Raw genomic sequence first — 143,618 nt, 5'->3', positions numbered from 1 at the left:
TACCTTAGGACATTAGTCACTGATGAAAATTGCATGCCTGCCAAGGGCATGGTAAAATGCATCATGCAATTACTTCTCAGGGTGACCATTTCCTGCTACTTCACCCTTGGGAACTGCTCTGGTCATATGTGTTTACCAAGGACCAAAGGGCCCAGAAATGTAAGAACTGTTAGAGGTAGGGCCTATAACACAATAAGGCAATCAAGTTCACAATAAAAGTCTCCTGGTTCGGGGGTAAAGTCTCCGGTATTTGTATCATTCTTTCATTAGTTAGCTAGTTGGCCCTATTACTAGCCTAAGAAAAACTGTTTTTCCAGCTGTTCCCAAGAGAACAAGCCTCAGACTGGAATTGATTGTATAATTTGCATTGAAATAATATTGAGGCAAAAAGGGAGTAGACAGGCAGGCAACAGCTACCACCTAGGAAGAAAATAATTACTCGGGGTGCATTGAGGAAATAATTTACCTCAGAACCAGTTAAGGAAGAAAACCAGCTTCTGGAAATATTGAGTGGGTTCACACATGTAAAAATAAATAATCATAATCATAATCATAATAATGAAAATGGCTTCCGATTGGACTAAGAAAGCTTTTATCCAGTGACTGATGGAGGTGGATGCAGGGATCCATGGTTGGGTGCCAGGCTGAGCTCCGGGAATCCAGTCGATAGGAGAGAGGAGGGATTCTTTGGGCAGGGGACATCGAGACCATGATGGGAAGACATGCAGAGATGACGAACTGTGGACTAGTGGCTGTGGAGCCCCCATGGGACTGGACTAGGCCCTCTGGATAAGGGAGGCAGTTGTTTAGCTCGAACTGTTTGGGGGACACCCGGGAGGGGTGGATCGGAACCCATCCCTGGTGCATGGACAAGCTTTTCAGAGCCTGGTGCCTGTGGTGTGGCACTTTGTGCAGCCTTGGTGCAGCTTGGAGGGGCTTGGACTTTCCTCAGCTCAGCATACTGAGTCATGGAGCCACTGAGCCAGGCTCTGCTGACTCCCCATGGGAGACCTTGGAGGATGTGGGGATGTGGGGTGGATTGGGAGGGAGGGCTGGGAGGTGGGAGGATCTGTGGGTGTTATGTAGCGTGACTAGAAAATTTCTTAAAAAGAAAAAAATGAAAATGAGCACTTGCCACTTGTTTAAATACTTGTAAAAATACAAAGACAGTTGAGTAATGGTTTACACAGATGGCTGGGGATACAACCAAAAGACAGAATACTTACCTATTACATGTGAGGCAATGGGTTCATGCCCAGCACTGACAAACAAATTACAAAGTGAAAGCTAGATAAAAGAGAATTATCAACCAGGTTATTTTCCAGAATGCCTGGATATTTTCATTGCTACAGCTGATTTCATGTTGTCTCCCCAGACATGTATATCCACACTCCTGTGCCACATAGCTTCAAAATCATCTCATAGCTATTTATATGGAATTATAATCTTCATGTTAATATTCCCAAAGGGTAGCATCCCAAGAATCAGGGCAGGACCCAGGAAACAGCACATGACCCTGGAGAGTCACCGAGGCTGCTGTTAGCATGCCAGGAAATACACTCATCAGCCTCATCATTTACATTACTTAACATCATGTTTTGTTATTTTGTAATCTTAACCTCTGAATATACAATACAGTCTATATCTTCAAATAGGTACAGGATGCTTTGAGAGAACCAAGCAATTCAGCATTAGGAGAAAAGTAAGCAATGTTCTTGTATTCAGAAATGGGATTTTCCATCTAGCCTCCACTCACACAGGGCTGTGGTCCCCAGAGGGGTACAAAGCCTGGATGCACCACCACTGTATATCTTGATGGGGGAGATTTCTACCCTAAAGGTAAGGAGACTGACCAGCTATTTCACCCACTAGAGAACTAGTCATAAGAAAGGATTGCCCTTGGCAAATGTCCAAGCTTACCCTTGCATATAGTCCAGATTTTTTCAGCAAGAACTAGACTTGTCTCTGATGCTAATGTTACATGGTCTCTAAAGGAAAGAATGACTTGCTTGGTATATCATAAAACTCCATCCTGACAGAGCAGATCTGGAGTTAGCCAATTAATGTGACTTAGAACATAGAGCCCAGGTTACCAAGACATTTCCCACACTGTTTTCAGTTCACAGGAAGCCAGCAAGGCCTGAAAGAATTAGGCAGATAAGATTGTGGAAACTATGAGGTGGTAAGATCCTGTATTCAGGATTGAGTTCTAAGCAGAGCGTTGGGGCTAAACTTAGCTAAGTTAATTAAAATTATGCATCTGTGAAATGGTACTGGTCTAAAATAGTGATATCCTATCTGATAATTTTTTCATCTGAAAAATCTAGCAAAAAGTGGGACTGGAAAAAGTCAGGGCCTTCTGGGAGACAGTCTTTGAATTCAAAGGTCCAGTTCAGCAAAGGCCTGTGGTTTCTGATGAGCCCAGAAGGCACAGGCTCCACTGAGTACCCTTTGGAACATCCAGTCCTACTCCTAGGTGGTGGGTAATATTTCAAAATAGCTGTCATATCAACAGCCCAAGCATGGGCCCCTCTTGGCCTTGTCAGACAATAACACACTGTCATTTCTGTAACCATACTCATCTAATTTTCAATGTACTGATGGAAAACTTCAAACCATTTCCATTTTCTAGAAAAGTTTTGTTTCCTGGTCCAGCTTCCCTCTTTCCTCTCAATGCTAACTGAATTTTCTCCATCAGTTCTGTGGGCAGGTTGGTAAAATCCTGGCATAGCTCTTCTATGACTTCCTAATAATTCCTTTCTGGTGACTCAACCCTATTTCTTAAAATTAAAGAGGAAGCTACCACCTAGGTGTGCAGCTGCCAAGAATTCAGAAGGTTAGACATGGAACTAAGAGTTCTTCACTCATGTCCTGTTTGTTCTCTATGATTTCCAACCCCACAGACTAGCCACACAGGCTTCCTGACTCAGTGAAAGACCCACATATAGCTAGAAGACACTGAATTGTCCTTGACTCCACAGCCAGACTGTCTATCTCCTGCTCTGGAAGACCTCTTGTGAAGCATAATGGAGAGAATAAGTTGTGTTTGGGACCTGCAGTGCCACCTGGAGCAGCAGTCAGAGTTGAAGGCTCAGCAGACTCTTCTAAGTCACTTGCTCACAATTACTGGCATATGCAGCTGCCAGCCAAATCTGGGCCAAAGGCTAGACATTTGCATTCCTAATTAGCACAGCACGCACCAGCCCTCCACCATGAGGCAGGCAGACGTTAGTTTTGAGAAACACACGAAGCAGCGACTGGACACTTACACATCAAGAGGAAAATCATGCACACAGAAACACTTCAGGCATACTACACTGTAACCTTCACCCCTGGGCAACAACTAAATGAACACATATACATCTGACCCTATGTAAGCGCACACAGCCAACCCCACACCCACTTCAATCTCTGAAAACTCAAGTGTCCACACAACCTTCATTCAAATGCAAACCAAAAGAAAAAAAAAAGGTGACAATTCTGCATTCAGGTGGATTTTTAAGGTAAGCAATTATTTTATTTCCCTGGCCTGACAGCATTGACTTCAAAGTATCAGAACCTGCAGCTGACAAAGCAGACATACAGATTGCTCCCAACAGGGAGGATGCTCTTCATTTGCAGAGATGAATTGAAATGTCATGTGTGAATGCAATTCCTGCTCCCGCCCCTCCCCACATAGCCCCTAGATGAAAATGAATGAGTAAAACCCCCATGAAACACTAGAGTCCTCACTCCATCTTTTCTGAATAGCAGATGGCATGGAGGGAAACAGCTGGCCATCACTTAGCATTCCAGTGCGTGTGAGACTGAAGAGCCCGCAGCAGGGGAGGAGAAGTGGCAGGTGTGTAATCTAGCTTACCTTGTAACCCGGACCCTCCAGTAGACACTCTGTCCCTGTACATGAGGAAGCTGAAGGAAATGCTAAAGGACTGATCCTGAGGCTCCTGAAATTCTAAGGTACTTATGGGATGCGGAGCGGAGATGTTCAACCCTGAACTCCAGTTTAATGCCATCCGAACTATGGGCAAGCAAACCACGTTCCCGCACAACCCTGTTTCCCAAGAGGACCCCATCTAAAAGTCTGTGTGAACATCCACTGCCCCACCTGGGGCAGAGCTGTGACACTTGTGTGGAAGAAAAGGATTAGGAGAGGGAGGAATTGGAGACAGAAGTCAGGGGTCACAATGCTTCATTGACAGTGGGTATTTTTTGGTCCCTTAGGCATGGTCCCCTACAGCTCCTAAAGCATTTTTCCCCCTTTCCCTATGTGGCCTATGCAAATACCAAAAATCAAACCTCTGCCCAAAGAGACAGGAGTTGCTGCTGAACTGTATTCTTCTCTAGCGGCCACCTGCCCTCCTCCCAACCTTCTCATGAAACTGCACAAAAACTCACAAGAAGGCTGTGAATGATGTCGTCCCCATCCCGCTCTCACAGCCAATCCAACACAAGTTCTTCCTGGGCTGAGGATGCAGAGAAAACTAACAATTGAGCTTGTGAAAAAAAGACGACAGTGTGTGCGGTGTGATGTTTTCCGATGTCTTCACCTTGCATCTCCTCCATGGTTGGGAGCCCTCCCTCTGGTTCCCCAAGTCCCACGCGCACCCCACCCCTACCCCCAAGTCCAGGTGCTCCCATCTGCTGGGCTTCTGCCTCATTTCCCATAGACACTTTCGTCACTGTAGGCCACATACAGAAAATAGTCTTCCTCGTGGTTGTCCTAAAAGAGGAGACGAGAAGACAGTTCAGAGAATATTAAAAATTCATGTTCATTGTCTCTGTGATTCTGAGTCTTGAACAACCTTGAAGAGGAGACACATTAGTCATCATTAGCCTCCGTTAAAAGAATGGAAGAAGGCTGGGTGTACAGCCCAGTGGTAGAGCATTTGCCTAGCACGTGTGAGGCTTTTTAGCTCAAGTTGTCGTACTGGGGAAAGAGGGGGAAAAGGAACAAAGAATAGGAAGAGGTATCAACTACATGTTGGTCTCTGACCATAAACGCAAGTTTTATAGAGAACATATATCAGCAACAGCAGAAAAATAACTTCATTAAAACATTCATTCTACAGTCAGCTTTAGTCAGGGGAATTTCTTTTTGCAGTGGTCAGCAGTGACTTCAGAGCCTAATAATTGGTCAAAGAACAGATGTAAGTGATTAATGTCTGGTCACAAATAGTTTATCTAAACTGCCCCCTCCAAAGTTCAGGGAATATTGTGGTAGAAGAGGAAGAAAGAATTTAATAGAAGTGAGAAGTCACTTGTAAGGTGACCATGCTTCCGTAAACAAACTTCCCACTTGCCTATAAATGACCCTAAAGACATTCATTGGGTTAAAAAAAAAAAAAATGGAAATAGGAGATCTAGCTGGTAAGATACACAAGAGTGGGAGGGGAAAGAGAGAGGGTAAGGGGCAGGGATGAATGTGATTGAAAAGTACGAAAATCAAAAAACAAGAACAGTACAATGTGAGTTGAACCCTGGTAAGCCAGTCCATCTTTTCAGTACATTTCAACTTTTTTGGCATGTTTTCAAAGCTTTCACAAACAAAATATTGGGAAATAATTCTTATCTTGGAGAAAAATATTATTCTGTGGGGAGGTAGGTCACTCAGTCAAGCACTTGCCTTGCAAGCCCAGAGGACCTGAGTTCAATGTCCAGAAACCAGATAAAAATGGTTGTGTGCTTGTAACCCCAGCACTGGGGAGGTAGACACAGGAGAATCCCTGAGGCTCACTGGCAAGCCAGGCCAGCCTATTGGTGTGCTCTAAGTCAATGAGAGACCCATCTCAAGAGAGACTCACAGTGTTCTTGAAGATGACACCCTAAGTTGTCCTCTGACTTCTACCTGTGTGCACACACACATGCAAAACAAAAACAAACAAAAAAATCCTTCACCCTAGCAAGGAGAGCACAGATATCACAAAACACATACTGAAATGCGTAGTCACGGGGAATAAATGCTATGGAATAAGGGCAAGACTAGAGGCTATTCGATGTGTATGTGACTAATGGGGCACAATGGGAAGGCAGCATCTTGTGTGACAGTGTTCAAGAAGTATAGCTGCTCTGGTGATCCCTTGCTATCAAGAACTACTCAAGTCAGGCAGGATTGAAAGAAGATTTCAGAAGATTAAACTGAGAAGGTGCTCCATCCCTAAAGGACAGGGTTATCTAATCGCCCAGCTTCACACTGCCATGTGTAAGAGGATCCCCATAAATAACACCTCCTGCCCTACTTCCCAGGTGTGTTAACAAACCCTGGAACCAGAGCTAGGGGACACCAGGCTGTGCGATATTGTGACCAAAACCTTACCTCATACAGCTGGCCCATGGTGGCACTCGTGGGAGGGATAGTGTTGTTGACAAAGAAGAATAAGGCGTCCTCAGGTCTCAGGTGGATTCTCTTCCGGATTAAGAAGTAGAACTGGCCAACTACATGAAGGAAACAGAGAGTAGGACAAGAAAAGAAAAAGGATTAGTAAAAGGGGGAAACCAAAGTCTATTGTATCTATCTCCTTTAGCATAAGAACAAGCTTTGTAGACCCAAATCCTGGGTCTGAAAGACCCAAGATCCTTAGTGGCAAAAGAGAAACTGAGGCCCATACAATCCCTGACACACCACAGTGGGACTGCTTCTCTTCCTCTTTATTCAACCTCAAGCCTAATGACTACTGTGGGGGAGTTATGATGTAGATAAAAGAATTCCTGTCTAAAACGGACCCCTGGTGCTTTTCTAGCTCCATTCCCACCCTGAGAGCTAACAATATGAAGAGATCCACTGGACTCTGGACATCGCCGCACAATGGGGCAAGTATCAAGACAGTGAATGTATTCAGTGTTTAGTCTCACTCCTGCAAACCATGAAAAACTTCTGGAAGGCTGACAAATACATGAACTCCAGGGCAAACCTGTCTAAAAAGAATCTGTCCAGAGTATCCTGAAAGCACCTGGCACTTCATTAAGAACAAGGTAAAGTCTAAATACACGTAATTCAAAACAGAAGATATGCTAGTGTCTGCAGTTTCTGTCCCCCAAACAGAAACACGTTTAAGAGATAAAGCATTTAGATACGAATCTCTGAAATGTGATCCTCCCATGACACTGGGTTGGCTTTGGAACCAATGGACCTCTGGATCACCGTGGCTGATTTTTAAAGTGGTTTAAAAGACAGACAATTGTTCCTTTACTCCAGAATACTGCTTTGCTGTGTCTTCATGAGTGAGACATGTGAGTATGGCAATCCAAGTGAGTTTGGGAAATCCAAACAGAACTGGAAACAGAAGGGCAAAGTGTGCCTGACTACACTGGCCAGCTAGCTCCCTGAAGAAGCCATGCATAGTCACAACCCATGTGGTCACCAGCTTAGACTTGAAATAAAGATCAGAAATGCTTTGCCTGCAACAAAGGGTCAGAAGAGAGAAAGATTGTTACCGGTGAGGTCAGAGGGCACAAGGTACTTCCTCTTGTCCAGATCAGGGACCCTGGCTTTAGGAGCCTTCTCCACGATGACCTAGAAGGAGAACAGGAGAGGGGATGAAAACTGCAGACCCTAGCATTGCCTTTTTCCTTCCATACCTTAAATCTGCCTACACTATCCAGGCTCAGTGTAATTTTTCAGTCCTTGCTTCCAACTCTCCTTGATCTTATACAACTACAAATTACCTATAAGAACAGTAAAAGACCATTTACCTTATGGTATTTCATTAAAATCAGGAAGTTGTTCTGTGTTTCTAGGACAGTCTAATGACCTATCAGTTTTATTCTTTTCTCTAAAATACCATGTATGGACTGGGGAGATAGTGTGGTGATAAAAGCACTCACTATATGTGAAAGTCTGATGACTGAGTTCAGATCCCTAAAATCTGTGTAAATGCCACATGGATGTGTGGGCCCAACACTAATCCCAGTGCTGGGAAGGCAGAGACTGGAGATCCTGGGCCAGGCTGTCTTGCCAGACTAACTGAAGTGGGCTAACTGAACTAGGTTCATAGCGAGTAATATGAACAGCAGCCAAGAATTGTACCAGACATCAACCTCTGGCCTCTACCACGTGCATGCATATCTGCACACAGTCACACACATGCCTCCTCACATGTGCACACACTTACGCACACATACACACAGAATGGGAAACACCATTTATTACAGACATAACATTACAGCTTAGATCTTCACGGCCTTCCTTCCAAAGGCCCCTATGTTAAAGAAGTGTTCATGCCCTGGTGCTATGCATAAGTAAGTGGTGGGAACTCTAAGGGGCGGGCCCTCATGAAGTTGTAGATCATTGAGCCCTCTGTGCTCCCCACCATGACGGGCTGACTCACGACCGGCCCAAAGAATGGAGCCAAGTGAGCACAGATGAAGGCTTCTCAAGCCAGCAGCTTTCTTGCCTTCTAGAAGGTGACTGTCTCAGACATTGCTACAGTGACAGCTAACACACACAGGTAACATGGCTCAGATTCCAATCTTTGCAAAAAGGTATTCACGGCTAAGTGAAAACTACTACGAATTTTTTTTTATGAGTGACACTTTCTGAGAGCAATGCACTGGATCACTCTGCATTAGTAACTATGTTAGGATTTTATACTATCTACATTAAATATTTTTATAACCTTTTTAAAGGTTATACATTTTTAACAAAGAAAAAGACACACAAAATCTTAGATGTTTATATATTTACTTAGAAAACAGAAAATAGATTGCAAGAATATTAACATTAGAGTCTTTGTTAAACTCATCTGAGACATGAGAAATGGAATATACCAAAGAGCGAGGAAGCAGAAACAGACATTGGACAAGTGTCCCTAGACACCGTGTGACCTTCAGGGTGTCTCAGGCCTGTCTAGGCTTCTCCACAAGCTGCACCTCAAAAGAGCATACAAATAAGTACACATAAATGCCTGGGCAGACAGAGGTGAATCCAAAGCTTCAAATTAAATAGAACAGAGCATGGAAAAGAGACTAGTAAAGGGCCAGAAATGAGGAAGGAAAGAAGGCAGGCTACACAGGACAGAGCACAGAAAACAAGGGGAACCCTGGTATTTACCACAGGAACTCTGAGACCTGGCAGCTCCCAACCAAGAAGAGAAGAAAAATAAAACCAAACTGTTTTCTCCATCTGTGGCAGGTGGCTCATACACCATAGGGCTGTTTACAAATGTTTAAAAATAGTGTGTCCAGCAGTTCCTGCTATTACAGGTTTCCAACACTCAGTTATTTCAGGATCCCATGATCCCCTCTCCCAAGGCCCACACGTACCTCTTCTGAGGCCAAGCTTAGGTTGTGAGTCAGACTGCCTTAGAAACTAAGTGGCTTTTCTGTAAACCTGAGCATAGTAAGATTCAGTTCTGTGCCCAAGGCCTAGGAACTCTGGTTACAACCCTGAAACAAAAACCACATCGCTGGGGCTAAGGGTGTACCCAGGGATGGAGAGGCCACTGGGCAAAGGGCTCCATCCCCAGTGCTGCCCCCCAACCCAAATCTCTGCCATGTAGCAGAGCTCTTCTCTCACAACCAGGATAAGAGCCATAGGTTGAGAACCTCTCGGGCTGCGGATCCATGAGAGCTGAGAGAGGCTTTCTTTGCTTATAAATTATCACTGAAGTAAAACATTCAACATCGTCACAAGCAGGAGAAGAATAAGGAGAAACTAAAATATTCTAGTTGAGTGTAGTAACCAACGGAATTAGAAAGGCTCCTATTTTGAGGAAATATAGGGGGTTTTAACTGAATTTGGAGATGGGTACATGCCACAGCTTGTATCTCTTAAAATTCTTAATAACAGGTAGACATTCACTTAGATTTCCAGGCTGGCACTGGACTCCCAGCTAAACTCTGGATGGCAGCAAGACTTAACCTACTTCCAGGACTCGACCATGGAAGGTGTACACTTAATTCTGGTTAATCGAACTATACAACAAACTGGAAAAAAAGGACAACCTGAAGGTCAAGGGCTCTAGAAGCCCTGAAGCATGGCAGCCAGGTTGAAATTCCACTCTGCCAGCCAGCAATGTCAGATCTTTGGGTGGTGACTTCACTTCCCTGTGCTTCAGGCTTACATCTGTAGCACAAGGAGTGTGATGGTGTGAGGCGAGTCAGTGAATATGCAGACAAGACATTCGGAGTGCTGGCTCCTAGGTGGTCCACGTGTCTTAAAATATTAAGTGTGTGTGTGTGGGGGGGGGGGTGCTGACAAACAGAAACTTTCAAAGCAATCCTCCATGGAAACATGTGAAGGGCTGTGTACTAAGAAGCCATGGCTAGTGTGTTTCCAGACTTTTCCTTAAGACCCTTGTGTGTAATTCTGAAGAATAGTGGAATAGTTAACTACCCCCTTCCAAACAGAAAATGGGGCTGGGAACTTGTTTCCAGTAGGGCCTACATTTCTTCTGGAAGCAATAGCTGAGATAAAGACTGAGGAAGAAGCCCCCCAAAAGTACTTACACATCAAGAAAAATTATTAGGTAAGTCCAGCTCTTTACCCTTTAAGTTTACTAGTAATGCTAATGTAACATCATTGCCTGTACAGATAAAAAGAACGATTTTAAAAGCTCCTGCTCCTCTATCCACGGAAGCTAACAGTAATGTCGTCCTCCGCTTCCAATTCTGCTGCGTAGCCTTCAAAAGAGAAGAAAAAAAAAAAAAAAAAAAAAACAGGCAGGCAATTGGGCGGGGGAGGGGGTAAAGGGAAAAACACCCGGATGCTGAAGACTCCCTCAGTATTTTTCTCCTAATTGCATGAACTAGGTTTTAACTCTTTAAATCGGGGTATAATTTCGTGTAGGAAATGGTTCTCAGTCCTCACTCTTGGGATCCAAGAGCCCAACCCATCCCCAGGGCAGGGTAAGGCCTTCTTTAATGTCGCATGGTCAGGGAGACAGTAATGATGATGAAGCAAGCTCACTGTGGCGCAGAGAGAGAGTGACCTTATTTGCGGGGCGGGTCTGGCGGATCTCCCCCGCCTCCTAATTCTAAGAAAACGCAGGGTAGAATCTACTGACTTCTCAAGTTGTTCCTCCTACGCTCAAGGAAACGAGGACGAACCTCGGATTCATGGAGAACCACGTAAGGCAGACAAGCATGGTCGCAAGGTTCACAGCACCTGCCACTCCATAGTTGCGCTGCGCTCTCTATAAACGCATCCGGCCTGGGCCCCCAACCAGTGGCTCCCGCACACACAGGCCGTGCCACGCGCACATTCCCCACCTCCACGAGAGAGAGCTGATCCTGCTGAGTCACCCGCCACGCAGGTTGCGCTTTCGAGATGCCAAAGGTGGGCACAGGCCCTGGGGATACCGGTTGGTCAAAACCGATCAGGATACGATTCTGGGGACCCTCCTATGACAGGGCCACCCACCAGGGCCAAGCTACCCTCCTGCTCCAGGCCACCCGCCAGCGCCAGGCTACCCTCCAGCTCCAGGGCGACCAGCTCGCGAATTCCCCAGCTCGCCCTCCCCCTCCCCGCCCCCACTCACCGGCACCCGGTCCGGGTATTTCTTCCTAATCTTTTCACCTTCTTTTTTCCGATATTCGAAGGGATGGTCTTCCTTATACTGGAACTTCATGATGGACCGCAGGTTGTTCGGGCTCCCCGGACGGGGCCTGCAGTGCGGGCTGGGGACTGGGTCTCGCGTCTGGCCACCCCCGATCAATGTCAACCTTATCACAATCGCTCCACCCGCGTCAGCTCCCACGCGCCCGTCGCCGTGTTACGTGGCCAAACGTCCAGAGAGGGATCTGAAGATCTCCGGGTCCGAAGGCAAAAGACCACCAGGTAAAGAAATCGGGTGGCTTTCCCCAAGAGCTGGGAACACAAAAACACCAGGGCGGTGTTGTGACATCACGAAGCCCCGCCCCCGGCGCGAAGGATCTTCTGGATGGGGGTGGACAGAAACATTGATTATTTATGTGTGTGTCCTTTACGCCTAAACCTTTACTAAATCACTCTAAATTTTCTAACAAAAATCAAAAGTCTTTTTTCTCTATCTTTTAATATTGTGGTTTGATGTTAAAGATTTTTAACCCAAAGAACGCTCTAACAAAAGTCTTCTTCCCTCCCCTTCGTGTTTCTTGCTTGGTGCCCAAAACAAACACACAGGAAGAAAATCCAGCTGTTTCCAGAGCAATAGGATCAGGAGTCTGGTGCAGGAAAAGCGCCAGGAGTCACGAGATCTGTAGCCCAGGCTGAAATGTTCTGTGCTTGCATTTTGACCTTTGCCTGGCACCCGTGGCTGGCCTGGCTTCTCGACCCCAGCTCTTCCTCCCCTCTCTGGCGTCCTTTCGTTTGGACCTGTGCTGGAGTTGGTACATAAACAGACAACATAAACAGAGCGTGACTCAGGGATTTGAAGAACGCGTAAGGGTGAAGAGCATGAAGTCATCACGGTTAGGAGAAGCGATGCCAGCGTGAACACCCGCCTTCAAGCAGGTTCAAAAGAGAGGCGATTCCATTCACGTTATCTTGTTCACCCAGAAGTGTGGTCCTGGGTTCTTGAAAACACAGAGGTCAAGCCATTTAGGTGACTATGGTCCCCCCAACAATACTTTCCTGGGGGATGGGTATCACCTGCAGGGTTGTTGTCCTGCTGAAAAGACTTCATGGGAACCAAAAGCCTTGGCTGGCACGCGAAGTGAAAGACCCAAGGCGGTACAGAAAGGGTCAGCCCGCCCAGGTCCCTCTGGCATACCAGGTTTCCCACTGGATGCTGGGTCAGTCCTCTGATCCTACTGGCAGTAACTCTCCAGACCTAGATTTGGGAAGCATCAAACATGGTAAGAGAGAGGAGAGGATTCTAGTGCTGTGCAACTAGAATAACTTGCAAATGGCACCAGGCAAGCAGCCTCAGTCGCCTGCCTTTTTTTTTTTTCAAATTACTCTCAGTGGCTTGGCCTTAAAAAGCCTACAAAACAAATGAACTAAATGTAAATACCGAAACAAGAAAATAAAATACATAGACCGCTTCTTGTTTTTCTTCTTGGAATCTTTGAATTGTCCCTGTATTTAAAGACAGATGAGTTAAGGCATCACATTGCTATGTTTATATTAATAGTTTTCAGGCCTTATTTTCAAGTTGAAAATAGTTTAATACCTAGTTAATCATTTAACCTTTGACTCAAATACAATCAAATTCTTCAGAAGAAAACTTCACAATCAGGTGAGACGAACCTGAGGATTAAAATAGTAATACAGTTGTTTTCTGAGTGACCTTCAGGTTGTTGTTGTTTTTTTATAAAATATACAATCTCAATTAATTGAAGGGCAGTTTTTCAGTCCAGTGACAATGTATGGAGTACATGAAAATAAAAGATTCAATGTTGGTTAATCACCTATGAGGCTTTTCTAAATGTATTAGGAACTGGAGAGATAGTTCAGTGGTTAAGAGCCCTGGCTGCTCTTCCAGGGAACCAGGGTTTGATTTCCAGCAACCATAAGATAGCTCAGGACTATCTGTAACTCCAGTTCCAGTGGATCTGATTCCCTCTTCTGACCTCTGCTGTACACTGCATGCTCATGGTTCATATACATACATGTCAGCAGATGGTCCACACAAATAAAACAAAAAGCACTTAAAAATACAAAATGTATCTATTTCTACAATTTTACTGTTTGTCTTCAGAAGGTTCTTTAAAATGTTGCACAGAGGTATATTTATAAATTAACATTCAACCAGATTTAAAAAGTAGCTTAAAATTCCTTTTTTAACCAGAAAACATGCAGTATTAAAAAGATCATGTTTTCTCATGTAACCACTCCTAAGGCTTCTTGTACCACTCTGGCTTTCAGGTTTGTGAGGATGGAACTTACTTTATATGCATAATTGTGGTGGTATTGTGTTCCCCACAATATTGTGTGCCCTAATAAATTTATCTGGGGTCAGAGAACAGACAGCCACTAGAACAGAGCCAGAAATGGTGGCTAGAAAATGGGTCAGAGCAAGCCATAGCAGAGGTTGGGCGGTGGTGGTGCACACCTTTAATCCCAGCACTTGGGAGGCAGAGCTAGTCGGATCTCTGAGTTCAAGGACACATTTGAAACAGCCAGACGTAGTGACACATGCCTTTAATCCCAGAAATCTAGCCTTTAATCCCAGGGAGTGGTAGCAGAAAGCAGAAAGATATATAAGGCCTGAGGACCAGTTACTAAGTTAGTTAAGCATTTGGCTGATTAAGCTTTTAGGCTTTGGAGCAGCACAGTTCAGCTGAGATTCATTCTGGATGAGGACTCAGAGGTTTCCAATCTGAGGAAACAAGAACAGCTGAGGAACTGGCGAGGTGAGGTAGCTGTGGCTTGTTCTACTTCCCTGATCTTCCAGCATTCACCCCAATAACAGCTACCTCACTTTAACCAGCCAAATGCTTCTAGTTTCTGGTCTTCACACCTTATATATCTTTCTGCTTTCTGCTTTCTGCTATCACTCCCTGGGATTAAAGGCATGGGTCACTATGCCTGGCTGTTTCTAATGTGGCCTTGAACTCAGAGATCCAGAGGTATTTCTGTCTCTGGAATGCTAGGATTAAAGGCGAGTGCTACCACTGCCTATCCTCGTGTTTAATATTGTGGCTGTCCTGTTCCCTGACCCCAGATAAGTTTATGAGGGTGCACAATATTTTTGGGAACACAATACCCCAGTGGACTCCAAAATGGACATTTTCCTCAGAATCTCATGCTGGGAGTCAGCAAAGTCACCAACAAGAGGAGGAGTTGTTAAGGGGGACAGATTTCAAAGAGTTCTAGTAACTTGTCTCATGACCTTCCAGGATGAGACTGAAACCAGATAATAATGGTAGTGTGGGGGACCACACTTCACCTGGGACTCATTAGATATACATACCTTGGCCCTCTGTTTAAACTTTGATCCTGTTTCAGGACCATGAAGGTCTTTCAGGACTTGAAGGGTTTGCTGGAGCTCTTTGTTGCTCTATCCCAACGTGGCCACATTCAATAAGTCTCCTTTTCCTGCTCTCACTATTGATTTGGCTCTTTCTATTGGCTTTTGAGGATGGGTGACTAGGCCAGAATCAGGACAAATGTTGTGACCCCAAGTTTGGTAACAAAGGCATCCATGAAGGAACAAGACACACAATGAGCTGACCCAAGGTAGAGAGGAAAGATGGACATTCCCAGCAGCTGCTGGAGTAATTTCCTCCAGAACGGTTTTCCTCTTCCAATTCAGTATTGACGACTTTCTATTCCCACTTGGTGAAACTTTGGACTGCGTTTAGGTTTTTCATGAAATCTAACCCTTGATACTATCTTCTTGATTGGTACACTTCAGGTTTTGCTTTCCTGTGGACTCTGTTGAACCGTTTGGGGTTCTTTTGAACCATGTGGGGAGTTGCCATCTGGTGATCGGCTTATTTTTAGGTGCTCTTCTGTTGAAAGGTACTGGGGTATAGTAAAACAGAAACATAGCAGCCTTTCCCCTTCTACAGAAAAAGGCAGTCATTCTCCTGAGACAGTGTCTACCAGTTCCTCCCTAACAGACTACATGGGTGCCAGGATTTCGTTTCCTGCTCTACCACCCCTTCCTCGCCTCTTGTCTTGGAATCAGAAAGTTTGGTCAAGGGTTTATGCTATGAAACCTCCCTGATCCTCAGAAAGCCACAAGCACCAACTCCCATGTCACCTAAGAAAAGTCCCAGAAAGAGCAGAGAAAATAATAGAATCCAGAAGTCATCTAAATCTTACTGTGCCTTTAAAATCTAAAGGAAATAATTTTATTCCTAGAATTTCACATCAAGCCAAACTAGTCTTCAAGTGTGAAGGTAAGTCAGGACACTGGTGACATGGAAGTCATCCAAACATTTCTTTCTCATGTACACATTTTCAGAAAATGGGTCAAGTGTACAGAAACCAGCCAAGAAAGGAAAAAATACTGGATAAAGAAAACAAAACTTAAAACAATGGGGAAGGTGTCTACAAGATAACACGAGTGACTAATTATGGGTATATTAATACTCATGCACTACTATAGACTGGATTTTCCTTATGTTCCTGTGCTAAATGACACATACTCATTGTGTCACTATTTAATCATCAATGAAGTAATTTAGAACCCAGAATAATCAAGTGTCCATCCCAACGCTGGGGCAGAGATTAAAAGACCGAGTCAGAAATTTAACACTCGGAGCCTAGTTTCAGAACTTTAATCATGATCTTTTTCCTGCTCTCTACTAAACTGGTCTGATCAAAATTATTTGTCTCAATATAAAATTTGTCTCCTCCAAATTGGTCCTGTGTTTATTGCTGCCTGGAGGAGAGGATAATTCAACTTTACCACTTATGCAGTCATCATGATTTGTACCATAGAGGAGAGAGGACCAGTACTCAAGTATAAAGAAGACCCTGGTAGAGAAACTTTGTATATAAAGTGGAAATCCCAAGAAGTCTAGATTCCTGGAGCACTAGAGCCATAAGCAGGAATAGGGACATCCTGCACATTTAAGGGTAAACATCTAGAAATCTGAAATGTAAAGAAGGGCCTTTAATTTAGTCTGCCTGATCTCAGAACTTGAAGCTTTCATCCTCTACACTAAAGCAGTGGTGCCTTGGGGTAGTCCAGCAGCCAATAGCCACACCCTTTCTGAATTTCCATTCTCATGTTCACCTTTTCATCAGAGGAATATATCTAAAAAAGTAATGTTATCCCTTCCCTTTCTTCAAATACTTACAAAGGCTGTAGTCCAAGACAGGACAAAGTCCAAAGTACTTATGGTCGCATTTACTGTCTTAAAATAATTCCAACTTCTCTTCCAGGACTCATTCTACTTAGGTCATCTCAGAATTTTTACTATTTTCTACAATTCAAATTTTCTTTCTTCTGTTATCTACTTATTGTAATTAATTTTCTCTAGTCTTTACTTGTCACAGAAACTGTCCTTCTATTGCTCATTTGGTATTTAAATTTTATTACTTCTCATCTTGAAATTCATATACTCATTTCCTGGTACCCTTTTCAAACATTAAATTTGTGAGGAATTCTGGGGTGGGAAATGGTGCAATTCTGGGTTGTCTAAGGTGTGTGTGCCAATGGAAGGATGATGGCCAACATTACTCATACAGGGCAAGTCAAATATTTTCCAGAGTTAACACTTGATACTTCTGGAACAACCCATAAATCAATGCAACTGTTTTCAACTCTGCTTGTTCAAGCACAGGTTTTCCATCCTGGCTTCTTTATTACCATCTAACTGATTGTATTTTAACCAACGAATGGTAAAGCAAAATTCATGATCTCCAGACTTGCTAAACAATGCATTGTTTATTTTCTTTCTAAACTCTGATCTACAACCCTCTAATAAGGATGGTAGAGCCACATGCATTTGACCAACTTAGTTAAGAATATATAGTACAGACCTGAACTAGAGGCAGGCCATAGCAGATAACTTGTGCTTCTGCTTGCCCCCCCCCCCCCCCCCCCCCACTCCCTGTCTGTAGAGAGTTACTCACCGTGGCCCAATTCACCTCCTCTCCTATTCTCACTCCCCACAAAGCAGAGTCTGTGTCATCCTGATGTGAATGAGTACATGCCTGTTTCAGGACTCCCCACACATAAATTTAAACCTCCTTGTAAGAATTAATCTATTCTATTCTAAACAGGCACTGTGTGCCCCCTTTTGACAGACAAGCTATTGACCATATACCCCAAGAAATGGGAAATTTCGCTGGAACCTGGGAGAGGAAAAGGCAAAGGTATCCTAGCTCCAACCAGAAGAGGAACCAGTCCCCAGTTTTGAAAATGTGCCAGACTGCCATATAGGAAAGACAGGAATCTGGTGATTATGGGTAGGTCCTGATTGCTTAGGGCCCAAATTGTACACCTCTGGCCCTCTATTTAAGCCTAAACCTCATGTCAGGGCCTGGGAGGTGTACTTGGGGTGGGAATTGGCCTATGAAGATCAGATGCAGAACCTAGACTGTCATAGCCTTCAGGGCCTGGGTTCTTACCTACTGATGACTCCGGTAACAAGAGGAACCTTGGGCTGTCAGCGTCTCTTTGTCCTACTGTGTAGATAGGGACATTCTTTCACATACAAGCATCACACTAGACTCAGATTTGACTGAGTAGTTTGGATCAATGTGAAGTGAAAAAAAAAAAAAAACATTGTAGTCACCCCAAGAAACTCCAGAGTAAGCAGTAGAGGATGCAGAGTAAATCTGTGATACTTTTGTATAGATTAAGAAAGAAAAGCCAGTGAGTCTCCACTGATTCAAAGGAGAAGGGAGACACTGAGAACAATCAGCCAACATCTTTGTTTCCTGACTGATTACAACTTGGACACAGCCAAGGATGTGATTATTACCGTCATTTTACACTCACCCACACTCTTTTCCATCCTCTCGTCATTTTATCTAAGATCTTATGTGCTCAATAGAATGAACATCCTCTTTCCAAAGACTCAAACGTACAATACAATTTCTGTCTAAAACACCGATCACATCGTGGAGCTCCTCTGTGACAAGATATTAACTAACTCCTCATTGTGATCAAGTTCAGTGTCCAAATCGCTGAGCATTAATCCTGACATATGGTCCTTCTCTTCTCCAATAGCATGCTTCCTGCCTCCCTTTCATTATGATGTAAATACCCTACATGGAAGAAGCTACAAACAAAGTAAGTGTGATCAGGGTGCATTATGTGAAATTCCCAAATAATCAATAAAAATATTATGTTTAAAAAAAAGAGCAAAGAGAAAGAAGACAGTGAGGATGGGGAACGATGACCTCCTTTACACCATATATAAAAATTTGGCTGGGTATGATGGGGCATGCCTTTAATACCCGCACTCAGAAGACCTATGTGAGTCCAGGGCCAAACTGGTCTATGTAGTAAGACTCTATCTCAAAACAAACAAACAAACAAACAAAAGTCTCTTGGCTTTCAAATATATGTCCCCCTGTCTACATCTCAAGAATCAGAAGAGCATGCTGTATTGAGACTTTCCTCATTCAGTTGCAAGAATACTGATGTATTGAATTAGCTCACTTTAGCTTTTCTTTCTATTCAATGAAGTCATTCTCGACTGAGATTAAGTTTTTAATGCATTTCACTAGCAAATGCTTTTTTTCCATCTAAGAGTTCCTAGGGAAAGCATTTGCCTGCAAAGGCTGCTTGGCTTTTTGAAACTTCATTGATAGGGAGAGGTTAGAATGTTGGGGATCCAGAGCCTGAGTACAATTTATATTGGGCTAGACATTTAGCCCCCAAATTGTCATTTCTTGTCTCCCCCACCCCATGTTAATCTGACAGATAAAGCCAGATCTAACATCTTGCCATGCCAAAAAGAAGTTTTTAAAATATATTAATTTAACAAGCCATAGTCCTACCAATTAAAGGGCTAAGAATGTTCTTTTCCAGGCACCCATTTCCAGCTGATCAGCGTGCTGTGATGTGGCGATCCTGTCCACAATGCAACACTCGAATCCTTGCATTTCTCTGCATTCCCACTTTCGTCGTGGTGGAGGGCAGTTTTAATTCACACTCTTCCTTTCGAAGGTTTGGTGATTTTAGTCTCCAACAAAACACTGTTTTATAAACTATTATGCTTCATCTTAGTTGTCAGTTTGACTGTGTCTGTGGGGGGTGATTCCAGACAGGTCTGATGAGTGGGACAGTGACTATATGGTGGAGGGAGATGCACTATGAATGTGGGCAGCACCTTCCGGTGGTCTGGTGGTCTGGATGAAAACAAATCAAGAAGGGAAGCAGAGTGAACAAGCCCCTTCCTTTTCTGGTGTCTCTACACGGGGCTGCCATCACCTGCTGACGTTAAACTCCATCTCCTTAAGCCTTTAAACATAGGTTCTTATGTCCAGGCCTTCAGGCAATTGTCATCATAATCACCAAAAACCTAAAGGAAACTGTAAATCATCAATTTCTCTAAAGATGTAAAATAATATAGTGTAAGCTAGGCATGGGAATGCACGTCTATAATCCCAGATGTTTGAGAAGGTAAGACCAGAGGATCTCATGTTTAAGACCTGCCTGATCCAAAGAGTAAATTCAAGGTTATCCTAATCAATTTTGTGAGATCATTTCTCAAAATAAAATTAAAAAAATATGAGAGATGAGAATCAAAGTCTTCATGGTACATGTTCTTCTTCCCTGGCAGTCTCTTTGGTATTGTTGGCATGGTATTTCTTAAATAACACTTCTTGCTTTGAAAGATCCTACTGTATTAATGTAATACAAAACATCATTTGTAGTAGTGTTCCTAGGGAGGAGAAAGCACACTGATTTCAATGGGAATGAACAGAAAATGTTACAGGAACAGGAGTTATAGATGCTAGGGGCTGTGTGATAGAAAGTTACCTGACAGTTTTCATTCCCTTCTGAAACAAGCCAAGAACCTACCTAAAATTAGGACATTGACCCTGGGGTATGTGAAAAGAATAATGACAGTGATATTTGAATAGGTATCAAAAGAAATGCAGAAGTTACCATAAAAATTGGCATTAATGCTAGATGGCCCAGGAGATAGGAAAGACTGTGATGAGTGGACCTGTGAGATCTTTCTCTAGCATTGTTCAGCAGTGTAGGTATGGGGAAGAAATCATGTAATTTCATTGAATCAAGACTTAAGGTTTTAAAAACTGGGATGAAGCCATCCATTTAAAGGGGATTAAGAACTTGAAATCAGTAATGAAATTGACTGAGGTGATTGACCTATGTCTTAGGTTGAGCCAAGAAATAAGTTGCAAGATTTTAATGTCTGTCAACCTCTTAACTTGTTCAAATCTGTATCATATTGAATGATGAAAAGCCAAGGGTATTGAGTGGGGCACAGTGACATACTTCTGTAATCCCAGGACTTAATCCTGGCTCTTAAGAGGCAGAGTTAGGCAGGAAGTTGGCCTGCATAGGAACTGGGAGACTTACTCTGGTCCATACAGCGAAGTACTGTCTCAAAAGAAAAGATGAAAAAAGAAGGGGAAGAAAGTGAAGAATATCTTGTGGAATTCAGGATGACTGGATGGCTTTCTTGGTGGTGGTGCTGGTAAAATAAGGCCACCTTAGGTACTATTAACAAGTAATGAATGTCAACAGCTTCCTGAGGCACTCTACCCTGCTCAGTGATGCAGGAGTTCTGATCACTAGCAGGTTACACTCACATATGATGCTTTGCCCTCTGGGCTTCCATGAACATTGCAGAATGTATTTAATGAGGTGCAGCACGAATCAGTGCTCCCTAGGTCTGAACTTCTCCCCAGAGAACCCCAGCTAGTCACCTACAAAACAAGCCATTTTCTCAAATACCCCTCTGCAGAGCATGTTCGGAAGAATCACTTAGATTTTTTTGGTTGTTTATCTCAATCAAGACATTTTTATTGATGAAATAAGGTCACTTTTGGTATGACTTTACAATAGCATAGCATACAGGAAGAAGGGACAAACCAGAATGTAGTTCTCTGTGGTGACGCTGCAGGACACTGATGAGCTGGTGACAGCAGGAAAAATAAGAAGTAACACACACACTTTACAAATCATGCCTTGGGTGTGTGCGTTCTTTGCTGTGCACAGTAATGTCTAATTTACAGATGAGAAAATCCTTCTTCCAAGATTGCAGTAACTTTTCTAGGTTGTTTTCCCAGGGTACATCTCACTTCTTTGATTGCAATGACAGTATTTTAGAAGGTAGTATGTGACCAGGATAGCTTGGCACTACTCACTCAGTAGGGTGTTACCACGGAAGGATCCAAGCTTAAGGTAGCATTTAGTACTTTAAGAACTAGAGAGGCACCTAAGAGCTCAATGAAGGGAATGCATTCTCCACCACAGCTCCACTAGGTGGCAGTAAGGACCACCTCTAGAGCCCAGTATGAGTATAGACTTCAGAGTGAAGGCTTTCTATCCTGAAAACAGGAAGGAAAGAAGCAAAGCAGTCTAAAAAGGCATGTGTACAAGCGTGTGTGTGTGTGTGTGTGTGTGTGTGTGTGTGTGTGTGTGTGTGTGTGTGTGCAGGACAAGGCTCTAAAACGTTTCTAGGACCACTACTGTTCTCTATGCCATGTTTCACACTTGTTTTGACATGTGGCACACACTATACTACAGTCTCTCCACTCTTATCAGCACCCCCAGCCCTGTAATCTACAAGTCTAGGTTGGTATTATTTGATGTTCAAGTGGCCATCATTGTTCAGCACAATGGTGGTCATGCCCTAGAAGAAAAGATACATGTGTTTGGTGTGCTAACATCAATGGTTATGCTTGCATTGTGTTTCCCTTCAAGGTTACCACAGTCAAGCAGATAGAAGAGCAATTTGCAGTATCATCTGGTTAAAGGAACTTTGTATGCATGCCATAGTTGAAGGAATTCAAGACATCTTCATGCTCGCCTGCTTTGGTAGTAATCAATATAGCTAGAGGTGAGGTACAAACTTTGACCATTGGATAAGAAGTTAGAATTCCAATTGTGTGTTAGAAAAAATATGTTGTTGTAAATGAAGAGTGAGAACCTATCTTGCTGACACGACAATGTCTAGGTGGTACAAAAGAAAACATTCTACACATCTGGGGATCTTTCCCAACTCTAAGGATGTCTTGGATATCAGGAATACCATCAACATTCCCATCATTGTGATGGGGGTTCTGTCTGAGAAGAGTCTTTCCCTGTGTGAGGCAGCTGCTTTTCCTCTGGTACCGAGGGTAAGTCAGGCGCTTTCTGCCCACACCTTGCCACTGTGAAACGGCTCATGCCAAGAGCTTCCTCATAGCCTGGGAGTGTGTCCAGAGAGGAGGGTAGAGGACCCAGGGAGCTGTGTGCATGGGTCACGGCCAGGATTCTCCGAGCTGCAGGGCCAAACACAGACTGAAGGGCTGTGAGGGAAGAAGACAGTTGGTGTAGAGATGATGACTTACAAAAGTAATATCCTCAGACACTAGAGATTTACATCACATCTAACTCTTCTTTGTCTTTAACCCATTTCTAAACACATTGTCACAACTTTTGGCAAAGTTTAAAAAAAACCTTCAAAGATTATTTAACTCACTTTACACCCTGACAGGAGAACCTGCTTTCCCTGCTGTCTGAATAATCTGAGTTGTATTTCCATAGTTCATCCCTCCTTCTAGGTTATTCCTATTTTGCTGTGCTAGAAATAAAGCCCATATCCTTACACGAGCTAGCAAGCACTATTCTCCTGAGTTCCCCCCAGCTCCTCCTTCAGATTTAGAACCCTTTGTCCTAGCCTCCAAATATTACAACCCAACCTTTTTTTTGTTTGTTTGTTTTGGAGCTGAGGTTTGAACCCAGGGCCTTGCGCTTGCTAGGCAAGTGCTCTACCATTGAGATAAATTCCTAACTCCTCAACCTTTTTTTTTTTTTTTTTTTTTTGAGAGAGGGTGTCTTTGTGCAGCCCTGATTGTCCTGGAACTAGTCCTGTAGACCAGGCTGGCCCAGAACTCATGGAAAAATACCTGTTTCTGCCCCTGAGTTCTGGGACTAAAGGCATGAGCTACTACCACAGGGCATAATGCCCTTTCAAATACTAATTTCTGCCATATTTGCCATTTATTAGTCACAGACTGTGTTGCTCTTATTTATGATATGTGTCTTATCCTCTGTTGTTCTAACTTGACTTTGCTCCTCAATTTTAGGGAAGAATATTTTCATAAAGAACAGAGGAAGAGCTGGGCATGTGGAACATGCCTTTAATTTCAACACTCATGAGATAGAGGTAGGTGATTCTCTACATTCAAAGCCAACCTGGTCTACATAGGGCATTTCAGGACAGCCAGGACTACACAAAATGACTCTGACTCAAAATATAAAGAAATAAAAAAGAATGGGGGGGGATACTCTATCATAATCATCAGAGATGTGGGGCTAAAATTTAGCACAGCAAAGCTTGAGGAATACCAAACTGAAAGTGAAAAACACCCATTTCTTTCAACATACAAAAAATACATAGTGTGAGCCAGACCAAGTAGTACAGGCCTGTAATCCCAGTCATTTGAGAGACTGAGGCAGGGGGATTATATGCTTAAGGCCTGCCTAGACTACAGCGTAAATTCAAGGATAACGTGGTCAACTCAGCGCAACCATTGCTTGAACTAAAATCAATGTGAAGGTCTAGGAGATCTTATCAACAACATGCTTGTCCAGCCTGTGTCTGATCCTGGGCTCCAGCCCCAGCATCACAAAAAGTGTAAGAAAAACAAAGAAAGAGAATATAGGGAGGTGGTAGTACACACTTTGATTCCAGCTCTCCTGAGGGGTAGGAGGGAAGTAGGGGGAGGGAAGTAGGAAGATCAGGAACTAGACTGGGATGCAGGAGACCATACTTGGAAAGAAAGAAAGAGAGGGAGGAGAGGAGGGAGGGAATGAAGAAAGGAAGGAAGGAAGGAAGGGAAGGAGGAGGGAGGGAGGGAGAAGAAGGGAGGAGGGAAGGAGAGAGAGAGGGAGGGAGGGAGGAAGGAAGTCATGTGAACCTTGCCTCCAATATTTTACTTTGTTCATCAGTTTATCATCAGCCAAAAACTTGTGATACAGGCATCAGTGATGGCCCAGGTCCCCACACAATGGGGTTCTGGAAATTAAAATGACTCTGAACTCCCAAACACTCAGTGCTAGGCAACAGTTGGCCCTACACCTCCATATCTTTCAGAACTTCTTTCAACCTGAGCCCTCTATCTCGGTGTTCTAAGTGGAGTGCACTTACATGTGATGGTACTCTGGAGAGTGCTGTCGTGGTCAAAAGCAATGACGGTCACTTCATAGGGTGATGGGGCCCCATCTTCCCCATTTTCCGGGCGGCTCAGACAGCAGCGGAAGCATACTGAAGTCAGACCGCACAGGAGAAGCAATGCGCCAACCACCACCAGCAACCTGCAAGAGCCCACTGTCAAGTCCAGGCTGTGGCCAGCTGCCTCCTGGCTCTGACATAACTACCCTCTAATGTCTGATCTTGATCGCTGTTCATCTTTTATAGAACGCTAATAAGGCTTTAATCCCCAGGGTTTCATTTTGCATATATGAGTCACTGATTTTTCAGCAAGACTATGCCAGTCATGAGGACAAACAGTACTGAAGACAGTTTGAAGGGGCTGCTTCTCACTTCACTATGCATAAGTATTTCATAAGCGCATGCTGGGGGAAAGACACTAATTTCTTGACTTTGACTGAAGAGATTATATTGAAATAGGAAACCATGGTATATTGTCACATAGGTTAGAGATGAACCAAGGAAACTTGTGAAATAAAGCTATGTTTTTATTCATACTAATGGCATATGAAAAACTTTTTAAAAATACACAAAATGAAGTCTCTCTGAGGGCATTATGTAAGTCAAACTAACCATATATACCAGAGATGTACCCAGTCGGTGGACAGGCAACTGTGGAGAAAGAAAGAAGTTTATTATATTAAAAATCAATACTGTGAGCTGCAATAATCATGTTGTTATATTTAATACTATGTTATAATTAAAAACATCAAAACCTAATAAGACCCAATTTTTTTTTTCAGTAAAGTCTCACTTTGTAGCCTTGGCTAGCCTCGAACTGGAACACTTTGTAGATCAGGCTGGTCTTGAACTCACAGAGATCCACCTGCCTCTGCCTCCCCAGTGATGGAATTAAAGGCATGTGCCACCATGCTCAGCTAAGACAAGCATTTTTAAAAGTCCAATGTAGCTAGTTGCATAGAGTTTAATTTTTTTTAAAAAAGATGCCATTGTTGTGCAAATCATTTTATTGGTCACTAAAAATATTGCATTAAAATAGAGTGTGGCTGTGAAAAGAATTAAGTGAGTGGGGGAGTCTGGGAAAGGAGGAGAGAAACAATTACAACAAATTCTGCTTGAAAACCACTGTGAGGAAACCTAATTCTTTCCAAACTGATATAAAAGAAAGGAAAAGAAAATGTCCGCTTGACTATTGTGAGCTACTATGATGGAAGTTGTCAAGAAAGCATTTAGCATACAAACTTTTTAGAAGTGGCTTTGAAAAGAGACATGAACATTAAATTCGTAGGCATGTGAGGCCAATAAAATGTACATATCAGGAAAATGTCAGTTAATGCATGAAAGAAGTCACATTTGTAATTTATATTTCACAAGTTCTTGCAACATCCTCCCCCTAAGAGGGGCCTACAGAAGTGATGGGTGCATGCACTGAGACCAAACAGGAAGGGGAAAAGGGAGAAGCCGGCTTCACACAAGGAGAGCTAACGCCACTTCGGCAGCTGTAATCTTTCTCTGAGGGGATGGCAAGAAGGACAGCATGGAAGAGACGAAAACTGAGAGTCAGAGGTGGAGAGAGGGAACATGTGTGTCTTTAAAGATGTACCAGTTTTGTCACTAAAGTAATAATTTAAAAAAAAACAACACTTTCTACTAAATGTATACTGAGACCTATTCTTTGCATTCCAACATTGGTCACACTTCCATAGGAAATACAGTTTGCATTTTCCCTGAAACAGTGTATCATCTTGCTTCTCACATTCATCATTTGCTCAAAGTCTTTCACTTCTACATTAGATTCCATATAGTGGCAGCTGTCCAAATCTTCAATGTCACATTCCCAGTATCAAATATACACATGCCAAGTAATGACTGTGATTGCTTAATTCCCCTTACACCTGATAGAGTTGGCTTTGGGGAAATGATTCTGTAGCGGACTATGTGTTTTCCTTTAGCATGAACTGGATTGTTATTGTCTGTACTCACTTGAAACTAAGGATTTGAAGTGGGCATATTACTATGGGAATCACCCAAATAGATAAGCCAGTGACTGGCTGCTGAACCCGGTCTGCCCTGATGAGTCACTGGAAAGCACGGCCAAAGAAGCCGTTTCAGGTCTCCTTGACTACGTGTGTTTTAATTAAGTGTGCTGCGCTGATGGGAAGACTGGCTTACAAAAAAGTGCCGGTGCTAGCCGCCAGGTTATTCTGAGCACTTCGGATGACATGCACGTCTGTGCGGGTAGGCGGTGCCCACTTAGTAGAAAAGGAAGTCTGAGCTATGCACTGACGTTTTAGCTTATGTTTGGGTGTGGGTGCCTTGTCTGTCTGTCCTTCCTCCCGGCTTGAACTCTCAGACACTTACTGTTCAGCATTGACACAGTTCTCCTCGCATCTGGCTCCAGGAAGCTGGGGGAAAGAAGGAAGTTCAGACGGAGAAATGGTCACATCTGCATCGTTCAGCAGCCAGACAATCATCCCTCAGGGCTCTGTCAGACCTATGGCCATAGGGTTGGCCAGCACGGGGCTGTGACATGGAGCATTCCTTTGCCCATGACTGCTTCTCAGGAAGCACAAGCTCTAGGAAGGGAGGGGATCTTCTATGTGGTTTGGATAGCGGCTGAGCATCACTACCTCGGGGAATGCTTCTATATCAGTTTGTCACCCTAGAAATCTCCCAACCGACCCCCTGGGACATTGCGATCATCTTCCTTGCCCCTGCACAGTTGAAAATTGAATTCAGTCTTCAGTGTATCAGTAACTCACCACACAAGAAGAGCAATGGAGGAACAAAATGTTAAAAAGAAAGAAGGGGAAAGGAGAGAAGGAAAAGAGGAAGCCAAGAGAACATACAAGAAAAAAATGTGCTTTCATATATCAGTTGACTTGTGTGGGAAGCCAGACAGACAGCCTGCTCCCTGCGTAGGGACGTGACCCGGGCTGGTTTCGGCACCATTTCTTTCTCTCTAAGCTTCCAAGCTGTGTGGCCTTAGCCCTAGGATTTGGCCAGAATCTCTCAAGCTATCCATCCTTTCCTCAGCTAATGGATGACTCAGAGGCTTCTCGTTCATCATGGCATAAAATAAAGTGTTTAGAATATTAAAATTGTCTTACAGAGTCCTCTGGTGCTGGTGAGATGGCTCAGTGGGTAAAGTACTTGAGTTAGGATCTCAGCACCTTGTTAAAGATGGGTGTAGCAGCATGTGCCATCTCTGATTGTCCTAATGTCTGTCCCTCTTTCCATGGCCATTGTATACACACACACACACACACACACACACACACACGCACGCACGCGCGCGCGCGAGCACACACACACACACACATACACCTTTGAATCTCCTCCATACTAAACACCCCATCCATCTCCTCCCAGAGTCAGTATAGCCAAAGAAATGAGCAAAGGAAAGGTTTCTTTTCATCTTTTCACAACTGAACTCACCGGGATGAAATAAACCAGGACAGAAGCCATCGCCACTCGGGCCTGGGCTGCCATTAGGCCGAACACCTGGTCCAAAAAGGTCACGCCGGGTGCATCTGCTGTATTCTATCCATGCTCAGTGCCACATGGAACTTCCTGGTTCAGAATTCCTAAAGAGAAAATTTTTCTCAGCAATAATCAATATGCCTCTCCCTTTATACCCCTCTCCTTCAAGTTTCAGGATCTCCCCTCCTCTTTCTTTTTAGTTTCCTTTGCTTTCTCTATTTCTCTTCACATGGTCTCCACATTTGTTCCTTTTCCCCTTCCTTTTGGTTATCAAACTTTCCTGTGTATTTAATTTTTCTCCTTCTGCCCCCAAAGGAAAGGCATCAAAGGACACGTTTGTCCTCTGAATTAGATTCTTTCCAGTCTCTCATGAGAGACTTGGATTTGAAATAGGTTAAAGGCAGATTGCAAGTGCCCAGATGTGTTCTTTTGTTCATCAGGGAACTGGTTCCACTCTTGGCTCGTGGATGACTGCTAGAATCGGAAATTCACTCTGCCAATCTCCCCCACCTTCTCTCCACGTGATTGGCATCCCCCTTCTTGTTCCTTGAACTCCCCCGCCCCACTGTGTTGATAATCAACCCTGCTAGTTCTGGGTCATTTATTGCAACCACTCAGCAGGACTGAGAGATTCCAAATGAGCCAGAAAGGCAGTCCCATCTTTAGAGTAGGAAATGGGTTTGAAAACTAAACTCTCTAGGTGCTATCAGTCTTCTCAGCCTCCACTCTACTTCAGTTTCAATCCCATTGAAACAAGTTAGACACACAAGCATAGTTTAAAAAACTGGTTTCCAAGACAACCCCACTGTTTCTCTGTCTCTCTTGGTACCTGCTCCTCTCAAAGCACTATTGTGATGTTGCCATGTGAGAATCAGGCACAGTGTGTACAATTGTGTTTCTATCTACTCAAGAGGCCGAGGTAAGGTGATCATTTGAGTCTAGTTCAGGAGCGTGAGGCTACCCTAGGAAACAGCAAGGCCTCTATCTCAAAAAACATATTATCCGCAATATAATAAAACTTAAAGTCACACTTAAAAACAAACACACCACAATGGAAGGATGTAAAATGATTATACAGAAAAATATTGTATGGAAACAGTCAGACCAATGCTTGACATTTAAGCAGGACTCCTTTACCCAGTGTAAAATACTGAGTAAGAATATTCAGTGTTAGTTTACAGTGACATGTCCATTTCACAAGACTGAACAAAATCACATTTCAGATGTTTTCTAATTAATGAGAGGAGACTGCAGGGTGGGCTCCATCATATTCAAAGCCTCGCAAACCATGTGATCACATTGTGACAATGTGATGTGGGAATGTAAAATATAAACAATTTCCTTTGCTCAGCTAAAGGAAGCAAACAGAGAATTCACTGGTACAATCTTAGTCTTTCCAAGTCTATCAATTTATTTTTATGACATAGGCTCTTGAGTGAAAAGTGTTTCCAGCTATCAACTGAAAATTCATTAAGACAGTATTTTGTAGGACTATCGAGAGGGACATTAGTTACAGCCTTTCGCTAGGTCTAGGTCTTACTGTTTCCACTCACAGGGTAGGAGCGTAATAGATGGATGCCCGCTAGACTGGCCTTAGCTTTTGTTTCATAGAAAAGGGAAAATAGGGTCAAGGAAGCATCTTGCATAGAGTATTTCTGTTTAAACACCACATAGTGGAAAACCCCATGAACTTTTCCCTTTTCCTCTTCTTGTGGGAAAAAGTGTAAATAACCATGGCTAAAAGCTTAGTTCAGGGGGTTGGGACATTTCCTTGTTTAACCGCTTGTTAGCTGTGGGATCTTGGGCAGGGCCTTCCATCTCTCTCTCAACTGAGTTTGGTTTGATACAAAAAGCAGTTTTGTTCTCAGCACCCACATAGTGGCTCATGAACTGTAACTCCAGTTCCAGAGGAATCTGACACCTTCTGTCCTCTTTGGGAAGCAGACAGATATATAGTGAGTTACATACACAAAGGCAAAATATTCATACAGATAAACTGAAAACTGAATCTTTATGGAATCTTTATGGTGCATAGTACAGTTCTGTTAGCAAGCATTTGATGTTAGTTAAGATGCTTTTAATTTAGCTCTATCTTATATGTAATCATTATATGATCTTATATGGTGGATCATTAATGTCCACTATGCCTATCCCACATTTCTACCAGCCCTTTCTAGATTGTACTATACCTTTCTAGTAATCTTTTTTCTTGAACAGTTCACATGACTAGCCCTGCCATTACTTCTACCCATACCAGCCTTCACCTGCATGAACAGGTTTTCCAATTACTTCGGCTTTCTCCCCATGGCAATTTCTGGCCACATGATTGCAATCATCTTTCTTGCCCCCAAGCTTCTCAACAGGCCTGAGCAAAACAGGCTTCTGTTAATGGCTGCCTTGTTTTTTTTTTTTTTTTTTTTTTTTTCTTTTTCAGAATTACTGGTACCATTTCTTTCTTATCCCTCAAGGAGATAGAATTTCATTTATTTATTCCAATGTGTCAGTGACCTGTAACACATTAGAATCACAGCCTTTAAGTAGGAAATGATAGTAAAGGAAAGATTAGTCAGAGAAGAAAACTGAAGGTCTGCATGACCTAAGGAAGGGGGGCAAGCAGGGAGCTAGGGAAGAATGGGAATACTCTCATTACCAACCTACATAACCCCACTCCATTAAGTTTGTGAATCATTAGCTTATATTCATGTTATGAAGGACTAGGACCTGGGCCAGTAGGAGGTACATGTACACAGACCCCTTCACCTGTGCTTCAGGGAATTGTTATACAACCACTCTAACAAGTGTAGCCAAAGAATTGCTAAATTGTGGTTCCTCTGATTACTCTCCTTTGACCTTGGATGTCTGGTGCACCTCCTCCATGCTCTCCTTCCTTTCTACACCTCAATAAAATAGAGACCCGGACTACTGGCACTCTGAGCCACCAACATCAAGCTGCACATGGCTGAGCAGTGGGGTGGCCCATGACCATGATTTCATGAATAGAGAAGGTGACAGAAATGCCTGGGTGTTTCACTAGGAAGTTGTCTCTGTCTTAGGAGCCAAGATCACAGCAGAGGTATTTAATTTCAACCTCAGAGGCATTGAAAATTAGTAACAGGATTCAACAGGAGGTTTTTCCACCCTTGAGTTAGTTTCATGTCTGACTTCAAACATTTTATGTAGCTAAGGGTGACCTTGACTTCTGATCTTGTTTTTGCCTTTGTGCTGGGATTACAAGCATGTGCCACCACTCCCCCTTTGGGCAGTGCTGCTGATCAAACTCAGAGCTTTGCGCTCAATTTAGGGAAGTTAAACAAGCCAGGAAGATTCAGTTTATCAAAGGATGTGTGGTTTATATGCCATATAGCTCATTACTACAAATTGTGTGAGCAACAGAATAAGGCAACACACACACACACACACACACACTATCAATAGCATTCACAGTAGGGCCGAAGTGTGTATAAAGCTTAGCTGGGTCTGTTGCTTGGAATTCTACAATGCTGAGATCAAAGTGTCTGATTAGGAGCAATTTTGTCTGAAGTCTGTCATGGCAGAGGATCCACTTGCAAGCTCTTTTTGGCAGAATGTATTTCTTAGTGGCTATAGGATTAGTATAATCAGGGTTTTAAAAATCTTTAATAGAAATATAATTACATCATTTCCTGATTGCTCAATCTAGTATTACTTGTATGTGCATGACTGATTGATTTCAAGACTGAGCAGTTGGTGTTGGATAATCAATGAGGGGGCCCATCCTCTCTCAGCATTAGCATCCCTTACAGTACTTTAAAAATATAGTGTCTAAACTAGACCTGAACACCAATAGACATACTAATGTGGAAGTGGGAAGTCTCACAGGACCACATCCATAGACAAAGAACTATAGGCAACTAAGGAGTGGATCTTTAAATTTTAATGATGAGCACAGAGACAGACACAGGAGAAGAGAGGCTTCAGCACACTCCTCGTGTGCCTGAAGCAATTCCCTGAGTATGGTCACCTGCATTCTTTGACCTTTGTTACATTTTAAGTTATAGCTCTGAGAACACGTGCTCAAAAAGAATGCATGACACCAGGAGGTAGGGGTCATGGGACATCCTGTATTCCTTCAAGTCTTTACAGTTTCTTGGAAAATTTTCTCTATGAATCTGTAAGAACAAAAGGAAAGGCCCATTGTGGTGGTGTGGTGTCACCTTTAATCCTAGCACTTGGGAAGCAGAGACAAGAGGATCTCTATGAGTTTGAACCCAGCCTGTTCTACCTAGTAAGTTTAAAGCCAGGACTACACAGTGAGAACCCGTATCAAGAGCAAAAGGGAGGGTGTGGGGGAGGAGGATTAAAATCACATCAACAGATAAAATGATAAATAAAATAAAGTATTCTACATAAAGAAAGGGAATTCTAAGCTGTGCTGTAATGTAGATGAATCTCAAAGACACAATTCTCAGTAAACTAAGTCAAACATAAAAGGAAAACTGGTAGATTCTTCTACTAACATGAGGTAATAGAGATTAAATGTCCACCTAAGGCTCAAGTGTTGAAGGGCTGGTTGCCAGCCTGTGCCCACTGCTAGTAGATTGCAGGACCAATGAGAGATTTTAGAAACAGGTCTTTGACTGAGATTGCCTCCTTCCCTACATCCATGAGTTGAGCATCTTTTCATGCTGATGTTCTGTCTTGCCACAGGTTCAAAACCAGTGGAGATAATTGACCCTTGATTAATGAAATCTCTGAAACCTTGAGCCAACATAAACCTTTCTTGCTTGTGCATTGATTACTTCAGATATTTTGTTAAAGAATTAGAAATCTGACACAAAGTACAATATCAGACTTCAAGGGACAGAAAATACAGGGCTGACTTCAAAGAGGAACAGGAAGTAGTCAATAGAGTGTTTTAGAGAAGCAAAATTGATGGACGGTGTAAATATATGGACAGAAGTTTCTCAAAGAAGCAGAACTGATAGAATGTGTGGAGTGTAGATACAAAGACACAGGTTTCTTAGATGAGATTGTATCATGTGATTATAGGGGTTGCCTAGTCTAAATCTGCAATGCTACCCAGCAGACTGAGGATCTGGAAGAGTCAAGAGAGGGTCTAATTCCAGTCCAAAGGCTAGTATGAAGACCAGAGGGAGCAGGTGCTGAAACTGAAGCCCAAAGGTCATCTGCTAGAAAATGCCTCCTTACGTGGAAGAGGATAGCTTTTCCTGTTCTTTCGGCTTTCTGAATTTGAATGAATCTCTCTCCGTATATAAATAGGCCATCTCTACTGATTTATTTATCTGTTGTGTGACTTCTCATGGCAAGACATGAACAAAATCTGTTCACCACAGATAGAGAAACAAGAACAGACCAAAAAATCATCCCATCCTTCCCTCATCCACAAAGAAATGTTTCAATTCAGAGGAAATAGGTGTACAATATAATCTCCATCCTCAAACATTTTGCCTAGGTACCAAGTGATCTGGACAAGGCAGGAAATAGAATGAACCATCCCAGGAAGTGTAAAAACGTTTTCAGGTAGAAAAGATGGGAACATTGTGCAGGTGGATTGTGGTGACATCTGTTATGACAACGTGATTGCTTAACAGCACATTAAGCAGTACATCTGAAGTAGTTAAAGTAGCAGCCATTATATAGTTTATATTTTTTTATATTAATGGTGTCTGAGATAACTGAGTCACTGTGAGAATAATAAAGTGTCCTTCTCATTGTACTGCCATTTCAGTGTTTATTAATTCATCATCAAAAGAGATTTCCTGAGATTCTACTGAATCTTAGTGAAAGTGAAAGTGAAAAGGCCACTTTGGAAATTGAGGAATGTGTTAAATTCCTGGCATCCACTCCCCAGATAGGAAACAGGGGTCAGGAGTAGGTTAGGGGGTCGTTGTTGTTGTTGTTGTTGTTGTTTAAATGCAGATCTTTGATAAGGTTGTGTTGGCTCTGTGGGCTGTTTTGCAAACGGTGTGAAAAAGAAAACTTTAAATGGCAGATAAGCTGTTCTCAGCTGTGCTGAATATTCTACGTAGGAAGATGGAAAACACAAAGCTTAGCATGGAGGAAGGATGTGGAATCTTATACACACTGTCAGTATTGGTGGTTTTTCCTATGTAACTTCCTAGACACCTTACCCACTTTTCTCTATCTCTTTCCCCACTCCACCTTTTCTCTAAGTGGTTTAAAACAAAATTCAGCTACTGTAGAATCTTGTACACACAAACTCCAGAAACCACGTTCGGTAGATAAGGGGTCCCTTTTACAGAAGCACCTGCAAGGGCTGGACCTGAGTTAAGACCCCCAGAACTCATCGAAAGCCCACTAGAGACACACCTGTCTGTAATCTCAGTACTCTTACTGTGAGATGGAGGGCAGAGATATGAGAGGATCCCGGAATCTTGCAGATCAGCTAGCCTAGAGCATGCATCAACAAAGAGATCTTTGCTTAAACAGTGGGAGACCAGAGCCCATCAACACCTGGGCTGTCCTCTGACCTCCATATGCACCTGGGTTGTGCACCCATACAAGCAAACACACACACACACACACACACACACACACACACACACACACACACACACGTACATATAGGTTAAAAAATAGAAATAATCCCAAAGATATGTGTCTTTTCATGATGGAAAACTAGGTGACGATTCTCTCTATGGATAGGTATAGGTATAAAAAGCCCAGGAAACATTGGTCAAACTAAAACATATTCTTTTCTGGTCAACTTAACTATCCTGGGTATAGCAATTAATATAGCTTTAGCTATTATTTCTGAGTTTTATACCCCAACCACAAAGCTTGTCATTTTCACAATATCACTTAAGTTTCTATTGAAATATCATTTAAAAAAAAAAATGAGACAGGACTCAGTATGATATCCTTGCTGGCATGGACTCAGTATTATAGACCAGGCTGCTCCTGAATTCATGGAGACCCAGCGGGTCATTATCAAATATACATTATCCTCAAATCACAGACGAACATATAGATTTGATATGAGTCTGTCATCCCAAGATGGCAGACCCAGGGCAAGATCCAAAAACTTACTCTATTTAGTTCCAGTGGGCTCATGATGTTTAAAGTCACTGTATGCAAGACTGCCCCTACTGAGTCCTGTACCCAGAGTACCACGGCTAGAAATGGGAATCTTACATGATTTATGTTACATTTCTAATTGCCAATTAAAGCAAAGAAAAGTAAAATGTACTGCTTATAAAAACAGATGCCATATAGTGAAAATCTGCTTCAGTGAATCAGCAAACAGAAAAATGTGGACAATGAAGTGACATTCCTTTCTGCAGACCTGGCTTGAGGTATGCGCTTCCTTTGAGTTTCAGGCCCTTATCTGATAAGTAGGCAGTGTCTTTCCTATGATTGTCATGGACAGTGCATTTTTCCCTGCTGCCTTTTTTCTTAGTGAAAGGTCATAATACAGGACTGGAATTACCATTCTCCCCACCCACCACAGACACAACCTAAGAACTTGTGTTAGCCAACTTTCCAATATGAAGCAAAGTCTCCCCCTTCCTCCTGCGATGGTTGAGTCATCCTCTGCTAGATAAGAGTAGCTATTTAAACTGCACCAGAAGCTCAGCCACTGGCAGTTGGTTGAGTTCCTTGACTGCTTCGGTTTCTCTTTCTTGGCATGAATTTGGAAATGACTTTTGATGGCAAGATGATGCCTGTGAACGAGCAGCCTGATCAGAAATCATGTCACAAGAAGGCTAAAGGTACCAGGGAAGGGTGGATGCTTACAGAGACAGAATGTCAAGCTTAGCTTAGAAATGTAAATTAAATGTAGTGGAGAATGACTTTAGAAATTAAAAACCTTCAAATATCAGGAAATATAAGAGACTAATAGCACTTATTTAGAAGAAAAGCAAGTAGGATTCAAGATAGTAACTTACCTGTACTACATCTTTACTGTAAGCTGTTCTCCATGCTGTCTCTTTAAATTAGTGACTTCTCTGAATCTTTATACTGAAGGTTTCAAGAATGGAATGGTGCTGATATTGTCTGCCTTCTACAGAGAGCTAACCCAGAATCCGAAGGATTAATGAAGTCACTTATTTTCATGGAATCATATACAGTAGCACCAAAATCATACCACAGATTCCCACATATACAGAATCCATTTCATAAAAGCTGCAGGAAATGCATTCATTCAGAGCACACAGTGATTGTTTTTTATATGTGTTGTTGAAGAGCTGACAAATTATGAAGTGCTTTCTGAATTATCTAAAGCAAATCCAGTGTGTTCAGCATGGATGAGCATACACTAGCTTTTGTTGTCTATCATTGCTCTGAAAAATTATCATTTATGATTGGCCAATATAGCAAACTGTGAACCGCTTAGCTTGTATTCATAATCTCAACTCTGTAGACAACGACAGATAAAATGCCTACTACTTTATAAAATTAAGAGAAAAGGGACTGGGTGGTGGTGGTGCACACCTTTAATCCCAGCACTTGAGAGGCAGGGAGCAGGTGAGCCTGGTCTACAGATCCAAGTTCTGGGACAGCCAGGGCTACACAGAGAAACCCTGTTGGGGGAGGGGCAAATAAACCGTGGTAAGAGGAAGAAGGACAGACTGTGTCTGTAAACAAGACTGGAATCTTTCCATGGATAGAGTAAGGGTGAGTGTGGTGTGATTTAATATCTGAGTGGCTGAATTAGCACAGACTGAAGACAATGTTGGTGTTTATAGTAGCAGACCCAGCAGCAGCTGAACTAGCTTGATGTGAAGACATGCTGGTGTTCAACAGGAGCTAATGCCAGCCATTAAAATTTGTTCAACCATTCATTCATTGTAACTATTGCTTGCCTGACTTTTGACATAAATACGATTAATTTTTAAGATTCCTGATTAAATTAGTGACCTATTGCGAACTGTATAAATTAGGCACAGAATTCAGTGAAAAAAATATTTTGCTTATTTACTCCTTTATTGATGGACTAACGGTTGTTTTCTGACTAAACACCGTTAAGTCAGGTGAGAACTAGACCACAGAGAAGGGATGAAGGTATATTGTAGATAATAGGAACATGTGTGTTCTTTTCACATGGGTGGTTCATGGGATTAGTGTTTTATTCGAGGTGTGGGCATAAAATGTGGGATGAATACTGGAGTGTAAAGAGAAATGGGTTATACACATGATGCCAGGTGCCAGGATTAGGTGACCATCTGTAAAAGATATTACTCTCTTTTATTGTCTGCCAGCTCACCACAAGTGCAGAGACAGAAATCATTTAGTCAGATAATGGGCTGTCACAATTTCTATCTTCAAAAAAAATTATCTATCGAGTCTAACAAAGATTATTAACACATGAGAACTCTGTGAATATATTCGGCAGGTGATTAACTTGGACCCTTACCACATTCACACTGAAAGCTTGGTAATGTAATACTCTAAGCATTGTGGCTTATCAGTATTGGAGTAGAGGCCTATGTTTGGAACCAGATGTGGTACTGCATGCCTGATATCCCAGCACTAGGGAGGCTGAGGCAGGAGGACTCACCTGTCTGAGACCATCCTGGGCTATTTAGTGAGTTCCAAGGCAGTGTGGACTAAAAGTGAGCATTGTTTTAAGGAAGAACAAAATAAAACCCAAAGACCTACCTTTTTAAGTTTTGTTACATGTGTTCTCTCAAGCTAGGGACTGAAGCTTTCAGTTTCTTCTTTACATGGAGAGGAGAAGAATAATATCAGTGTTCTGTTTATCTTACAAGAGGAAAAAACTAAATACACTGCATGTGATATTTTCCTCTTGAGTCTGTAATGCTTGTGGTTATTTAATACTGGGCCACATAACTGCACATTCTCATGTCAGAGCTGCATGGCTTGTTTTCAAAATCAAGGCAACTTTTTCTCTGGGAATAATAGGCCTAGCCCAAGCTTACTTTCTACCAGCCACCATAATTATTTCAATCCTAACTGGAGTAAAAGTTTTCAGCTGACTCTCTATACTTCATGGAGGAAGCATCAAATGATCCCCTGCTATACAATGAGTGTGAGGCTTTATTTTTCTATTTACGGGGGGGGGGGGGGACCACAATTAACATAAATGCAACATAAGTGCAAGTCAGGCTATTACCATAAGCCAAGTGCATATCAAGCTTTCATTCCTAGTTTCCTTTGGTTAACAACTCCAGTTGCAAGAAGTAATTTTAGTGTAATAAAAATTGAATGGCATGAGGTCAGGCATAGAATTTCTTGAGAAAATCTCAGGTGACTGATTAAAATATTTTGTTTGACATCTTGACAGTTGTTTGCATAATGCTACTTATGAACACTGATGTGTATGTAAACATCAGACTTTCTGCACCATAGATGAAGTTAGGCTGCATTGAGAGTTTCTTGAAGGGCATTGTGCATAGAACAGAGGAAGTAAAAGTTTCAGAATCAAGTATTTAGTGTCTGAAACCTTACTGAATCCCAGGTGTTATTTTTTTTCCCATGGGAGTCCATGAATAACTTACTTCAGTTTTATAACTATCCATTGTTCTGTCTGCACACATGCAGAGCCAGTGTGGTTGGGGAGGGGACTGAGGGGTGTAGAGCACAGAGCTCAGGCAGGATCCAGAGCCCCAGAGCCCAGCTTGATGACCTGCTTTGAGTTTTTCCAATTTTTTGGATTCTCCTTCCTTGCAGGTTTGCATTTTCTCTCCTCCCCATGGTGGTGCCCTGCTGCGATGACGCTGGTCATCCTTTGCTTGGGGTTATCAGTGACCCTTATTATACAACGTATGCAATGTAAGTGTTGACATAGGGAACTGGAGGTGGGCAATGAGGGTTATGCATACAACTTGTAACAACTACAGATCAGCCTGGATTTAGATACCTTTTAGGCTAAATGCTTTCAGAATAAGCCAAGCAATTAATGGATATATTCTGTTCATCCACCCACTAGAGATGGGCATGGAATGGAGCTTATTCACAGTAGAGTGTTTTTGTTTTGCTTCATAATTTCATGGAGGGATCTATTTACAACCTAGAATAATTTGATAATAACTTGAAGTTTCTAATACATAATAAATACATAACCCAAGAGGAAAAGAGGTCCCATTTAGTTTTGTTTTGATGGATCTGATTATATGCCAAGAATCATAATTGTCCCCTTAAAATAACTAAAACATGGACAGAAAAATGTACTTTGAGTTTATAACACTTAGGAAAGTGGAGATAGTGAGAGAGAGAAAAGAAGACATAAGAAAAAGGAGCAGAGTGGACAAAAGGGAAGATAATATTTTCCTGCCATCAGGCTGCACGAGCAGATTTCAGGCCCGAGTTACTCTGCCAGCCATAGTCCAGGATATAAGTCCTCAGAAACATCACTTGCTTCCTACATGTCTCATTCTGTATAACCTTTTTTTAATTGTCTGTGGGCACTTGAGGCCTTTTGTAATGATGGGACAGGAGATCCCACTCGATGGCAGCAGTTGGAAGAACCTTTCTGGGGTGCCCCTCACCATCCAGCAGGCTCAGACAAGGCCTCGAAGCAAAGGGTCGGCAGCAAGGTGCACTAGAGCTGAGTCCAGTTCCTAACACAGCGTTCATTTCTGCCTGATTACACATTTGTCTCATCTCCACCCTCCCAAACTGTTCTGTGGCTAAAATACAATTTACTCTCAATGACACCATACAAAAATTTACAAATATTTCGTAGGCGGTTGCCTTGAAAATGAAGGCAAATGTCAGAGTTCCTAAATAAAATTAGGAAGTCTGGCAGTGTAGACGGAGTGGGAGGAGCTAAAGAGGAATTAAGCAGAATAAATTGCTAATGGCAATTCCTCCTATGATTCAGCGTCTAGGGGAGAGGTGACTACTATAGATTGCCAATACTATATTTATTTCATTATATTATTTCTTACCTTGTCATTACTTTAAATTGTTTTATTTTACTTTCTTACTCTTTGAGAATTTCATACTCATGTATGTAATGCATTTTGATTAAACCTATCCCCATTTTCCTCCCACCATCCCCCTTTTCCTCTGAATTTTACACGCTCTGCTTTTAATTTTTAGACCACTTAATGCTGCCTGCATGTGCATGGGTATAGGGCCATCTGCTGGAGCATAAGTGGCCTTAAGGGAGGAGCCACAACCATGAAGAAACCTGACTCTCCCATTGCAGCAGCCATTAATTGCCACTAGTTCCTCACCTGAGGTGGAACCTCAGAGCCCATCCCCATACCCAGGGGCTCATACGTGCTGACCAAGTCCTCTGCCATTGACTTGTATCCCCACATCTCTCCCCTTTGCCATTGGGCTACATTACTACCCTTGAAATTACTTTTAATTTCTGTATAAATCTCAACAAAAATAAAGCTGTGGAATTTTTTATTCAGAAACATCTGCATGATTACTAATAAAAATTACAACAGAACTGCAATTACAAAAATACAATTGAATAACTTCTAAACCCACAAATTCTGAATAAATTGGCGCCATTTACCAGCAACCTTCAAGGACATTTATTCCTCCATTATTGTTCAAATTCGTAAAACATGTTTGTCAACACTTGTCTGTTGTCAAGATTGATTGAGTCTGTGTTTTAATGCCCTGGGCATCCAGTGGCAGCATTTGTACTGGAGAGGAGAGGCTGAGCCTTAATTCTCTATGGTTTAGTACTCCAGGTATCCAACCTCCTCAAGCAATACCAAGCAAACCTTACTCACCAGGAACATATCCTGGAGGGACAGATCTTAGCCCAGCAGCAGGCAGCAAACACTTCACAGAAGAAACTCAAGGAAATGATAGACACTCTCACCTGGGAGCTGAAGGAGAAATCCAAAGAGCAGGAGGGCCTTCTGCAACAGAACATGGACCTCCAAAAAGCCCTGCAGAGAGCTGAAAACTTTACAGGTATAGGGGAAGGAGGTGGTGATGGGTGTTATACTCAGTCTCAACCAGGTCTTACAAAACCACCACATGACATATATGCCATGCCTTCAGAGTTCTGCACAAGCTCTCTGTCAGTCCCATTTCTACTCTAGCCAGTGTTAAGCTTTGTAAATATCTACTCTGGTGAAGCTCTCCTTCTCATGGCTGAACATTTTGTTCCTTTTATTCTTTACAATTCTAGCCTTGAGGTCTGTGTGGAAGTGCCATCCTGGCCCATCATAGCCTCTGCCACAGACATGTTATTAATTCCATGCAAATGCGTCTTAGTCACTGGCTTCCCTTTCCTTGAGATTCTTCCTGTCATTGCCATTCTTCACCTCAGCTCCTGTGTTTGCTTCATTCTGGGACACTGTTTCTTACATGGGCACTACATCTGTCTAAGTACAAAGAGTGGAGGTCACTTGACTCAGAAGGTTTAGGTAGGTACTTAAAGTGAGAAAAATAAGAGGTCTAGAAAGTGAGTTTATATAGAAATTGAGATGATTTTATCTGTCTAAAGGGATTCAGAATATAGGAGCAGACAAAGAACAGACTGTTGTCAACTTTTGTGCTAGTACAGAAGCTTTCTACATTGTTGAGTTTTTCTGCATTGTGTAATCAAGTGAGGTATGTGCTTCTAACTACAGAGTTAGGTGTGACAGAGTCAGATGTCCTTTCTTGGAAAGTGCTTAGAAGAGGGTGCTTTTCTCAGGATTAGCAATTAAGTGTCATTCAAAAGCATGTCTCTCCAACTTTTTGCTTGTGTGGCTAACTGTTCAATTGTGCAGTTTTGTTAAATAAAGATTATATAATAATATATAGACAGCCATCCCTTCATTGTATAGACAAAGCTATTGAGAGCAGGATAGAGTTTAACAATAGTGTTAATGAGTGGTTTGATGTAAAGTTACTCAGTTTATAAGTCTTTTCAGGACAAGCATGGTGGGGCATGCCCTTAATCCTAATACTGGGGAGACAGAGGCAAGCAGATCTCTGAGTTCAAGACCAACCTTGTCTACACAACAAGTTCCAGCCAGGGCTACATGGAGAGATCAAACAAACAAATAAACAAACAAATAATAATTATTTCAGTATGAAAGGGGTAATTTAACTTTGTAAAAATAATCAGAAATTTTTAGACAAACTGACCTTTGACTAGTGTCATGCCAGTGGCCATGTCAGAGGAATAGTAGGTGATAATAGACTTTGGGATGTCAGCCCACCAAGAGGAAATTCTGGATGCATGAGGCTCAGATTGGCAAGGCACTGAGACCATAGACCCCAGAGTGCCTTTTGCTGCTGCTGTGCCTTCACATGTTTACCCCTGTCATCTTTCACTGGTATCTGGCATGGTGTGAATGAGTGTGGGGAGATCCCCACTGCTTGTAATGCCATGTGTTTATCTCATAGTAGCGTCCCATTCTACTGGGCATTTTTACCTGTGGATTATTATGAAAATGGTTTCTTCCTAAGCTGTACTGTCTATATGACAACAATAATGTTAGTTTATACAGAGCTCTGATTAAGAAAAATAAATGCAAGGAAATGTCACATGGCTAGGGCCTATGTGTTTCACCTAAGGAGCTGCACAGATTGCAGGTCAGGCTAGTGATTAAGGAAAACAACGAAGTCCCCAGAAGACACTCTGGCTCTAATTCTCTTAATACTAAACAAATACAGTGACAAGTTTTGGTGTGCATCATTAGCAGAAACAAAGCCTTAAAATAATTTCAGGTTAGGTCAGATGTTTTGATAATAGCTTTGAGATGAAAAACCCCAGAAAACAATCTAAAATTCACGAGGACACATAGCTGAGTTATAGATTCATTAGTTTAGGGTAAAAAATACAAAGCAGCCCAATTGTTGCTAGCTGACACACTTTCCTTGCTGGGTTTGATTGGTGATCAAAGGTGATGATTAATTTCCTGTGTCCATTGTTGCCCTTGGTCTCCTGATATAAGAAACTATTGATGAGTGGGTATGCATCCCAAAGATTTAAAGCGGAGGTGACTGATTCTTTTTCATGTATAAAAGTTCAGGTTTGTTATTCCTTTAAGACTCTTTATAAGATTACCTTTCAAGATAAGTAATAAAGTAATTGGCCCTTTCTTTGTAACTGCAAAATGTAGCCTGCCAGTAAAAGACCTGACTGAGAAGAATACCTTGCTTGCCTACATAGTTAATCTATAACAAGTTGCTTGGGTATGAATATATGTGGATTCTTGGGATAATTTGTTTTGAACCTATAATACATAAAATGTTTAATCATGTAAGGGAAAGGGAAAACATGTTTTTTCACTGTTTGTTTTGTATTCATTGTAATCACTCACTTGAAAAACAAAATGTAACCACATTGTAATTTTCATATTACCCGAAAGATTTTGTTGAGGTGTATAAGCTGTAAGAAAAGGAATAAAGATGGAGTTAAAATGGGCTAAAAGGAAACCATCAAGAATGAGAGTTAGAAAAAAAAAGATTAAGAGAGTTAAAATGAGTTAGAAGGAAAATAGCAAAAATGAGAGAGTTAGAAAGAATTAGAAGTAAAATATCAAGAATAAAGATAGAGTTAGAAGAAAAACATCAATAATGAGAGAAGGTAATCAACAGGAAAATAAAGAATAGAGAATGCAAAAGAAGAATAAACAAATGTCTGAAAGAAACCATCAGGAGAGTGTTAGTATGTTTTTCCCTAAGCCCCTCAGATAAAGTCTAGTATATGCTGACAGTGGATTTTCCTTTGAGCCCTGTGCTGCAGCAGTCTTTCAAGTACATTTATTCCTCCATTGGTGTTCAAATTCATAAAAGATTTTTTATCAACACTCATCTGTTGTCAAGATAGATTATTTGAGTCTGTGAATGCCCTAGACATCCATCGGCAGCAATTATACTAGAGAAGGGAGGCTGAGTTTTAATTCTCTATGGTTTAGTACTCCAGGTATCCAACCTCCTCAAGCAATACCAAGCAAACCTTACTCACCAGGAACATATCCTGGAGGGACAGATCTTAGCCCAGCAGCAGGCAGCAAACACTTCACAGAAGAAACTCAAGGAAATGATAGACACTCTCACCTGGGAGCTGAAGGAGAAATCGAAAGAGCAGGAAGGCCTTCTGCAACAGAACGTGGACCTCCAAAAAGCCCTGCAGAGAGCTGAAAACTTTACAGGTACAGGGGAAGGAGGTGGTGATGGGTGTTATACTCAGTCTCAACCAGGTCTTACAAAACCACCACATGACATATATGCCATGCCTTCAGAGTTCTGCACAAGCTCTCTGTCAGTCCCATTTTTACTCTAGCCAGTGTTAAGCTTTGTAAATATCTACTCTGGTGAAGCTCTCCTTCTCATGGCTGAACATTTTGTTCCTTTTATTCTTTACAATTCTAGCCTTGAGGTCTGTGTGGAAGTGCCATCCTGGCCCATCATAGCCTCTGCCACAGACATGTTATTAATTCCATGCAAATGCGTCTTAGTCACTGGCTTCCCTTTCCTTGAGATTCTTCCTGTCATTGCCATTCTTCACCTCAGCTCCTGTGTTTGCTTCATTCTGGGACACTGTTTCTTACATGGGCACTACATCTGTCTAAGTACAAAGAGTGGAGGTCACTTGACTCAGAAGGTTTAGGTAGGTACTTAAAGTGAGAAAAATAAGAGGTCTAGAAAGTGAGTTTATATAGAAATTGAGATGATTTTATCTGTCTAAAGGGATTCAGAATATAGGAGCAGACAAAGAACAGACTGCTGTCAACTTTTGTGCTAGTACAGAAGCTTTCTACATTGTTGAGTTTTTCTGCATTGTGTAATCAAGTGAGGTATGTGCTTCTAACTACAGAGTTAGGTGTGACAGAATCAGATGTCCTTTCTTGGAAAGTGCTTAGAAGAGGGTGCTTTTCTCAGGATTAGCAATTAAGTGTCATTCAAAAGCATGTCTCTCCAACTTTTTGCTTGTGTGGCTAACTGTTCAATTGTGCAGTTTTGTTAAATAAAGATTATATAATAATATATAGACAGCCATCCCTTCATTGTATAGACAAAGCTATTGAGAGCAGGATAGAGTTTAACAATAGTGTTAATGAGTGGTTTGATGTAAAGTTACTCAGTTTATAAGTCTTTTCAGGACAAGCATGGTGGGGCATGCCCTTAATCCTAACACTGGGGAGACAGAGGCAAGCAGATCTCTGAGTTCAAGACCAACCTTGTCTACACAACAAGTTCCAGCCAGGGCTACATGGAGAGATCAAACAAACAAACAAACAAACACATAAATAAATTCAGTATGAAAGGGGTAATTTAACTTTGCAAAAATAATCAGAAATTTTTAGACATACTGAACTTTGACTAGTGTCAAATATGTATTTAATCTTTCTAAGGAAGGACCATTCAATAAAGTAAGGGATGCACACTTCTAACCAGGCTTAAGGGAAGGAGGCTTAATTCTCAAGGATGGGAGTGTTTACATATGTAAACAGCCCAAATCCCAGCAATAGTTTAGTTCACAGACACAGCAGTAAAACAGTTTTGCATTTATCAGCTATAAATTGTGTGGGATTCAGTCTGTGTTAGGACCATGAAGAACCTTCTCTTAGAGATGCCAGACATAAACAATGGATCAGACACAGAACTCACATATCCTTTTCTGGCATATAATATTATTAGGTCCTTTGTTCCATTCCTTGAAGTGTTAGATATGGCCAAGTTATAGAGACCTCAGGTGAATGTCTACTTTACTCATGCTGCTTTAGGGAAAGCCTCATGAAAATGTCATAATACTGAAATCCCAAGTGGAAAAAATTGTGCTAGTTTTCTCAGATTTGAGGCAGATTCTTTCTGTTTTACTACAGTTCTGTGGTCCTTAGCAGATCAGTAGAATGATTTCCTTGGAAGCTAAGGAGATGCAGAGTCTTCAAAAAGATAGATCTTTGCATTTAGCATCAGAATTAGTGCTTGTTATTAGTCTTTAGCTATGCAAATAGATTGATATAAATGGCAAGTTCCATGTAGGCCCCCAAACCCTGAGCTCACAGCAGAATATTTCCTCAATTATTTCATCCTCAGGGAAGTTTGAGCAGGCATGTGCTACTGTGCCTGTATTAGGTTCTCAAGAGCAACAGAGCCAACATGATAAGTATGTATTAAAAAGGGGTTTATTAGATTGGTTTGCATAATATATCTGGGGAATGGAACAATATTTATCTCTCATTGGATGGGTGGACAATTTAGCAGCTGTTTAGTCTGTGAGGCTGAATGTCTAAGATGTCGCTCTTTGGCACTGAAGCCCTGGAGTATCCATGAAGAGCTACTGATCTTCAGTCTATTTTTGAAGCTAGAAGAAGCTGGTTATAATACCAGGGAATGAATGTAGCCCTGTGATCAATGAAGTTGCCTGCAAAGTGAATGCACACAGGCACCAAGCAAAATATCCTTCTTCCTCCTGTCTCTGTGTTGCCACAGGAAGGACTCACCCATGTTTAGGGGAAGTCCCACTTCAGGTAATCTGATTAAGAAAATCCCTCACAGGCATGCCCAGCTACTTGGCTTTTAGTTCCTTCCAGATGCAGACAAATTGACAACCAAGGCTTATCAAGGTGCACCATCACAGGTATTAAATATACTGTGAACATTAGGTTCAAATTCATGATTTCTTGATTTGTAAAATGAAGACATTATCGGAGTCAAACTCTGAGTTGCACAGGATTAAATGAGTTCATATGTTCGAAGTACTTCCAAGAGTTTGTGCACTTGGTAAATAATATCTGTGTTCATTAAACTTTGTATATAATATTAGATACTATATGCTGTATGATATTACACACACATACACACACACATACAAAGAAATGTAGTTGATTTTAATATCACATACAGAGACATGCCTTTCTCACTTTGTTAGAATAGAGACAAGTTGTCTAGACCATTTCTCTATTCATAAAAACCTGATCTGTTTACATTTATATACTGTGATGGGGATAGACAAATTATGAAGGAAGTTGCACACCCTGTTTTAAACTCATGCATGCCCTTTCTACTTTACTTTCTGCTTTCATTTTTCTGGAAACTTCCTACTCTATCCTCTATGTACATATTCTTGTTGTTCTGTAGTTCTGTGTTGTTTCTTCTGTTTTAGATAGATTCTTACTCTGTAGCTCCAGGTTGGCCTGGGACTCATTATTTAGACAAGATTGGCCTTGAACTCAAGGAATTCCTCCTGCCTTTGTCTCCTGCATGCTGTGGTTGCACACAGGAACCACTATACTAGGTCTACATTTGCGTATCTGGTAAAGCTTGCTCATATAAAATTATTAGGTGGGTTTGTGCCACATGTAAAATTATGATTTAACTCTTCTTAAGGACTTTTCCCCCATTTTGGTCACACATTAAAGCAAAAGGCAGCTCCTTGTGTGTCACCATGAGGTTGGTGGTGACCATGCTGATGATCTGGGGGTTGTCAACACATAGACATTGATACCTTTGTCTATTTCCTTCTCCCAGAGGGGAATTTGCTGGATGCCCCAGCAAATTTGTTGCTGAGAACATCTTATTTACTGAAATCCCACTGAAATTGGGAAACTCATTTTATATCAATGCAATTCTACTAAATCAAACTTGTCCAAAAGAATGTGAGCTACTATACAAGAGTAAAATTTCCACCATGAGCATGTTTAAATAAAGAAAAAGAAGCAGATGGAATTAATTGTAGTGACATACTTTACTTAACCAAGACATCTGAAATATTAATTTGATGTGAACCTATAAGGTTCTCTATGGGCTAGGCTGCATGATGCTGATGAAACTCTAAAACTCACATGTGTGCTGTAAGTGCAAACACAAGTGACTGAAAACTCACCTCATTTCAGAAACCCCATTGGTAACTGCATTGATTGTAGTTGGAATCTTAACAGGTCTTAATAAGAACAAACCTGAGGCCAGTTATTGGGGTGAATGCTGGAAAATCAGGGAAGCAGAACAAGCCACAGCTACCTCACCTCACCAGTTCCTCAGCTGGTCTTGTTTCCTCAGACTGCAAGCTTCTGAGTCCTCATCCAAATAAATCTCAGTTGAACTGTGCTGCTCCAAAGCCTAAAAGCTTAACCAGCCAAAATGCTTCTAGTTTCTGGTCTTCACGCCTTATATATCTTTCTACTTTCTGCTGTCACTCCCTGGGATTAAAGGCGTGTGTCACCATGCCTGGCTGTTTCTAATGTGGTCTTGGACTCAGAGATCCAGAGATATTTCTGTCTCTGGAATGCTATGATTAAAGGTGTGTGCTACCATTGCCTATCCTCATGTTTAATATTGTGGCCGTCCTGTTCTCTGACCCCAGATAAGTTTATTTTGGGGAACACACAATATTTCAGGGAACACAATACCACCACAACTGGACAAAGCAGGGATAAAAGAAGGAGACAGAGTAGCCACAACTAATTCTGTTATTCAGAGAAATGAAGTTTTTAAATACATGTCTAGCTCTGTGATAACAGAATAGCCAATAAACATCCATTTCTTCAACTCTCATTTTTGTAATTTCAAACAAAACTTCTAAAATTCAAATTCTAAACTTGCATACCAACTTATGTCTCCTAAGAAGGGAAATGAAATACTAAGTGGAAAGTCAACTCAATTTACTAAAATGAGACTGCTTTAGCCCTTCTTCTTTTAAAAACACTCTCTTCTTCCTTTATAAACGTAAAAGACAGGAAGAAGAACTGGGAGGAGTTGGAGGAGGGAAAACCATAATCAAAATATACTGCATGAAAAAAAATATTTCCAACAAAAGAAAATGTATGAAGGGAAATAAGGGTTAGGAAGATGGCTCAGTAGTTAAGAGCACTGGCTGCTTTTCCAGAGGACCTAGGTTGGGTTTTCTGCACCACATAATAGCTTATCACTGTTTGCAACTCCAGTTCCAGTGGATCTGATGCATTCTTCTGGCCTCTGAGAGCATCACATGCATGTGGTGCACATATATATATATACCAGCAAGCAAAACACCCATACACATAAAATAAAAATAAAATGCAAAAAATGATTTATCAAAAAGGAAATAAAGATTCCAGCCATTCTCATATTTGCAGAATCTGGGTATCATTCTAAGGAATAACTGAAGAAATGCCTTTACTCAGAACTCCTCTATTCTATTAACACTTCCTAGGTCCGTGTCCACAAGACTGGTTATGGCATAAAGAAAACTGTTATCTGTTCTCTTCTGAGCAGTCTTATTGGGCAAAGAGCCGAGAAAACTGCCTGTCTTTGGATGCTCAGTTGCTACAAATTAATAGCATAGATGATCTGGTGAGTCATTTGGGGTGATGATGGAACAGATTATGGGTTAGTTAAAAAAAAAAAAAGAATCAGACTTAGATCTCTGGGGGAGTGCCTTAGAGTTTTATTGCTATTAATAGATGCCATGACCATGGCAACTCTTATAAACACAAGTATTTAATTGGGGCTGGCTTACATTTTAGAGGGTTAGTTCATTATCAGCATGCAGGAAGCATGGTGGTGCACAAGCATCTATGGTGCTGGAGAGGACCTGAGAGTTCTACATATGGATCCACAGGCAGCAGAAAGAGAGTGATACTGGGCCTGGCTTGAGCTTCTGAAACCTCAAAGCCCAACCCCTGTGATGCACTTCTTCCAACAGAGGCGCACCTACTCCAACAAAGCCACACCTCCGCTCTCTGTGGGGGTCATTTTCATTCATATCACCGCAGGGAGGAACACTTGTCTGAGAGGGAAACAGCTGCTTTTCAACTGGTTGCATACTTGGCCTTGGGCATATAGGGTGTCAGTAGTCTCAGTAGGCTCCTGTAATTGTCATTAAATCACCAAGGGATGTTGAAGATCATTTTGATATTTAGTTTGATGAATCTAAAGTCAGAGTCGTGTCTTTCCACAGAACTTCATTTCGCAAACAACTTCCCATTCCACCTCCCCATTCTGGATGGGATTGCATCGGAGGAAACAAAATGACCCATGGTTGTGGGAGAGCGGCTCTCCTTTGCGCCCTCACTTGTAAGTCCCTTACTCCTCTTGGTTTCCACTGTGAGTGTTCTATTCCTTGCTGGACCTGATTTGTAGTCACTGTCACATTCCACACATGTCCTCTTCTTCTCAGAATGAAGGGTGGGGAATCCACGAAAGTCCCAAGATGGTTTGCTATTTGCCCCTTCAGACATTCGCTGACATTTCCTTCACATTACGGCTGATTTCAAGCTTTGAGGCAGGATTGATTTCTAACACAAAGATGCTACATGTCATTTTTTTTTTTTTCTTTTCTCTCCACCTGTAGATTTAATATCAGGGGTATTCCTCCCCGGACACACCCATCAGGCACCTGTGTGTACATTCAAGAGGGAGTTGTTTTTGCTGACAACTGCATTTTAACTGCATTCAGCATATGTCAGAAGCAGGCAAAGCTATTGTTAATGCAGTGAATTTAACGATTCTGGAAAAACAGGAGACGACCTTTGACTGTTGTTATGAAATTTAAGCTATTATTGCATACTTAAATGCAAAACATGATTTTCCTGACAGCTGTCAGCTAACTACTAACTTCAGTTCACCTGAGCAGAGGCAAGGACCAGACACACAGACTGGGGATCCAGTTGTTTGACATCTTTGTATCTAAAGTTGTGAGTTCGATTGTTTATCCATATGTATTAGCTTTGCCCTTGACAAATCACCCAACCAACCTGCAATCCTTCCTCCTTTTCCTGTTTAAAATGATGACTCCTGCCTGACTTGGAAAATGCTTTCTAATCAGGCTCCTATACCTCAGTGTACATAAGACATTATGGAGCTGCACAGAAGACAGACTAGAGAACCTGCTTAAGCGCAGGCAGAGGGCTCAGAAGGGAAGTGTGTCTAAGAAGCAGCGTGCAAAGAACAGAAGAGAGGAAAAGCCACAATGCAACACAAGTTCCTGCTAGGAGCCACAGCCTGACCTTTGTAACTGTGGTCCATCTCCATCTGCACCATTTCCACATTTACAGTTTTTAATTTTATTTTTATTTTATCCTTATGGGGGGATGCCGACATGTGTGTCTGTGCACCACATAAGTGCCTGATGTCACTGTAGGACAGAAGAGAGCATAAAATCCCCTGGAACTGGAATTTACAGATGGTTGTTAGCTGCTATGTAAGTCCTAGGAATTGAACTCAGGTCCTCTGGAAGAACAGACAGTCTTATTAACCATGAACTACCTCTCCAGGCCCTGTAATCAGTTCTGGCATAAGTTATTTCTTCATCTTTTCTCTACCAAAGAACAGTATTTTGAATTTAAATCCTTTAAAACTGTAATTGTTAGAACCACATAATATGTGGCCCCAAAGCAAAACCAGATTTTTTTCTCCTTAAATTAGACATCCTTTGTAGACAACCTCTCCTTGATCCTGTCATGCTATGCTATGATTCAGAAACATACATGACCAAAATGGAAGAAACTAAGTTGCAGGACAAGTTCTTAGAGCAATATGAGTTAGGTATAAAACTAGTGTTCTTTTGGAAGAGATGGACTTAGAAACTTCTGTTTTCAAAGCCACCATTCTCCATACACTTCACAGATGCTTCCACTTCAAAGGAAGCCTTCCATTCCTCTAGGACAGCAATTCTCTTTGCATACGTGTGTGTGTGTGTGTGTGTGTGTGTGTGTGTGTGTGTGTGTGTGTGTGTGTGTTTATATATAACAGATGCATCCTTGGGAAGATGAGACGAGGATTACTTTTTCATTGGCAGTTTTGCTATGTAATAAACTTACAATAAACTGAATTTGTAAGTATTGTAAACTGTAGTGATCATATCACCACAGCTGAGGTGATGAACATATCTGCCACTTCTGTCCCTTCCCAATGCCTCCTCCCTAGAACAAACACTAATCTGTTTTCATCCTGCATTTCATAGAGTTTATAATGTTTTTTTTAAAGACAGGGTCTCACCTGGAACTCACTATGCAGACCAGGCTGACCTCTGACTCAGAGTTTCTCCTGCCTCTGATTGCCAAGTACTAAGATTAAAGGAGTGTACTGCCACACGTGACTCATACAGTTCATGTGAATGCAATTGTATAATATGTGGTTTTTACCCAGCTTCTTTCACTTGGTGCTATATCCATCTCAGTGTCTTTTATCGGTTCTTACTTTTTAAATATTGAGCATTACACTACGGTATATACTGCTAATTGTTTATCTGTGTACTTGTTGGTGCCATTTGGGTTGTTTCAGTTTGGGTTCACCTATAAATAAAGCTGCTATGAATGTCCATGAGCAAGTCTTTGTCTAAACCCAGGATCTGATTTCTCAGGTAAACACCTCCAAGTGTGATGTTCAGCTCATGCAGTACATGAATCTGAGAAACTGCTAAATGTTTTTTCAAAGTTAAGGCATTTTGCATTCCCATAAAGGAGTGTAGAAATGAACCAGTTCCCTTTCATCTGCGCCATAATTCGGTATGGTCAATATCATCACTTTAACCAACATTTTTGAAAATCTTAATTATTAGATTTATTTATTTTATATGTATTAGTTCATTCCTTGCATATATGTTTATGTACCATATGCATACGTGCCACCAGAAGAGGTCAGAAGAGGGCACTGTATCTTCTGGAACTGGAGTTACAGATGATTGTGAGCCATCCTGTAGGTCCTGGGAACTGAACCCAGGTCCTCTGGAAGGACAGTCAGTACTCTTAACTCCTAAGTCATCCCTCCATCCCCTTTAGGTATTCTTATACGTGTATAGCTGTGTATAATTACAATTTTAATTTCAAGTTCTTAAACAGCAAATGATCTTGGATTTATTTTCATGTTATTATTTACTATCTGTATATTTTTTTATGATGAAATAACTGGGTACATCTTTTGAGAATTTTGTTTTCTTGGGTTTTAAATCTGAGGGATTTACATATTTGAGAATAAAAACATCCTGATATGGAGCAAAAGTTTTTGTTTGTTTCTTAATTGGGGTTTCTACTGCTGTGAGGAGGCACCATGACCACAGTAACTCTTATGAAAGAAAACATTTAATTAGGTAGCTTACAGTTCAGAGGTTTAGTTCATTATCATCATGGTAAGACATGGCAGAGTGAGGCTGATGTTGGGTATCTTCAGACACTTCCCTGCCTTACTTTTGGAAAGTTTCTCCCACTGAACCCAGAGCTTTGGTTTTGGCTAGACTGCCTGGCCAGGAAGCTCCAGGGAGCCTCCTGTTTCTACCCTGCTGACTGCTGGTGTAAATTTGTTGTTGTTTATACATGTATTTTTTTAATGAAAAAAAATGAGCATGCTGGTTTAGTGAAAGGGCTCTGATGTCAGACTGTCTGAGTTCAAATTCAGTTTCTGACTTCCTCAGTTATAAAGGGCAATTTATTGACCATCATGATGTTTTTATTTTCTCAGATGAGAAACAAGAATAACATCACTTGCTAACTCATAGCTATGCGAGAATCTATAAAGTTTATGGAGTACTTTTAGTGCCTAGAATTTGATGAGTTCAAGAAATCTCAGCTCTCTATACTATTTGTTGATTTTTATCTTTTAAACATTCTACAGATGTTCTTTCCTTTTTAGCAGATTCTAAAACTTTTATGCATAGTGAAAAACTAACGTAAAGATGTTACCTTGGGCTTAATTCTACATATAAGTGTTATTTTGGAGTCTTTTGTTGGAGCATTGTGCCCTAGAACATACTGTCTTGGACATTGCACATAAAAATGGAAGACAACTTTTATTTTTCATTGTAGTTTATGCTGGGATTTTTTAGGGGTGTATAGAACATTTGGCTCAATAGAGTAACAGATGGTATACAAGTGCACACATCTTTAAAGACTGAATTGCCTCAGAGAACTTCAACCAGCAAAGCTGCATTGCTCTGGCTGGTAACATGACCAGAACAGATGCATTTCCCGGTATCTACTACTAAGTTATTTTTATACCTTATTAAATAAGCTGAATACACTAAAAATTTTCATCTTGAAGCTATACTTGGGAAGCTAAGGTAAGATGATTGCAGTGAGTTTCAAGATAGCCTGGGCTACCTAATGAATTCTAGGCCAGCTGGGGCTACAGAGTCAGATTCTGTCTCTACAAACTGAGATATATAAAAATAAAACATCTAATATTTATATCTTAATATCAAAGAAAATAAAATTAATTTACATTTATTTATTTTGTGTATGTTTTTGTTTATATGTGGGCACATGTGCCATGGCACACATGGAGATCTGAAGACAACCTATGAGATTCAGTCCTCTTCTTCCACTCTGGGATCAAACTCAGGTCATTAGACTTGGCAGCTGAGACAACTCACCACTCCTCAAAGACAATATATTTGTATCTGAACCTACTTTGTAAATCTTCTCCAACTCTCCCCTTCACATCAGCTTCACCCCATGATGGATATCTTGAACCAGAAAGAGCTGACAGTGCTCCAGTTTTCTGGGAGCAAGTAGGAAAAAAAATGAGAAAAATATGAGAGTTTGGCTTGTAAGGGATGATTCGGTTGTGTTATCCATTGACATGTGTGGGGACTTGGAGCAATCTGGGCTTTTACAGTTATTAAGCTGGCCGTTGGTTATAACATTTTGAAAATTAATGGTCTGTGTTGTGGTTCAGCCAACAACTGCATTCCTCAGCTCTTCTTAAATTGTCTAACTTATGAGCACACCCTACAGTTCATTTATAATTTAACATTTACAGAATAAGCAAATCAATAGCACTATGAATAATTTAAGCCCAATAAAACATCCCATAGCACTGTCAACAAAAATCTACATCAATATCTTCGTAAGTGTCAAGTCATCTGCTTTTGCTAAGCTATTTGTTAAGATTGCTCCTAAAGCATTCTCTTGCTTTGCTTCAATTTCAAAGTTTAGTAGTTTTTCTTAAAAAACAAAACAAAACAAACAAACAAAAAACCAAAATCCTACCGTAGCATGAATCCTAAAAGGTCTTATTAATAAAAACAAATTTGGAGCCAGGTATTGGGGTGAATGCTAGAAGATCAGAGAAGCAGAACAAGCCACAGCCACCTCACCTTGCCAATTCCTCAGCTGATTCTGTTTCCTCAGACTGGATGCCTCTCAGCTGAACTGTGCTGCTCAAAAGCCTAAAAGCTTAGCCAGCTCTAGTTCATTGTTTCACACCTTATATACCTTTCTGCTTTCTGTCATCACTTCCTAGGATTAAAGGCATGAGTCACCATGCCTGGCTGTTTCCAGTGTGGCTTTAAACTCACAGAGATCCCTATGGATCTCTTCCTCCCAAATGATAGGATTAAAGGCATGTGTGCCACCATTTTCTGGCCTCTATATCTAGTGGCTGTTCTGTTCTCTGACCCATGATAAGTTTATTAGGGTATACAATATCTTGGGGAACACAATATCATCACAGCCTACTATTTAAAATGTTTTAGAAATGATACAGCATGCTTAATATGTGGTTTTTAAAAACCTGTCTAGAGTAAGATGTGAGAGCACATATCTCCAGTGTTTAAATTCAGGAGAATAAGGCAGCAAGAGAGCTCTGAGTTCAAGGCTGACCTGGGCTGAGTGTCCTGGCTAACTTGAACTGTCAACTTGACAGAACCGAAAGCTATTTGGGAAAAAAATTATTTTTACTACAAAGTTGCTAGCTCAGATTGGCCTAGTGAGGGGGCTTGTTAATTGATGTAGGAGGGCCCAGCCTACAGTGGAAAGATCATCCCTAGGCAGGGGTTCCCGAACTGCACAAGAAAGCTAGTGAGCAAGCAAGCATGCAGCAAGATGCTTTTGTCTCCCTCTGCTCGTGTGTGGCTGTGATGCAACCAGCTGCCTAAGCTCCCGTCCTGAGTCCCATTCAATGATTGACAGTAGCCTGAAACTGTAAGCCAAAGAAACCCTTTCCTCACCCAAGTCACCCTAACAGCAATAGAAAGAAAACTAGAATACTGGGCCACAGTGTAAGATCTTGTCTCAACAACAACAGAAATAGTATTTGGTGAAAATCTGTGAGTTTGAATTTGTCATGGGCTACATAGTGAGTTCTAGGCCTGCTAAGGCTACATAATGAGACCCTGTTTGAAAAACAGAACAAAACAACAAACAAAGCTGACTGTATGCCTCAATAACTTAGATAGCAAAGTAATTGTATCAAATATTTTGCTTTTCTTATGTTCTAATTAGCCTTGACAAAAAGATATAGATTAGAATTATTTCATCTTTTAGCTCATTTATTCATTCATTCACTCACCAAATGGTTGTTTCCTGAGAAATAACTCTATAGAGAATCTTTCTATAACAGGGAAAGTGTGGATAGCAGTAAAGATACACAGAGACGATTCCCATGATTCTCGGAGTCTGTGTTGAGCAAGAAAAAGAACTTGAAATAACTATATTTATATAATTGTATTCATTTAACACAGGGAAGCAGTTACTTTAGATATTTGGAATTGATAATAAATAAGACAAACAAGGAAAGACAAATTTCTTTCAATGTGGAAACTTATAAATTGATAGCAGACATTAAAAAATAGAAATAAAATAAGCACACAGCTATGACTAAGAAAGCCACGTGAGTCTAAAACAAACAAACAAACAAACACTTATAAAAACCATGGCTGTGAAGAGAGAACAGCAACCGTTCACCCCATTTAGGGTTCTGCCTGCTTAAATTCTGCAACTGGACTCCCAAACTGATGGGATTTGTCTGATTTGTCTTGAAACTCCTAAAACAAGACTGTAGAGGGCGCCATCGCTTTGACCATTGTTGTGTGATTTTGCTAAAGATTTTGGTTTATTCCTTCCAGCCTGGCTTAGATCACACTTAACCTGAGAATTATTTTCATTCACCAGTTTCCCCTCTTTTTTCAGCGTACAAGGATCTTGGTAGACATTTTCGCAGGAGGAAGCCAGCTCAGAAACTGAAACATTTTAAAGTTCCTCAGTCGCTCCACAGCAGGCGCAGGAGAAAAGACACTACCACCCGCTGTGGCTCTGCTCCTGAATTTCCAAGCCACTCCAGAGATTTATTTACACTGTTATCAGATGCCCACTGCTCTCTCTAGAAACACCAGGTGAATTCCTACCAATATTTTAAGCGTGGTTACTTTATTCTAAATAAAACTGTGCCTAAAATCCCCACATAACGAACAAAAGGCTCCCGGGGTGCTGCTGTTGCCCCAACTAGGACAGTCCAGAGACCTTCCTGGGGGTATCTGGCACTACATCCCGCTTACACTCTTTATGTTAAGTATGATTCTGAAGTTAAGAGCACAGGAACTGAAAGTCAAACATCCAACTGATCAATGGATGGATAATGATGTACTAAAAGTGAATGCAATGGGAAAAAAGCCACTGTGAGCACAATGAAGGATATAGCACAGGTCATCCAAAGCACATAGTAAGTATGCAAGAAAAGCCCACTTCACTTTGTACATGGGTACCCAAACATCGCATCATACTCGAAAAATGTAACAAAGTTATGACTTTCAATGAATGTAAGACAAAAGTTAAAACTAAATGAATTACATACATATTACCACTTTAAAAAAAATTCCATGAGTTTGTAGGCTTTCTGTAATTCCTGTTGCTGTTGAATTATCCTGTCCCTGGCCCTTAGCTGGCTTTTGGAATCCTGTTCCCTTATTGGTGAAATTATTAAGGCCACTCCACGTAGTTAAAAGGGAGGTTTATTGTGTGGGGTAACTTACAAATGAAGGGATAGGTTGTAGGGTCTGGCAAAGGTATGGCACAGTCCGTCGGTGTTCTCTGGAGAACTCTGCTCAGTCTACCTCCAGCGTCCAGGGTCCCAGAACCAACAGAGACCTCTCCTCTCGATCCTGGGTCTTCAGCTTCCTCCTTCAGCCCCGCCTTGTGGGCGTGACCATTACCGAAGCCTCAATGGGGGTTGGAACTTCCAGGCCAAGGCTGGGATGGCTACCCACTAAAGTTCCCTATGCTGAATTACCTCAACCAGCCATGACCAAGGGAAGGAGCTCGGTCCTTCTTCAACTTGATGTGCTGTGCTTGCATAAACCCATGGGGAAGGGAGGCATGGGGCACTGGGAGGAGGGAGGGGAAACTGGTCAGTATGTAAAATAAATGAAAAAAAAAGTTATTTAAATTTTAAAAAGAAAAAAAAAATAAATCAAATGCTTCTTCCTTGAAAATACCAGTCAGCATTTGCTCTTCAATTCCTCCTAGCTTCCCCAGGCAATTTAGAGACACCCAGTTGTAATATGGGACAGAAGTTGGAATTGTTGACAGTTCAGAGTGATGACTTCCAGGAGAAGTATGGTTACTTCCCTGTCTGGCTCCAGACACTGTGCTGGGTATTTAATTCAGAATACGTGGAAAGAAAATGTTCTTCCTTTTCAGGGTGAGAGACTGAACCACAAGATGGCATTGACTGTACCAGACAATGGAGTTTAGGCTGTAACAGGGGAGATTATATGTTTTTGCTTTTGAAGCAGTATCATTTATTTTTATAGCAGGTATAGATAGGTGAGGGTTTTAAAAGTGTTTCTCATTGTGTAGCCCAGGCTGGCCTTGAAATTGCAATCCCCTCACCTCAGCCTCTCTTGTGCTGAGGTTACAAGCACGTGACACCAAGTCCAGGTTAGTTGTGGTTTCTATGCTGAGAAATGCAGGAAGGGTAACAAGTGAAAATAAAGTGTAACGACACATGTGCATGGAAATGTCATGATGCCTATGGTTTGTATGCTAACCTAAACATGAGAAAAAAGATAATTATCAGCTGATGAATAATAATTATTATTATTAACATTTTAAAGTATCTTTTCTTTGATATTTATAGACACATAGGTGTATAAATGTTTATACATTGAATCAACATGTATTTGTTGAAAATGTGTGATGATACTTTCATATGTTTAGATGATGAAATTTGGTTATTTTCATGCACCATACTCCTCTCTCACCACCCCCTCTCTCATAGGAGCCCGTTTTCTCAACAACTTTCTCATACATTCATGTCTTCTTCTCATGTATGACCCACCAAGTTTAATTAATTAATGAGTACCGAAGGGAACTTAGCAGGAGCTATTGACTTGCATCCTCTTTTCTGTGTTTTCATGGAAAATAAGGATGTTCCTTTTATCTAGACACTGAAAGGGGATCTCCCCCTCCCTCTCGCTCACATGAAGATCTCATGGCCTGTGTCATGGGTGATCTTCCTCTTTTTGTTGTTTTCTCAGATGTCAACATACCTTATCTTGGGGTAGAATGTCCTACATTTCATCACATTGCTTCCCAAAGATTGCATTATGAATTGAATGATTAATGAATATTGAGAATAGATACACAAGACCCCTATACGTGTCCGTGAACAATCAGTAAGACTTTTGTGACAGACCAGGAAAGAGGCAGAATCTCACTTAGTTACTTTGCACTGAATGCTCTATCATCTCCATCCTTGTTAGACCTCGAGAAGAACATACTTATTATCATACAATGGCTGTTCCTCACTTCACCAGTACACCTGGCAGACTCACCATGACTTCCAACTAACTTTGGGCTTTATTCCTAAGGACTGATGGGTCCAGTAGTTTGAAGTAGCTACACAAGCAAGCTTGATTCTGGTGGTGTTGCTACTAGCTTCTTAAGTCAGAGCTGAGTTTGTTGTCTTGTGATCAGGAAGAATGATGAATGTTTGAGATCCTGTCTCAAGACACAAAACAAAGCAAAAAAAAACAAAAAACAAAACAAAAAACAAAACAACAACAACAAAAAAAAAAAAACAACTTGGCAGTGGGTGGTAGGTAAATCCACTCTTATAGCAGTTATATTTGGAATTTGCAGTACATTATCTTTTCTCTGACCTTGGTGTAATAACTCCACTGCCCTGAACAGTTTCCTTGAGGGTAAACATCCAGAGCCATCACCCTTGATTTCCCTCATGGTCTCTGGGAGTTGGAGGTGCACACATTACTTCAAGGTCTCACGTCATAAAGATGAGAGAAGCTTCTTGGTTTAATGATTGTTAATGGACAAGCCCGGATGAAGACTCACTCTGACTACACCTTCACCACCACAGCTTCTTTTCATTAGCACACTTCAGCCTTGGAAAGGATTCTAATTTTGTTCTGTGGACTCTGCCTTCAGCTCACATTGGACCTTCTCCTTTGCAACAGTAATCCTCAAGTTAAATCTGTCCTCATTACTTTGATGTTCTCCTTGTTGACCTATAGCAGTCAGCAAGTGATGGAAATCAGTTTCCAAACTGTACTAATTGGATCACTTTGGGTTAACCTGTGAGTTGGAAGAGAGAAAGAGACATTTCCAGACATTTGGCTTTATGTTTCAGTCTTAGATTGTCCCTCAACTAGTACTTGCATTGTATGAGTCCAGAAGAACAAAGCCAGTTCAGCAGAAAGCAATTCCAACCCTTAAAGACAGAGTCGACTTTGTTCCAGTTCCTTGTTCTAGCTTTAAAAGTCCCATTGTCTGAGTATCCATGTCTTTTTCTCCTCATTTGAAGATAGTAGAACTAACACATGCTTGCATAGAATTATTAGAGCTCTGAGATTAAATGAGAAAGCATGTGTGCTGTGTAGTACCTAAGGCAGAGTAGCTACCAATAAATACTTACTCCTATATATTTTTAATCCATGACAAGCTTCAGAGAGAATTGTTTGCTGTCTGTTGCTGGAGTAATGTGCTTTTGATACTTGCCTGTGGTTTCCTCCATTAGTCAATGAGTTTCTTTGTAGATAATTCTGCAAGCATTGCCAGTTCCTCCAGTTGAGAAGCATTTAATATACATTTACAGAACGCACACATGCACAGATGTGTGCACGCAAGCAGAATTCTAACAAGCCAATGGTGAACACAAGGTACCAAAACTGCTTAACAGTTTATGTGGGCCACATCAATTAATCATAACAACTCATGGAGAGTTCAACTAAAGCCTCTTAAGACACCAATCTATGTATCAGTCATAGAATTGATCTGGAACAACAACCATGTGCTATACAACATTTTGTCTTTCTTCAGAACTTACAGCCTCAAAAACAGGATCTAAAGGCAAAAAATGGGAAATTACTCCAATGTGGTTTTCATTTCCTGCTTTGGGCACTGGATAGACTACTTAAGCTGAGCTCCATAAACCTCAGCAAAGAGCTGTTTCAGAGTTTGGTTTAGAGAGCCTTACCCTGGCAGTTATTTCTTTGCAAGGAACATTCAAGTTCTCTGCCAATCCAAGGCCCTATGAAACAATGGAATATCATTCTCATCTAGAGAATCTGGATGAAGATGGATATACTCAATTAGACTTCGGGTCTCAAGGCATCCACAAAAGACCTGTAGGACCAGAGAAAGGTAATCATTTTCTTTCTACTTATAGAACCTTCATTTTTATCAACAAAAGTAGAGACCTGGAGAGCCTGTTGATTTGTAGAACTTCCTACTGGTGTATATATTGGTATATAGTTTTAAAGGCTGCTGGAAGTCATCACAGATCCCTTGGATGTCCATCAGATTTCTTTTTCTGGAAACTACTCAACAACTTCCATAGACTGCCTTTAATTTGCAGTAGGAAACAGGACTCCTCCGCTCTACAGTCACAAATGCTTTATATAGGAGGTGGGGCTGGTAACAAATGAGTGGTAGACAAAGATGAATGAATTTTAGTGAATTGCTTGTTGCTTGTCTCATAGTAGGTTTTAAGGTGACTAGGAAACTTGAAATAGTGTAAATGAACCTATACAATCTTACAATATATAGTGCCAAAGGGTTGGGAGATGAAATCATAGAGGATTTCATGTCAAATAAAAATGAATACATCTTCAGTTAAACCCAAAGAGCAGCCAGGAGTCACAGAGTTTTAAATCTCAAATCTGATAAACTTTTGTGAGGAGAGACTAATTTGAATTTTTAAAAACTAGTTGATTTATCAGTGACAGAAAACATATGCTAGATTAAAAAAAATGTCCCATTAGCAGGAGATAGATCTTAAAATGGAAATAGTACAAGATATACAGGATGGTAAAAGATCTCTCTCCTCATGGGGTGAGTGTTGTACTCTCTTTCTGAGTCTCCTTCCTATTGGGCATCTCTGTTACTTGGGCTTGTGCTGCTGGTGTGGTAAGCTTAATATAAAATCAGTTCACTGTTAACACTGAGGAAGCAGTGACTCACAGGCCCTGACATCACAATTTGCTTTCTTCTGCTTTGTGGTGTTCACATTATGCAATTATTTTCCTCTTATAACCACTTACACAATTCCTTTCTTGTGCAATTTGCTTGGAAAATGGTAGAAAATTTGAGTGAAGGATGGGGCAAGGCTTATGTGCTCACAATTGCTGCAAAGGGTGTTTCTGTGCATTTTTAGATCACTTACTTCCAACAACAGTATTTTAAGTTGTTATTGACCCAGTTTCACTAATGTAAACAAAAAATTAGAAAGAAAGGGATGGAGAAAATAATTTGTCCAAATAGTGCACCAAGTAAATGAAATAAGAAAGCTACCCTTAATAGCTGATTCTATTTCTCCTACAAAAAGCTGTTCACTCTATGAACAAGTAGGATTTCAGGGAATGAATAACATCTAGGCCTAAAGAATAGCATGTGAACCTGCGTTTGAGGAGTGCACAGACAGAAGGCATAGCCTGATATCACAGAGTTTTAAATCACAGATCTAATATACTTTAGTGGGAAGAGATTAATTTGATTTTTTTTTTAAGTTTTTTGAGACAGGGTTTCTCTGTGTAGCTTTGGTGCCTGTCCTGGATCTCACTCTGTATAGACCGGGCTGGCCGTGAACTTACAGAAATTCGCCTGGTTCTGCCTCTTGATTGCTGGGATTACAGGCATGTGTCACCACCACCCAGTTTTAATTTGAATTTTTGAAAACTAGCTGTTGGTATATTAGTGATGGAAAATATATGCTAGATGAAAATGTCCCATTATCAGGAGAAAGATCTTAAAATAGAAGCAGTATATTATATACAGGATGCTAAAGGATGATAACACAACTGTAGAAGAGACATCATGAAGCTGGGGGACAATAAAGACTCATACTACAAGATTAGACTCTAGTGGCTGGTGATCCCTTTAGAACTATCCCCATTTCAATGTGCTAAGCGATTAAAGGGCTCCAAAGACTTTCCTCACTTTCTTTCTCATCTCTCTGGCTTTTAGGAAGTCAGGTTCCATCTCCTCCTTGGCGTCTCATTGTGGTGGTTTTGGGAATCCTGTGCTTGGTTGCAATAGTAGTTGCTGCAGTCCTGGGTGTCCTGGGTGAGTATGGATGAAGGAGATTAATGACAGTCCCAGACAATCTGTACATTAATCCCATTGACTTCTTGCTATTAATTTCCATTTCAGTTATAGGGGAATGGAGAGAATGGAAGATTGACTATTCATTCCATCATTATAAATTAGTGGTGGGATCATGATTAGAAAGGTAGATAATCAGCTAATAAAACATATATTTTTAGCTATATTGATCTACTATTCCACATGGATAGCTTAAATTTTTTTAAAAGAGGAATTGAAAAGACAAGTTAGTGGAGGGGAACTTATAGAACTGGAGAAGGAAAAACAATAGGCCGTTATCTTCCCTAGGACATAGCTATATTAAAGGAGTTGTGTGTAATGTTGTGAGCCTTGTGATTCTTGGAAATTATCTTACACATGACCTTAATAAAAAAATTCTTGACTCTATCAACTATTGCCTGAGGCACTTAAAAAGCACTAAGCAGATATTTTGTGAAGGCTGAATAGATCTCTTTAGGTTTCTATGTCTCTTAAATCCTGTGTCAATACAGTTGTATGATACCTTCAGAGAGTCTTCATCGGTCATAATTAGTGAAATGATCATTTAGTACAAAAATATTCTATGTATTACATGCTGGATAATTCACAAAGAGCTGCACTTTTTAATAATAGAAGAAAACAAGTGGAGTATTATTGTCATTGAATTATTATTATTTCAAGTCTTATAATTGCAGTTAGATCTATGTTATTTTCTTCTTGCTAATTTCTTCACAGAAGTTACTTATTCCTTTTCATATATTTGATGGGTTATCCATGTATCAACTATCAGACTCTGTCTTTATATCAGTAATTTATCACTGATTTATCATTAATCATAGATAATCCCTATGAGATTTCATAAAATATGGGTGCTAGAATTTCAATTTTGAATCACAACAGAATGACTTTCTTTTTTCTGTCACTATTATTGTTTGTGAAATATGAAGCATTTTGGAGATTCAATTCAGGGAAAAATCCAGAGGAGAAAGAAAACTTCCCATCAAGAAATAAAGAGAACCACAAACCTACAAAATCATCTTTAGATGAGAAGGTGGCTCCCTCCAAGGCATCCCAGACTACAGGCAAGGGCAGAACTAATGGAGCAATGGAATCCTGGATTCCAGAGGTTCATTTCCTGGTGCTGAGGCATGGGGTGGGGAATATGTTTACACATAATAACAGTGTATTCAAAGCAAACATGCCTAACAGTATTTCCTTAGCATAACACATCCTGTCAGACACCCGATAAAGTGATATCACAAGTCTACAGCCCTTGCAAAAAGGATCAGTAACTGCTTTTGTCTCTGGCTGTGTGTCAAGACCTACCGGATATGATTTAATTTTATGCAAAGGAAAAGGCAGTGTTCAGTGCCTGCAGGGAACTGGTTCTTTTACAGTGATATTGTTAGAACAAGATAGACATAAGGGAAAAGGAATGTCAGGGGAAAAGTGAGGAAGGGACACTGAAGACAAGAGTGTAAACACTGAGAAGAACACGCAGAAGAAATGGACCTTAGGCATACATCACTGAAAGCTCTGGTCAAATGCATTCAAATGCCGATGTTTCTGATTGGATCATAATTAACTGACAAGATGAATTAAGTGAACTGAAGCCACTATGTGTAGCAATTGATTTTGAGTGTGTTTGCTTTAGGGAGGAGCAGTAGAGAAAATGAATCTGGGACTAAAATTTGAAGTAATGGAAGAGATAACTAGTTGTCTATTTAAACACTGTAATTACTCAACTGATTTTAAACTTAATTTTTTAATGTGTATGAGTGTTTTGCTTGCATGTATGTTTGTGTACCACTTGAATGCCTGGTACCCTCAGAGGCCAAAAGAATGTGTCAGATCTCCTGGAACTGAAGTTGTAAATGGTTGCGAAGTGTCACAGGGGTACTAGGAATCAAACTCAGGTCCTCTGAAAGAGCAGCCAATGTTCTTAATCACTGAACCCCGAATACTTAATACTTCAGCCCCGAATTTTAATTTTTTAGATGAACAAAGGGATTTTAATATATTCTGTAAAAATACTCTCTAATTTGAGTCAGAAATGAAATATGTGTTAATGAAATATATGTTAATGAAAACTCATTACCAGGTATTTGTGAAAACACACTAAATAATTAGAATTAGTTGCACTGTAGACAATTAGAAGACACTGTGGACTTCATGATGTTATCTTTTCTTTCCAGGACTTTTTCCTGGGCCTTGCCCCCCTAATTGGATCATACATGAGAAGAGTTGTTATCTATTTAAGATGTCAATAGATTCCTGGGCAGGAAGTAAGAGACACTGCTCCCAGCTAGGTGCTCATCTACTGAAGATAGACAACTCAAAAGAATTTGTAAGCATAAACTTCTGCTATAATTATCTGTGGTGAACATACGTTCAGCAGAGCAAGGAGATTCTTGCACTAACAATGTTAACATCAATGTTCCATGTAACTACAAAATTATGCAATAGGCATGTAAAGTATATAATACATTATTTTATTTTTAATTAATTAATTTGAAAAGGGATCAAATTTTACTTTAAAATAAACAATTTCAGGGCTTGCAAAGTAGCACTTGCCACCAAACTTGACCTGAGTTTTGTCCCAAGAGCTCATATAACGAATTGCCCTCTGACATCCACGTGAGTCCTGTGGCACACCACACAACACAAGTGCAGAAAACAAATAAGTAAACATAAAAATGTTAAAACAAATAATTTTTTAAAAACTTTATGATTGTTTGAATATAGTAGTAAGGGCTCTTAATTTTTGTATGTTTGCACTTCAATTTTCAAAGTTGAAGTACAGGAGAAAAATTGCCCACTTGTCATTTTAATTATCAAGAAAGAAATCCTACATTTATGAATTGTTTGTTTGTTGCAGAATACTAAGAAAGGCGATTTTGTTTTTAATTTGGGGACATGGTTTCCATCTTAGCCCAGACAGACCTAGAACTCACTTGTGGCTAAGATTGAACTCAAATTCCTTCTAAGTGGCAAAAAGGTTTAAAAACTAACCATTCTGTATGTAGTTGAAAAGAAAAACAACAGTTGTTAATAGTTGAACATCATATATTAATAACAGATAACCTGAGAGTTGAGAGGTGTACCCATTAACAAGAAATTTTGTAGAAACAGGAGGACTTACCATGCATGTTGTAGAAACAGGAGAAGACTTACCATCCATGTTGATACGAGAGCTTGATTCAAATGATCTGTGAGAAGGTAACAATGGAAAGCATCCCACAATATAGTCCTAATCTATACACTCTATGTTCACTGCTCCATTTTATTGGTCTGTAATGCTATAAGCAATAGCTGTAGCTCTTTTAAAGTTAACAAAAGCAGTAATATAGCCAAGAACAAGAATCATATTAGGAACCCACATGGCTTCTGATACAAACCTGTAATTGGCAAAGGATCATCTAATTTTTTATAACCAATTCAAGTCTTCATTAAAACCTGGATTATTTATTCATAAAACATGCACTGCAGTGCTGGGGATGCAGATTGGTGGTAGAGTGCTTACCTGGCACCTGCCAAGCTCTGAGTCTCACCCTCAGCATTGTGCTTCTTGGCAAAGCTAGTATGAATTTATATTTGCCACCTGTGCAAAAACTAAAGGCTTATTTCCCATGAAACAGCCAGGGAGCAGGACCTCTCTGGGTTTTGTAAGGTTTGTTGAATGGGGCAGAATATTAATATAATAAGCCTATCTTGCCCCTTTGGCTTGTATGAGCATGTGTGTGTGTGTGTGTGTGTGTGTGTGTGTGTGTGTGTGTGTGTGATGTATGTGTGTGAGTGCATATGTATGTATGCCTGAATGTAACACAAATCTTAAGAGATGTTAAAAATAAAATAAAAAAACCCAGGCCGGGTGGCAGTGGTGCACACCTTTAGTCCCAGCACTCTGGAGGCAGAGCCAGGTGGATCTCTATGAGTTCAAGGCCAGCTTGGTCTACAGAGCAAGATCCAGGACCAGCACCAAAACTACATAGAGAAACTCTGTCTCAAAAAACCATAAAGAGATAGATAGATAGATAGATAGATAGATAAATAAATAAATAAATAAATAAATAAATAAATAAATAAATAAATACCCAAAGCCAGGTATTGGGGTAAAAGCTGAAAGATCAGAGAAACAGAAAAAGCCACAGCCAAGCTCACCTTGCCCACTTCTCAGCCTATCTTCTGATTGAAAGCCTCTGAGTCCTCACCCAGAAGGGTCTTAGCTGAACTGCTTAAAAGCTTCTAGTTCCTGGTTTTCATGCCTTATATACCTTTCTGCTTCCTGCCATGACTTCCTGGGATTAAAAAGTGTGTATCCTTCCCAAGCAAAGACATGAGATCTCAAGTGCTGAGATTAAAGGTGGTGTCACCATGCCTGGCTCTGTTCCTAGTGTGGCCTTGAACTCAAGGATCTCTGCCTCTCAAGTGATAGGATTAAAGGTGTGTGCTACCACTGTCTGGCCTCTGTGTCTAATCTAGTGGCTGTTCTGTCCTCTGACCCTAATAAGTTTAATTAGGGTACACAATATATTGGGGGACAAAATATATCACTACATATGCAATGCATGTATGTGCATACATGTTTGTGTTGATATGTGGTGTGTATGTGTGTGTGTGTGTGTGTGTGTGTGTGTGTGTGTGTGTGATGTATGTGTGTGTGCATATGTGTGTATGGGCTGCAAGCCACAGGAAAATGTAATGGAATTCAGCTACTATCAAAAAGCTACTACTTGGAAAAGTCAAGGACTTCTCCAAAGGTCAAGCCATGGCTTAAGAAGTCTTGATGATATTTTAGCTTTTGTATGTATATTAGCTGGTTCCTATAGCGATTTTCTTGTAACGCTATGCGTGCTTCCAAGTACTCCTAACAGTGTATTTATCTAAAATATCGATCAAGCATCCAAGGCCAAATGAAACAACACCTATCTCCTAGATCAGGAGGATAGCTTTATTTCTTGTGCAATTTAAGGTAAAACCCTCCTTCCTTACAGCTTTAGTAATAGACTCCTAATTTCTTACCTAACCACTTCTAGGAATGTAGATTGAACACATAAATCCCTTTCTTGACTAACTGATCATTAGTACTCATTTGGGTTGTAAAAGAAAACCTGACAGCCACTGCCTAAGAAAAAATTCTTACCTGCCTTTATGTCCCCGTAAGAATTCAAGCCTGGTGACATTGCTCTGCCAGAGGATCGCTATGGCCTGGGTTTATAACTGAACACCTCAGAGACTGAGGGGAACTGAGGTATAAGGAGAACGAAGAGAGGATATTGAGGATTTTTGGCTGGAGAGGATTTTTGACTAGGTCAGGATGGAAGATGAGGAAGAGCCAGACAGGAAAGTACCAAATGGGTAAAAAATGAGATGAGAAGAACCTAGATGAGGCAGAACTAAGATGAGAGCATTAAAATAGAATTTAGAGGGAATAACAGATAAAGGTAGAGACAAATCAAACAAGAAAGGAACTAGGCTTGAGTACAGAACTGTAGCTGTGTACATAGGATTTTATCGCAGAGGAATAAAGTAGACGGACAAAGAGTTTGTTGTACTTAGATTCATTTCCCGAAAATAAATCTCACTGTTTGTGATTCTATTCTAAGTCCCTGGGAAGTATATTAAGACTGGTCCTTTAATAATATACAAGATGTATATGTATGCATGTGCATGTGTGTGCATATGTGGTGTGTGTGTGTGTGTGTGTGTGTGTGTGTGTGTGTGTGTGTGTGTATACTGAACCTGAAGAGCTAGGCTCACAACAAGCTAGCTTCAGGATTCTCCTGTCTTCATCCCCTACAGTACAGGGGTTCACAGCATGCATGGATACACCTGATTTTTACGTGGATATTGGGAATTCAAACCCAGGTCCTTGTGTGTTTTCAGCAAACACTCTTACCCACTGAACCATCTCCTTAGCCCACTTTTTTTTGGGGGGTGGGTGTTTTGAGACAGGGTTTCCCTGTAGCTTTGGAGCCTGTCCTGGAACTCACTCTGTAGACCAGGCTGGCCTTGAACCCACAGAGATCCACTTGGCTCTGCTTTCCAAGTGCTGCGATTAAAGGAGTGCAAGACCCACCACCCAACAACCTTGGCCCAGATTCTCTACTAACAATATGAATCTATTCTTGATGGGAAAATTGGCAGTGGCTCTAAAATGAGAAAGTATAACACTCTAGGCATGCAATGATATTCAAAGACTGACAGTCCTCTCTAGATTGTCGTCTTACATTACATCCTTCTTTAAAGGGATTCATTGTCTCTGAATGCCTATAGCTTTGTCTCAGGTTCCCCCTGATGTGTGTGTTTGTGTATTTTTGTTTCACTGCAGGAGTTCATTGAAAGCCAAACATCTTCTCACCGAATGAATTCATTTTGGATAGGCCTTTCCCGTAGACAGACTGAAGGGCCGTGGCTCTGGGAGGATGGCTCACAATTCATTCCCAACTCGTAAGTTTCTACAGAGGCACATGGAAGTCTGCCAGGCAGTCAAGAACCTACTTGCCTGGTCACACATGAGAAAAAGGACAAGTCATGATGGAGGGACAGGGAAAAAGGAAGATAGGAATGGAAAGAAAGGGGTAGAAGAAGGTTGTAGGGGATGGTCACCTGGTGCTGCCAACTCATGAGTTCCCTCACTAAGTCTGATCAAGGTGAGGAAAGGTGCTGCTTTTGACTGCAGCCTTGTGACTAAGAGCATTCATGGGCTGCGAAGTCAGACCTCACTCTCAGGTAAAGATTAACTTACTCACCAAACATGTGACATTAGACAAATCTGTGTACTTCTTTGAGTGCCACTTTCTTTATTCAAAACTGGGGATGGAAAGAGTAGCTCTCCCTTAGAATGGTGACATAAAGGCTGTAAAAGTAAAATCATTAGCGTAAGTGTTTTGCACACAGCCAGTGTGAAATGACATATCTTATGATGTAATTTTAAACATATCTTACTTATATTTATATTATTATAAATAGTTCTTCATTTTGTACTGAAGTCTTTGCAATTTCTATTCATCTTTATCTTTTTCTTAATATTTGTAAATATAAAATTATATCCCCTACCAATGTATATGCATGCATTTTCCCATTAATATTAGTATATATTTAATTCAACTTAATAATTTTTTAAAAGATATTTTGATTTTACTGATACCCCTTTCTCTTTTATCACTTCTTTGGTTAATGTCAATTCTCATATTTATTATTGCCTTCCGTCTAATTTTTTGTGCCAAATTGAATTCTCTAATTTCTTATATTGGATGTTTAACTCCTTATCTCCAGTCTTACTTTTGCTTTGTGGTCATTTGGCACAGAATGCTTTCTGATTTCTATTGTTAGTTGTCCTTTGATCCATGAGTTACTTAGAAATAAATGTCTCAGTTTACAAACATGCCTGTGCTTCCAACATTCCTACTTGTCCTTTTAGACTTCAGGCTTCGTTCCTCTGTGATCAGAGAACAAACTTCATGTGATGGCAATTCCCTCTTTCAGGGCAGGGATTTGTGTTGGAAACACCTGCATGGGTCCTACATTTCTTGACATTTTGAAGCCTTATTAATGGCATATGTAGACGTAAAATTGTTGCATCTTCCTATTAGGTATCACCTTCCTTCTCTACCTTCTTTTTCTTCTTCCTCCCTTCCTCCCTCCTTCCTTGCTTCTTCCTCCTTCTTTCCCTCCCATCTCTCTTTCTTTCTTTATTTCTTCTTATTGTACTTATTTTTTATGATTATTTCTCATAATTTTCCAGTTTACTTGTTTTTTGTCACTTGTAGCTCACTTTAAATTTTGTTGTCTATAATTTAGCTTGGTTCTTTTACAAATCAACTCCTGTCACCAATTTGCAAGTCCTATTTTGCTTACAATATCCTCAGTGCTATCTATTAACGCCTAGAATCCACAGTTGTTTTAAGGTCTGTACCTGCTAACTCCATGTAGGTTTTATTTTTCTCCTCTGCTTCATTCACGTTGGTTTGTTTTCTTAAACACCTTATTGTGTTTGACAAGTGCTCATTATTAACATCGCCTCTTGAACTGTTTAGGGTTTCTTGTATCAGTTTGAAGTTCACAGAGTAGCATTTGATCTGCTTCCTGTAGGCATTGGTGAGAATGAAAAGCTCCTCCAACCCTCCAGTATCACATCAATAGTGCTCAGCTACCTCACGTCTACTGATTCAAGCCAAATGAATTTATTAATAATCCACAGAACATACTCCTTCCTCTCTTGCAGCCTTTATTCATCTTGATTTTTTTCCCAGCTGCAACCATGAAATTAGATGATTCTCTGTAAGTCACAAAATGGGCTTAACATTTTAAAATGTTACTACTCCTTGGATTCCAGCTTGGCAGTAACTTACTCTATGCTCCGAAACCACTTGAATGTCAGGGAAATTTTAGGAAAATACTGGTTAAAACTTCCCCACAGCTTGGATCAAGGTGGTTGATCTTAGTCTCCATCATTTCTAGAGCAGGTTTTGTCAGTTTACCAACCCCAGGGTCAAGAAGAGGCAGCCATCCAAGGTAAAAAGCACACCAGATGGTGACTTTTGTGCTATGGCCCAATGATGTTCCTTGAGTGTGACTAATTGTCATGGCTCTTTATTTTATGCAACTGTTAGTAGTAGCAATTCTTAGGGGAAAATCATTTCCTTACCTTAATTATAAAGGCAAGTCTATTACCATTTAAGTATTAATGCAATCTAAATTAAAGATTCCCTTTCTAATAGTTTAGATGCCTCAAAACTGTTTTTTACCAATGCCCTTAAACTCTCTGGCTCCATTAAATGTCTCCCTAGGTCTTTGATTGTTTTAATTGCCTCATTGTACTTTCTTTTAACAGTTTTCAAGTCAGAGATACAGCGTCCCAGGAAAGCTTACTGCACAATTGTGTATGGATTCATGGGTCAGAGGTCTACAATCAAATCTGTAATATTTCCTCATTCAGTATCTGTGAGAAGCAGCTGTAAATATAAGGATGGAGATGAAGAAGAGATAAACATGTGAGACTGTAAGGGTGGGACACACACATACCACCACCACCAACACCACCACCACCAACAACAACAACAATCAAACAGGAAAGATGAATATTGAAAATCAGAGTAAATGCAGAAATGCTATGAGACCTTGTTAAATTTTAACTTCTACTGAGAACGTAGATGAAGGTGAGACTTCCTGTCAGCTTCATCCATTAAACAAGACCTGAATAATGACAACTTTAGTTGATATGCCAACATGGATGTAGGCATTTCACAAGGTCCCATCTCCCACATAAAGAACTACATGTGATCAATGATGCTGAAAGAGGCAGAAGAGCTTTTTCTAGGAACAAGCTTCCTGATTGATGGGTTACTGAACCCCAAGCAGTCAGCACTAAACACATGTACAGACCAGTAACACTAAATGGACTAGTAAGATATATACACATATATGTATGTATCTATGTATATGAATGCTACTCAGAAATTGTTATGGGAGTATACACTGTGTTTGTGTGATTTGCAGTGTCTAGCAGTACAAAGGCAAAATGTACTTCTAAACTGATAAGTAAAGAAATGAGGGAAAAAATCTTCACTATAAATAAAGCTGTTAGTTTCATCCACATGATCATGCTTAAAATGATGATCACTCAAAAGCAATGACCCCAACTTCTTCCTCAACTAGATAACCCAAAGAGTTTCCATATCTCTGATAGCAGAAACTGGTGTAACATAAAATCATAGAGGTGCTTCACTTACAGGAAGCATTCGCCTTAAATATTATATTTTGAAAGATAAATTGGATGTGATAGTGAATATTTTAAAAGCATCCAATTTGGATTAGTGTTTTGGAGCACAGAACATGTTTTGTCTTTTTATGATATACTATTTTGCAGTTCACAACTGATTCTTTAGTCATTTCTTTACAAAAGTGTGTTTGGAATTTGACTCTGTTTCCTGGTGGGGTCTCTCCTGTTAGCTTCTGAACATCTGCATTCACACGCATTTCCAGTGTGAATTTCCAAGTTGCTGGAGAGCCATTTGCAGCTTCCTCAGGCTGAGGGCAGCTGTGGGCAGAAACTGTGCTAAGTCCACTGAATTGTTCCCTTGAAAATGATTGGTTTTACGTAACTTTCACCTCAATTGAAAAACTGCTTATTCAAGTATGTTTGGCCTCTAAATAACCTGCCTACGTGTAGCAATCACTGACATAATTGGCCTCCCAAAATGGTTGACTAATTTGATACTAGGTAGGGGATATGTATGCAAGGTATTTCTACACTGAAGCATAAATTTGTGTTCTTGAAGATTTTGAAAAGTCCGAGGGGGGGGGGAGGAAACAGTTTTGTGAAGTTTGCATTCATCTTTTAATATTCAAATTTGAATTCTCAAAGTCTAAAAATACTGGAGAGGGACAAAGATAAATCTGAGAGAAGTATTATTAATTGGCTCAAGTAGTTAGTTAAAGCACAGGATGAGGTTCTGAAAAGACGTGAATGTTGTGTGTGTGCACACATGAGCTCATGTGTGTACACGTGTATACTCACTTACCTGTGCACACTTGGAGATCAGAAGTTGACATCTGGTGTCATCTGCTATCACTCCCCACTATCTTGTTTGTTGGGATGTGGTCTTACTGTCTCCTTATGCTGACTAACCAACCAGTTCCCAGATCCACCTGTCTCTCCCTCACCCAGCTCTGGAACTGCAGATGTGGGCTACTGCAAATAGCTTCTATGTGAATAGTGAGAATCAAAATTGGATTCTCATGCTTACAGAGCATCTACTGAGCCACCTCCTCAGCCTAATTTGCAAATATTTTAACTTTAGTTTCCATTTGACTCTTTCTGGGTACCTAGATTTGGACAGGTAAGTTCAAGAAACTATCATCATCAAAGAAAATAAATCTGGATGCTGAAATAAAGATTTTCTTACTAGGATCAGGCAGTTGAGAAATCCCCCAGTGTGTAGGTAAAGGATCAAGTAGAACCAGAGGTATGATAGAAAGGAAACTGCTCTGGGTGGTCCAGGGTATACTATTACCTGGCATGCTGACAGACTGTTTACATGAGAACTTACATATTAATGTACACATGAACAGAAACGCACATATCTGTCCAAGGGACAGAAATGGGATAACAGCTGCTAGCTGAACTCAAGTCTGAAGGATGAATTCCAGATAGTTAAATTTGAAGAAACATCTACTGAGGGACTCCTGCATTCATTTGCCTTGGACACCACAATAATTTGGGCAGTTGTCCCTAATCTTTGGTCTCTATCCCCCACAATGTGTTTCAAACTTAGCAGAGTAGGTTTGTTAAACTGCTGCAGTGGATGAGCTAGCTGGGGACAGTGCTGGAGAGCTCACACTGGTGGTGATGATGAGGGAAGCTGGCAGGCTGACCAACCCAGCCCGGAACCAGGGCTATGAGTTGGCCCGTCCTGATATTCACCTCATCTATGAACTGCTGGAGCATGGAAGGAGCCGGACCTGAAGATCTAAAGCTGCAGAATCTCCATGACTCAAGGCAACAACAGGATATCCAAGAGGAGTCCCAGTAAGGGTGCAGGATGGAGGGGATACCAGAAAGCCAGAGGCCTTGAACCAGGCCAGTGACTCATTGCAAAGAACACTTACAAGTAAAGATGTATGGACTAAAGGGTATACTGTGTGACTCACTGTGTCACACTGCAGCTTCCATGATGAGACTTTGTTTGTTTTTGTTTTTCCCTTAAAAAATTATTTTATTTGACAAGGGGGAGGTTACAAGGGCAGAGGATGGAGATGAATGGGATTGGGATGCATAATGTGAAATCAAAAAGAATCTATAAAAAGGGTTTTTTTAATTAAAATACAGTCATGCCATGTCTCTACTAAAAGCTCTCATTGTTTCAGAGTAAAAACAAAATGTAATAGCAAAAAAAAGCCGTTTTAATTGTCTTTGAGACCTCGTATGTTCTAATTCCTTCATCCTTTGAGGTGTCTCTGCCATCTGCACTTCTCCAGTCAGGCTTCTGGCTTCTCTGTGGTGTCTCAGCCCCAGCTGCATGTTTCTGCCTCAGTGTCTGTGATTTCTCTGTCCTCTTTGAGTGAGCCTCCTGAGATGGTGGCTGCACACACATCACCTCTGAAGTAAATGAGGCGTCCTTTGGCCACTCTATTTCAAATCATGAGTCTTCTTCCATTACCTTCCTTGAGCTCCTTGGTTCTTTATACATTTGCCTCAATATTTACAGTAGTTGAATTTTCCCCATAGGACATAAGCTTTAAAAGAGCCAGGGGCTTTTGTATCCAAAAGACTCTGAACCTACAGCACAGCATGCTTAGAAAATAATGCCGTTGTTGTGGAAATACTTAAGGAACATAGTACAAATGTCAATATGGGTGGTCAAACATTAGCAAGGATCTACTCGAACAACTGCAACTTGACAAACTGTGCTGGTTACTGCTTTATTGTTTCGTGAGAAACACAATTCGCAGAATCTCCTCTTATTTTCCTGCTCTATTTGTAATTTCTCTCCTCCTCTCACACATCCCTCACCCTTGCCTCCCTCTTCCCCTGCTCATTCTCTCCTCCTTCCTTCTTTCCTCCCTCCCATCCTTTTATTCTTTCTTTCTTTTGCTCTTTCTTTCCTTCTTTTTCTCTCTACATTTCACAGGCTGACTTGGAACTTGTGACCCTCCTGCTCAGCCCCGTGAATGCTGGGGTTACAGATATGTACTACCATAGCTACTCTGTAATTTTTAACATTCTAGCTTCTTAATAGTTCATCTCCTCTGCAGTTCACACATAACTTGACCTTCAGAATTCTCTTTTTCTTTCTTTTTTGTTTTGTTTTGTTTTTTGTTTTTTGTTTTTTGAGACAGGGTTTCCCTGTGTAGCTTTGCGCCTTTCCTGGAACTCACTTGGTAGCCCAGGTTGGCTCACAGAGATCCGCCTGGCTCTGCCTCCTGAGTGCTGGGATTAAAGGCGTGTGCCACCATCACCCGGCTGACCTTCAGAATTCTTAGTGCCCCCTTCTCTCTAGAGCATTCAAATATTCAACCTGATGCAAAGGAACAGACGTACTTTTTTTACCTTTGACTTTTTAACAAGCCATTATTTAATAAAGTATTCCCATTATTAGTCATCTTAAATTTATAATAATAGGGTGAACAACATACAGCTTGAAATGCATGTGAATTTACAATCTGTAGTTTCTGATGGTCTCTTACAGGCTCTGGCTCACTTAACTCTGTTTCAATACTGCCTGGTATTTAGTGTGCTTGTCTTGGGCAGCCATTACCTCTCTCTCTCTCTCTCTCTCTCTCTCTCTCTCTCTCTCTCACACACACACACACACACACACACACACACACACATATAATGTTTACTGGCCCGACATCACTCCTTCCACCATATGATGGCCACAGTATAGCCCTTAGAGGGTGCATGCCTCATCTCACCACTGTATTTGTCAGCACCTTGATCTTGAACCAGAATATGAGAAATTAATTTTTATTGTGTATTCATTATCTGATTTTCTGTTGTTGCCACACAAAAGCCAGACAAATAATAGAATTAAACTGTACTGGTGCTGGAGGAGCTGCTGGACATTGTCTGAGACAATTTTCTCATTTCTTGTCTTGACTTAACAAGTGTAGGCACACATTGCTAGTTGTCTTCCCAAAATTGCACAAGTTTGGGACTGCAAATATAGCATGGGATTGCTCATGACCACAATGTGTCTGATGTGTTATAAAATGTTCAATCAAGTCCAGATACTGTAAGAAGAAAGAGGGTGAAGTTGACAACAGGAGAGAACTTTCAGAGCTAACCTGGCCCGAAGCAGCTTTCTGACTTTTAAAGAAATCACTTCACTTAGATAGCTTTCAATTTCTTTTTGAGTAAAATGAAAGAGTCGAATCGATTAGATTCTGTCAGGAGGCCGCTGCTCGGACTTCCAGTGAGTGATGTTTTGCACTCTGCCCTTGGACAGAGGAAGAGTGTTCTCAATTTCCCCAAAGGTACAGGTAGGTAATCAGCCTGTGATGCATGCTGGGTAAGAAGCCGTGTCCAGCTCTGATTATGCTTTAGTGTCAGAGGACCCTGGGTGCGACTGTGAGAGCTCGTCATCCCCCACCTTGTAACTGAAAGACTTGTAAACAGATACACACGTGGTCTGAAAAAAAAATGCAGATATTGTAATTACTGTTCAGGGACCGCCCAGCCAGAAAACACAGGCGATTTCCCCTCAGCCAGATTAACTTGGCATTCTGAGTACAAGCTCACAGGGGAGGGGCCGGGCCTCTCCATGCAGGAACTGGAGTCAGAGGCTTTCCCTGCAGCCTGCAAGGAGAGACCATTAGGAATGCCTCCCAGTGCCTGGTTTCCTGAGGTATCTGACGGGAGACCTGGAGCGGCCTGGAGCAATCTGAGCACATCTCACCCGCAGCTCTGCAGGAATCGGGATGCAGGCCAAATACAGCAGCACAAGGGACATGCTCGATGACGATGACACCACCGTCAGCCTGTATTCGGGAGCTTCCATGGTCAGCAGACAGGCAGAGCCCAGACACTCAGGTACTTACTTCTGTCTCCTAGAGTCCAAGCAGACCAGAGCCCTGGAGAAATTCTTGAGAGGAGGCACTTTTCCTAGGCATATTCAAGGCAGAGGGAAGGGAGGGGATCTTCCTGTGCTTACAGTGAGGGGTAACTGCACTTTCCACAACTTGTCTGCACACATGTAACATTTGAAAATAGAAATACACTCAGGGGGCTGGTTCTCTAACATTCTATCGCTGGTTTAGCAGTTCGCCAGCAGAAGATAGGGATTTTCTGATTAGGTGTAGCAGGGAAAGAAGAGATTGTATACACCTTAAAGCAACATCTGTTTCCTTTTCCTTTCGTAGGAAGGCCAAGTTAGGCCAGCTTGTTGTTGTCCATGCGGATGGTCACCTGTGATGTGATTTGGAAATTTAGGTTAGTTAAAAACAACCATATTTGGGGAGGGGGGGTGTTGTCAGTTTTGAGCTCTTGACTTTAAGGAAGAGATTTCCAAGCAGGCTAATTAACTCGGGTATTTGTTAGAATTTCTGCATCTTGAGCCTAGAAAGACCTTGGAGGAGTCATGTTATCATCACATATTGGTTTTATCCTCTGTGATATCGAGGGCAGTGGAATTAAATCCTTCCTAATGTGTCCTCTTACGTCTGAAATTCAGTGATTTAGTAACCTAAATAGAGAGCTCAGATTCACTTGCATCAAATTCCTAGTCCCCTCAAGCCTTTTCTGTGGGTGCCTAGGTTGAATGTAGGGTCTTCCTCATGATAGGCAACAGAATAACACTGAGCTATGCTCTAGAATTCCTTTGAATCAATGTGAGACAACATCTCACGAAGTCACCCACTGGCCTCAAACTTGCAACGTTCCTATCTCTGTCTCCCCAGTAGCTGAATTATAAGCGTGCATCACCATATTCTGCCCCCTTGCTCTATTGATTTCAAAAGATTGACATGATTGAATCATATTTAGAAGGCATTTGATTTATCTTATATTTTACTATTTTCTTACCATAGAGTGGCATTTTCCCATTCCACTCATTTTTATAGTTCACATAGTAGATGGGGGCCATATCTGACTGCTCTACAGCAGACACATGACATGGTTCTAAAGCAAAAACTCCATTCTGTAGTACAGATAGATAGCAAGCCCTATGTTCAGGTTCTGATACCAAGTATGGTACTTATCACTGCGTGATTTTAGTGTCTTGGGGCTTTGGTTTCATTGCTTATAAAGCATTAATGATGGGAGGTAGGCATTAATGTATATGCTGTGCCTGGGATTACTCTAACTAATCTAAGTACTTTATGCACATCTGTTCATATTAACTTCAGCTAACAGTGAATAGATGTAATAAAGCTTGTTTGCAATGCATCCAAGAGTATAAAGAATGACCAAGATAGACACTCTGAAAATGTTTCTCTCAACGTTTCATCCTTTGAAAATTCCTAGAGTGTTCTGTTTAGCACTTTTGTGTCAGTCTCCACCAGCGGCACTTATCTCTGGCTGTGTCTCCTATATATTTATTTTCCCTTGTGAACAGACCCGGGGTTTATTCACTTCTGTGAATCAGGACATATTTTTGTACTGCTCTCTTTTATCAAATAACTGTCAGGGTCCATCCTTTTCCTCCATAAACCTTCTATTTATAAAAGATTGTCCACCTGAGGCCTACTGGTATGGTTTCTTGCTTTCCACTAAACTACCCAGAGAGCTATTTGAAGGATATTGGGGCTTTCCAGCTTCCTTGACCTGGAGCTAAGTGGTTACCGGAGGGAGGATAAATGCTGCAGGATGTGGGTGATGCTTCCGACAGGGTTCGAAAGGCCTCCTTCCAGCCAATCTCATGAGCAACCAGCTCACAGGGCTGTGGTTTCAAGAGGACCAAGTGCGACTTTGTTTTCCACCTTTGCATAAGCAGGAACAGTGTGTACAAATAAGTACCTCGAGATTAAAGGGTGGAGACAGAGGTGGGGCAAGATGAAACACTGGGGACAACATTTGGCAGCCTCTTTGTAAGAAGCAGAAATGGAACAGTGAGAGAGAAGGTTACAGGGAAGTGACTCCAAGTCAAACATCTGGAAAAGGTCTCCTCAGCCTGCCTGTGTGATATGTTGATTTCATCTTGTGATATGCAAATGTTTAGAGGAATGCCACAAAAAACATCTTAAGAAAACATATCTGATCTACCTCTGCTGTAGAAATAGCAGTAGAAAGCATATTTCTTTTTTCTGGCAATTTCGGATTCAATAAATATGAGTGGGCATTTTTTTTTTAACTTTTCCACTTGAACTAACAGGAATAAATACTGCAGGTGGATTTTTCCTTTTTGAGATTTTAATGTTAGTCATATAACAATCATGATTGTCTAAAAATAGCAAGTAGTTAAGAAGATAGAAAATCAAAAATAAAAGAAATAACTGTACACACAATTTCCACAAATTCAGATCAGGTGAGCAAAGGACTGGCCACACAGTGCCAAATACAACAGACCCTGAGCTATGAGCTATGATCTATGAGGGAAGCTGGTTCTCAACTCAGCTGTATGCATAATAATATACTATGTTGGAGCATGTGCATGAGACACATGAAAGCCTGGCCATTTATGTCTAGAGGGCTGAAGGAGATCTAGAAAGATCTCGAGAGAGTGGTTATTGCATTGAGTGGATTTTAGGATTTTCTATATTATAAAGAACCAGGAACGGGAATGTCCAGACTTGAGGATGTTCCACAAAGAAATACTTATGAAAGGGGGGGGGGGGGGGCTTTAAGGAACTCTGTGTTTTCAGAGCACAGTGTGCAGTAAGTACAGCTGAGGTGCAGAGCTGAGGGGACACTACTGCTGTGAGGAGCAGGCCTGCAGAGCTAAGGAGGCTCTTTCAGTCCATCTGAAGTGTTTCAGTTTTGTTTTGTAGTTAGGATGAAATCAGTGGGAGAGAAAAAAAGATACAAAGAGACAAATGGTGTGTTCTTAGAAGTATCTCTAGGCTATGCTGAGGAGGGCTGAAGGAGAATGCACAGACCTGGATGAGCTAATATGTTGTTTCATCAGAACTTCAGGTACTCAACTCCTCAACTGAGGAAGAAGAGGAAGAAGGAGGAGAAGAAATTAGTTGGGTAGATATTGAGGGGAGGAGATTCAAGGACCACATTGGGTTACCTGCGAAGAGACAGGAAAGAGATATCAGTCCAAGATTGACTAAGTACTGTCAGATGTGGTGTGGTAGATGCTGTCGTGACCTGCAGTAGAAGCCACAAGAAGAACCATAGGGTGACAAATTCAGCCTGAGTCCAAGGGTCTGTAAGGTGAAATGCAAAAATTATCTAAATATATATTATCTAAATAATATATTATCACATATATTTGAAGAATGTGGGTTCAGGGTAAGAATTTTGGGCTAAATATATATGTAGTAATCAGTGGCATGATAAATGAATAAATCACTTCAGTGATACGAATAGAAATTAAAATTTGATATGAGCGAATCAGATCACCAAGGGAGGAAATATAAAGCCAGAAATCTAGAGAAACAAAACAGACTAGGATGGAGAGAATCCAGGGAGTACCAGCCACAAGGCCTGAAGAACAAGAGGGCCCAACGGGAGGCTACTAGGGAGGAGCAGCAGAGAACGTGGAAGCAGGGCTCTGGCAGAAAGAAGCATCTGGAACATTGGGAGAGTGAACTCAAAATAGTGGGGAAGCCAACAGCAAGCAATTGTGGAATGTTAAAAATAACAGACACTGCAGATCATTTAAGAGGAGACTAAACACAGTCTATTGTTTTAACAACAAAGAGGAAAATAGAAGTTTATTTATCACCACAATCATCATTTTTTTTTTTAAGTTAAAACTCCCTACATAGCTGAGAATAGTACTCAACTCTAAATTCTTCCTCAGTCTCCCAAGAGCAGGAATCACTGCTGTGTGCCACCACAATGGTCAGGTTATTGGTGATTTTATAGCAATATATCAAAAAAAGGCTGATTATGATGAACTATCTATGAAATTTCCCATTTAATTTATTTCTCTTCTTTGAAGAAAATATAATGTGTTATTACAAGGTGCCACAGGATTGAGTGAGGACATTTTAAATTAATTTTTATGATGTGAAAAGTTCTAAACCACACTGTAAATTGAAAAGAAGCCCAGGATGGCTAATTCACCTGAACAATATCGAGAGTAGGGGAATGATGTCACAGAAAGACCAATATTCCCATTGAAGTGGGAATGCTATCCTACCAAAAGGATAAGAAAAAACACTTTGATTAATGATACTTTGAAAACACATTTTAAGTTCCTGCGAGTTCCTTCCTGCTGTGAGCATCGGACCCCTGGCCTCTGGTTCCTGGCCTCTTCCCTTATGCCATGGCCCCAAAACTGCAATCTGCGCTCCTGCCTCAGTCCAAGAAACCCAAATTGGCCCCTGCCCCGAAGCTGGAGGCCAAGTCGGCCTCTCCCTGCCTGCCGAAGGGAGAAAAAGAACAGCAAGAAGCAATCAAACACATTGACGAAGTACAAAATGAAATAGACAGACTTAATGAACAAGCCAGTGAGGAAATTTTGAAAGTAGAACAAAAATATAACAAACTCCGCCAACAATTTTTTCAGAAGAGGTCAGAATTGATGACCAAAATCCCAAATTTTGGGGTAACAACATTTGTCAACAACCATCCACAAGTGTCTGCACTGCTTGGGGAGAAAGATGAAGAGGCTCTGCATTACTTGACCAGAGTTGAAGTGACAGAATTTGAAGACATTAAATCAGGTTACAGAATAGATTTTTATTTTTGATGAAAATCTTTACTTTGAAAATAAAGTTCTCTCCAAAGAATTTCATCTGAATGAGAGTGGCGACCCATCTTCAAAGTCAACTGAAATCAAATGGAAATCTGGAAAGGATTTGACAAAACGCTCAAGTCAAATGCAGAGTAAGGCCAGCAGGAAGAGGCAGCATGAAGAGCCAGAAAGCTTCTTCACCTGGTTCACTGACCATTCTGACTCAGGTGCAGATGAGTTAGGAGAGGTCATCAAAGATGATATTTGGCCAAGCCCCTTGCAGTACTATTTGGTTCCTGATATGGATGATGAAGAAGTAAAGGCTGAAGAAGAAGAAGCAAAAGGAGGAGGAGGAGGAGGAGGAGGAGGAGGAGGAGGAGGAGGAGGAGGAGGAGGAGGAGGAGGAGGTTTGGAAGATATTGATGAGGAAGGGGATGAAGATGAAGGTGAAGAAGATGAAGATGATGATGAAGGGGAGGAAGGAGAGGAGGATGAAGGCGAGGATGACTAACACAGAAGACTGATGGATTCCAACCCTCTTTTTAATTTTCTCCAGTCCCTGGGAGCAAGCTGCAGTCATTCCCCTCCCCCACCCCTCCTGTGCTCAGTAGCCCTGTTTCTGAGGTCTCTTCTCAACCTATTTGGGGGGAAATACCTTGAACAAAATACAACAGGAAAAGAATCTCCACTATTCTGTTCTAAATTCATTTTTATCCTTTATTGTCTCAAACTGTGGATTCAACACCACCACTGTGCTCTGTGGGAAAAAAGAAAAATCCTTTGGCCACCTTGTCTCTGCTGGAGGCTGGGAGGTGCTAGGCCCCTGTGTAGTAGTGCATAGAATTCTAGCTTTTTTCCTTTCTCTGTATATTGGGCTCAGAGATTACACTGTGTCTCTATGTGAATACAAGTAGTTAGCATTTACCAACATGTATCTGTCTACTTTCTCTTGTTTAATGAAAAGAAAAAAAAAGGGAGGGTTATAGAAGGTCAGCAAGAGTGGGTTGAGGTGTCTGGGGAGGGTAAGTGGGCATTGTGACAACATGGCTTCTCCTTTGGCATGTTTGATTGTGATGTTTAACAGACATCCTTGCAGTTTAAGATGATGCTTTTAAATAAAATTCTCTCCTAACAATGACTTAAGCCTTGCCACTCAATGGGAGAATCAGTAGAACCTGTAGGGTTTTATTTGGAATTGACATTCTCTGTTGTAACTTTATTTTTAACTTTTTTATTTTTATTTTTTTGGTTTTCACTGGAAGGAAAAGTGCTCATTTTAAATGTTGAAGTGTACAAGTTGCTTTGTTACAATAAAACCAATGTGTACACAAAGGACCGGATGTTTTTCTGTCAGAACAGATGCTCAACATGACCTTCCAAGTTTGACCTGCATATTGACATCATGTCAAACTTTGTCTCCCTAACTTTGTATTTTTTGATACGCTATTCGCACTTTGCAAGATGACCTCAGGGCTATGCAGATTTGAGTTAAAGCGATTTGAATAATGTCTTAATGTCTCCGTAACTGAGTGATGTGGGTACAGCTGGCTGCAATGGACTTATACCCTTGATTTTTATCTCAATTTGGCATTTTTTAAGTGGGCCTTTATTTACCTGAATACTATGACAGCACCTGCTCCCACCGTGTCACAGACTGTGACTCTAATGCCATCTGTACAAAAGACAGCTGCTGGTGTGTCTGCATTGGCAGTATGAACTGGCCAAGAAAGTGGACTATCAGAATATGCAGTCCATGGGGGGTCAGGAGTGCTCTGTCCCAGGTATGTAGCAGAAGCTCTCAGCTGTGACTCTGAATCTGGGTGGATGAAAAGCTCTGTCTGCTCCACGCCATTGTGCAGAGAATAATGTTTTGGGAAGCTACCTGATGCATAAGCTTTTTAATGCTGTAAAATAGAGCTAAAATTAAATCTCACTTTTTCAGAGATGATTAATGGACAGCCTGGTCAAATTCAAAGCTTTTTGATATATAAAACTTTATAAATGGAACTACTCCATCAATAGGCAAAGTGTAACCAAAATCTGTCTAAATGGACAGTGTGTAATTTCTGCACAGGACTCTGTTTACATCAAGAATCTTGCTCCAATAAAGGAACATAAAGATTAAAAAAAAAAAAGGGTTGGGGATTAGCTCAGTGGTAGAGTGCTTGCCTAGGAAGCACAAGGCCCTGGGTTCGATCATTGGCTCAAAAAAAAAAAAAAAAAAGATAAAAGAAAAAAAGAAAAACATTTAAAAATCAATTCAAGTTCTGCTTTGCCATACCCTTATTATTGCAATATTGTTCCAATTTTCCAGCTTTTTAGTTTCATTTTTACACATCTGCATTGCAACAACAAGGAACAAGTCACATCTCCATGATCTCATACATCTTCTAGTCATGCCCACTAAATATTAAGAGGAGGTCCTTTTTTTTTTTTTTTTTTTTTTTTTTTTTGAGGCAATTGAAACCACAGAATAATCAAAATCAACAGTTAAAAATGCTCAGTGTTGTTGAAGACATGTTGGAGACCACAGAAGGCACTCAGAACTGAGCAAGTGACTGTTTGCTTTGTGCATCCCTAGAGAAGGTGTCAATTTTCCCAGATCTACACGGTTCAGCCTGGATTTGCCAGAAGAGCAAGCTGGAACATTGGGTGACTTTTCCACTTTGTGGATTACATTGTAGAAGTGACATCATAAAGGAACAACTAGCCTTGAACAAAATTAAGACAAATAAGAATTTGGAGGAAAAAAATATGGTACTAATTTTGGATTAGGATTTAGATCAGAGTAAGTTGGCTTTGAGAATCATGACAACACTTGTTACAAAGTGTTGTAGGTGACTATTCAGCTGAAGATAGAAGTTCTCAGAAGAAGAAATGGATGCAGAGAATTTAGGAAAGGAATAGAGGCTTAAAAATAATTATCTGGAGCCCTTGCTAATAATTTTTGCTTAAAAAATGATTCGGGGTAAACATTTTTTTTCTGCAAAGAAAAACGAGGTATGATTACATTTGTATTTTATAAAGTTAATCTTTTTAGAAGAGTGGAGAACTATACTTTATAATCCCAACTGAGATAATTTGTAATGTAGGAATGAGAAGTTACAAACCCTCAGACACCAGTGGGGTCTTTTTATAATTCCAAATAGGATTTCCATAAAAGGTTGAATATTAATGTAAGAAGTTGGGAGGAAGGTTATGATTGACAGTGTTCATTGATTTGCTTTTCAGGCTCCGTTATTGCTCTCGGCACACACCTAAGAAGAAAGATACTTCTGGACAACCATTTTCTTAACTAAATAAGGATTAAATGCAATTATACACTTAAGTAAACAGTATGTACAGTTCACTCACTGTTATTAATAGTGGCTACATGTTTCTCTGTAGGACATCGAACATTCCCCAGAGCAGGACATTCCTCACGTGCAAAACAGAATAATAATCTCTACTCTAGAGAGTGTTCTTGAAAACAGATGAGGCAATTCATTTAAGACATTTATCTTTGTAATTTAAGAATTTCAGCAGCCATCATTAATAGTTTTTGTTTGTTTGCTTGTTTATTGAGATAAGGGTTTGCTATGTGTCCCAGGCTGGCCTTGAACTTACCATGTAGTCTCTGCTGGCCACAAACTCACAAGAATCCTCTTGCCCCAATTTCCCAAGTACTGAGAGTAGAGGTATGTACCATCCGGCTTGGCTTGATAATTTCATATTTAAACTATGTTTCATTAATTAAACAACTTCATTGGGTTATAAAACAGACTCACTCATAGTTTACTGAAGAACGTATTGCACTTTATTACAGATTAGAAACTCATTGATATTCTGAAATTGCTGATATGTTCTTAGATGTAAATTCTTCAGCCTGCTTCTTACCCAGGACACTTCAGTCATCCATATGGAAAGAATACCCAGGTGGGCCCTGTGCTCTCCTTTGTAAACAATAGGAAGGATAGCATCATTTACATGCAGAGAATACGAAAGTTGATCTATAGAGACTAGTTGCCTCTCTGGAGTTACTTCATACAAAAAAGAGACTTCAACCTCACAGATGCCCACCAAGAGGATGACAACAATTAAAAAAAAAAAAAAAAGAAGAAGAAGTTCTAGAAAAGACAACATTTAAACTTAAAAAATACAGCCAGAAGCTAGATCTGGGCTAGAAATGCTCCATCCTTGAAATCTGTCAAGAGTACAATGGTGTGAAAGACTCAGAAAGCAGTCTTTGAAATATCGTACACATCAGCACACATGTTGACATGTTTCACTGAGATTCCTATTTCACCAGGAATGTACAAAGTACAGGGCAATGAGCTCATCCTAGCTCTACCTCAAGTATCCTTAAATTCTCTGTTTTTTTGTTTTTTGGTTTTTTTTTTTTCCTTCCAGCTTCTAAGATCCCTTGTCCTTCAGGGCTACACCTTTAGCCTTTATTTAATGATGTCTGTTTCATTTCCGGTGTGCTCTTGGTTTGTGGGAGTGCAGAGGTTTCCTCTGATGCCCAGTGAAGAACAACTAATTAAGTATGACAATATCTTCATCTGCCAAGTTTCATGGAACAACAAAGGGGTTTATATTCAAAACTCAACAATGGCACTCTAGCGTTTTATAGCATAGCAGTATTAAGAGACACAGGAAGGTGGTGTTCTCTTCTATATATATCTCAGCATTCTTGGGAATGTTTATATCATTCCTTGGCCTATCCATACCTCTTTATAAACATGCCTCACAAGTCAGCTTAGAGATTCTCCTGCGAAACCCAAAACTACAAGAAAGCCAAACCCAAATTAAACAACTCCCAGGCAGCTTATTTTTGTGAAGAAAAAAAAAATCTCTTTTAAGAAGGAAGTTGTCCCTAGAGAGATGGTTCAGCATCGTTGGGAAATATGGGTTAGAATTCAGAAACTTTACACTCACAGCAGGAAGAAAAACAGGCAGAGGGGAAAACAGCATCCAGGAAAAAGGGAAACTGGCAAGTTCATTGCCATTCCACCATGAGAGCTCCGGTGCAGACACAGAGGTAGGGAGAACACAGAGAACTAAGGGAGAGTTCAGTCTGAGGGCCACAAGGACACCACAGGAGGGTTCTGTGAGTGGAACTCTGGAGCAGCAGGGGGACATTTGGGACAAGAACAATGGGATAGGATCTGGCTAAGAAAGAGTGTATTCTGGGATTTTTGTCTCAATTGCAATACAGCTATTGGAAGTCATTAAATCAGGTGGAATCATAATGAAATTGCTATAATCTATGAAAAGTACTTTAAATTTCTTTTAAATCGAATGTGAACTATCTATTGAAATGATTGTTTAAAAACATGAGTCACATTTTAAAATACACCCATATGTTTCCTCTCTGAATTTTGACTTATTTTCCTTACTATATGTAAATTCAGATGGATAGGCACCATATTTCCTATGTCCATACTATCATTACTCCTTCACTTCGGCAAGAGTGATGAGCTCACATCATTGTGCCTAGAATACATAATATAGAGGATCTCTCTGGAGGAAGTGGGTTTTTTTCTCTATTTTGATTTTATTGAAAATAGATTTTGACAGGGTGTTGTGACACACACCTTTAATCCTAGCACTCAGGAGGCAGAGGCAGGCAGATCTCTGTGAGTTCTAGGCCAGCTTTGTCTTCAGAGCAAGTTCCAGGACAGCTGGATTTGTTGCACAGAGAAACCCTGACTCAAAAAAAGCAAAAAACAAAGAATAAAAAAAAACACAAAAGAACGAAGAAAATAGAATTTTTTCATATATTGATTACAGTCTCCCCTCCCCCAACTCCTCCAAGAGCCTCTCTTTCTCCCCTCCCATATGAATCCACACCCCCCTCTGTCTCTCATCAGAAAATAAATAGGCATCAAAATAATAATGATAAAATAAAATAGGAAAAACAAAAATAAACAAATTGGAATAGGACAGAATGAACATAAAAAAAGATCCAAAGAAAAAGCACAAGAAACATACATAGACAAATAAACACATAAGTTAACACACACAGGAATCCTATAAAAGCACAAAACTGAAAGCGGTAATGTATATACAAAGGACCTGTAAGCTGAAGAAGGAGGAGGAGGAGAAAGAAGGAGAAGGAGAAGGGGAAGAAGAGGAAGAGGAAGGGGAAGTAGGAGGAGGAGGAAGTGGAGGAGGAGGAGCAGAAGGAGAAGAAGGAGAAGGAGAAGGGGAAGGAGAGGAAGAGGAAGAGGAAGAAGGAGGCTGAGGAGGAGAAGAAGGAGGGGGAGGAGGAGGAGGAGGAGGAGGAGAGGAGGAGGAGGAGAAGAAGAAGAAGAAGAAGAAGAAGAAGAAGAAGAAGAAGAAGAAGAAGAAGAAGAAGAAGAAGAAGAAGAAGAAATAAATCCGTGACTAAACATGAAGAGAGAAAGAACCCCCGAAGTTGCAGCTGAGTTTGTTTTGTGTAAGCCATCTACTGCTGAGCATGGGGCGTGCTTTTAAGAACGGTTTGTTCTCATTGAGGTTACACTGTAGAAAACTAATTTTTCATTTGCAAATGATTATCAATTGAAGATAACTTCTGAGTTAAGTGTTGAGAGGACCAGCTCCTACTAGAGAGGAGATATGGAGCCAGTGAACTACTAGACAGACAGACATTTGGACTTTATCTGAAGAGCAAAACTTACACCTTCATTTTATTTTTCCCTTTCTGTTGTTGCTTTTTCTTCACCTCTTATCCCTTTTTACCACTCAAGATAAGGATTTCTACGCAAGAAATGATTAACTCACAACCACCAGTTACATATTTTCCAAAAACAAATTAAAATCGTTACATAGGAAGAAATCACATTATGATCACGTTACATGTTTTCCTAAGATGCCCACAAGTATTTAAACATTTTTCTTTGTATTAATTTTTCTACTATAACATCTTCACTCTAAAGCAGTAGTTCTTTTATAGTTGACTAACAAAGTTTTAAGCAAGCCGAGTCTATGTCAGCCCATTCCTTTGTGATGGCAGGCAGCTGTCTTTGGTTTCGGTGTAGCAGATTCCTATCCTGTTTCTACTCTACAAAAACTTTAAACAAGTGCTCAGCTAACCATCTGTTTTTCTTTACACACAATGGGGTCATTTGATTTCCTTTCGCAACTTTGTTTTTTAAAGGTGCACACCTAAACTTGTGATTAATTCTGTAAACTACATGACCAAGGAATTCAGGCCTAACCACGGGTGTAGGGACATAATTGCTTTTTTGATCATCAGTCTGTTTATCCACAGGCAGAATTCATGGATCTATAATGCATGAAATGTCCTTGTTCTTATTTTCCATCCTCTGCAAATCTCAAAGGGGATTTCTAGCCTATTTTTGCCTTATTTGTATCTCTTATTGGAATAATTGCCAGAATAGCCTAAACCATTTCCCAAATTATCTCCACGCTCTTAGTCACCTGTATCTATTTGACTGACTCAGAAAGTTCAATTAAATCATTGATTCAACTAAGCATCATTGCTCTTTTAAAAGTCATCTTCATTATGATCTTGCATGTAAATTGCCCAGTGGGGAGTGGGTTTTCCCATGAAACAATCACACTATACTAGATACAGAGGATCCTTTCACACAGTAATGAAAGGGATCACCGTGCCAGGTACAGAAGGAACATGAGAGTAGCAGGCAGGAGGAAGCACACCTGGAGCAAGGGGCATTCTGGAGACAATCTTCCGAGGGCTTTGCTTCTCCAGAATGTACCCATCACAACTCTGCTTTCTGGTGGATTGTATTCCATAAGTTCCATTGCTGACTGCAGCTCCTCTGACATGGCCACTGACAGTTAAGAATGGGGACATGTATCCACTTCTCATCTCATTGCTGGAATCCCATTTGGTACAGAGCCATACAGACCCTGTGCATGCTGCCACTGTCTGTGAGTTCATATGTGCGTTAGTCCAGCTGTGTTTAGAATTTCTTATTTTCTTGGCATCCTTCATCCCCACCCCACCCCCGGCTCTTAAACTCTTTCTGCCTTTTCCTCTGCAAGGTTCCTTGAACCGTGAGAGGGGGATTTGATAGAGGCACTGCATTTAGAACTGAGTGTTCCAAGACATCTCATTTTTTCTGCACATTGTCTGTGGATCACTGTATTTTTTCCTATCTGTTACAGGAGGAAGCTTTTCTAATGATGGCTGAGCAAGGCACAGATCTATGAGTACAGCAAAATGTCATTAGAAATCATTTTATTGCTGTGTTCCTTTATCAGAACAGTAGTATTTAGTTTTCCCTTAGAGCTCTTGTCTATCTAGTTTCAGGTTCTTAGCCAGTTGAGCATTGTTGGGGAAGGGTTCCATCTCATGAAGTGGGCCTTAAATACAGCCTGATATTGGTTGGATACTACTGCATCTTTGTTCTGTTATTGCACTAGTGAATCTTGCAGATCAAAGGGTGTGTAGCTGGGCTATTAGTGGTTACTTTTCTCCTTTTGTAGAGTGTAGATAACATATCATGAACTCTAGTCAGTAGGGGTGACAGCTTTAGGTAGGCCTTTTCATCACAAATTGTCTATGTTCAACAGAATTATGTAGGCATTGTCTTCAGCAACAGGGCCTTACCATCAGTTTGTGGAGAGCAACCAATAGCCTGGTTTGTTTGTGGGTATCCATGGGGCCAGTAACTCTGTCAGATGAAACACATTCCTGGTACTGGTAGCTTCATTTGTAACTAGAGATGTCCAATTGGAGCTCCATCTCCCCCATTATTTGGTGATTTTATTTAGATTGCTTTCACATGTGTATATATTTTAGGAAGCTTATATCCTACTAAGCTTCTATATGACCCCCCAATTGGCCTTATTTTTAGGTGTCACTCCCTGTATTCTCTCCTCTGGTCCCTCTTCTACTCCATCCCCATTTGATCCTTCTGTTCTGGTCCCCCCCACCTTGTCTATCCCTAACTATTTATTCCACTTCCCCTTCCCTTAGTCTATACCAAACTTCTGCAGTTATATGGATTGTAGCTTGCTTACCTAAGACTTAACAGTTAACATCCACATATAACTAAATACATACCATATTTTTCTTTCTATGTACAGGTTATCCAATCAGGATGATTTTTTCCTAGCCCTATCCATTTATTTGTAAATTTCATTTCATTTCTTTTAAGCTCAGCAATATTCCATTGTTAATTATACTACATTTTCTTTATCCATTTAGCTGATGGCAGACATCTAGGTTGTTTCTAATTATTGGCTATTATGGATGAAGCAGCAATGAGCATGGTTGAACAAGCATCTCTGTGGTAAGATGAAGCTTTCTTTGGGTATTTGCCCAAGCAAATAGCTGGATCTGGAGGTATATCTATTCTTAACTTCCTGATGAACTACCACACTGATTTTATAGAGACTGTATAAGCTTACACTCCCACCAGTAATGAATGAGTGTTCCAATTACCCCACATGCTCGCCATCATGAGCTGTTATTTGTTTTATTAATCTTGGCCATTCTGACTGGTGGATGAAGAAATTTCAAAGCAGTTTGGATCTGGGCTTCCCTGATGACTAAGGATGTTGAACATTTCTTTAAATGTTTCTCAGACATTTGTGAATCCTTTTTTGAGAATACTATGTGTAGCTCTGTATCCCATTTTTTAATTGGATTGTTTTCTTGATGTCTAAGTTTTTGAGTTCTTTATGTAATTTAGATATTATTCCTCTATTGGGTATGTAGTTGGTAAAAATATTTTCCTATTCTGTAGGCTGCCACTGTGAATGATGGTTTCTTTTGCTATGCAGAAGCTTTTCAGTTCATGAGGTCCTGATTATTAAATTGTTGATCTTAGTGCCTGTGCTAATGGTGTTTGGGTAAGAAAGTGTTTTCTTGTGCTAATGAGTTGAAAATTATTTCTTAGTTTCTCTTCTGTCAGATTTAGTGTATTTGGCCTTATATTGAGTTATTTGATCCACTTAAAGTGGAGTGGATTTTTGTGCAGAATGATACGTATGATCTATTTGGATTCTTCTACATGCAGCTGTCCAATTTGGCTAGCATCATTTGTTGATAATAATGTATTTGTGTGTGTGTGTGTGTGTGTGTATTTTTGGCTTTGTTATAAAAACAATCAAGTGTCCATAGGTGTGTTAATTTATGTTTGGGTCTTCAACTTCATTCCATTGATCAATGTGTCTATTTTTGTGCCAATACCATGTTGTTTTTACTCCTATAACTCTATAGTACAGTTTGGAATCAGAAATCAGCAGCGTTGATACCTTCAGCATTTTTTAAAATTTTATTATTTATTTATTTGTTTGTTTATTTATTTATTTATTTATTTATTTAATGTTTTTTAAAGACAGGGTTTTTCTGTGTAGCCCTGGCTGTCCTGGAACTCTCTCTGTAGACCAGGCTGGTCTCAAACTCAGAGATCCACCTGCTCTGCCTCCTGACTTACTGAGTGCTGGGATTAAAGTTGTGCACCATCACCATGCAGCAAGCAGTTCTTTTTATCATTCATGATCTTTTTATCATTCATGATCATATGTTTCTATATGAGGCTGAACATTGTCCTTTCAAGTTCTGTGAATAATTGTGTTGGGATTATGATAGGAAGCACACTGAATCTGAATATTGCTATTGATAAAAACTATCATTTTTACTTTACTAATCCTACTAATCCATAGGATTGGGAGATATTTCCATTTCTGATACCTTCCTCAATTTCTTTCTTCAGTGTCTTAAAGTTTGTATTTTGTAAGCCTTTCACTTTCCTGGTTAGAGTTACACAAATATATCTTGTGTGGGTTGTTTTTTGTTGTTGTTGTCTTTGATGCTATTGTGAAAGATATTGTTTCCCTGATTTCTTTCTCTGTCTGTTTTTCTTTTGTATATAGGAAGGCTACTGGGTTCATGAATCAATTTTGTATGCTGCCACTTTGCTGAAAGTGTTTATTAGCTGTAGGAGTTTGCTAGTGGAAATTATAGGGTCACTTACGTCTACTTTCATTATTACAGCCCATGGAGACCTGCTCCTAGTGTTGAAGGACAGGGTTGAAGGAAAAAGCTGCAGTATAGCAAAATTTATGACTTTTTTTTAATCAAAGAGGTATAAGAAGAAACATACACACTCTGATGGTAATTTTATTTTTGTATTTGTTCTCTTTTCTCATCTAGGCTTCTCTGTCTATTCTCTCATGAAGGCTCTCTCTTTCTCTCTCTGTATGTATATATACATATATATATATATATATATATATATATATATATATATATATATTCTCTATGTATATATACATATATATATGTATACACACACACATACACACACACACACACACACACACACACACACACACATATATATATACTTTTATGTTGAATATAGGAGTTATATTTTAAGGTCACATTTAAGTAAACAATATGAAACAGAGTCATCCCGATTGACATACAAGTAATAAATCTCTCAACTTCCTAATTGGCAGTAAAGTGCAATTGCAGTTGCAAATAAGAGTCAGTCATTACGTTTATCTAGCATTTTGAGATTGGCAGAAGTGCTGGGCTTTCTGTAAGTATTGTCATAAATGCTTTGGTAAGAACTCAGGTTTGCCTTAATATTCTTAATATGAGCTCACTAGAGCATTCTCCAAGAGCACAGTGACAATAAAAGTGTTTTTAAATCTTGAAATATATTTTCCTATCCTGTGTGTAGCTTCTGATTATCTACGAACACCTATAGCCCTCATTAGGGGCTAGAGTCAAGTTATTTTCTGTAGCTTTGACTAGTCACAATATATTTATACAAATTGAGGTCAGGAGTGGGTGCAAGGACTGAACCATTTGCCAGCTAGTAGTAATTGAGCTGTCTTTGTGTTTACAACCTAGCCAGGCAGTTCAGCTATGTGACCTTGTGACAGCAAGGCACTTGGACTAATCAAAAGTTCTTTAAAAGCTTTGTGTTACCTCATGATGTACAAGAAACCTGTAACTGTAATTCTCAGCATAAAGATGAAAGGAATTTAGCTGGTTTTGACTCAGCTGTTTTCCTGTGTCAGCCTGAGCTCTGATATAAAACAGTTTTCTAAGTTTCCCACAGTTTTTGTGGAACAAAGGCCTAGCTGTGAAAGTATATTTTATTCACAATAGTTACACAGTATAAGTAGAAATCATCTTCCTGTCAATCCATAGAAATAAGTATGCCCAATATCCTGAAGAAAACACACTACCAATCCAGGCTGTGGGAAGAATCCCCTATCTTGTTTCAGGGAAGAATTACAGTAGCACATGAGAAAATTACGTACAGAAGCCAACAGTATTCAGAGTCTGTAGCCTGGTAAGCCTTGCTTGATACGAGGTTCCTCCATTAGAGAATTACTCGTCTGGTGGGCTGACACCTGAATATCAGTTGTCATCCACTGTATGTGTCTTTGGCACTTAGCATTTCATATCATCTGCAAATAAAAACACATTGACTTCCTCCCTTCCTAATTGTGACCTCTTGGTCTCCTTCAGTTGTCTTATTACTCTAGCTAAGACTTCAAGTACTGTATTGAATAGGTATAGAGAGAGTGAACAACCTTGTCTTGTTTCTTATTTTAGTAGAAAGTGCTTTGATTTTCTCTTCACTTACGTTGATGTTGGCTGTTGATTTGCTGTAAATCGCCTCTTATTTTGAGGTATGTTTCTTATATCCCTTCCATATTCTCTACAGGACTTTTATCATGAATGGGGTGTTGGCTTTTATCACAGGCCTTTTCTACATCTAATGAGATGGTCTTGTGGTTTTTGTCATTCATATGGTGGATAACATTTATTGATTTATGTATATTGAACCATCCCTGCTTCTCTGGGATGAAGCCTACTTGATTGTGGTAGATGATCTTTTTAATGGGTTCTTGGTTTCAGTTTGCAAGTATATCACTGTGAACCTTTGCATTTATGTTCATCAGGGTAATTAGTCTGTAATCTTCTTTCTTTGTTGGGTCTTTACATGGTTTAGATATCAGGCTAATGTAGCACAAATCTTAAAAGGTCTTACTAATTAAAAACAGACCCGGATCCAGGTATTGGGGTGAATGCTGAATGATCAAAGAAACAGAACAAGCCACATCCAACCTCACCTTGCCAGTTCCTCAGCTGATCTTGTTTCCTCAGGCTGAAAGCATCTGAATCTTCATCCAAATGGATCTCAGCTGAACTGCTGCTAAAACCTAAAAGCTTAAAAAGGCTCTAGTTCCTGGTCCGCACACCTTATATACCTTTCTGCTTCCTGGGATTAAAGGCATGTGTTACTATATCTGGGTGTTTCCAATGTGGCTTTGAACTCAGAGATCCAAACGGATCTCTATGTCCAGTATGATAGGATTAAAGATGTGTGCTACCACTGCCTAAACTTATGTTTAATATAGTGGCTATTCTGTTCTCTGACCCCCAAATAAGTTTATTGGGGTGCAAAATATATCAACCACAGGGTAACTATGGCCTAGTAAAAAGAATCAGGCAGTATCCCCTGTTTCTATTTTGTAGAATAATTTGAGGAATGTTGGAGTTAAATCTTTGAAAGTTGACACAATTCCATGCTAAACTATCTGGCCATAATCTTTTTTTATAGCAGACTTTTAATGACTGGTTATATTTTACTAGAGGTTATAGATCTGTTTACATTGCTTATCTGATCTTAATTTAACTTTGGTAAATCATATTTATCAAGAAAATTATCCATTTCTTTTCAGTTTTCCAATTTGGTGAATTATAGGTTGCCAAAGTATGTCCTTATGAATCTCTGGATTTCCTTGGTGTCTGTTTTTATGTCCTCATTTTGTTTTTAATTTTGTTATTTTTATCTTTTCTCCCTCACCTTTAATTAATTTAAATAAGTGTCAATCTTACTGATTTTCTCAAAGAACCAACTCTATTTCATTGATTTTAAAAATTATACTTTGTCTCTATTTTATTTATTTCATCCCTGAGTTTTATTATTTCTTGTTATCTACTCCTTTTGGATGTCATTCCTTCTTTTCGTTCTAGAGCTTTCAGGTGTATCAAGTCAATAATATAATACCTCTCCAATTATTTTTTTTAACACTGTGAGCACTTAGTGCTATGAGCTTGCCTCTTAGAACCACCTTCATTGTTTCCCATAAGTTTGGGTACGTTGTGTTTTCATTTTCATTCAATTCTAAATTACTTTTTAAATTTCATCTTGACCCATTTTTCATTCAGTAGTGAATTGTTCAGTTTCTATGAGTTTGTAAGCTTCCTGTTGTTTCTGCTGTCACTGATATCCAGCTTTAAACCATGGTGTTCAGATAGGATACAGGGTGTTATTTCAACTTTCTTGTATCTATAGAAACTTGATTTGTTTCCTAATATGTGGTCAATTTTGGAATGAGCTACTGAGAAGAGGGTGTATATGTGTGTGTGTGTGTGTGTGTGTGTGTGTGTGTGTGTGTGTGTTTGGGGGAAATGTTCTGTACATGTCTATTAAGTCCATTTTGTTTAGGACATCATTTATCATCAGCATTTTGGGGTGGGGGGGTTATTTAGTTTTGTCTGGATGACCTGCCTATTGGTGAGTGTGAGGTGTTGAAGTCTCACAGTATCAATGTGTGAGGGTCAATATTTAGAGACCAAGATAGGAGGGCCCTCAGTAGGTTGTGTGCTATGAGCTGGAGGTGCGATTAGGGGTTGGAATTGGAGGACAACAGGGAGAGTGAAGATGGCCTGCCTAATTCTGGTCAGTGTGGCCAGTGGGTTTCTAGTGAGTCAGAAGTGAATTTATGCATGTTTGTTCTTTCTGTTTCAGAAACTGACTTGAATTCTTAATTAATTTGAACATAAAGAGTATAGAATTTCTGGTTCCACTCTGCTTTTGTTCTATTCTAGTTACAAACCCAAGATGTTGTCTGCACTGGAGGAGAGTTTAAATCTGTCAGCTGCCTTTGGTCATAACCTAAATAAATGATCTCACCAGGTGATGGGTGTCCTGGTGACACAGTGGCTACTCTACTGTGACAGGTCAAACCCATGGGAACAAAGTCAAGAAGAGGATCCTGCCCTAGTGTTTCTTTGTTTTTCATTTATTGTTTGACTGGTGTGAACTTTGAAATAGTTACATCCATCTCTGAGAAATGACGGTCATGTTCCTTTATAATTTAGTTTGAGGAAGATATAAATCTAGTAAATGAATATATAAGATTCTTGCAAATTAGAACTCTTACATAAGAAACCCAAAAAATAATTAACAAAACCATCATTTCTGGTGGTGAACATGCCATTTGTGTTCCTAAAGACACTGGAACACTGTGGGCAGGGCATATTTTGCAAAATCAAGAACAATTTAATTCCAAAGTTTTCCTGATGATGTAAAAAAAAGTTGCTCCTTGGTAAGGCTTGGGATTCTTGGGTTTTGAGTGTTTTGTTTATTTTTGTCATCACTAGTTGATCTCTAACTCTCTAATGTAGTTAAAGATGACTTTGAACTCCTGATTATCTCTATCTACGCTGTTGGGATTGTAGGTGTGCACCACCATGCCGTCTCATGTTGGGCATATTTAAGAATCTTTCACATTCATTTTTGTTTTTCGTTTGTTTGTTTGTTTGTTTTTGAGACAGGTCTCACAATGCAACCCTGGCAGGCCTGGAATTTGCTCTGTAGCCCAGGCTGGCCTCCAACTCACAGAAATTCCTGCCTCTGCCTCCCAAGTGCTAGGATTAAAGGTGTGTGCTTTCACATCTGGCCTATACCTTATGACAAGCATAAGGTTCTAAAAACAACCATTTAAATGTCATAGTAATGAATAATGTGACTCTGTACAGTAGGACTCAGGGAGAAATCAGATGTGGTGGGGCTTATGAATGAACTAGATGTAAAAGTGAAGCTTAAGTGGGTTTTGTGGCCGTGATTCTGAGGACAGCGGGTAAAGTCCTGACTGTCTTCATTTTGCATCTAGAATGTCCTCCAACCTCTGTACCTCATGTAACTGACTTTAATCCAAGAGAAAGAAAATGCCATCCTCAGTTTCTCTTTGTTCCCTGCAGAGAATGAGACTCCTTCTTCAGTTTGGCGTCCTGTGGCCCTGACCCTGCTGACCTTGTGTTTGGTGCTGCTCATCGGCCTGGCAGCCCTGGGCCTTGTGTGTAAGTCTGCTCTGTGCTCTATACTGGGGGAGGTTCCTGATTCCTTGGTTTGCCCAGCAGGAGAAACTCTTGCTATGAGTTTCTTGAAACCCTAATTCTGGAGCCTTATCCTCTTTCTAAAGGCAACTGTTTAAATGACTAGGAGTTGATGTACTAAAAAACAGCAAGTATTTTTGAGTTAGAAGAAAACATCTTTTGAAATAAGTATTGTAACCATTTACATGTCAGTATGTAAATCATCACTACAGAGAGCATGCACGGTTTATCTCTTCCCCTGCTGCTCTGGTGGTACAGCTCCGGCATCTTCTATAAGTTTACACGGTATTGTGGACTGATGCAGAGGAAGTATTTTCTGCACACATCCACCCTCTACACAAGGAGCAAAGAAGTGCTAAATCACTATATTTGTCAAAAAGCCTGGGAAAAGATACAGTTATCTTGGGAAAAAAAAAAGTATGTGAAAATCAACAAGGAATATTGAATGTGTAAAAACAAACAACAACAACAAAACAAAACAAAAAAAAAACCTTTACATTTCAAGATAGCAATGGTGTGTTCCTAGAGAAACTCAGTAGGAATGAATGTACAGCCCCTTTTTGAATTGTCAAAGTTGACCCCAGGTAAAAGCCATATAGCAAAACAGACCAGGAGGTTATACACTGATTTTCTTTGAAGCAAAAGTTAAATTTATAAACATAAATTTAAGAACTAAAAAAAAATTCTTCTACTTCTCTCTATCCCCAAATTTACACCATTCTGATACAGCACTGTTTTGTAATCACCTGTTTTTCTTAGGAACGTAAAGCAACTCTCATGACTAATGACAGATTTCTCTAGATTTAGAAAACTGAAGTTCAAACCTCTGTTGAAATATTTTAGTTGAGTGATGTTACTTATCCTCATGAACCCTAACCACAAATCTACAAAAATATGGAAATGAGATCTGACCATTTTAACAATGGAATGAACAATGAATTTTGCCATTCTTCCAATATTCAACATACTAAATGTCAACAGAGGAGTGGATTCACAGTTTTAGATTGGTTTTAGGTTTGGCTGTGCATAAAGTATTTGTTGAACGTAAAATAGTTTAGTATTGGGCTCTTAGTTTCTGAAGTAAAGAACCACTATTATGACTTCACATTTTCCAACAGAGGTGAAAATATAAATTTGCCTGAGATGACACTATTAACTATGCCTCTGGTTATGGCAATGTGAGTGCTCGGTACTAAGATGTTAAGCTGTATGCTTTATTGTCTCCCCCATGTGCGGAAAAGAGATACAGGTTAATGAGCTGTACAGTCTGACTTCATCACATGACTTAGTTTTTCAGTTCTACCAGCTCTCCAATACCCAGCAAGAGAGCATCACTGAAAAGGATGAAAGGCTGGGCAACATATCTCGACAACTGCAGTCCCTCCAGATCCAAAACAGGAAACTCATGGAAACTCTGCAGCAGGTAGCTGTAAAACTGTGTCGTGAACTCTACAACAGAAGTGGAGGTGAGCATGCCCCTGTCTCTCTGGATCATTGACATTGTTCTATCTGGACTTGAATTTCCCATCTGAGTAACTAGAACCATGTATTTTTTAGAAGTACTTTTCCTGCCTTCTCAATAAAAAGTTTGAGCCACAAAATCATGATCAGACATCAGATTATAATTGCTTACACACAATCTGTGTCACCGTACAGGAAGGGATTCTTCAAATTTCAGCATTTAAAACAAGAAAAGTAGTTAGTTTAGAATAACCTAAACAGCTCCATCAGCAACTAATACACGGATGTGTCTCAATTACGTTGGCACACACTAATTTAACACAATGAAAGTGTTGGGGATGTTCTAACTACAATTTCCAAAATTTTAGGCTCATGCAGGAATTAGTTTCAAAATTCAGAGAACTTGAAGTAAATCACAGCCATTTTAGTTCCCCATGACTCGTCTCTCAGTCAAAAATACGAATCTTACAAAGAACGCAGAGTAATGGCAATGACAGTAATGGGCCAGCCAAAGCTGCCAAAGCTGCCAAAGCTGCCACTGTCAACGTCGCTTCCGTGCCCCACCCAGACCCGCCACTCATTCTGTCTTACTATTCTCCGTGCTTGAAAGTTTCATCCCCGCACACTCTATTCAAGTGAGCACAGGAAGCAACCTGCATTTTGCAGCCTGAGTTGGTTTCTCTTTTAGAAACTCTAAAGTGCCACGGTTGCATCACCATCCTCCCCCACGCCACTTCTCCTTCTGTAGGTAGACATTGAGTGAATGATTTTCTCAGTAAAGTGTCTCAAGGCACACTTCTCTGTGTGGTACTTTCCACATGACTGGTGGGCTCCTTTACCACAATTCTCTCTTTTCTGTTTCTCTGCCAGCCCAATGGGCTTTCTTTCTTTTTAAGATTCTATATTACCAAAAAGATAATCCTGGTATCTCTGAAAACAGTGGTCCCTGGGATTCTCATCTAGTTTAAAAAAAAAAAAAAAAGCTATGCAAATATATTGTGAAACCTAATAAAATTTGCCTAAAGATCAGAGAAACAAAGGAAGAAGCCATCTCTTACCTCTAGGACTCCTCAGCCTGAAAGCTTTCTAGCCAAAAGGGGTTCCTCAGTTGAAAAGCTTTTAGTCTCTGTCTCCTCAGGTCTTTTATACTTTTCTTTGCCCAGCCATCACTTTCTGGGATTAAAGACATGTGTGCTTCCCAGTACTGGGATTAAAGGTGTGTGCCACCACTACCAAGCTGTTTTCTCCCCTAGACTGAGTCAATTTCATGTAATCCAGGGTGGCTTTGAACTCACAGAGAGATCCAAATGGATCTCTGCCTCCCAAGTTCTAGGATTAAAGTTGTGTGCCAACACTGCCTGGCCTCTACGTTTAATTTAGTGGTTTGTTTTGTTCTCTGATCTTCAGGCAAATTTTATTAAGGTACACAATATATCACCGCAATACTCAATTTAAATATAAGATGATAAGAATAAATGCTGTGTGAGGTGCAAGAAAGAAAGTCTGGGTCACAGATATAAATTGACTAACATCCTATGTGCCCCAAATTTAATGAAAATAAACAAACAGAAAATAATCACATATTTTTAGATGATATAATTTCCATGTATCATAATACTGACTGACTCAGCCAGGCGATGGTGGCACCTGCCCTTAGCCAGTAGTCAGAAGGCAGAGGCAGGAAGATCTCTATAAGTTCTAGGCCAGCCTGGTCTTTAGAGTGAGTTACAGGATATACAAGGCTACACAGTGAGGCCCTGTCTTAAAAAACAAAAACAAATAAACAAATGATTGACCTACCTGAAAATGATGCCTTGTTGCACATTCTTGCTGCATTGACCATTTTGTGGCTGTTGTCACGTGAAGCCTTTTACATAGACAGGGACTTTGTAGGAGAAGCTCATAGAGAGCACCCATGTTCAGTTTGGGAACTCTATGACCATTATTGTTCCTCTAGTTCTACATAATATGAACAAAACATCTGAAAGCAGTACATCTTACATTCACCTAGCTGATCAAAAGTATGCATCTCCCCTGAAACATGTTCATGTATATATGCTTGCACATATAACAATCACAAGTGCTGTGTCATGGGGAAATTTTTTTCTCAAACTTCTTTAAAAAATTGTTTTAGATTTAGTTGTTTTTATCTTATGTACATGCATGTCTGCATGTATGCTCTTGGGGGGTCAAGAAAGAGTATTGGATCTTCAGGAACTGGAGTTACAGGTGGTTCTGGGCCACTGTAAGGGTGCTGAGAATCGAGCCTGGGTCCTCTGAAAGAACAGCCACTGAACCATCATTCTAGTTCCTTTTATTTTCCCAGTTGCTTAAGTAATGTTAAATTAACATTAAATAAGATATAATAATGTATGTCTCTTTCAAAGTCTTTAGTTCTGTGGTATCACTTCTTGTTTCACATACCACTTTCAGACTTTAGTCTCTCTCCTTTCTACATGATTATCTCTTCTATAAAATCATTGCTTTCATTTCCACAAATGAGTGAAAACACGTAGTATTTGTCTTTCTATGCTTGGTTCTTTTCACTTAGCACAATGTTATCTAGCTCTATGAACTTTGATGTAAATGGTCAAACTTTCATTATATTGCAATAGCTTAGTAGTACCTGTTGCTTGGATACATACATAACAGCCTGATTACCAGATTACATGTTAGTCATAGTTTGAGGTTTTTGAGACAGCTCCATATTGTTTTCTATAGTGTCTATACTAGTTTACATTTTAATCTACAATGTGTAAGAGTTCTCCTCTCTACATTTTCTTTTAAATATTTGTTATTTTTCAGTTTTTAATTGACTGTCATTCTAATTCACAAGGATTACATGGTGTTCATTGTGATTTTGATTTGCACTTTTTGTGGTGATTGGTAACTGGGGCACAATTTTTAATTGGTCGTATTAATAAAAACCCAGAGTCAGATATCAGGGTGAAAGGTGAAAGATCACAGAAGCAGAGCAGCAGCCACCAGAAAGATTTCTTACCTATAGGAATCCTCAGACTCTAAGGACCTAAACTCCTGTCTCCTCCCACCTTATTCCTCTCTCTGCCCAGCCATATCACTTCCTGTCTCCACCTTCCTAGTGCTGGCATTAAAGGTGTGAGATCCCAAGTGCTGGGATCAAAGGTGTGTGCCACCACTGCCTGTCTCTGTTTATCTTTTAGACTGGATCAATCTTTTGTAGCCCAGGGGAGCCTTGAACTTGCAGAGATCCATCTGCCTCTGCTTCCATAGTTCTGGAATTATAAGTATGTGCCACCACTGCCTGGCCTCTATGGCTAACTAGTGTCTTAGCTCCACACTCTGACCTTAAGGCAAGCTTTATTTGTTATTTCACAAACAAAATATCACCACAAGTGATAATAAGCAGCTTTTCATGTACTTGTTACTGTTTGTATGTCTTCCTTGGGGAATGTCTCCTGTGTCATTTACCCATTGTAATTGGATTATTTGGAGGTTTTATTTTTGGGTTAAGCTCCTGACCTATTCAAAATGTTTTCTTCTATGTGAATAGATTATGCACATGATCTTCCACTCTGAAGGTTGTCTCTTCATGCTATTACTTCCTTTTCTATGAATGTAGGAACATCTTAGTTTGTTAGAATCACATTCATCTACCTTTGTGGTTTAAGCTTTTGAGTTCAAATCCAAAAATCTCTATTTACAGTAATGTCTTGACATATTTTTCCTGTGTTTCCTTCTAGTAGAATCACAATTCCTGTTTGTACACTTAAGCCCTTGACCCATTTTCAGTTGATTTTCTTACATGGCAAGAAACATGGGTCTAGTTTATTCTTATTCATATGAATATCAGTTTTCCCCATACCATACACTAAAGACACTGTCCATTCACTATGCTGTGTTCTTTGAGCCTTTGTTAAAGCTGAGTCATCTGCATGCATGCAGATTGTTTGCTGGATTCTTCATTGTGATCCATTAGACTACTCAGATTTTAGCAGTAGTTTGATACGAAATTGTTCTTAAAACCACGCTGTCCTGGATAGTTTTATGTAACTTGACACAAGCTACAGTTATCTAGAGGAAGGGAACCTCAATTGAGAAAATTTCTCCATAAGATTCAGCTGTAGAGTCTGGAGAGATGGCTCAGCAGTTAAGAACACTGGCTGCTCTTCCATAGGTCCTGAGTTCAATGGTAACTCACAACCATCTGTAATAAGATCTGGCCCCTCTTCTGGCCTGCAAGCAATGCAGATAGAATACTGTATAGATAATAAATAAATCTTTTTTAAAAATTCAGCTGTAATCTTAATCAGTGATTGATGGGGGAGGGCCCAGTCCATGGTGGGTAGTGTCTTCCCTAGGCTGATAGTCCCAGGTTATATAAAAAAGCAGGCTGAGTAAACCAGATAGCTATAGTCCTCAATGGTCTTTTCCTCAGCTCCTATATCCAGGTTCTCTCCCTTCTTAAGTTCCTACCCTCACTGCTCTTGATGATGAACTATTATATGGAACTGAGTGAAATACACCCTTTGCTCCCCAACTTATTTTTTGGTCATGGTGTTTCATCACAACAATAGAAACCCCATCTAAGGTACATGCCAAGCATGGTAGTGTGAGCCTGCAATCCCAGCTACTGAGGCAAGAAGATCACAAATTCAAAAATATACAGGTCTATAAATTGAGTTGAAGGCTAGCCTGAATCACTAAGTAAGTCCTAGTCTCAAAACATAAGGTTAGAAAACATGGTATATGGCTCAGTATGTAGCCTAGAGTAAACAGTGTTCAAATCTCTCTCACCTCCAAAATAAAATAGTGATGCAACCATGGATATTATTAAATGGCCACTCTAACACACACACATACACACACACACACACACACACACACACACACACACACACACACAAAACTTAGATGCATGTTCCTGACTCTCAGAAGATAAAGTTCAGACATCCACACCATGATATTCATGGTACTACTACTCATACATGTAACAAGTACCCACATATCCCATCTTACTCTCAACTTATGCACTTAATTATTTGGTTTGCAAGTGTCCACCCCCAAAACACACACACACACACACACACACACACACACACACACACACACACACACTGTACAGAAAGAGTACAAGGAACCTACACCTGAGAATACCAACTTGAAAAGAGGAAAGACTTGTTTAGCTTCCAGCTTCAGATGTTTAATTTAGAATTTTTATATTCATTTTACATATCAATCACAGATCCCCCTCTTTCCTCCTCCTGTCCCTCCATCCTTCCTCCCCTACCCACTCCCCATTCCCTCCTACAAGAAGGTAAGGCCTCCCATGAGGAGTCAGCAGAGCCTGGTACATTTAGTAGAGGCAGGTCCAAGCCGCCGCCGCCCCCCCCCCCCCCACCTCAAGGCTGTTCCGTAGTAGGTAGTGGGCTCCAAAAAGCCAGCTCATGCACCAGGGATGGATCCTGATCCAACTGCTGGGGGCCTCTCAAGCAGATCAAGCTACACAACTGTCTTGCTTATGCAGAGGGCCTAGTCCAGTCCCACGGCAGCAACAAAGACTACTGCAGGACAACTTACATCATGCATGCCATCTTGAAGCACAGAAAATGGCATATACAAAAAGTGATATATATGATACAGACTCAATAACATGCCCCAGTGACTGATTTCTAACCTAACCCCTATATTCACCACCTCCTACTAAAGCCATCATATTTGGAACCAATCAAGGAAACAGTCCATCAATGACATCAAAGCCCTCAGGATCCAATCACATCACCAAGATTACCAGTTCAAAACTATGAACCCAGTGCTTATGAGACTATGGGAAGAAATTCATATTCAAACCATTGCATAATCATATGAGCCACCCTATGAAGGAATATTCTGTCTACATTCTGCATGGCATAGGCAAAGAAATTTCAGCCATCCATCACCAGATTCGGTATTCTACATCAGTATTCTCTGTTTTAATTTTCACTGAATGTTCAACACCAACTATAGATCATTCCTAGTGGGGAGTGGGTGGATAGCACAGGTGTTCCTTCAAGTATCTAAGAGATGTAAATTAGGTTTTGGAATATCAAACACTGTTTATTTCCAAAAGAGGAAACAGCAGATTCAGGTAGAAGATAACTAACCAAAGTGTGTTTGTTTGTTTCCTTTCAAGGACACAGATGCAGCCCTTGCCCAGAGAAATGGAAGTGGCACGGGGACAAATGCTACCAGTTCTACAAAGAGAGTAAAAACTGGCAAAGCTGTGAATACTTCTGCCTGGCTGAGAATGCCACCATGCTGAAGATAAGTACACAGGAAGAACTGGTAAGTTCCTGAGCCTTGGTATTTGAAGGAGTTTCCCAAAGGCACAGGGCAAGAACACTGTAAAGAGTCAAGTTTCCAACCTACGAGTTTCCATACTTGCTCACAGTGAAACCCAAGTCATACTCCAGTTGCTCCAAATGATCTCTGAAATGGATAAAATCTGTGTTCCCTCCAAATACCTACCACACATAAATATGAGAAATAGTTCAACTACCCCTTCAGTCAATGGGCAGGTAGAACATGTCCAAATTACCTTTCTGAGATGGGGTAGACAGAGAATAATGGTATGATCTAAGAAAAGTGATAATATTATGGGCCTGCCTTTCTGTTATAAACATTAAAAAGCTTTTAATTGAAAATAGTCTGACAATAATTGTAGTAAACTACACACACACATACACACACACACACACACACACACACACACACACACACACACATGGCTAGCCAAGGCAAATATATGAATAATCGACACATATTTATGTATCTCTGGAACCTCATTGACCAACAGCTTTAAAAGATGTGACACAAATATGGAACTGGGATGTGTGTGTGTGTGTGTGTGTGTGTGTGTGTGTGTGTGCTGGGGATTGAATTCAGGCCTCATGAATGCAAGCAATCTACCACTAAGCAACATTCTATGACTTGTTGGTACTTGGCTTTTTGTTTGATAGCCTATGTAGTCTGGGGGAGGCACTGCTCCCATTATATGGAACTCCATTTAAACCCTTGTATATATGGGCATGTATGTATTTTAATAAGATTCTAGAGTAGTAGGTTTGTACATAGGATTTTCAAAGGTTATTAATGTTATTTGTCCATCCCATACTTCCTCCTCTACCCTGCCCTTCCACTTGCATTCCATTTAACCCTTCCTGTTCCATTTCTCTCCTTCATATTACTTACATTCTACTTCCTTTTTCTTGAAAACTCCCTGTGGACTCTTACTAGAGTCTTGCCTTCTCGGAGTAGCCCAGTTTAAACACATATATAAAAACTCAAAACTAACATTCAAATATGAAATAAAGTATACAATGCTTGTTTTTACAGCTGAATATTGGAAATAGAATTGTTATATATTAGTATATGGCTATATGTGTAGGAAATACATATGTGTATATATATGAATGAAAATTTACATTTTTCTCTTTTTTCTCATGTGAGATCCATGTCATCCTTCTAAGTCCCCTTTACTTCTTTTTACATTTAAGTATCTCCATAATTGTGTTCTCATTTATAGCAATTCTCCAGTTTTTTACTAACAATTTTTCCACTTTCTAGAATAATTTCACTTATTTTATAAATATTTCTCCCACTTGTTTTTGTTCTGTTTTAATTCATTAATCATTGGTAATGACAATAACATCTGTTTAATTAATTAATTAAAACTAAATTTTTTGGAGACAGAGATTGAACACAAAGCTCAATGCAAGCTAGGCAAGCACTCTACCAACTGAGCCATATTTCAGACCTCTGATTTATTTTTACCTCTGTCTCTCTGTATCTCCTTCTGTGTCTGTCTCTGTGTCTCTGTCTCTTTATATATATCCATTACTTATTTTTTGAGATAAGGTCTCACTTTGTACCCCTGGTTATCTTGGAGTGGGCTATGTAGAGCAGGCTGGCTTCAAACTCACAGAGATCCACTTGCCTCTACTTCCTGAGATTAAAGGCATGTACCACCACACTCAGTTCCTCTAATATTTTATATCAATTTTATGTTTAATTTTACACATTAAGAATAATTGGTAAATTATTGGTCAACATGACTCCTGTTTTCATAATATCAATGTATACTCCACACTTATTAAGACAAAGTGTGTTCTATCAATGTGTCCCTTACTTACTGGACAAATTTCTAAAGGGCTTCATGATAGGTGCCTTTTCCTCTTGAGTCTATTGTCATGTGTGTGTGAGAGAGGATCACCTATCAGGTCTCCATGTTATTCTTCTAGAAGCTATGCTAATCCCATACATCCTTGTACTACTGGTTGAAGCATCTCCAAGCTAAAGGTTTTCTTGTGTGCCTTTCACAGGATTTTGCCATGCCTCAAAGCTACTCTGAGTTTTTCTACTCTTATTGGACAGGGCTCTCCCGCAATGGCAGTGGCAAAGCCTGGCTGTGGACAGATGGGACATCTTACTCCTTTGAACTGTAAGCCTCCAGAACACTGTGGGAGAGGTATTTAATAAAGACAGATTAGCAGTGTGATTCAGCAGTAATTATAGAGCATCTATTTCATACTGCATAGTGTGCTTGCAGGGGATGCCCAGAGGTGCTTGTGTTGAAATGGCTTAGAAAAGTGATGGGCTAGAGAGAGAGCCCATCAAATATCATCAGGTGGTTTCCTGACTGATTTCAGCAGTGAGTACCTAGGAATTGTTTTTCTGCAAAGCAAAGTAATAAAGGTAAAGAGGAGAAAAGGGAAGGTGATCTATTTTGGATGAATAATTAAAGAGAAACCTTGGAGAATCAGATGTAATAGTGCTCATCCAGGGTCATACATTTTGTCAACAGCCAGGGGTAGGCTACTGCCTCAGAGAGTTCTTGGATCTCCACACTGTGTCATATAAATAAAAACATTTTATTTACCACAGAAGCATTTAGAGAGGACGTGAATGGAATTCCATGACACTGGTAAATGTAATTTCTTTATGAAAGTTTATTACATTCAAAGCTCGGTTAAAGCATATTTTATTCTCTGTGTATGGTAGAACAGGACATAGTAACATAATCATTTGTATTTTTAATTAAGTAAACTGAACACTAGAAAAGGTAGATAACTTTAAAATAACAGTAAAATCAGAGTGCCTGTTGCTTTGTTTTAGAACAGTTTTTGCAGTTTTGAGTGGTCAGTTACTTCTAAGAATGAGATGGTGACTGAGGGGCTGAAAATTGAGTTCATTGACCCCATCTTTCCAACAAAGACCTCCTAGAAATATAGATATGATCTTTGTCACTGAGGGAATGCTTTTCTGTTGTCTCTGAATGTGTCATTTAAGAAATAAACTCTAAATAAAATTTAATTAAAGAATTAAATTCTTTTCTTTTTCTTTCTTAAGGTTTGAAATTATAATAGATCCCACCAACCTAAGGAACAGGGACTGTATGACCATCTTCAATGGAAAGGCTTACTCAAAGGACTGCAAAGAGCTGAGGAGGTGTGCCTGTGAGAAGATGGCAGGGAGAGTGGTACCTGAGGTGCTTCAGTAGGTGCCATGAAACATTGAGCAGAGGGGGCCAATAGGTCAACTTCAACCACCAGCCAAAGGACTGAGCTAAGTGATGTCAACGCAGAGGACATTCAAAGCTTTGAAAAACTGAGAGGCAGCCATTGGAACTGGTACTTGGGAGACTGTCTTGGTTCTGACTCAGCGTTGCCCATACCTGAGCTCCAGTTCTTGCACATGTTTACCTGTTACCAGGATTCTTACTCAAGAACCACCAACTAGCCTCAGCAAGCTAGAGAGTTGTTCTCCTTGATTTACAGAAGGCTTCCAGCTTTCTCTCTTCTCAGCATCTGTTTCACCCTCTTTTTCATGTCTCCCTTACACTAGGAAAAGAGAGAGACCTAAGAAAATAGAGGCGTTGACATGAAACCACCTACTGTGTGTGGTGGTGGTGTCCTCACAAGTATTGGTGCCTTCCAACTCTCAGCACTTGGAAGGTGGAGGCAAGACATAAAAAGTTTAAGGTCACCCTCAGCTACATGGCAAGTTGGAGGCCATCCTAGGCTGTATGAGAACCTCTTCTCAAACAGAAAGAAGGGACAAAAAAACAAGAGAGAAAGAAGAAAGGAGAAAAACAAAACAAAACAAAACAGAGAACAGAAAAAAAGGAAGTGAGATCCTTTATCCTAACAGGCAGTCCAAGAGAAACTAGCAGATGTCCTACTCCTGTGTTGTTGTACACACAGCTGATTCTTTCTGTTTCCAGTTCCCACTTTGCCTTTCCCAGGCTCTTAACAATGACTTTGCCTGCTACACGGCTGGCCAGCTTTCCAACTGAGATGATTTTCATTGTGTCAATCTCCACTTCATCAATTGTGTCTTTCTCCTAATCACATCTCATAGGAAATAGATGATCTCAACTCTGATCTGAGTTAGAATTGCTGTCCCTGTACTCCAAAAAGGAGACTGGAGTAGAGAGAAAAAAAATTAGTCTCTTTACATGCACAGATAACAGTTTTGATTACTTCCTCCATCACATTTGAACCATGTTTATACCTTTCAGGTACTAAAGTTTTAATAATAAGAACTGTGATGAATGTGAAATGGGTGTGGTTTCAGAATGGATTTGTGATTTGGGGGAATATCAGCAGGGGAATGCTTTTCATACTATGTTAACAGAACTGTTTGACTACTTCTGCCTTGACAATTGGTGGTGCCATTCTGAGGATATTGTTTATGGGATATTTGAGATTAAGAAAGTGTACAAAGCAAATTGTTTTTCAGAGGGGCTTTATGATATTCCTAAAGTGAAATGATTGGGGTAAAATCATGACATCGAGTTTGGTATGTTGAGTAACAGAGGTGTGGTAGTCCACATGACTGATTTCTGAACAAGCTTTGGAGAAGAAAGAGAGGCTGTGATATCTACACAGTCAGACTCTTGACTAGACATGAGTTTCTCTGGGTGATGACATTCAAAACCATAACAGGGATCATTGTGAATAGCACAGTGTCAACTGGTTGCATTGATTATAGATAAACCAACACTATGGGACGGACAGCACCAGTATCAGATTTCATACTCTTACATTTCAACAGTTTCATGGTGAAATTGTATTAACTTAGCCATTTTGTGATGAGAACAATTCTGCATTTATTTTCATAAGACTTAATTTAACAACGATTACTTATCGAAACATTACTGGCAAGCTACTTATGTTTTCTTTTAGATTTCCTTCTAACTAGCTAGGGGATTTCTTCAGTGATGAATGAATTCTGTGCAGGTTTACTATGTCAAGCACACAGAAGTGCATTTGTGGTTTTGAAATTTAGGTCTCTCTTGGTTTGATTTATTTATTGAGCAAATCACACCACTTCATGTAGTTTATTAAAAAGTGGAAATATTTTAATTTCCCTATGATGTTACTTAAAATGAAGTAAGTGTGAAGTTAATCTCATAATGTGGGTTGTAATAGAAAATGAAAGGGGAATTAAGAAAATATTTTAAAGGGTTTAATGATTCTTATTTAAATATAAGGGACATAAATGCAGCATCTGTATTCATTAAAGAGAAAAAAAATACTCTCGGGCTGGAGAGATGGCTCAGAGGTTAAAGAGCACCAACTGCTCCTCCAGAGGTCCTGAGTTCAATTCCCAGCAACCACATGGTGGCTCACAACCATCTGTAATGAGATCTGGTGCCCTCTTCTGGCCTGCAAGGACACACGCAGACAGGACACTGTATGTATACTAAATAAATCTCATATATATATTCTCAAATATTTCCCAAAATTAAAATGTTGACTGTTTTTCTGGCTCAGTTAAAGTGACTATACAATAACCTACAAAATAAAAAATAAAGATCAAGGCCATCATTAAGCAATTGTTGTATAAACCTACTACAGAAGGAAAAAGTAGTCAGCAAGAGAAAGTCAAAAACTTTGTGGAATTAATTGTAAACAAGGGCCATGGCTCTCATTTAAATTTTGGCTCCTGGCATTCTGGGCTCCTGCAGGGAAGACATCTGTCTCTCTAACTACCATTGATTGGAAGAGTCTAGCTATCTAGAGGATGAACAGCAAAGTGTCCTTTCAGTTGGAAAAGGAAAAAAATTGTACTTTTAACATTTATTTTCTTTTCTTGATCTTATTCTTCATCATTGCCCTTAGCCCCCCTTTCTGTATCCAAATCTGATAATATCAATAACGTCACAAACAAAGTTCCAAAAGATGTGAAAAGTGTGTGTGTGTGGGGGGGGGTGGTAAACATTGCCTCCACTAACATTTAAGACATAAAAATCAATCATAAAACAAATTTTAAGGTTAGGCTTGCTGATAATCAAAAATAGAAACCATATGAACTGGCTTTCTCAGGACAAGAAAGATGAGAAGACATTTTTCTAGTCTCTTACTATGTAGGTAATTGTAAAGAAAGTGCAGGAAGAGTCAAATAGGGAACATGGCCTTTCCCATAGACTGAGCTCCCTTGGGTACACAATGAGCTATTTCTTTTCCTGAGGATATTGAACACTCTCAGGACTTATCAGCAGGAAACAGGTCAGGAGCCTGGTGACAGCAGGAAGTGTGAGAAGGGTAAGGGGCAGCTTTTACTTGGGGAATACAAACAGATTACAAACTAGGTACAAGGGTCAAGTGGTTGTCCTAGGGCGAGCTTTGGTGTTTGGGAGTCAAGGACAGTTGTTGGAAGACACACAAAAAGTACCATGTGACTTAAGATACACAAAACTCACTGTATGAGCAGATCTTTAGACTCTAACAACGAATATATTATTATATCAATATTATTTCAATATTTTATTGATGCATTTAGTGTGCAATACTATGCAGCACTGTTTCCAATTGCAGAGGAATTATCATTTTTTTCCCTTTCTAAAAGTTCACTCAGCGAGATGGATTAAAATTACCTAATTCATCATTGGTAGCACTGGGACAGGAAATGGTCCTGTTATGGCTAATTACCATCAAAAGGACAGGTATCCCGAATCACTAGCAACCTATCCTCCCTAAGAACTCTCCCAAGCCCTGCATCTGTTTAGGTGCAGCATGGCTGCTGGGGACACTGTAGACTCCTGTGTCAGCTGCACTGCAGATAAATGTCTGGCTTGTAAATACAGCATCATATATATACAAGCTGGATAACATCAGCTGGAGGATGTTTGCATTCAGTTTCCTTGTACTTTTTTGAGAAGAACCATCAACGCTTCCCATCCTTTCTCTAAACATAGCATGATGACAAACCTTTGAAGAATCTCAGAGACAAACAGTCTTTACTGTTAAAAGTCACTATTGTTTCTCTGATTTCCAGATTATTATATTTAGCTACCAGCTGCCAGCTGTGGAAACCAAACAGCCTACAACTTCCACGGTTTGTAGGCTGCTTGTCCTCCCAGGATCTGCAGAAAGCTAGAGAAATTTCTGTCGTGTGTGTGTGTGTGTGTGTGTGTGTGTGTGTGTGTGTGTGTGTGTGTGTGTGTGTGTGTGTGTGTGTGTGTGTGTGTGTGTGTGAGAGAGAGAGAGAGAGAGAGAGAGAGAGAGAGAGAGAGAGAGAGACCCTTTAAATGCCATGTCAAGGTAAATAAACAGAAACAAGAAAAACAAGATAAAAACATGATCTTCTCATTGCTAGAGAACCATAGCCACTGAGAAATGAACTTCAGCTTAAAGGATGCTTAGTTTTATTTAAATAATTCCTGCTTACTCAGTAAATTATGTTTTTTAAATTATTTATCTAAGTTATGCCATTTTAATAAGAAGGAAAAGATGAAAATCTTCTACCTCTCAGAGTCTTATCAAAATGAAAGATTAAATACGACCATATTGAATTTAGTGACTATTTATTGAGAGCATGCTATATAGTAAGATTTAGAGATGGCACATAGTAGACATAGAATATGATAATAATTAGCAATTTTTCCTTCCTATATATGGCAAGTATTTCCACTTTAATTTTCCTACCTAAAATATGGTTTTCTATAGTTTGCATGTAACATTAAGATTGCATTCTTAAGCAGTATTTTGAAGTGAATTGTATTATGATTTTATAGTGGGAAAGTTGAGGCATGGAGTCAGGCAGTTGAAAGTGCTCCAGTTTTAGTCTTGGCCTTGCAGACTGTGAACTGTTTGGTGAATGGTGGGATGTCCACTGGAGGACATGCTGATGCTCATGTCCTGACTATTCCTCCACCTATGTGACGTTCTAAGGGTTCCTTTCCCAGTAGAACTCTACAGTCTGAAAAGCACAGTCCAACACTACAGATAGAAGAAGCCTTCTTCATTCCTTCCCAGACAGATCAGGTGTATTCAAAGACTGCAGTGTTGGGGCAGGAGTTCAAACCTGTTAAACATGTCAGTTGTTTGTAAGTGCTGTTAAGTGCTATTAGAGCTGTCATATATTGAGGTTTTATTAAGTCTTTATTGTAAACAGGATTTACAGGTCTGTGAATGATTCAAGCTGTCAGCCAAGCAGCCTCTTTTCTAACAACTGGCCAGACTGCCCTGATGGCAGTCGGGTGGTGTGAGCAGTTGATTCTGAAGCCCACACCTCATGGCTGGAACAGCCTGTGGAGAGCAGCACTCCTTGGCAAAGAGTGCTCCTTCCAACCTGCAGCCCCAGGGAAGACCTGTGAATGTGGTAAGAAGAGTCTGTGCTGTGATTGGTACAAACACAGTCCTTGAAGGGATGCCATGACTTATGCAGACACCCTCACCACACTCTCTTTTTGTCCATTAAGTGGGCTGCTTGGTTCAGTTTTAGAGTCAGCCAGGAGACCCCTGGCCCTCCTCTGATACTCCTAATATTGCAACCTTAGGAACAATAAAACACTTCCTGAATGGTCCTTTTGTGCCTCCTTTGCTCTTTATTATTGGAAGAGTGAGCTGAGCTGGTAACACAAAAGAAGCTGCAGAAGCACAGGATGGTAGCAAAGGCATGGGCAGCACCAGAAGCAGTTACTGGTCTGGTAGTGACAACAATCACCATCACCATCACTGTGGCGGGAGAGAATGACCAGAGAATAGCTGAAGAATTCTGGAGAGTGGCCAAGGCAGAGAGGATGGGCAGCGGAAGGAGAGACACCCAGGAATGGTGGACATAGAAACAGTAAGAGAAAAGGCAGAAAATCAAGGCAGAGTAAAGGCACCAGAGAAGAGCAGCAGCGGGCTTGGGGAACAGCCTTTCAAGAACCCTCACACAAGTAGGAGATGCCTGCTGCTAATTACTGCTGTCTGCTGCTGGTGTAGAAGGTCAAGGATTTCAAAAGCTGCCAAAAGCTGGGGCCAGTGGTGATTAAACCCCAGAGAAATAAGCCTCCAGCCCTCCAACACATCCAGATCCTAGAGCAATAGACACCAAGCTCCTAGGGTTAGGAACTGCAAGCCTCTGTATCTGTGAGGTCAGCCCCTAGGCCTTCAGCATCAAAGGGGGATTACCAGCACTGGAGGTCCCCATCCTGCTTATTTCTATCTATAGCCAAAGGACCCCAGGAATGTGATTCATAGTAATACTACAGTTTGGAAATCTATCTGTCTCCTCTCAGGGTGTGATCTTATGATATACAATTCCTGGAAGCTGATCTGAAGAAAAATCTATCAGTTGTTAAGAATAATGGTACTCCAAAAAAAAAGAATAATGATAAATTTATTTATTAAAAAACAAACCAGAGATTACTGTACAAACTCCCACAATGATGGCTAAATTTCTTTGTGGTGTGGATAATCACTTTGGACTTCCAAACAAATAGGAAATGACTTTCTCTTCTTTGTTCTCAATGAGTCAGGGCTTCTGTAGCTCTAAATCAGTTTTCTCCTTGGCATACTACAGGACAACTGAAATCTGTAAAACATTCAAGAGTATTGCTAAGCATAAATATAAAAGCAAGTTTGCTTTCATGGCCCACGCACCAGTCTTCTCTTGCATTTGTTCTTTGATCTCTTCTAAACCTTCATGCAACAAAGGTGGCTTTGAGCTGTATCTCTCAGATGCAGGATCCAAATGTATTCTTCTCACAGATAAAATATTTCCAGTTGTTGCAGGTGTCTGAGAAGAGGGAACGGTCTTTGAGGTATCCACAGATCTGGCTGGCTGATAACTGTTTCTCTGTTGGCAAACTGAAAAAGTAAGTTAGCTTCCCAGATTAAAGGTTAGATATGAAGATGACAGTGGTATTTGACAAGGAAACACTATAGAGATGCTGCTGGATTTATTTTAATTTGCTTTAATGTGGCATTTTTCTGTGGTGGTTTTATCCTACTTTAAATAACACTATTCATCTTTTAAAAAAATGTATTGATATATAATTTGAACAAACAGCTTATAAAGGAAACCAAGGCATGTTTACATAGAGGTAGTTTATAGCCAGTGTGTTTCTCTTGACTCAGTTCTCAAAATGCTAAGTCACCTGATTATGTCCACTAATCTCCATTCCCATCTGGAAAGCTCAATATAGAAAATGCTCAATAGTTATTGCAATCTCTTGACCAGAAGGCTCTCAGCATTATTACAGAAAGAATGTTCTTGATACTTGAATTTGATTGCTCATTTAGGCACTTAAATTATGATAAGAACTTTCTAGAGGATAATGGTAGGTGAGCTGATGAGGAAGATTTATCTGTGCTAGATAGTTTTATGTCAACTTGACACAAAAGCTGAAGTCATCTGAGAGGAGCGAACCTTGGTTAAGAAAATGCCTCCATAAGATTGGGTTGTAGGCAAGCCTGTAAAGCATTTTTTAAATTAGCGATTGATATGGGAAGGCCCAGTTTACTGTGGCTGGTGGTCCTGGGTTCTGTAAGAAAGCAGGCTGAGCAAGCCATGAAGAGCAAGCCAGTAAGCAGCACTCTTCCATGACCTCTGCAGCAGCTCCTGCCTCCAGGTTCCTGTCCTTTTGAGTTCCTGTCCAGATTTCCTTCCATGATGAACTATGATATGGAAGTGTAGCAAAATAAACTCTTTCCTCTCCAACTTTGCTTTTTGGACATGGTATTTTATCACAACAATAGAAACAATAAGACCAAGTCCTAAGTATGTTAGTTATAATTCTAATCAGTACCCTCTAAAAGTATCATGATTCTATGTCTTATAGAAGAAATACAAGGTACAAAGTAAACTTTTACAATTTCTTCACATTCCTAATTCTCCCTGTAATGTCTCACTCATATACTTACAAGTCAGGGAGAGGAGAGGAACCATCTTGCCAGAACCAAGATTGACTGAGTCCATCTTTAAACACTCCCACCCAGTATGAAAATCCTTTGAGCATCCGTGGGCTGTGGATGATGAAATCCTATAAAACACGAGACACAAACTGTAAATGCAGAAAAGTAAATAACAACCAAAACTACTGTGCAATATAAAGTCTGATATTTTGCCTAATCAGAAATTAATGAGAACTTGAGTGTTGAAGAAAAAGAGCAAGTATTAAAGTGAAGTGGGTACACACACACACACACACACACACACACACACACACAGAGAGAGAGAGAGAGACAGACAGACAGACAGACAGACAGACAGAGACAGAGACAGAGAGAGAGAGAGAGAGAGAGAGAGAGAGGATTCATTTGCCATATAGTCAGTATGGTATGTTAAATTTACAAAAAATTTATTCAATATATTCATCTGCCATTAAAGTTTTAATAGATTCAGAGTCTGGTAGGCAGTATATATTAAAGCAAAGTTAGTCTTATATTGACTTTTCATCATCAAAGTAAAAATTTCTCTTACTTCATTCACCTTGTGGATCATTTTCTCCCCTACTGTATTTTAATATGTGAAGTTTTGGAGATTCCAGCCACAACTCCCTATGAGTACATTTTGTCAGATGAAGCATGATTTATTTGACATGAAATTTTTGGAGAAAGTAATTTTTAAACAATTATAATAATGTAGTTTAAAGCTTCTTGGTTTACTATATTATTTTTAACATTTCCCATTTTTCTTATAAAACTGAACTTCAGTTATTGAATATTTTGTTAGGGTGAGAAACATCTAATTAGGAATTCCATTTCAGATACTCTATTGTAGGGGAGAATAGCTTTAGCAGACATTGTACTGTTTGTTTATCAAGACCCTAGTAAGCTAGGTTAGTAAACTTAACAGTTCACTTATCAAATGCACATTCTTATAAGCCAATTTATTTCATGACATCACTTTTTCATTCTTTGTAACTTTTGTTTGGTCTTGATACACAGACCTCAAACTCAAGTTCCTCCCGTCTCAGCCTTGCACTCAGAGTAGGATTTCTGTTTTCGTACTTGTATTTCTCCTTTTGAGTTATAGGAGTGTTATAGATGATTCTGTTTCCTGTAGCACTGAACATAATATATTTAAGAACATCCACAGTTAGGATGTCTGTATACATGGGAAGCATGTCACAGCTCAGTAATCCTCTTCCTCCCCCTTTCTGGGTTGACTAAGGGCATAAGCAACCTGTATTCCTCAACTTCCGGAAAACCAACCAACCTCAGTTTCACTTCTCCAGCTGAAGGGAAAGTAAATTATGTGAATCTCTACTTTGTTTCTTTATTTTTTAGTATTGAAAACATACCACTGCTTTGGAAAATTAAGGAATCGGATCTTATGAAAATCTGTAATTCATTTTAATGAGTAACAAGGTATTTTCAGAATGACATGAAATTGTAGAAGAGTCTTTACCATTTCTTCTCTGCTGTCTATTTGAAGGAGAGTGGCGTCCTCCTTTAAACAAACCTCCTTACTGCCATTCCATTTTTGCTGCACTTGAAAGACGTAGTAACAACTTTTTCCATTCTGAATCCAGTTGTGTGGACAATGGCTACAGATACTACCTTCAAAACATAAGCATTTCCTTAATTGTCATCAGTACATGAAATTGGCATCCCGGCTCCCTCAAAATAACCAAATGGTACCCATGATGCAACACCTGCCCATCCAGCTTCTCTGAGGATGAGACAAGATTTACATATTTTCTACCTGAAATAGCTCTCAGATAACTAGTTTCAGTTAGATTGATCAGTTTTTCCCCCACTGAGCCATTGACTAGGATGAGAAGTAAGCCTTGAGGTGATGTTTTAATTCTGAGACTTAAACAAGAAAATATTTCATGTTTAAGGGAGAGATCAATTAATGCATGAAAAGAGTCTCTTGGAAATAAGCAGGTGTGTACTGGACATATAAAGAAACAATGTCTTAGGACTTCATTATAACTAAGCAGTAGGGGCTGGGGACTTAGCTCAGTGGTAGAGTGCTTGCCTAGCAAGCGCAAGGCCCTGGGTTCAATCCTCAGCTTAAAAAAAAAACTAAGCAGTAGGCTTTAATATTTAACATACATTTTTAAGGAACATGTCTTAAGAAAGAATACACTCAAGGACAGTCAATGACCTGCACACCGAGGAACTAAATAGCACATATTTGATAAGTTCTAGCTTAGTCTTATGGAGGAAGACAGAGACACACATAGAACACTCGTTACTAGAAAGTAGCACTCCATGTGGGGTGAGAAACACTTCATAAGTAATTTCCCAGACTGAAAACTGAGTCTGTTGAGGCTTTTCAGTAGCCTGTGTTTGGAATCAGTGCTAATCAGCATGCTGAGCACTATGACAGTCATGGCAGAGTTAGTGTTGACATGATGTTTGGAAGATTGAAGAACAGCAGATAGATATGCAAAGAAGATAGATTAGCAGAATATACTTAAAAAATAAATTTTATTTTTCTAAAGAAAAAATGGTAGATTTTTCTTTTCACATAACTCAAAATTCAAATAGCATCCTCTATAGGGAACTTAACTTCCTAAATAAGTGTTACATCACCAACAGAAGAGTTGACAAACTGTAAAGCAAGGAGTAATACAATTTTAGGCTTAAAAATAGCCATAAGAGATAAAACTGAATTAACTCTTAATTTTTTAAAAGAAAGTGAGTCTTACATGTTATATTAATTTTATGGTAAATAGTCTGATTTCCATGGTCAATTTTTTTTTCAGGAACCTTGCAAGAGGAACAGCAAACAGCCTTAGAACTCACAGGATACTATTGAATGGCCAGCAAAACCACACCTGGGGGCAGGATTTGGAAAGACAGAGCCCCAAGGACTACATGTTCTGAGGACCTTGTGCTGTTACTAAGCATAGCTGTGCTGTTCCTTGTGTGGTCACCATGCCCCTCATAATCTATGAGTTGTATGAAAACTCTAAGGAGGCTTCTTGCCTCTCACCAGGCAGTGTTGCTAGTACTTACAATAATAGTGACTGACTTTTTTCCACGAATTGCTACTGGAGCAGATTAATGAATGATTCAACTACCACCCTTAGAATTATTTAGACATGTAGATTGTTAGTAAAGTTAGGTTAAGATGATTGTGTTAATGGCTTTGAGGTAGGAAATCTTGGGGAACAATTTGAAGTTTAGAAAGTCACATTTTTAATAGTTGAGCAAGGGACTCATTGACGCCAAAGAATAAAAACAATGGCAGCCTGGCTCTTGCTGGCTGATTTGCCTTTCTTGCTAGGATAGGATGGTGATCAAATGTGATGATTAATTCCTTATACGCATTTCTAACCTCAGCTTCCTGATACTGATACGATTTAATAAAATAAGTGTGGATGAGTGGGTATGCACCCTGAGGATTTAGAGTGAAAATGACTGTTTTTCATATATGAAAGTTTAAATCTGAGATTATTTAAAGATTTTTATAGGATTACCTTTTGAGATAATTACCTTTTGAGGTAAATAATAATGTTTGATCCTTTCTTTCTAAGTGCAAAATGCATCCTGCCAGGAAAAAAACTGGCAGAGAAAAATAACTTGCTTGCTTACACTTTGTTAATCTATAACAAGTTGCTTAGATATGAATGTATGTGGGTTCCTGGGAATAATTTGTTTTTTACCTGTAATATGCAAAAGGTTTAATTATGTAAGGGAAATGGGAAACATGGTATTTTTTACTTGTATTCATTATAATTATTCATTTGAAAAATAGAATGTAACAATGTAACCACATTGCAATTTTTATATTGCTTAAAAGATTTTGCTTTGGTATATAAGCTGTAAGGGAAAAAAAAAAAACAAAGTTAGATAGAAGGAAGATATCAGGAGAAAGCAAGAAGGGATACATCAGAAAGAGGTAAGGAAAGAAATAAAGAAGATAGAGAGACCCTGAAGGTGTGTGTGTGTGTGTGTGTGTGTGTGTGTGTGTGTGTGTGTGTGTGTTTTCCTTTTTCGACAGCCTCAGAGAATTAAGTTTTATTCCCTTAGATAAAATAGTCAATTGAGTGATTAGTTTGCCAACTCCACACTCCCCGTCAGTCCCATACAGCAGCAAATCTTTATGCTTAGTTCTCTGTAATTGAATCTAAAGCAAGAGCCAAATGAGATGAATGGGGAGTCTGAACTAGAGTTGAATATAGGGCTAGATTGAGTGATGAGGGAAATACATTGTTGATTTTTAAAGCCTTGCTTAGGAATCACACACACTCCGCTTGATCTTGCTATCAGCTTTGTTTGGCTGAATTTCAGTCTTTTCAACATTTCATTGGAAGATGTAGAAGAAGCAGAACTGCAGAGCAACAAAAATCACATCATAATTGTCAGCTGTGAAGGGACAGAGCGAGCTCAGTGCTGTGACCCTCAGCAACATAAAGTGTTCCAATAACCTCTTAGGGACAGGAACTGTGGACAAACTGGGATTTTTTTTTTTTTTTTTTTTTTTGATTTGACACAGGAAAGGATTTCAAGACAGTTTGAAACAGAGCAAGAGAGTATGAAAGCTATTTTAACACCGACTTTAATAAGTGTGAGGGTTAGGTGAAAGAGAGGCACTGGGGGAAGGTAAGAGCCATCTGAAGGTGTGGGTGTGGACTTCCCTAAGGCTGAGCTGCCAAAACTAAGACACAACCAAGCATGGCTTTGGGCTCCTCAGAGAGAGCCACAAGCCATTGTCTCAATGGGCCTGCACGCAGTTCTGCTGGCTCTTGAATTACAGCCCAAAACATTTCTAAGAAAGCTTTGCATTTTGATAAGTGAGACTACCAAGTAGCTCTGGAGATGCCTTGGGTAGAATTGCAATCTGATAAGGTAAAACCAGGAGCCACCGGGGCTGCACAGGAGCTCAGTACCTGTCCTTTCCCTCCAAGTAAGATTTCTATCTGGTTCCTGGAAAATTACAGGTTTACAGCTGAAGGGAGAAAGTGGTGGTTAATGGCCCTGGAATCTCGCTTTCCTGTGCTTGAGAAGTTATAGCCAGATTCCTGGGGAAGGACCCCTTCTCTATTTTCATGTCCTCATTATTTTCCATCTTTCAGACCTGTCTCAGCACTCACTCCAGACCGTAGTAATCCTTAGAGAACAGACTATACGAAATTGTTTGTTTTGAGCAGATGCTGCCCACAGCGGATCTCCACTGAGATCACTTACTCTTAGCTGAGCATGATGTCTCATGACTGTAACCCCAGCACTCAGGAGGCTGAGGCAAGAGAGTCACCCAAGCTGGAAGACAGCCGTCATGAGTTCTGGACAGCCTAGGCTAAATGACAGACAGTGCAAAACCACACTGCTCTTCTCTCAGTTACCTGAACAGGGAGATCTTTGTTGCAAGGCTTGGCAGTTTTTCATCTGCAGGGTGCAGTTTCTCTGCCATTCTGTGAGGTTGAGCAATGCTTTATCCTGCTGGATGAGTCTTTCCTGCTGATTCATGGCAAGAGAGGACACCTGGAAGACTGTTACAAAGTTGTACATTCCTCATCAAACACTGACACTTTTCAATGAAATAATCCCCAACACAGGTCAAAGAAAACTATCAGTGAGGATGAGGGCATAATTCTCCTGGCTTTAGGTTTTTGTTTAAAACTTAAATTACTCAAGAATCAAGTCTTACAAAGGACACACAGAAAACAAAACAAAACAACAACAAAACACCTTGGCCATTTCTTTCCTTTGCTCACCCAGTCTCACTTCCCAAGAGCACATAAAATTATTAAGTGCTTTAACACGTTTTTCCCCAGAGATATTTTAATTAAAATAAAATCAATCAATATAAAATTCCTGTTCAACCTTTTTTGCAAAGGGTGAAAACCTGTGTACATGTTCGCTGAACATTTGATTTTATTACTTAAGTATATTTTTTGGGGGGAGGGGTTTTGAGACAGGGTTTCTTTGTGTAGCTTTGCACCTTTCCTGGAACTCACTCTGTAGACCAGGGTGGCCTCAAATTCACAGAGATCCACCTGGCTCTGCCTCCCGAGTGCTGGGATTAAAGGTGTGCGCCACCACCGCACAGCTTTACTTAAGTATATTTTAATATTTATTTATTCCTTTAAGTACACAAAAAGTACTCTCACTCATTGACTCATTATAACAGGGTAGGAATCCACTATGTGGATGTGTGATGAGTTCCCTCAGCAGTTCTTTGGTTCTTTTTTAAAAATTAATTAAATGATTGATTTGTTTGTTTGGCAGGGCTGGGAACTGAACCTAGGGTCTCATGCATGCTGGGCAAAACCACTATGGCTTTATTCTCAAATGGCTCATTCTCTTGAATGGCAAGGGGAAAATGCTGTCTCGAAAAGCCAAAAAAAAAAAAAAAAGAATCTTAGTCTTGGGGCTGGGGAGATAGCTCAGTTAATATGAAGTGCTTATTGAGCCAGCCTGAAGACCTGCATTCCAGAACCCATATGAAAAGCTAGATGTAGTGGTGCACGCTTGCAGTCCCATCACTAGGGAGATAAGACAATTGGATTTCTGGGATTCTCTAGCATACTCCACTTGTAAGATGCAGGCCAAAAAGACTGTGGGGCAATAAAAATGGTGGAGGGCTCCTGAGGAATGATACTCAAGGTTGTTCCCTGTCCTACACACACACACACACACACACACACACACACACAGCCATATCTACATGAACTGGTATGAGCACACACACACACACACACACACACACACACACACACATATACATGCACACACACACATGTAAGCACACATACAAATCCACACACATAAAAAAATCTTAGTCTTACCTCATTTTACACCTTTGTAAGCTATTTTTAAGATGAGTGGCTAGATCAAAAGTTTGTGGACATTTAAATTTCAGTCAGTATTTCTAAGTTACCCTCCATAGATGCTGTTGTACACAGTATTTCAAGATTATTTGCGTTTACAGCTCTCCTTCTTTTTAAGACTGACATTCTCTTCACAGGCATAAACAAGTTGGATGTATTTCCTTGTCTGTGAAATGTGTGATTATAACCTTTGTAAACACCACATCCTCCACTGGCTTTCTTGTGCTTTGAGAATTACCTAGCAAGTCTGGAATCAGGCTGAGCAGTGCATCTCAAGTTCACATGGTGATGACCTTCAGAAAAGACATGATGCAAGCTACTTAATGGTGTAGCTTCTAACTGTGGGTCTGAAAATTTGGGGACCAGAACGTGACTAACTTGTCAGCATCGTTTATTGATGGCAGCATGCTGGATGATTTGCCCTTGGTTTTAATGAGACCCTGAGAGATGCCTTCTGCTGAGGCAGGTTGTCTAGTCTCAGCAAAATTCTGTCTTTATCATCAGCAAAACATAAAAATCTCCAAGCAAGACTCTGGGGCTCCTTGACAACACAGTATCCTGGGCAAACACCAGTGATTCCTGAGCCAACAGAAAACAGAAATAGTGGAAAGAGAGCCAGGGAAAGGTACCTGCTCTCTGCCCCCAGATACCCACCTCTCCTTTCCCCGCTATTTTTCTTGAGACAGCATTTCATGTATCCCATGCTGGCCTCAAATTCACCATGTAGCCAAGGATGACCTTACATGTTTGTTCCTCCTGCATTTCCTCCCATTTGCTGGGAATACAGGCCTGGGTTACTACGACTTGTAACTCCATACAGGATCCTCCTAATAAGAGATTCTAAAGGCAATATCTTAACTTCTGTGCTATTAAGTGGTACTCTTACTATGTAACAGACTAAATTTCTTTTTAAATTCTCAATAAACTACAATGTTAAGGCCTGTTGTTTTGGTCTTGTGAGTGTCTGTTAGCAACTAGCCCTGTGCCTAGAGATATTTGTTAGCATGTCACATGCTTCAAAGATTGATTTTGGTAAGCTATAAGCTATAAATGATCTATTTACACAGCTGAAAATATTTTACTCTTTTTTGACACACTGCCATTTTTATTTTAGTTTGCATATTCTAGATAAAAGGCTAGAAAAGATGTGTTGTGGTGTAGAATTTAAGTTGGAATTAACTATGTAATTGTTAGCAAATATGTTAGTCTGGATCTAGCAAGTACCATTAATTTTAAAAGTATAAATTATTATTATTATTATTGTTATCATTATTATTGTTATTATTGCTATTACTATTATTATTTTGCTAAAACCCCTGGTAATTTTAGTTTTGCATGTAGAGCTATAATTTTATGTCTATATTGATATATTTACACTTCGACATACTTTGGATTAATGTCATTGTAACTATGAGGTATGATGTCAACATTTCCCAGATGACCATAATGTTTTCCTCTGTCACTCAATGAGTAACTCCCACCCATATTCTCTTAGCTGCCACTTCTTACTCACAGTAAATGTCTAAGGAACTGACAAAGGGGAGGGCATGCTGGAACAGAATGGATCATATTATAGCAGCCAGGAAGCAAGGAGAGAGCGCTAGCACTGGAGGGCCCTCTCCTCCCCGATCCAGGCTTTCAAACTAGGGGATGCTGCTTCCAACACAGAAGGCTCCCAATTATGTAATCCTCTTTGGAAACACTCTGCTGTTTTCAATCCAACCAAGTGGACAAGGTTAAACAGTACAATGCACAGCCTAGTCCTTTTTGTGTGTCTGTCTCTTACTCAGGTTTCTGTGTTCTGCTATCATCTTTTTCACACTTTAAAAAGCATTGTGTGTATTTCTTTTGCTTTGTCTTCTAGTTCACTTGATTTCTGTCAGTGGCGGTTTTCATTTTTAGGAACAAAACCCAGGACCTTGTGCTCACCAGGCAAGATTTCTACCACTGAACTGAAACCCCAACCCTTCAATTATTTTTCAGTTAGGTGGATATATTAAACACTTGAATGTGGGGAGGGCAGGTCACTGCTATTGCAGTTTGTTGAAACATGCAAAAAGAATATCTGCCTCATATCTCTATGATTGAATGATAGAATCTGATTCATTTTCATGCAAACATCATGTAATGAGCCATCTCTACTATCATGATAATGAATATATCCTCCATAGAAGCTTCCTGTCTTAATTTTTTACCTAGAATTTTATTTTGAGGCAGTTGAAGTTTCATATGTAGCTTTAAGAAATAATATATTCCATCAACTCTTAGCCCAATTTTAACCCCATGGTACCATCTTGAGAACTGAAGTTCAGTATCACAACTAGGATATCATCATTGATAACACCATGGCATGCCATTTCTCCATCACCATGTGGATCCAATACATTGCCCTTTTATGAAGCCAATCCATTCCTCTCCTGACCTTCCTGCTCCTTAACACTAACATGTTCTAATTCAGTGATTTTTGTCATTACATTGTTGTTATAGAAACAGAATCTTACATTTTGTAAAGTTTCTGTTTTCCACTCAGGATGCCATCCTGGATATTCATCTGGGTAGTTGGATAAATCAATAGCCAACTGATTTTTATTGTTGAAAGGATTTCTTTGATATTAGTCACCACATTTGTTTAACCATTCACTCACCGAAGGACATCAAGTTTGTTCTCTTGTTTAGTTCTTACAAATCAAGGTGCTATACATATACAGTATGCTGAGAGTTAGTAACTATGTTGAGAAGTTCTGAAAAAAATCCCTTAATACCAACAGGTGTTTTCAAGCTTTAGTGAATGAAAGCTCCAGAGAAGTGTTCAGGGGTGTAATTGTTGGGTTGTTAAATGGTCAGGCTTTAATGAGACCATTTCCCTGTTCTTCCATGGGCTGTATCACTGTACAGTACTACCAGAGATGACTAGTGATTCAGCTTCTCAGACCCATCAAACCTACAATGTCGCTGGTTTGTGATTTCACTTTCTGGTGTGTGATGTGTCATTCTGAGGCTTTAGCTTGTTTTTCCTAATGACTGATGATAATGAACCCTGTTTTCATGCTTGCTTGATACTTCCTTAAATTCTTTGGAGAAATGTGTTGTCATGTTATTCTTTTGTCTTATCACTGAAAGGCTTTGTTTCTTGTTGAGTTCTGAGAGTTTTCCCGACTCTTTATATCATTGGATGTGTGATTTGCAGTTACATCCTCCTTCTGCCTTGTGTGTTCAACCAGTTCTATGTTGAAGTAGATGCATTTCATTGGCTTTTCCTTTGATTAATAACTCGATAGAAGTTAGATCTAAGAACTCTGTACGTACTTGAAGAATGAATTTCTTCCTTTATTTTGTAACTACTTGATTTGGGCACTACCTAAAGTTAGGAGTAGAAAATTAATGTTCCTTATTTTGTTATATTAATAGCCTGGTACATATAGGGATTGAAATATAATCTTCTTTCTAGAAAGTTGAGATATAGTTTTAATATTCTAGTGAGCTTTATTGGGTGAGCTGTATTTCAATTCAGTTCTGCTTTACTTATGATGCTCTGGATGGTATGAACTGCATCAGATGATGGTAAGATAGGAGAAATGGAGTTTCTTCCTACATAGGGAGCAAATGCCTGACCTTAATTGGCATTTGAATTATAGTTAATTTGCAATAAGTTCACAAATAACTGAACAATGTAATTTCCTAGGGAAATGAACCAAAATACTTCTAAATCTCCCCAAAAAAGTTATTGGGTATAAGATGCCACATGTTGTACCTAAATGATTAGTTTGAAAAATGAAAGTGGACAGAAAAGGCACAAGAAACACTTATCTCTCTGGAAATATTTTGCACTATTAAGTTTTCAAATTAATATTTAATTAACATATGACATTAAAGGAAACCCAGAGACATAAAAAGATGTGGAGAATATTACAAGTCTATACACCTTGCAAATGACCACTCAAGTATTTCTAGTTAACATTCAGGTTATATTTGTTGAGATCCTTGTGTACACATGTGCAGAATGCATGTGCATATATGAATCTAATTTGCATATTATTTTTAGAAAACTGCATATCTCTATAAAACACCTGCTTTCAGGGGAAACATCACACAAGTAAGTACATCTCTACATCCTTATTAGTGGTTCTAGACAATTTTTTAAATTAATTGCATTTTTTTTACCAGATTCTTCTGTTTCACTGTGTGAACTTCCACTTAATATAAGTCAAAGTGCCTTTATAGCATATATGTGCACTTAAACAGTTCTTAACTAATTTCTTCATCCACTTATGCATGTAGACTTTTTACATAATAACACAGCTATACATAATTCATAATGTATTTATGAAAAGAGATAACTTTGAAGATTTGCTTTTGTACTTACACTTGATGCCCAAGAAAATGGATGTTGCTAATAAGCCCACACAGAACACAAAGGAAATCACTGTCATGACACACCATGTCCCTAAATGTAGAATCAGAACAATGATGAGTTAGAGAAAGCGGTTGGAAGGGATGGGTAGAGGTGATATCAGAATGAGGGGAAGAAGGCTTGGTCCTTCCTGCTGTAGACACACGAAGGTTTGAAACTCTAATAGGAAAAGGAGAATCTTTGCTTAAATATTCTCAAATGAACCTTATAGCTTGGGATGCATTTGAACTGGAAAACACCAATTCGATAGACTTAATACCATAATTCTGTGATCCTAATGTACAATATTATGGCTTTAATAAGCAATTACATCTATCAATCTACTTACGTAGTTTTTTTTCAATAATCTCAATATGTCAACTAGACAACCTTGAATTCTTAACGTCGACTCTCTTACCTGTTTTCTGTATCTCTTGAGTGTGATTCACTAAACTATTTTTAATTTTAATGAGCAATTTAAAATTGAACAAATATTTCCAACTAATTTTTCAACTCTTCCAGGAGGAAAAGTGAGTGATGTGGCTTCTTAAATTGTTCACAATAATCAAAGAAAAATAAAATGTATCCTTACGTATTGTGATAGGCCAAATGATGACGTGCCTGCGATGACTCTAGGTCATCCTTGGCACCTTGAAATTGTGCTTTATGTGACAAAAGAGATTCTGAAGCTAGTACTACATTGGAGATCTGAGATGGAAAAGTGATCCTCAATTAGTGAATTTGTAACAAGTCAATACTAAAAATTAAACAATGTAATTACTTGGGAAAATATAATAAAACACTTTTAAAGCCCACCCAGTTATTCATTATATGATATTACATTTGGCATCTAGTTAATGTATTAAATAAATGACAGTGAAAATAAATAAAAACTATTTGAAAATATGCTGTGCTGTAGAGTTTTAAAAGTAAAAGTACCATAAGATGTAGAAACAGGTATTAAATAATGAAAACATAGCCACATTACCATAAAGACTTTTTTCTAGCTTTTCAACTTCTTCTTACATTTCTTAGTATTTGTCAGATAATTTGCTGAGCATTTTATGCAAAAACTAAAACAATTAAAATTTTATGATTTCTTTTACCTTTTTTCAAATTTGAGAGAGAGTATATATCATATTTCCAGAGCCCAGTTCCCTTTTTCTTTCTCACCTTTACTAGTTCATCCATCCAGTGAACATATCAGGCATAATAGAATACTCTAAAGAGGTTATCTCAGATTCGGAGAAATACCTTGGGTTCATCACAGAACACAAACAGAAAAACTTCTAGTTTTCTAGGAAGCATTTTGAATTTGTTACCTGAACATTTGCTAGGACAGAGACATTTCTGAGAGGCCTCTGAGGTTGGAGTGTCCCACTGAAGAGAGCTGTATAATTCTTCTTCATGCATGCTGAACGTTCTTGAAGAGGTAAAGCAGCCTATGTAGAGGTCTGACAGAAAGAATTCCTCTTGCTATTTGGAGCAGGTTGATACAAAAAACAGAACTGACTACTTTTTCAGCTGTAAAATGCACTGGGGATTAGGGTGCACGGTAGAGGCATCATCATCCAGAAAGTGGAACTTTTAAGGCTTAACTTTAAACATAACTCACTAAAAGAAGAAATGAGAATGTACTGAACTCAAAATGACTATGGTCAAATTACAGTGTTACTCTGGTTCCCATATGGTAGCAGATGCTGAAGATGAGGTATACAGAATGAACTTCTAGCTGGTGTAGGATGTAAAGCACAAAGATGACTCAGAGAACAAAGACAAAGGCAGTCCACTCTAGGCAAACCAACCTGGACATAGCTTTTGGGTTTCCAAACAAGAAAGCTTGGAAGGGATTTCATTCCTAAATTCTTTTCCATTCAGTATATTGGTTAGGATGATACTGCCTGTAAGATAAGTAAACTTCAAAATAGCACTCAGCACTATAAACATTTCTTCCTCATAGTTTGTCCCCAGTGACTGTGGTTGATGGAGAGTTTTCTCCTAAAAGAGGCCTGCATTATTTTCATCTTCTGGAATATTGGAGCCAAGGGGAAGGGAAAAAGAAGGTGACAAACCCACACTTGCTTCTTGAAAGCCATAACTGAGAAGAGATATGAATCATAGTCACACCTACTCATTCCATATTGGTCCTGAAGATTGGGTTTGCCTGGGCGTCAGCATCCAGAGGCAATTTTACTCTTGGAGGAAGAATCAGTTATTAAGTGGACAGATGGCCATTTTCATCACATCCTGTGTCTACAGCATTGGTACTGGGAAATTTGATCTCTTAGACAGCATTTATCTCTAGGCCACTTGTCCTTATGTCCAAAGGTCACAACTTGCAAAATTGCATGTTCTTTTTTTTAAATTACTTTAGAGTCTCAGTGGATCAATCGTTCTCCATCACAAATGGCATACTCAAGAGGTAATGTAAGGGACCTCACTAATAGGACTACAGTTTGGGGAAAATGTTATTAAGAAAGCCAAAGGGGGAGGGAGTGATAAAACATGTACTGCAGAGCTCATATCAACCCATGACCTAAAGCACAAAGGAGGGTGCACACTGGGACTTTGTGGTTTGCCTCACTAGAGCCAAGGGCTGGGATGCAGAACATCAGGAGTGAAAGTGAATTACACTCTGACTATGCCTTCATATCTCTCAGGCTGAGTTTGCCCAGAAAATAAATTCATTTGAGTTTAGCTTCCTGAGACACAAAGGGTAACTAGTGGGGTCATTAAGAACAAATGAAAAACGTCCAGCACATTCTGCCAACATTTCCTGTGGTGTTTCTGGTCTGAAAACAGAATGACTGAACTCTAGATAAACCTTTGCATATGCTAAATTCTACCAGGAGGAGAAAAGAGGAAGAAACCACCATAACAAATAACATTACAACTAACCATGGGAGGCAGAGCTCCATCAGCTGCTGCTCATTTCTAGTTTCTTTTCTCACTTTGTCAGCACTGAAACCCAAGCTTGGACACATCCAGTGTTTCCCAGGACAATCCACTACTGGTAAATTTCTACAAGTCATTGGGTTCTCCCAACAAAAGGTCCATGTGCTACATGTAGTGCTGCCACACTTGTTTTTTGTTTCAGATAATATTTATTGTTTACCAGTCATCACATCCTAACAAATATTTTAAAGCCTGATCACATGAATTACTTCTTCAGTATAGCTCAGAGAAACAGGAAGGTAAGTTGGCTATAATTTAGAGCACAGAGAAATCAGTCCATTTAGCGAGTTTCATGCTAAGTATTTGAATTAGAATGATGGAATTCTCTGGTTGTAGAATCTGAGCTGTTCTCATTTCATGACATACTTCAGGCATGACTACTACAAAAGAAAATACTTTGTAGGTACAGTGAGATTGGCTTCACATTCTGTGTATGTTTAGCAGGGCATTAAATATGTCCCCTATAAACCCATATGTGATATAGTAATGTAGAAATATGTCCTTTCCCAAGCTGAAGATGTGAAAAACACTAAAGTCTAGGCATAGATTGATGTTTGGATAGTTTCTGAATTATTAGTTCCCACTTGGTTTCTGCAAATAGACAGTTACATACAATAAGTTCAGCCCTGAATCCCCAGCTCCAGAGAAAAAGAGAAAAAGCCAAGATTTTCCATCTTGCAAGGCCAAGATCTTGGCATTTGCAATCAAGAGGCTGAAGAAGCTCTGTTGCTTTTCTTTAGGTCAGAACTCTATTCCCTTATGGACAGTCTAAAATAAACAGAGGTGCAGATTTGCACATCAGCACACAGAGATGTGATACTAACATATTTTTTTGAGTATTACATGCTTGATGCTCTGATCAATATTTTATATAATTACATCAAAGATCATCACAATTCTCTTCTGGACAAGGTAATCCGCTCACAGCATAGGCCAGAAACAGTGTTAAAGACATTTACTCCAAACCACATAGGGAGGAAGTGCTAAAGTAATGTTTATTGACAGGTACTGGGAGCTGACTGCTTACAACAGGGACATAGAGGACGCGTGTTAAAAGCAGATTTCCTTGTCTTCTCGGCCTCCTGAGTTCCATCTGTCTCCGTGCTCGAACATGCTCAGTTTTCACAAAGACCTCAGCTGAGATGAACTGTATTCATGATCCTATTTTCTCACTAGCTAAACAAAGGAAGCTGTGGGGGAAGATAGCATGACTTTTGCCTCTTATCCTGTTAGAGGTGCTTCCTCACAGGCCCTATAAATACTTTAGCAAACACCAAACAGAGAACCATCAGGAAAAGAACCAGATAAAACACTTCTTCTGCTGATGCTGCTGCCTTCTGGACACTGCTGTCAACAGATGTTTATGGGTTTTACAAACCCCATCAACTCTCTCTCAAATCCAGTTTCCTTGTGTTGTACAGAGGGTGGCCACTGTTGAGAGTGAAGAAAGGTGAGCTGAGGAGAGTGAACTGTTGTCTCCCAGGATGAAGAGTACAGTTTCTCCCCGCCCCCCCACCCCCCGAGTCAGGGATGTACTTGGTGCTGATCACAGACAATGAACAATGAAGTCATGGGGACTATTTCCGTGGATTTTCTGGTATCGGTACTCTGAAATTTTCTTGTAAGCATAAGCATATAAATAACACAGATAATTTAAATTCTATGGCCATTGTATAGATAAGATAAAACTCTGAAGTTTATTTTTGATGAGGTATATAAGATAAGAAATATCATCCCATTTTACTTTATTTTAGTATTTACATACACACACACACACAACCTTTGTTTTATCCTCCAGCTCCCAAACCATCCTATTTTAAGTATGAGAAAATGGAAGTTAAACAAAATATAAAATTGTCTCAGTAGCCAGGCACATGCCTTTAATCCTAGCATTTGGAAGGCAGAGGAAGGCACCTGGTCTACATAATGGGTTCTAGGACAGATAAGGCTCCATAATCAGACCTTGTCTCAAAAAAAAAAAAAAAATAGATAGAATTGCTTCAGATAGCTCTTCTGTAAAAGGTTCATACCATTTAAACTATTGTAAAGACTCAATCTGTATTATTTCTACTATCCCATGATGTCTTTCTTAACTTAGATATTTTATGCAGTGTTAAGCCTTTGTGCCATAATTTAATTTTAATTTTCTGTGTACATATTTGAAGATGCAGTGGATTCCATACAGTATACTAAGAAAATTAGGGATGGAAGATAAAAAATAAAGTTAACGGAAAGTGAAAAACTGGAAAGCTAGTCATCTGCTCACATACTGGATTTTAGTATGCAGAGAAAGGATCAGATATGTGATATAAGGAAGTCATAAAAACAAAATAAATCATTTTATGACCGGGGAATTCTTTCGTCCAGATCTTTTATTGCACAGGCAAGCACTTATCTGACATCCTGTTCATCCTTCTGCATTAAAGCAGTTGGTCCACTCTTGCCATGCCAGCCTTCCTCTCACACATTAAATAATGTCTATCCATACAGGAAGCCGGATGGATTTTCCCATTATAAAGATAAGCACAATTCATGTTTTCTCTTGTATTCCCAGAAAGATCAATCCTGCAAATGAGAAAGGCAAAGTGCATGTTTTTTAAAAGTATAAATACATAAGAATGCAAAGGACGTGCATGTCTTGCTGCTCAAACTAGGCTGGGGTAAGTAAAGAAACGTCATTCTCATCTTTGAAAAACTCTTTGTTCATGTGTGAATATACAGTCTGCACACATGAGAAGCCCATGTGTAACAGTTTAATAGAGTGTAAGTCGGGAGAAAGTCAATGCTAAGTACAGTGGAGAAGGCACATCATGCTCTGACATGCCAAGCAAAGCTTTATCTACAATTCACTTTGGATCAGGATTGAGAGAAGAGTGGATTTTACACAAGGAGAGGGGAAATGGAAGTTCTTATAGAGCCAGAAGCTGGCTGCACAACCAGAAGTGAGACGGGCTAAACACTGCAGAGCTGTGAACTAACAGCACCAGGTAACAGATACACACTAGAATATTGCATGGTCATTGTCCCAAAGTTTGTCTCTATTCCCTGAACCACTGCTTACAATGAAAGATAAGGAAAATGTGCTGAATCTACTTGGCAGACACCTATGGACACCAACAAGTTATCAAATGGTTCACTGATTGAGGAGGAGGAAAGACAAGTTCTCTTCTTTTCTAAAACCCAAATTCCAGTTAGGAGGAAATTGGTAAGATGTCCACAGATAAGTAGACAGGAAAATGTCAGAAAGTAATGAGAGCTGTGGAGAAAGCAGTCTGGAGACAGCAGAGCAGGAGTGTGCAGAAAGGAGCAGGATTAAGTGTGAACCCTCAAGAGTTGATCTCACTGAGGAAGTGGTCTTAAAATAGACTGGACCAACAAGCAAGAGTTGGTTGAGGAATCAAGGAGGGAAAGGGGAATTTGCTAGAGAGAACACCACTTTCCTGCAATATTGTGAGCAATGAGAGATAAAGGCCAAGGTTTTCCGGAAGTTTGTGTGTATTTGTGTGTGATTCTATCCAAAGTAAATAATAAATACATGTTGGGTTAATTATCTATTTAAGTAATGGTAGAATTGTATAAGCTTTGGTAATAAGTTCTCACAGAGAGAGTGTGGTATTGTGCAGGATAAACAAAAGGTGTTGAAATTAGTGGTTTGAGGGCCCTATGAAGAGCCAGCAAGATGGCTCAGTGGGAAAAGGTGCTTGCTTCCAAGTTTTCTGACCTATATTTGATTTTCAGGATCTATATGGTGGTACATTCACATACATTGTAGTATATGGATTCTCTCTCTCTCTCTCTCTCTCTCTCTCTCTCTCTCTCTCACACACACACACACACACACACACACACACACACAATTTTAAAGTTTAAAGTTTAGCTGGGCGGTGGTGGCACATGCCTTTAATCCCAGCACTGGGGTGGCAGAGGCAGGTGGATTTTTGTGAGTTTGAGGCCCGCCTGGTCTACAGAGTGAGATCCGGGAAAGGTGCAAAGCTACACAGAGAAACCCAATCTCAAAAAAACAAAACAAAAATTTAAAGTTTAAAAATTAAGGAGAGAGACAGAGTCATATTGAATAACACAACTCTTAATGAAATAAGGTCATTTGCCTACAATGCCATTAGAAGGGTAGAACCTCACTGTCATTGTATGACATTAGAATTGTCTTGTGGTCTACAATGTACCTGATTTGTGGAGATCCATAGGACAAAAAGATACTGAAAATAATCTTGATGTTAATCATTCCAACCTTAAAATAATGATAAGAATAAATTTATTCTCAAAGCACAAAAGAATCAGATAAATTTACACACACACACACACACACACACACACACACACACACACACACACGGGAAGAGAGAGAGGGGGGAGGGAGAGGGAGAGAAATTGGTCATAGAAATGAATGGAGAGACACTGGTAATAAAAAATGGACTTGCATAAGGGGTTGGGAGGGAGGAGAGAGTAGAACTGCCTACCAGTGCTCTCTGGTTAAGACACAGTAGGGCAGAGAGACATCTCAACCTTCAGGCAACTTGTGTTCAACAAGAAATATGTTGAGTCAAAGCTTTGAGTAATGCCTTCCAACTGAACTTCTAGGGACTTACATATGCTTGGGAAGAACTGTGTTATCTTCCCACATCCAGTCCTTACTAGAGTTCTGGCGTGATAATCCAAGCCAACGGACAGAAGTGATCCTGTTTGTGATGTATTCCTGTTGCAAACAAATCCATGCAATGGTAAGTGCAAGGACAGTGACACAACCTGGCAACAAAGCCTCGAGCAAACACCTGGAGTGACGCATCTAAGTTAATACTAGTGAGTTATACCTCACGTCTAGGGACTTTGTTAATTTGTTTTGAGATATTAAAAAGTTTATACAGCACATAAGAAATTAAACAGGTAATATTATAGTCTTCCTATGTGTTTATAATGTACTTTTATATTTCCTAACCATGAAGATGTGAGTCCCAGGAGACTTCTAAACATGGTTCAAGTGGGGTGAATGCAACAAGAGGCAATATGCTGTTTATAAGCTTCACAATCCCTGAAATTAAGCTCTCAGATTTTATTGATTATCTTATACATGGAAATATTTTCTTTTAGTTGGATGGATAAAGAGAACTATAGATGTCTTTCTCAAAGGAATTAGTAAATAATATGCAACTACCTTTCCAAATTTATATTTTTCTATGTTTTCTTTCTAATTTTAGATAGATTCTTACTGTGTATCCAGGCTGGCCCTAAATGTGTGATCCTAGCCTTAGCTATGACTATATAAGCATGCACCACCACATCTCTGATTTACTTTTTTTGTGCCTGGTTATAATTTGCTTTTTGTTAGTTTGTTTTGTTTTTTGAGACAGAGCTTCTCTGTCTATCTCTGGCTGTCCTGGAACTCGCTTTTTAAACCAGGCTGGCCTCAAACTCAGAGATCTGCCTGCCTCTGCCTCTTAAGTACTGGAATTAAAGACTGCCCAGCTACTTTGTTTTTTAAAGTTTGGGCTTTTGGTTTTATTGAGTACATAGATTCAGGTCCTGGAATGGTTCCAGTACAGACAGATTGAGTCTCTTGGAAAGAAAAGTAAAAGAAAGCCAACTGTTCATTATGCCCTCGTGTATACCAGAATAGCAGATAAGAACCCACTCTTGGAAAGCAGCCTCAACAATAACAAATTGGTTTGAGCTTGTGGACAGCCATGAGATACTCAGACTAACACTCCATAAGGAAATACTTGTGAGTCTCACTTCCCTAAAGTGTGAGCCACCCACCACTTTCCCACTAATCCATCAGTCACAGATCTTTTCTTTAAAACATATCCCTATAGACACAGATCCATCCAAGATGCCTCTCTGTTGGGCTTGATGAAAAAATCCAACTGATATTTAACTTTAGTTTTTTTTCTCAGAATGTACTATTACTTCTTTGTTATGCTACAGATTTTCAAGTGGTATTGGCCTGTGGTGATGAGACTCATGGCATGTTTCATGTCTCCAATTAATCTCGTTATAGTGGAGTTGACATGCTAGGACACTCCCCTGTTTTGACTTAGTAAATTTATTTCGTTAACTTAATTTTAAACTTCTTTATGAACCTGGGCCTACAGCAAGGGGTCAAAACTCATGCAGACTGGAATCAATGTAATGGGAACATCCCACGCTATCTGACCCACTGTCCACATTTGCTATCAGGGAGGCATACACACACAATCCAATCTTACTGAAACACTCTAGTGACATGATACTTTGGAATGTGACCGGATTGAATATTCAAGCTCTATATTTGTTACCAAGCTTCCTAAATTTCTCAGAGGAGCACCAAGTGCAAGCCATTAAGAAACACATGAAAAAAGTAGATTCAGTGTCTCCTTTGAGAGCTTTCTCCTAAAAAGTTCACAAATGCTTGATGTGGAACCCTCCTTACCACAGTCTTCTGTCTGGCAGCCTTCACAAGCGTTGCATTCTGCTCAGCACAAAATTGCTTGCTCTCTTCCCACGTTAGGTTATGTCTGAAGAACCCATAGCAACTGTCTCCATGGTATCTCCAGTGTGTGGCACAGGGGCTGCACTTGTGCTCTGAAGGGAAGACCGAGTTTGAGACTGTGAAAATATGGCTGAAGCTTTCCCTAGGTGCAGCGTTCCCGCTCTGGTGGGCCTCCCTCCTGTTACCATGACAGACACGTGGAGCTTGGAGCGATGAAGTTTCCAGGCCAGACTTACCAAATGTGTTCTTTGTCTTGAGCTCTGATTGTTTAATCAAGTCTTGGCAGACTTTCTTGGCCAATTGTTGCAGAGTGGCTGAGAGACTTTCCCTCTCTGCCAGTAGGTACTTTTGCTGTGTAACTGCTAGATGTAAAGATGAGATAAATTAGCCCTGGGTCTCAAGTCAGAAAGATGATGGCATGATTCTTCATTTCTATAATAAACCTGCCAGTAGTTGAAGAGTTCACCAGATACACAAAAATCAATGAACAGTGAAAAATGAAATATAACAAGCCTAGCGAGGGCTTCATAAAAAGCTGCGTGAGTCGACCGATGATGAGAAAGTCCCAAGGAGACAGCATGTGACTAAGACAACTGTTGTGATGTTTCCAAAGCGGGCTTCACAGAGATGAGAGAAGCCTTGCATTGGTTTCTGTTCTACACACAACACTGAATTAATCCATCGAAGAACGCATGGTCTGATGGCCGTCCTAACTGTATAGAAGTTCACTGAGAAGCACAGACTTTCAGTCTGCTTAGTTTGGCTGCAAGGTTTCTTATTTTAAGTTCTTTATGAAAATGTTTTAATTTTTTCAGTAATTAACCAATTAAAATGTGAAAAAAAAGAATAGATGTTTTCTTTCATGATGTTCAAAATGCTTTTATATCCTTGTAATAAAATGTAATGAATAAAGGTTTCTAAAATATATTAAAAACAAGAAAATAAATGAATTAGCAACACAAATTATGGCATGACCTTATAAAGTTTTATGATTAGATATTCATGGCCAGAAAACCAATGTGTCAGTAAATACAATGGGATAGAAGGTATTTTAAGTATAGAGATTAGAACAAATAAGATTCCATGCAGGAAGGCAAAGGCTTTATTGATGAAACTAGCTAAGTTCTGGATTGCCTGGGCCTTAAATTGAACAAGGCAGAGAGGGAGAAAGAAAAACAGCTTGGATCCACACTGAGCCAGAAGTATATTCTGAAAGTAATTGTAACTAAGGGAAAAATTAATAGTGATTCAAATTAGAGGGGCTAGCTTCCCCTTTTCTGAGTTTTCCTTTGCTTAGGTTATATCCACAGCTGCATGCAGGACAATCGGGTAGGTGACAAACAGATGAGACAATTAGGAAGCTTAGTATAATATGCCAGGAACTCCTGGGTATTGCTTTCCTCAGATCAAAGGCCTGGCAAGGAGCCGATACTTACACATGATGCCCAGAGCTACGAGCCCAACAACCAGCCCCATGGATGAGATCAGCAGAATTAAAGCCATCAGACGCCACCAAGAAGAAGCAGAATCAGCTGTGGGAGCACAATGAAGATGTGAAAGAGAAGACAACTGGGCCATCCTGGGCCTCTCGGGATTTTCCAAGTATTATAACCAAAATTGCAAGCTAAAATTACAGCCCCATACTTGAATCACAGAGGCAGAAGGATCAGTAGTTCAAAGCCAGCCTTGGCTACATAGCAAATTCAATCAGTCTAGACTACATAAGACCCTGCCTCAAAACCCAACTAAATTTGGGCTAGTGAGATGGCTTAGCAGGTAAAGTACTTACCACATAAGCCTGACAACCTGGGTTTGATTCCTAAAATACAGGGTGAAAGGAAAGAATCTACTTCTGAAAGCTGTCCTCTGATCTCCACAGGGCACCATGGCACATGTGCACCTGCACATATGCACTCGTGGGCGCATATACACACACACACACAATTAAAGCAATAACAAAAAAAAGTATAGTTGGATATTTTGCCTGCATTCCCTTGGTGGCCATCCTTAGTGAGAATGGCCTGCTTTACACCATCCCTCTCTGTTCCACATAGATTATTATTTGTAGATTCTAAAATATAACTGCCAGGGCCACCTCTCTCTCTCTCTCTCTCTCTCTCTCTCTCTCTCTCTCTCTCATCCTCATAAACAATTTCATAGGAGAATAGAAGAGAATTGTATCTTCTGGTGTTCAGAAATTTGAGATTGTTTTTAAAAAGTTTAAAACCATTTTATTTTATGTTTTGCATAAATGTTTACTTACACAGTGTTTACATATTGAATAATACTATGGGCCAATGATTTTATAACATTTTAAACAGAAGAAAAATGAAAGAGCCAGATTATAAAACCCTTCCCTCCAGAATTAAAAAAAAAAATCATTTTTTCTAAGTAAATCATGCAATATATTCAGTGAGTAGTAGTCATGCCCAGTTCCTGTCTCATGAATAGGATTTAAGATGTGAAGACATTTGTTGGACATCTGAGTTTTCAAAGGGTCCTTCCCTTTGTCTCACTAAGTTCTAAGCCCCAGCACTACATTCTAACAGTCCTAGTGTACCGTCCTCTCTTCTTACCTTTTCTGCCTGTATTCTAACTATGCCTGCAGAAGCCTCGGGAGGCTCCACCTACATACTTCAGAGAAAGAATATAATTCAGGAAAACACAAACAAAATCAAGTCCCCTGTCACTAGGAGAGAGAGGGCGAGAGTGGGAGTGACCTCCTACTGTACAAATTGCTGAATGACCCTTCTTACCTGAGCTGAGAGTTGGTTTTCGGGGCTTGATGTTCAAAGTGATGTATCCATCTTCATCCTGCATGGCTGCCCTTGGACTACCAGGGAGCTCCAAGATCAGTGACTTTGCAGAACTCACCAGTGTGAACTCTTATCATTTCAGCGCCTGCCAGAGTGGGTCCCCCCTCTCCTGCTGGTATGGAGCCATGTGCTTCAGGACACTCGGGTTTGGTTTTGTTTTGTCTTGTTTTCCAGGAAGCCCTTTCATGGATGTTCAGAGATACGTGGACTTGAACCTAAAAACAAAAATAATAATAACTTGTGGTGAAAGAGTAGATTCGGGCCTCATTTCCTGCTTTCTTATCTTCAACTCAAGTGAAGGGATGTTCCATCGTGAGTATCCTGTCAAAGAGCAAAAGTTCACGCTTCATCTTAACCATAGGGAAGTGCTAAGCCTAATACTTAAGTGAACTGATTCCTTATAAAAACTCATGGGTAAAAATACCTGTAGATACATAGTATAACATACTGTGACATCAAATATAATAGCAATTTGTTAGATCTGGTGCTAAATCAGATGTTTATAATCCTACATTAAAAGGGACCACTTCTCACTATGACCTAGAATTCACTCAAATTCTTACATCTAGTATAAGTCAGTTTATTTTTTTTTTAATTGAAGATTCCAAATGAAGTGGACCTGAGATTGCTTAGTCCTAGACACTGAAGGAAAAAAAAAATCAAGTAATTATAGAACTCATGTCAATATATTTCCCTTAGGTTATATTTCACTTCAAAATGAATTTCTTGGATTTAAAAAAAATCTAAATTTCAATGACATTCTTTAATTTTGAGTGCGGTTTTGCTCGGCAAAAGAACTATATGCAGGAGGGGGCTGCTTTCCTAGAGTCCGTTCAGTCCAATTGCCATAAGCATGTCATCATTAGCTCTAAAGATGTGGGCTTTGAAGAATTACCCTGGCTTACACTGGAAGCAGCTACAGCAGCACCACACAGAGCTAGCCAAGGTGGGTACTGTAAGAATATTGAGGGGACTCTTCCCTGTTTTAACATTAGAGTAGCACTTACATAATTTCATAGCAGGCAATTCTGCTAAATATCCAAGGTCAGTAAAGCATCCTGCCTCAAAGCCCCTGGCACTTGACATTTGTCTTAGACATGATCACATCTCTGCCCTTCTGCTTTCCTAAGAGAATCCAGTCTCCAGATTTCATCAGGAGGACCATACAGGACCTGCTGGCAGGTGTTTGCTTGTCCATGTTCCCTCTGACATTTTTTTTTACATGGTTTCATTTCTTTTCCTCCTTGCTATCTACTTCACTCTGAATTCTTTGTCAATTTACTGAAAGGATGCTGTATAGTTAGAGTTTTTCTGCCTGGCCCACAGTCAGGACAAATCTTTCTCACCCGCCAGGCCCATAGACGCTCAGACCCAACCAAGTAAACACACAGAAACTTACATTGTTTACAAACTGTATGGCCATGGCAGGCTTCTTGTTATCTACTTCTTCTATCTTAAATTAACCCACTCCTATTAATCTATACTTTGCCACATGGCTTGTGGCTCACCATTACCTTACATCTTCCTTGTCATGGTGGCAGCTGGCAGCCTCTCTCTACCCAGCCTTCCACTTCCCAGAATTCTCTTCTTTCTTGTCCCACCTATACTTCCTGCCTGGCCACTGGCCAAACAGCATTTTATTTTTACAGAGCGATATCCACAGCAATGCTGCATTTTGAAATGTCTCTTCCTACATCCTCAAATGATTTCACAAAGGCAGCAAACCCTTCAGCTGTGGCTGCTGCTGTTTGCATAGCTTCTACCTCAGCTGATTCTTTTCTTCCTGGCAGAGGGTAATAGATAACTCAGTCTTCCAGCAAAGTATAGGCTCAGTTTGACTGCTTCCTCCCTTTACTCATGTCTATTATAAACTGAGTTGAGGGGTGTTTTCTCCCTCTATTGCCTTATTTCAGTGTTTTTACTTAGTTATATACAGAAACAATATAATATAATTGAATGAATAATTTCAGCTTAATGAAGAAAAAAGCATGTACAGAGCTTATAATTCCAAAGACACCCCTTCCAGTAAAGTTTCATTCCATTTTCTTAGAAATGAAATGTAGCAGGAATCTTAGAAGGTCTTATTAATAAAACACAAACCTAGAGCCAGGTATTGGGGTGAATGCTGAAAGATCAGAGAGACAGAACAGGCCACAGCTAACCTCACCTTGACAACTTCTCAGCCAATCCTGCTTCCTCAAACTGGAAGCCTCTGTGTCCTCATCCAAATGAATCTCACCTGAACTGCTGCTAAAAGCCTAAAAGCTTAATAGACTCTAGTTTCTGGTTTTCACACCTTATATACCTTTCTGCTTCCTGCCAACATTTCCTGGGATTAAAGGCTCACTTCCTGGGATTAAAGGCATGAGTTACCATGCCTGGCTGTTTGCAGTGTGGCTTTGAACTCACAGAGATCCAGACGGATCTTTGCCTTCAGAAAGCCAGGATTAAATGTGTCTGAGCCACCATTTTCTGGCTTCTGTATCTAGTGGCTGTTCTGTTCTATGACCCCAGATAAGTTTATTAGGGTGCACAATATATTGGGGAACATAATATCACCACAATGAAATGTATCCGTTTGAAAAATTTAATCAGGTAAATTAAATTGAATGTGTAACTGTGAGCTCCAAGGACAGAGTGAATGATAGTACACCTTTTTTTTTTTTTAATTAATGTAAACCTTAAGTAATTAAACACAGTAGTTGGCTTGGGTCGTTTAAGTTTCCAGATATTCTGAGTCTTAGGCATCTGGATTAATTGTGAAAGAGTCCTACTTATT

At 40.0% G+C, this 143,618-nt stretch overlaps 7 protein-coding genes and 1 pseudogene across 12 annotated transcripts; 4 read left to right on the top strand and 4 right to left on the bottom strand.

Moving 5' to 3' along the window:
* Positions 1–3,485: 3,485 nt before the first annotated feature.
* On the bottom strand, positions 3,486–11,846 carry Gabarapl1 (GABA type A receptor associated protein like 1). Its single transcript, XM_036181609.1, has 4 exons — positions 11,475–11,846; positions 7,432–7,510; positions 6,314–6,432; positions 3,486–4,720 (listed from the first exon to the last, which is right to left on the bottom strand). Exons 1-4 carry the CDS (start codon positions 11,562–11,564, stop codon positions 4,655–4,657), a joined length of 354 nt encoding a protein of 117 aa, XP_036037502.1. The 5' UTR covers positions 11,565–11,846; the 3' UTR covers positions 3,486–4,654.
* Positions 11,847–22,511: 10,665 nt separating this feature from the next.
* Tmem52b (transmembrane protein 52B) lies at positions 22,512–29,813 on the bottom strand. The gene is made up of 6 exons (XM_036181964.1): positions 29,721–29,813; positions 28,123–28,227; positions 27,046–27,089; positions 25,297–25,335; positions 24,661–24,827; positions 22,512–22,816 (listed from the first exon to the last, which is right to left on the bottom strand). The coding sequence occupies exons 1-6, from the start codon at positions 29,811–29,813 to the stop codon at positions 22,572–22,574; spliced, it is 693 nt and encodes a 230-aa protein (XP_036037857.1). The 3' UTR covers positions 22,512–22,571.
* A 6,002-nt stretch (positions 29,814–35,815) lies between these two features.
* Positions 35,816–50,486, top strand: Olr1 (oxidized low density lipoprotein receptor 1). Its single transcript, XM_036180345.1, has 8 exons — positions 35,816–35,900; positions 38,824–38,925; positions 40,801–41,052; positions 41,703–41,740; positions 43,991–44,219; positions 49,202–49,341; positions 49,949–50,064; positions 50,342–50,486. Exons 1-8 carry the CDS (start codon positions 35,816–35,818, stop codon positions 50,484–50,486), a joined length of 1,107 nt encoding a protein of 368 aa, XP_036036238.1.
* A 10,772-nt stretch (positions 50,487–61,258) lies between these two features.
* Clec7a (C-type lectin domain containing 7A) lies at positions 61,259–72,262 on the top strand. Of its 3 annotated transcripts, none has more exons than XM_036182932.1 (6): positions 61,259–61,361; positions 63,183–63,281; positions 64,247–64,381; positions 65,495–65,646; positions 69,631–69,749; positions 72,136–72,262. In XM_036182932.1, exons 1-6 carry the CDS (start codon positions 61,259–61,261, stop codon positions 72,260–72,262), a joined length of 735 nt encoding a protein of 244 aa, XP_036038825.1. The 3 variants fall into 3 exon arrangements, with proteins under 3 accessions (XP_036038825.1, XP_036038827.1, XP_036038828.1); XM_036182934.1 differs by having other exon boundaries at positions 63,183–63,290; positions 64,256–64,381; XM_036182935.1 differs by lacking the exon at positions 64,247–64,381.
* A 5,302-nt stretch (positions 72,263–77,564) lies between these two features.
* Positions 77,565–110,274, top strand: Clec1a (C-type lectin domain family 1 member A). 2 transcript variants are annotated; one of them, XM_036181691.1, is made up of 6 exons: positions 77,565–77,838; positions 98,574–98,672; positions 99,998–100,174; positions 106,321–106,472; positions 108,509–108,627; positions 109,536–110,274. In XM_036181691.1, the coding sequence occupies exons 1-6, from the start codon at positions 77,727–77,729 to the stop codon at positions 109,684–109,686; spliced, it is 810 nt and encodes a 269-aa protein (XP_036037584.1). In that variant the 5' UTR covers positions 77,565–77,726; the 3' UTR covers positions 109,687–110,274. The 2 variants fall into 2 exon arrangements, with proteins under 2 accessions (XP_036037584.1, XP_036037585.1); XM_036181692.1 differs by having other exon boundaries at positions 108,561–108,627; positions 109,536–109,614.
* Positions 82,184–83,123, top strand: LOC118579902 (annotated as a pseudogene).
* A 5,862-nt stretch (positions 110,275–116,136) lies between the features above and the next one.
* On the bottom strand, positions 116,137–129,997 carry Clec9a (C-type lectin domain containing 9A). The gene is made up of 6 exons (XM_036180333.1): positions 129,907–129,997; positions 128,558–128,638; positions 122,707–122,853; positions 118,815–118,966; positions 117,326–117,444; positions 116,137–116,269 (listed from the first exon to the last, which is right to left on the bottom strand). Exons 1-6 carry the CDS (start codon positions 129,995–129,997, stop codon positions 116,137–116,139), a joined length of 723 nt encoding a protein of 240 aa, XP_036036226.1.
* Positions 129,998–133,947: 3,950 nt separating this feature from the next.
* Positions 133,948–140,843, bottom strand: Clec1b (C-type lectin domain family 1 member B). Of its 3 annotated transcripts, XM_036180292.1 has the most exons (6): positions 140,780–140,843; positions 139,460–139,555; positions 138,260–138,385; positions 137,964–138,115; positions 136,147–136,253; positions 133,948–134,104 (listed from the first exon to the last, which is right to left on the bottom strand). In XM_036180292.1, exons 1-6 carry the CDS (start codon positions 140,841–140,843, stop codon positions 133,960–133,962), a joined length of 690 nt encoding a protein of 229 aa, XP_036036185.1. In that variant the 3' UTR covers positions 133,948–133,959. The 3 variants fall into 3 exon arrangements, with proteins under 3 accessions (XP_036036185.1, XP_036036186.1, XP_036036187.1); XM_036180293.1 differs by lacking the exon at positions 139,460–139,555; XM_036180294.1 differs by lacking the exons at positions 133,948–134,104; positions 137,964–138,115; positions 139,460–139,555 and having other exon boundaries at positions 136,161–136,253.
* Between the last annotated feature and the right edge of the window lie 2,775 nt (positions 140,844–143,618).

Source organism: Onychomys torridus, chromosome 3 (assembly GCF_903995425.1).
Source record: "Onychomys torridus chromosome 3, mOncTor1.1, whole genome shotgun sequence".
Lineage (NCBI taxonomy): Eukaryota > Metazoa > Chordata > Mammalia > Rodentia > Cricetidae > Onychomys > Onychomys torridus.
Note: the sequence above shows the minus strand (reverse complement) of the source record. Positions and strands in the feature narration are given on the sequence as shown.

Excerpts from the sequence above, each read along its gene's own strand:
- Clec1b (XM_036180292.1), bottom strand. The coding sequence starts at position 140,843 with ATGCAGGATGAAGATGGATACATCACTTTGAACATCAAGCCCCGAAAA. Across the intron at positions 138,386-139,459 it reads CGTAGCTCTGGGCATCATGT|CAGTTACACAGCAAAAGTAC; the intron begins GTAAGTATCGGC and ends CTTTACATCTAG. Across the intron at positions 136,254-137,963 it reads CTGCCAGACAGAAGACTGTG|GAATACATCACAAACAGGAT; the intron begins GTAAGGAGGGTT and ends TGTTTGCAACAG.
- Clec9a (XM_036180333.1), bottom strand. The coding sequence starts at position 129,997 with ATGCATGAAGAAGAATTATACAGCTCTCTTCAGTGGGACACTCCAACC. Across the intron at positions 128,639-129,906 it reads CTGTCCTAGCAAATGTTCAG|GGACATGGTGTGTCATGACA; the intron begins GTAACAAATTCA and ends TTCTACATTTAG. Across the intron at positions 117,445-118,814 it reads TAGACAGCAGAGAAGAAATG|GATTTCATCATCCACAGCCC; the intron begins GTAAAGACTCTT and ends CGTGTTTTATAG.
- Gabarapl1 (XM_036181609.1), bottom strand. The coding sequence starts at position 11,564 with ATGAAGTTCCAGTATAAGGAAGACCATCCCTTCGAATATCGGAAAAAA. Across the intron at positions 6,433-7,431 it reads TGTGCCCTCTGACCTCACCG|TTGGCCAGTTCTACTTCTTA; the intron begins GTAACAATCTTT and ends TCCTTCATGTAG. Across the intron at positions 4,721-6,313 it reads CCATGGGCCAGCTGTATGAG|GACAACCACGAGGAAGACTA; the intron begins GTAAGGTTTTGG and ends CTCCTCTTTTAG.
- Olr1 (XM_036180345.1), top strand. The coding sequence starts at position 35,816 with ATGAATTTGGAAATGACTTTTGATGGCAAGATGATGCCTGTGAACGAG. Across the intron at positions 35,901-38,823 it reads ATGTCACAAGAAGGCTAAAG|GTTTGCATTTTCTCTCCTCC; the intron begins GTACCAGGGAAG and ends CCTTCCTTGCAG. Across the intron at positions 41,741-43,990 it reads CAGATGTCCTTTCTTGGAAA|GTATCCAACCTCCTCAAGCA; the intron begins GTGCTTAGAAGA and ends TTAGTACTCCAG.
- Clec7a (XM_036182932.1), top strand. The coding sequence starts at position 61,259 with ATGGAATATCATTCTCATCTAGAGAATCTGGATGAAGATGGATATACT. Across the intron at positions 65,647-69,630 it reads TAGACAACTCAAAAGAATTT|GAGTTCATTGAAAGCCAAAC; the intron begins GTAAGCATAAAC and ends GTTTCACTGCAG. Across the intron at positions 69,750-72,135 it reads TCACAATTCATTCCCAACTC|TTTTCAAGTCAGAGATACAG; the intron begins GTAAGTTTCTAC and ends TTCTTTTAACAG.
- Tmem52b (XM_036181964.1), bottom strand. The coding sequence starts at position 29,813 with ATGCAAGATGCTTCCTTGACCCTATTTTCCCTTTTCTATGAAACAAAA. Across the intron at positions 28,228-29,720 it reads ATCTATTACGCTCCTACCCT|AATACAGCAGATGCACCCGG; the intron begins GTGAGTGGAAAC and ends GAGCATGGATAG. Across the intron at positions 27,090-28,122 it reads TCCTGGTTTATTTCATCCCG|CTTCCTGGAGCCAGATGCGA; the intron begins GTGAGTTCAGTT and ends TCTTTCCCCCAG.
- Clec1a (XM_036181691.1), top strand. The coding sequence starts at position 77,727 with ATGCAGGCCAAATACAGCAGCACAAGGGACATGCTCGATGACGATGAC. Across the intron at positions 77,839-98,573 it reads GGCAGAGCCCAGACACTCAG|AGAATGAGACTCCTTCTTCA; the intron begins GTACTTACTTCT and ends TGTTCCCTGCAG. Across the intron at positions 106,473-108,508 it reads TAAGTACACAGGAAGAACTG|GATTTTGCCATGCCTCAAAG; the intron begins GTAAGTTCCTGA and ends TGCCTTTCACAG.